The 144,179-nt window shown below is 46.7% G+C and overlaps 1 long non-coding RNA gene across 1 annotated transcript; it reads right to left on the bottom strand.

Moving 5' to 3' along the window:
* Window positions 1–69,317: 69,317 nt before the first annotated feature.
* Window positions 69,318–130,938, bottom strand: LOC143768325 (uncharacterized). The gene is made up of 3 exons (XR_013213806.1): window positions 130,653–130,938; window positions 130,213–130,398; window positions 69,318–69,405 (listed from the first exon to the last, which is right to left on the bottom strand). It is a non-coding gene; the product is annotated as an uncharacterized LOC143768325 (long non-coding RNA).
* Window positions 130,939–144,179: the final 13,241 nt, after the last annotated feature.

Below are 144,179 nucleotides of genomic sequence, written 5' to 3'. Positions count from 1 at the left end.
GACGGGCCACGTTCCTACGGTTGCTCCTCTGCCCTGGTGTTGGCAGAGACCAGACAGTCTCTGCCCCTCTATCTCGGAAGGCGGAAAGACCGTGTCTCTCTATCCAGAAAGACAGATCAACCTCCCTCCCCTCTACATTGATGGAACTCTCCCCTCTCCTCAGGGCGTCCAGGAAGCGCTGTTGCAAGTCACCATCCTCAGGGTCACCAGACAAGGGCGCACTACTACCCCCAGCAGTGACAGCTGCTGAATAGCTTGGGGCTGAAGCCCCCGCCACCGCTGGGGGGGCAGCGGGACCACTACCTGCTTCCCCTCCACCAACATCAGTAATGCTCTCCTCATTCACTCCTCCACTACTCCCATCATTTGCAACATCACTACTCCCATCATTTACTCCACCACTGCTCCCATCATTCATTCCACCACTATTCCCACCATTCACTCCACCACTACTCCCATCATTCACTCCACTACTACTCCCATCATTTCCTGCACAGCTCCTTTCATTCCCCTTACCACTGCCACCACTTCCCGTCATTTTATTACCTGTATTGTCACCACCATTTGTCCCAGTGTTCTCTGCACCTGCCACAGTCACATCCATTCCTTCCTCACTTGTGTCTGCTAGCTTCTCTGCACTCACACCTGCCGGACCGGGGGAGGGGTGCAGCACCACACTCGATTTCCCTTGATTGGTGCTGACTCTCTGTTGTGTCCTTGGAGCGCCTTGCCCCCCCACTGCAGCAGTTTGCACTTTATTATTTTGGGCCCGCTGCTCGTTGGGGGGCGCCGCCTGCCCCGCACCCACAGACTTCGCGGTCCTGGTGTCATGCTGGGGTGCTGGAGCACTCTGTCCCCCTGTCACAGCAGGGCGCCTCTTGTTCCCTGCAGATGATTTATCCTTTTTCTGTCCTTTTTGGACACGCTGCTCTCCTGTCACAGCTGCGTGCCTGTTCTCCTTTAAGGCGCACTGCGCCCCTGTCACAACAGTGCGCCCTCCTTTCGCCGCACCATGTTCCTCGGACCTGCCCCCCACAGCCCCGGCGTCGGCCGGCTCAGCCGTAGTGAGCAGGGATGGAGTCTGCCCACACCGTCCCCCTTTCGCAACGGCGTGGACACCCACCTCACCCCCCTCAGCCCCGGTGATAACCGGCTTAGCCGCAGAGGGCAGGGAGGGAAACTCCTCGGGGTCCCCTATGTCCGGCGCCGTGAGTACCTCCACAGCCTCGCCCCCTGCACTGTTCCCCGCACAGACGGCAGCACCGCCGGACGTCCTCCTCCTCTCCCCACCTTGCCTATGCCCCAGACCCACTGCAGAGCCCGTGCGTTTAGGTTTGGTGGGGTTTACACAGGAGGTGGTAGGTGTAACATCATCCATCGGTACATATTTGTAACTCACCACCTCCCGTGCGGTCTCCGTCGTCTTCTTCTTCCTCTTCTTGGTTTCCTCTGCTGGCTCGTCCTCACCAAAGGAGAAGCGGTCCAGGTTCACTGGAGACTCCAGCTGTCTGATCTCCTGTAGCAGACCGCCCTCCTCCTCTTCCTCCGCTGACACTCCAGCCTGTGCTGTCGGAGTCCTCTGCCGTGCCGGGAGGCCGCTTCCCTGTTGTCGGCTCTGCGACTCACTCTCCCGGCTGGTTCCAGCTTGTAGGACTCCAGTCACAACCACATCGTCCTCCTCCTCCTCGTCGCTTAGGACGCCGGCTGGCGGTTCTCCTGAGGTATTTAACCCCTTCATTTCTGAGAACCGCCGCTGGTTCCTAAACCTCTCCAGGAAGGGACCTGCGCTTTTCTCAATCCCCTCCCGGAGGAGCACTAACCGGGCCACCTCATCTCTGAGGGCTCTGAACCTCTGGGAGGTCACGGGTTTCTCCTTGTTAGAGGCTCGGGTATTCAGGATCCGAGCCTCCCGCAGCTCCTCCTTCAGCCCGGTCAGTACTTTGCCGGCGTCCTCATACTCACGTAGCATGGCGACCACTCGGGAGGAGAAGGTACTCGTGGACTCGCCGGAGCTCCTCTCCCCCCAGGATGTTCCTGGGCTCTCCTTCCTGGGGCCTGGGGTGCCCCTGTCTCCCTCTCTGGGCGGACGATGAGCCGTCTCAGGGTTGGAGTAGGTGGGTAAGGTTTTCTTCACCCGTCCTGACCTCCTCAGTCCCTCTTGGGCCAGTTGCTGTTGCTGCTGCTCTCTGTCCCCCGCCGGCACAGACCGGGGAACAGAAGCCTGGGAAGCCATGTCGGCCTCCCAGGAAGCCTGCCTCTCCCTGGGGAGAAGAGAGGCAGACTCTGGGCCTCCTGCTGGAAGTCCTGGAGCTCACAATACAGGTGCTGCTCCCAGCAGGGTGTGACTGATTGTGCGCACCTGTCCTCCACACTCAGTCCTGTGTAACACCACAGATAACACAGTGATAACTCTCTGAGTACAGATAATGTAGTAGATGTCACCTGCAGTCCTATGTAACACCACAGATAACACAGTGATAACTCTGAGTACAGATAATGTAGTAGATGTCACCTGCAGTCCTATGTAACACCACAGATAACACAGTGATATGTCTCTGAGTACAGATAATGTAGTAGATGTCACCTGCAGTCCTATGTAACACCACAGATAACACAGTGATAACTCTCTGAGTACAGATAATGTAGTAGATGTCACCTGCAGTCCTATGTAACACCACAGATAACACAGTGATAACTGTCTGAGTACAGATAATGTAGTAGAAGTCACCTGCAGTCCTATGTAACACCACAGATAATACAGTGATATGTCTCTTAGTACAGATAATGTAGTAGATGTCACCTGCAGTCCTATGTAACACCACAGATCTCTGCTGTGTCTTTATTTGCTGATTTATTGATGCTTTGTGTCTAGGGGATATAAAATATGGATGCTCGTCAGCTGCCGCCTCCTCGCTGTTGGGGAATTATTATTTATTGATTCCCCATTTGTGTAATTTTGTGTAATTTTGTTCTCTGAGCGATTAGTGGATCAGACGCTGACTGACTGGAGGATCTCGGGTGGATCGGGAGCGATGGCGTCACATCAGTATATGACGTATTGTGCAGACGCCACATATCGCGTCATTAGATGAGTGCAGCCGCTATGTGCTCGCTGGGTCCTGGGATTTACATTCTACTTTTTGTGCTGTTTTGTGTCTTTTCGACTCATTCGCAACTTTGTGAAATGTCCCAGTATTTGTTATTTCTCCTTCCTGCCTGATGAGCGATGATTATTACTATCGGAAAGATATGTATCTCGGTGCCGTGTCAGCCAGTGGATAGAAAAATATTTAGAATTGAGAGTCCTCCGCGGTTGATACCTTTTATCCACTGGCTAATTAATATGTTTCCTATATCAAAACAGTTAGCCATTAAAAGGTATCAACCACTGAGGACAATTCTAAATATTATTCTATATTACTATCAGCATCTTTTACATTTACTATTAGAAAGTTTGATGATGTAAAGATCTCTGCAGAGTTTTTACAGTCAGATGTTTTCCAGTACATTCATGAACATTTTTTCTTCTTTTTATCGTTTTCCCTGTATTTGGAAAGTTATTTATTGTTACATTTGATGTCTGCAGTTTTTTTCTGTGATGTTCTGTACAGAGTAAGAAAACCAACACAAAAGAGCCAAACCGAGGCGCGGTATAAAACCGTATATTCGAAATACCAGGACGAAAAAATATATGATTAAATAAATGCCTTTATTAAACAGTACAAGGACAAACGGCGGCACTGAAGGCGCTCACAAGAAATGGATAAAATAACAAACAAAAATGTTTATTAACAGAGCGATGAATCTGAGTAATTCGTAGAAAAAAAATCATAGAAAAAGAATAATAACAAAATATTGTTGCTGTAACCGTGGACATATAAAGTGCAGCAGCCGAAGGAAAGTCCTGTAAGTGTATATAAGTCACAAAGTGCTGGTAACGAATGGAAAAACGTGTATATAAATAAATGTATAAAACTCCTGACATCCATACACAAGACTCGAAGATCCTTGTAACGTCTATGAATGTCTCAGATTCATCGCTGGGTTCATAAACATTTTCCTTTGTTTATTTTATCCATTTCTTGTCACCGCCTTCAGTGCCACCGCTTCCCCTTGTACTGTGTAATAAAGGCATTTTTAATTATATTTTTTTCTTGTCCTGGTATTTGGAATATACGGTCTTAAGCCGCGTCTCGGTTTGGCTCTCTTGGTGATTTTCTTGTGATAATCTGAGCGGTTTATTCATATTGACACCAGTAATAATTTCTAACTTATGTACGTTGAATCTTTAGAATATTTTGCCGTCTCTTTTGATCCTTGTACATATATGTCTAATGGATGCACAGAGTGTATAGCGGGAAGCTGAAGTGACCTGCAAACAGGAATTCTGTTTTTTAATAAGTTGTTATTTTGTTACTTTGTGAAAGTTCGGTGTTTTGTGTAGAAAGATGCGATCTTTACAAGTTTCCATCATTACAGAAATACATTTATGTTTACAAATATCCCACTTCTGACATCTCTATCCCTTTTTTGTCTATTTTCTGAGTGTTTGGAGCAGAAACTGAGCGGAAACTCCAAGTTTTTGAGGCAGATTTGGAGACTTTGTTCTAAGTTTCTGCTCTTATAAAAACTCATTGTGCACGAAGCCTTTGTCTTCAGACGTTCCTCTGTCACTCCACTTACGTGTTTTCTACAAGCTCCGAATCGAGTGTATAATGTGAAACAACAAAAAGAAAACACCAACCAAAACTTGGGACTTCAAGAACCTCCCTGATCATAACTTAGCTTTAGGCTATGGTCAAACTGAGTGTTTTAAGACTTTTTTAAGCCAATCGTCTTCAAAATCCTCCTCAAAAACGCTTTGAAAAATTTTCCTACTCATTTTATGGTAAGGCTATGTGCACACGTTCAGGATTTTTCGCTTTTTTTGGCAAAACGCTTAAAAAACGCATACAAAAGCATCCCATCATTTTTAATGCATTCTGCAATTTTTGTGCATCGCGGTAAAAAACGCAGCATGTTCATTCATTTTGTGGATTTTTTGCGTTTTTCCCACTATTTAATGCATTGGTAAGCTCCGGAAAAAAAGCGCAAAAAATGCGTCAAAAACGCGAAAAAAAACACATGCGGATTTCCTGCAGAAAAAGTCCGGTTTTGTTCAGGAAAATTCTGCAGAAAATCCTGACGTGTGCACATAGCCTTAAACTCAGGTTGCTGCTCATTTCAGGAATTTTTTTAGTTTTTTTTTTTATAATCCTCCTGGAGAAAAGAAAGCACACGTCACTGCTTTGAAGAAGATGACAATGGAAATCTCTCCCAAACCAGGCGGTATCCAACCAGGAGGCTGAAATGAACACATCAAGAAAAAAATAGGCTTTTTTTAGTAATTCAAAAACTTTTTCAAGAAAAATCGTTCCATTTTGGGGACGTTTTAGACAAGATTTTCTTCTTGAAAGATTTTTCGTAGCCTTTTGATTTGAAAGTTCTTAGTTTGGAGAAATTTCCCTTAGGATCTGCTTCAAAGTAGTGATGTGAATTTTTTATTTTTCCTCCCAGTTTAAAAAAAAATCCTCAATACGAGTTATAGAACAATTGTACGGTCAAGTGTCTTGTGCCGCTCTGAAGACATATGGGGAAATGTCGACAAGTTCTTCTCTTCTTATTCTACATAAAACTGTGAATATTCCTGCTAGACAATTGTTTTACTTCTCCAAGAAGGCAGAATTCATTTGTGTGCAGACTTCAGTGCAGCGCTCACCAGAAGTTATCTCTTTATACTTTATCACCATCTGCTGGTGATTGGCGGGACTTCATCAGACATCAGCGAATGTACTGAGCCCTGATATCCTCGTATTTCATACAGGCGCGTCTCACAAAATTAGAATATCATCAAAAAGTGAATTTATTTCGGTTCTTCAATACAAATGGTGAATCTCATATATTCTATAGAGCCATTACACACAGAGTGATCTATTTCATGTGTTTATTTCTGTTAATGTTGATGATTATGGTTTACAGCCAATGAAAACCCAAAAGTCATTATCTCAGTAAATTAGAATAATTAATAAAAAAAACACCTGTAAAGGCTCCTAAGTGTTTATAAAGGTCTCTTAGTCTGTTCCAGTAGCTCCACAATCATGGGGAAGACTGCTGACCTGACAGATGTCCAGAAGGCGTCATTGACACACTCCACAAGGAGGGGAAGCCACAAAAGGTTATTGCTAAAGAAGCCGGCTGTTCACACAGTGCTGGATCCAAGAATATTAATGGAAAGTGGAGTGGAAGGAAACAGTGTGGTAGAAAAAGGTGCACAAGCAACCGGGATAACTGCAGCCTGGAAAGGATTGTTAAGAAAAGGCCATTCAGTAATGTGGGGGAGATTCACAAGGAGCGGACTGCTGCTGGAGTCATTGCTTCACCACACACAGACGTCTCCAGGACATGGGCTACAAGTGTCACATTCCTTGTGTCAGCCACTCATGACCAATAGACAACGCCAGAAGCGTCTTACCTGGGCCAAGGAGAACAAGAACCGGACTGTTGTCAGTGGTCCAAGGTCCCGGAGTCTGGAGGAAGAGTGGAGAGGCCACAACCCAAGCTGCTGGAGGTCTAGTGTGAAGATTAACTTTTTGATGATATTGTAATTTTGTGAGAAGCGCCTGTAGATGTTGGGACCTCCGTCATCCTGAGCGTTTAGTCTGAATTTACCCCTGCACTGACAACACTGGGGACAGGCTTTACCAATAGAGGAGCAGACATTAATGAGGGAAAGGTCCGCTATGGAGCCCATCCTACGTACTGCTATCAGGTTTCATTAGTTCACTTTCAATTTACAATTGGACGTAAAATAATTGTAAACCCTGAACCTTATAGAAATACATAAACGCTGATAAATATAGATCATGTAAACAATAATACAGTGTAATATTTGGAATATGTAATATGAGATACAGTGTAAAATATGTGATATGTATAAAGCAAAGAAAAAGCTTTTGGTTCCATGATAGCACGTTGAAAAAGATTAATTGTTCTGACTAAGATTAACAAATGATAATCTTGTAGTTATGATAGGGAATATGTAAGTAATGAAACAGTGAAATATACAGGATAATAAGAGATACAGTGTAACATATGGGGTATATAGGAATGATACAATGTAATATAAAGGATATACAGTTGTGCTCAAAAGTTTACATACCCTGACAGAATTTTTGCTTTCTTGGCCTTTTTCAGAGAATATGAATGATAACGTCAAAACTTTTCCTCCACTCATGGTCAGTGGTTGGGTGAAGCCATTTATTGTCAGACTACTGTGTTTTCTCTTTGTAAATCATAATGACAACCCAAAACATCCAAATGACCCTGATTAAAAGTTCACATCCCCCATTTCTTAATATTTCTTAGTATTGCCCCCTCTAACACCAATGACAGCTTGAAGTCTTTTGTGGTAGTTGTGGATGAGGTTCTTTATTTTCTCAGGTGGTAAAGCTGCCCACTCTTCTTGGCAAAAAGCCTCCAGTTCCTCTAAATTCCTGGGCTGTCTAGCATGAACTGCGCACTTGAGATCTCCCCAGAGTGGCTCAATGATATTGAGGTCAGGCGACCCAGATGGCCACTCCAGAACCTTCACTTTGTGCTGCTCTAGCCAATGACAGGTCGACTTGGCCTTGTGTTTTGGATCGTTGTCCTGTTGGAACATCCAAGTACATCCCATGCGCATCTTCCGGGCTGATAAATGCAAATTTGCCTCCAGTATTTGCTGATACCGCGCTGCATTCATCTTTCCTTCAACTTTGACCAAGTTTCCTGTGCATTTGTAGCTGACACATCCCCAAAACATCAGCGATCCACCTCCATGCTTTATAGTAGGAATGGTGTTCCTTTCAACAGAGGTCTTTTTGACCTCTCACCAAATGTAACGTTTACGGTTGTGGCCAAAATGTTCAGTTTTGGTCTCATCAGTCCAAATTACCTTGTTCCAGAAGTGTTGAGGCTTGTCTCTGTGCTGTTTTGTGTATTGTAGGTGAGATACTTTGTGGCATTTGCGCAGTAATGGCTTTCTTCTGGCGACTCGACCATGCAGCCCATTTTTCTTCACGTGCTTCCTTATTGTGCACATTGAAACAGCCAAACCGCTAATTTTCAGAGAGTCCTGTATTTCAGCTGATGTTATTTGTGGGTTTTTCTTTGCATCCTGAACAATTTTCCTGGCAGTTGTGGATGACATTTTTGTTGGTCTACCTGACCGTGGTTTTGGTTTTACAGAGCCCCTGATTTTCCATTTGTTAATCACAGTGTGAACGCTGCTGGCTGGCATTATCAATTCCTTGGATATATTTTTGTATCCCTTTCCTGTTTTATACACTTCAACTACCTTTTCCCGTAGATCAGTTGACAATTCTTTTGCTTTCCCCATGACTCACAATCCAGAAACGTCAGTGGCTGGATGAAAGATGCAAGAGTCTGTCTGGATCCCAGAAACTCACTCAGTTTTTATGCACATACTGATCACAAGCAAACAGATCACAGGTGAGGATGTTACCTTTAGTAGCCATTCACACCCATTTGTGTCAACTTCTTGGCCAAAATCACCAGGGTATGTGAACTTTTGCCATCTTGCTGATATTGTATCATGTGTTGCTAAACTTGTATATAGTTTTTGATCAGGGTCATTTGGATGTTTTGGGTTGTCATTAGGATTTATAAAGAGAAAACACAGTAGTCTGACAATCAGGGGTGGATTAAGGGTAGCCAGGGCCCTGGGCTGTTCAGACACTGTGGGCCCCCCCCCCCCCGGTCATGTGACGGGGGTCATGTGACGGGGGTCATGATATACCTGAACCAGATTATTCCAGAAAAATGGCTGGGCCCTACTCTACTGTAACCTATTAAATATTTGTTAAAATATGCAATACAATTTAGGTATATTTTGACCAATATCACATACAAGGAGCAAATACCACCGCACCATGACCAGACCACAAATTACAACCACAGTGATCGAATAATATCACATACAAGGAACAAATACCACAACACCATTTCCAGACCACATATTACCACCACATAGTGAATGAATACTACAATACTGATCAGTAATAAAAAAAAACAACAAAAAAAACACAACTACTGTAGCAGCTGCTACAAAGGCAAATAAAATAATGGGATGCATTAAAAGAGGCATAGATGCTCATGAGGAGAACATAATTTTACCTCTATACAAGTCACTAGTGCGACCACACTTAGAATACTGTGCACAGTTCTGGTCTCCGGTGTATAAGAAAGACATAGCTGAACTAGAGCGGGTGCAGAGAAGAGCGACCAAGGTTATTAGAGGACTGAGGGGTCTGCAATACCAAGATAGGTTATTACACTTGGGGCTGTTTAGTTTGGAAAAACGAAGACTAAGGGGTGATCTTATGTTAATGTATAAATATATGAGGGGACAGTACAAAGACCTTTCTGATGATCTTTTTATTCATAGACCTGAGACAGGGACAAGGGGGCATCCTCTACGTCTGGAGGAAAGAAGGTTTAAGCATAATAACAGACGCGGATTCTTTACTGTAAGAGCAGTGAGACTATGGAACTCTCTGCCGTATGATGTTGTAATGAGTGACTCATTGCTTCAATTTAAGAGGGGACTGGATGCCTTTCTGGTAAAGTATAATGTTACAGGGTATATACACTAGATTCCTTGATAAGGCGTTGATCCAGGGAACTAGTCTGATTGCCGTATGTGGGGTCGGGAAGGAATTTTTTTCCCCATGGTGGAGTTACTCTTTGCCGCATGGGTTTTTTTTGCCTTCCTCTGGATCAACATGTTAGGGCATGTTAGGTTAGGCTATGGGCTGAACTAGATGGACTTACAGTCTTCCTTCAACCTTAATAACTATGTAACTATGTAACAATACTATGACCATAAGTGCCAGTATTCACAGGAGATCTGTACTTAGTATGCAGTGTCTGTGTAGAGATTATACAGTGATCACCGGTGACATTGTACACAGGACCTCTGTATATAGTATACAGTGTATAGTGTCAGGGTATAGGTAACACTGACTCACCAGTGACGTCTCTAGGTGAAGTCCTTCATCTTTCATCCAGCACAGACCGCCATCATTTCTTCCAGCCAGGACTTGTCTCTGCAGGAAATGACACAGTTATCTCGAGCTCCGCTTGCAGAACACATTACTTAATTTTCCCAACTTCTACATTACACCACATGAAGAAGGCGACATAGTGTCACTCTGCACAGTAACAGGACCGCCCCCCCATTTAAAACAGTATACTCAAAAAATAAAATAAATACATCACTGCAGTAATAATATCCCTTAATTAGCCCCTATGGTAATAATATTCCCCATCCTGGCCCCGTGTATCTCATTCCTGGCTCCAGCCATATGTTCTCCCATCCTGCCCTCATGAGTATCCATTCTACCCCATATGATCTCCCCATCCTGCCCCATCTGTCTCCATCGTATCCATCCTGCCCCATGATCCAATCCTGCCCCATGTCTTTCATTCTGCCCCGTGTCTCCAATCATGCCCCGTATCTACATTCTGCCCATGCCTCCAGTCCTGCCCCCAGTGTGTCCAGCAATCTGCCCCAGTGTCTCCAGCAATCTGCTCCAGTGTGTCCAGCATATTTCCCCCAGTGTGTCCAGCATATTACCCCCAGTATGTCCAGCATATTGCCCCAGTGTGTCCAGCATTGCCCCCAGTGTGTCCAGCATATTACCCCCAGTGTGTCCAGCATAATACCCCCAGTGTGTCCAACAATCTGCCCCAGTATGTCCAGCATATTGCCCCAGTGTGTCCAGCATATTGCCCCCAGACAGTGTGTCCAGCAATCGGCCCCAGTGTGTTCAGCATATTACCCCCAGTGTGTCCAGCAATCTGCCCCAGTAAGTCCAGAATATTGCCCCAGAGTGTCCAGCATTGCACCCAGACAGTGTGTCCAGCAATCTGCCCCAGTGTCTCCAGCATTGCCCCAGTGTCTCCAGCATTGCCCCAGTGTCTCCAGCAATCATCTGCCCCAGTGTGTCCTCCAGCATTGCCCCCAGTGTCTCCAGCATTGCCCCAGTGTGTCCAGCAATCATCTGCCCCAGTGTGTCCAGCATTGCCCCAGTGTGCCCAGCAATCTGCCCCAGTGTCTCCAGCATTGCCCCAGTGTGTCCAGCAATCATCTGCCCCAATGTGTCCTCCAGCATTGCCCCAGTGTGTCCTCCAGCATTGCCCCAGTGTGTCCAGCAATCTGCCCCAGTGTCTCCAGCATTGCCCCAGTGTGTCCAGCAATCATCTGCCCCAGTGTGTCCAGCATTGCCCCAGTGTGTCCAGCAATCTGCCCCAGTGTCTCCAGCATGGCCCCAGTGTGTCCAGCAATCACCTACCCCAGTGTGTCCAGCATTGCCCCAGTGTGTCCAGCAATCTGCCCCAGTGTGTCCTCCAGCATTGCCCCCAGTGTGTCCAGCAATCTGCCCCAGTGTCTCCAGCATTGCCCCAGTGTCTCCAGCATTGCCCCAGTGTGTCCAGCATTGCCCCAGTGTGTCCAGCATATTGCCCCCAGTGTGTCCAGCATTGCCCCAGCGTGTCCAGCAATCTGCCCAGTGTCTCCAGCATTGCCCCAGTGTGTCCAGCTATCATCTGCCCCAGTGTGTCCTCCGGCTCCAGCATATTGCCCCCAGTCAGACAGTGTCACTGACTGTCCAGCATTCTGGCCCGCCCGGATTGCCGTTAGGTTAGCATAAAACAAAAACAAAAAAACGAGTTCTCCTCACCTGACCAGCGCTCCAGGCGGCGAGCTCCCTCCAGCAGCGCGCACTCGCCAGCTACTGACAATGACGTCAGACGCCGGCGACGTGTGCGCTGCTGCGCCTGCGGCCGACTTCAGCTGCCAGCCTCCAATTGGCTGGCGGCTGTTCTTAACTATTGACGTGCGGGCGCGCGCCCGCACGTCAATAGGAAACTGCCGCAGCGCCGGTATGGGCCCGGTGAGCAGATGAGTCGGGGCCCGATGCGGGCCCCCTCTCTCTGCCCACGGGCCCATAAATGATATGCCAGTCAGGGCACGGGCAGTAATGCCCTGATGGCGGCGGGCAATCTGTGCGGTAGCCCAGGGCCCCCCCACTCCACTGGGCCCTGGGCTACCGCCCATATTGACCCTCTTATAATCTGCCCCTACTGACAATAAATGCCTTCACCCAACCACTAACCATGAGTGGAGGAAAGGTTTTGCTGTCATCATTCATATTCTCTGAAAAAAGGTCAGGAAAGCAAAAATTCTGCTGTGGTATGTAAACTTTTGTGCACAACTGTATAGGAAAGCTGCAATATGCGATATATAGGAATGATACAATGTAATATATGGGATATATAGGAATGATACAATGTAATATATGTGATATATAGGAATGATACAATGTAATATATGGGATATATAGGAATGATACAATGTAATATATGGGATATATAGAAATGATACAATGTAATATATGGGATATATAGGAATGATACAATGTAATATATGGGATATATAGGAATGATACAATGTAATATATGGGATATATAGGAATGATACAATGTAATATATGGGATATATAGGAATGATACAATGTAATATATGGGATATATAGGAATGATACAATGTAATATATGGGATATATAGGAATGATACAATGTAATATATGGGATATATAGGAATGATACAATGTAATATATGGGATATATAGGAATGATACAATGTAATATATGGGATATATAGGAATGATACAATGTAATATATGGTACGTGTAAGTAGTGACAGTGTAATATGAGATTTGTAAGAAATAATGCTATGTAATATATGGGATATGTGATTTGGATACAGTGTAACATGGAACATGTAAGTAGTGATACATTTTAATATATAGGTCAGTGTAATATACAGGATATTTGGGAATGATACAGCGTAATATATGACATACCGTACGGTGTCCTGAAAAAGTATTCATAGCCTTGGAACTTTTCCACATTTTTTACATTACAACCACAAACCTATATATATTTTATTGGGTTTTTATGTGATACCAACCCAAAGTAGCAAATATTTGTGATAAGTAAAGGAAATGATACCTGGTTTTCAAGATATGTTAAAACTATAAATCTGAAAATTGTGAGGTGCAATAGTATTCCGCCCCCTGTAGTCTGATGCCCCTAAATACAAACCTGAGTGACCAGTCGCCCCCAGAAGTCTCATGATTAGTACATTGTGTCCCCCTGGGTGTGATTTCTTCTCAGTGTAACTACAGCTGTTCTTTGAAGACCTCGGAGGTTTGAGAACATCAAGGGTCTCGCAGGTGCGATAATGACACGGCGAGCGCAGACTCAGTGCTGACAGTACAAGCTATTCATTAACTATGTACAAGTTTAGCAACACATGATACAATATCAGCAAGATGGCAAATCACAAATTAATGACGACAACGAGAAACAATAGAACACAGTCCTTGTCGCCTCTCATGACCTAGTGGTTACCGTCTGTCCCTGACTCTGTCCCTGTTAGCTCAACCACTGCCCTATAAAATAATAAACCCAGAGCTGCAGCACTAAGAAGTGCGACACCGATAGGATGGTCTCCGGCTAGATGTCCCTAATCTTCCCTAACAGATAGCCACAGTCTGTCACAACTCACAGACAGTCCCTCCTGTCACCGACCTGTTCCCCGTGTCTTCAATTCCAAAGAGAAAGCTCACGTCCCTCTCTGTTCACTTTATCGGGGTTCTGTCCCTTTAAACCCCGCCATCTGCTCACATGATTGAGGTCCCGTGCTTTAAAGGGAACCTGTCACCACGTTTTTGGAAGATGGGATAAAAATAGCGTTAAATAGGGGCAGAGGTGGGCATTACATTAGTGTGTTTGTTATGCGTTTATTACCCACCTAAGTTGCCGAAATACCTTTGCAAAGTCTCCGTTTTCGCCTGTCAATCAGGCTGGTCTGGTCAAAAGGGCGTTGTCTTCCCCCAGATTTTGCGTAGTTTTCCGTTGGTGGCGTAGTGGTGTGCGCATGCCCAAAGTCCTGAATCCTCTGCCAGGGGATTTAAAAGAGCGCGCTGTTCGTTTTCATTGGTGATCGGTGGGCGCGGCCATCTTCCTTTGGCCGCGCGTGCGCAGAAGCGACGCTCTGCTGGCCGCGGCTTCAGGAAAATGGCCGCGGGATGCCGCGCGTGCGCATAACAAACACACTAATGTAATGCCCACCTCTGCCCCTATTTAACGCTATTTTTATCCCATCTTCCAAAAACGTGGTGACAGGTTCCCTTTAACCAAGCCTTTGGCCGTGATCGATTGCGCCTTTTAACCAAGACTTCTGAAGTCTCAATCAAGGTCCCATCCATTTAACCAGGCCTTCTGCTCACACGATTTATGCTCAATCCCTTTAACTAAGCCTTCTGCTTACTCGATCGAGATGCTGTTCTTTAACAGATCTTCTGCTCACACGATCGAGGTCTTTCCTGTCATTTTAATCTTTACAACCAGAAATCCTTACTCTCCAGGATGGCCCTGCACCTCCTGGCCACCACCGATGATGGCTATGCGTTTCCTTCCACACTGCCTAGTTTGGCTGTAAACCAGTACAGGCCTTGCTCCACATGTGACTTGTTATAAGGCCGGGCAATGTTCCTGACCTGGCCCCTGTGGCTTTTGTATTTTCTTTCCACATCAGAACAGATCACATGTCCCTCTGTGCACCTCCCGTTCAGCCAGTCCACCTCCTTTCAGTTCCTATGTCTTCTTTGGTTCCTTCCTCTATTGTCTCTGATCACTAGATTGCAGCATCCATTCACAAATGCTTCACCGAACATTCCTATCGTATAAGTCACTTACTTACAAAAAAAAACATTAAAACCAAGGAGCCCACCAGACAAGTCAGGGATAAAGTTGTGGAGAAATGTAAAGCAGGGTTAGGTTATAATAAATAGCCCGAGCTCTGAACATTTCTCACAGCCACTGTTCAATCCATCATCCAAAATTGGAAGGAATAGGTGCAGGCGGCTGTGCGTGGCTGTGCTGAGTGCGGGTGGCTGTGCTGAGTGCGGGCGGCTGTGCGTGGCTGTGCTGAGTGCGGGTGGCTGTGCTGAGTGCGGGTGGCTGTGCTGAGTGCGGGCGGCTGTGCTGAGTGTGGGTGGCTGTGCTGAGTGCGGGCGGCTGTGCGTGGCTGTGCTGAGTGCGGGCGGCTGTGCGTGGCTGTGCTGGTACGGGCGGCTGTGCGTGGCTGTGCTGAGTGCGGGTGGCTGTGCTGAGTGCGGGCAGCTGTGCGTGGCTGTGCTGAGTGTGGTCGGCTGTGCGTGGCTGTGCTGAGTGTGGGTGGCTGTGCTGAGTGCGGGCGGCTGTGCGTGGCTGTGCTGAGTGCGGGCGGCTGTGCGTGGCTGTGCTGAGTGCGGGTGGCTGTGCTGAGTGCGGGCGGCTGTGCGTGGCTGTGCTGAGTGCGGGCGGCTGTGCTGAGTGCGGGCGGCTGTGCGTGGCTGTGCTGAGTGCGGGCGGCTGTGCGTGGCTGTGCTGAGTGCGGTCGGCTGTGCGTGGCTGTGCTGAGTGCGGGCGGCTGTGTGTGGCTGTGCTGAGTGCGGGCGGCTGTGCGTGGCGGTGCTGAGTGCGGGTGGCTGTGCTGAGTGCGGGCGGCTGTGCGTGGCTGTGCTGAGTGCGGGCGGCTGTGCGTGGCTGTGCTGAGTGCAGGCGGCTGTGCGTGGCTGTGCTGAGTGCGGGCGGCTGTGTGTGGCTGTGCTGAGTGCGGGCGGCTGTGCGTGGCTGTGCTGAGTGCAGGCGGCTGTGCGTGGCTGTGCTGAGTGCGGGCGGCTGTGTGTGGCTGTGCTGAGTGCGGGCGGCTGTGTGTGGCTGTGCTGAGTGCAGGCGGCTGTGCGTGGCTGTGCTGAGTGCAGGCGGCTGTGCGTGGCTGTGCTGAGTGCGGGCGGCTGTGTGTGGCTGTGCTGAGTGCGGGCGGCTGTGTGTGGCTGTGCTGAGTGTGGGCGGCTGTGTGTGGCTGTGCTGAGTGCGGGCGGCTGTGTGTGGCTGTGCTGAGTGCGGGCGGCTGTGCGTGGCTGTGCTGAGTGCGGGCGGCTGTGCGTGGCTGTGCTGAGTGCGGGCGGCTGTGTGTGGCTGTGCTGAGTGCGGGCGGCTGTGTGTGGCTGTGCTGAGTGCGGGCGGCTGTGTGTGGCTGTGCTGAGTGCGGGCGGCTGTGTGTGGCTGTGCTGAGTGCGGGCGGCTGTGTGTGGCTGTGCTGAGTGTGGGCGGCTGTGTGTGGCTGTGCTGAGTGCGGGCGGCTGTGTGTGGCTGTGCTGAGTGCGGGCGGCTGTGTGTGGCTGTGCTGAGTGTGGTTGGCTGTGTGTGGCTGTGCTGAGTGTGGTCGGCTGTGCGTGGCTGTGCTGAGTGCGGGCGGCTGTGCGTGGCTGTGCTGAGTGCCGGCGGCTGTGTGTGGCTGTGCTGAGTGTGGGCGGCTGTGTGTGGCTGTGCTGAGTGTGGGCGGCTGTGTGTGGCTGTGCTGAGTGCGGGTGGCTGTGCGTGGCTGTGCTGAGTGCGGGTGGCTGTGTGTGGCTGTGCTGAGTGTGGGCGGCTGTGTGTGGCTGTGCTGAGTGCGGGCGGCTGTGTGTGGCTGTGCTGAGTGTGGGCGGCTGTGTGTGGCTGTGCTGAGTGTGGGCGGCTGTGTGTGGCTGTGCTGAGTGCGGGTGGCTGTGCGTGGCTGTGCTGAGTGCGGGCGGCTGTGTGTGGCTGTGCTGAGTGTGGGCGGCTGTGTGTGGCTGTGCTGAGTGCGGGCGGCTGTGTGTGGCTGTGCTGAGTGCGGGCGGCTGTGCGTGGCTGTGCTGAGTGCGGGCGGCTGTGCGTGGCTGTGCTGAGTGTGGTCGGCTGTGCGTGGCTGTGCTGAGTGCGGGCGGCTGTGCGTGGCTGTGCTGAGTGTGGGCGGCTGTGTGTGGCTGTGCTGAGTGCGGGTGGCTGTGTGTGGCGGTGCTGAGTGTGGTCGGCTGTGCGTGGCTGTGCTGAGTGCGGGCGGCTGTGCGTGGCTGTGCTGAGTGCGGGCGGCTGTGCGTGGCTGTGCTGAGTGTGGTCGGCTGTGCGTGGCTGTGCTGAGTGAGGTCGGCTGTGCGTGGCTGTGCTGAGTGTGGTCGGCTGTGCGTGGCTGTGCTGAGTGTGGTCGGCTGTGCTTACTGCCTGAGTGTGGCGCTGGCTATAATGGATACAGCACCCCTGCAGCCAGCACAGCGAGGGCTGACTCCGCCCACTCGCGTCACTGGTCACATGCTGGTGGTGATATCATCGAAGGTCCTGGAGCTCCGCTGGGCTCTACAGCTACCCTGACTGGAGCTGCAGAGCACAGAGCCCCCTTGGCCGGTATATTAGGGGGGATACGCGGGTGTGTGGAGCCCCCATGGCCGGTATATTGGGGGGGGATAAGTAAGTTCGGCTGCGTCACTCTGGTCCAGACTGCGCAGGCGCGGTGCGTCGCGCTTGCGCAGTCTATGAAGGCTTCGGACAGAGTGACGCTCCCACCGTTATATTATAGATGTAAGTAACGATACAATGTAATTCATTATGTATGTAATCACCTACAAATAATGTCCTAAGCCACAAAGCTACATGGGAGAAACGATCGTGCCCTTACATAGAGTATAATGGGGGATCTCAACTTTAAAAAAAGGAAACTAGAAAAGTGTAATAAAAATAACAGTTTTTATTAAGGATACAAACATAGTAACATTGCGCACCCATGTAAGAATATGTCTGGGGGCTGCGCACCTTTCATACAGGGACATATTCTTTCATGTTACTATCTTGCAGTTAATCTTTATTAGGACCAATTATTAGGATTCGTGTTACTATGATTTGTGAGGCATAATTGCCCTTTTACAGATACATTCTACGTCCTGCGTGGCTGTGCTGAGTGCCGGCGGCTGTGTGTGGCTGTGCTGAGTGTGGGCGGCTGTGTGTGGCTGTGCTGAGTGCGGGTGGCTGTGCGTGGCTGTGCTGAGTGCGGGTGGCTGTGTGTGGCTGTGCTGAGTGTGGGCGGCTGTGTGTGGCTGTGCTGAGTGCGGGCGGCTGTGTGTGGCTGTGCTGAGTGTGGGCGGCTGTGTGTGGCTGTGCTGAGTGTGGGCGGCTGTGTGTGGCTGTGCTGAGTGCGGGTGGCTGTGCGTGGCTGTGCTGAGTGCGGGCGGCTGTGTGTGGCTGTGCTGAGTGTGGGCGGCTGTGTGTGGCTGTGCTGAGTGCGGGCGGCTGTGTGTGGCTGTGCTGAGTGCGGGCGGCTGTGCGTGGCTGTGCTGAGTGCGGGCGGCTGTGCGTGGCTGTGCTGAGTGTGGTCGGCTGTGCGTGGCTGTGCTGAGTGCGGGCGGCTGTGCGTGGCTGTGCTGAGTGTGGGCGGCTGTGTGTGGCTGTGCTGAGTGCGGGTGGCTGTGTGTGGCGGTGCTGAGTGTGGTCGGCTGTGCGTGGCTGTGCTGAGTGCGGGCGGCTGTGCGTGGCTGTGCTGAGTGTGGTCGGCTGTGCGTGGCTGTGCTGAGTGCGGGCGGCTGTGCGTGGCTGTGCTGAGTGTGGGCGGCTGTGTGTGGCTGTGCTGAGTGCGGGTGGCTGTGTGTGGCGGTGCTGAGTGTGGTCGGCTGTGCGTGGCTGTGCTGAGTGCGGGCGGCTGTGCGTGGCTGTGCTGAGTGCGGGCGGCTGTGCGTGGCTGTGCTGAGTGTGGTCGGCTGTGCGTGGCTGTGCTGAGTGAGGTCGGCTGTGCGTGGCTGTGCTGAGTGCGGGCGGCTGTGCGTGGCTGTGCTGAGTGCGGGCGGCTGTGCGTGGCTGTGCTGAGTGTGGTCGGCTGTGCTTACTGCCTGAGTGTGGCGCTGGCTATAATGGATACAGCACCCCTGCAGCCAGCACAGCGAGGGCTGACTCCGCCCACTCGCGTCACTGGTCACATGCTGGTGGTGATATCATCGAAGGTCCTGGAGCTCCGCTGGGCTCTACAGCTACCCTGACTGGAGCTGCAGAGCACAGAGCCCCCTTGGCCGGTATATTAGGGGGGATACGCGGGTGTGTGGAGCCCCCATGGCCGGTATATTGGGGGGGGATAAGTAAGTTCGGCTGCGTCACTCTGGTCCAGACTGCGCAGGCGCGGTGCGTCGCGCTTGCGCAGTCTATGAAGGCTTCGGACAGAGTGACGCTCCCACCGTTATATTATAGATGTAAGTAACGATACAATGTAATTCATTATGTATGTAATCACCTACAAATAATGTCCTAAGCCACAAAGCTACATGGGAGAAACGATCGTGCCCTTACATAGAGTATAATGGGGGATCTCAACTTTAAAAAAAGGAAACTAGAAAAGTGTAATAAAAATAACAGTTTTTATTAAGGATACAAACATAGTAACATTGCGCACCCATGTAAGAATATGTCTGGGGGCTGCGCACCTTTCATACAGGGACATATTCTTTCATGTTACTATCTTGCAGTTAATCTTTATTAGGACCAATTATTAGGATTCGTGTTACTATGATTTGTGAGGCATAATTGCCCTTTTACAGATACATTCTACGTCCTGCACCTATTTGGCAGTGTTTAATATTACTGCCCCTCTATACTATAAGTCCTGCCCGAGTTGTATGCTATTATACTCTGCTTTTTGAACTATCACCATTCACCGCCATTTACTGTCTTCACATATTTTTACATATTTTGTATCTTTAAATAAAAATTGTTATTTATTACACTTCTCTTGTTTACTCTTTTTTGGAGTTGAGATCCTCCATCGTATGTACAGGTATCATGTATTCATTGGGCGCATGTTTGGGGGAAATGTATCTCTCTACGAGGCATTATGTTTTTGTTTGGATCAATTCTCTATTAAATGTGACAAACTATGTTCTGTTTATGTTGTAGCCAAAAACGGAACAAAGTAACGACCAGAAACAATATGTAATACAAATAATCAATCTTCATTGTAGTAATAGAAATATGGAGGATCGTTACGTTCCCAGAAATTAGAGAGGACGTGCAGATAATTATCGTCCGTACAAGGTAATGAAGCTGATATATCCGGGGTGCACTGGTGATAGATGTGCCGGGGATATTAATGCTGTGCAGCCTCCTCCATGGCTCATGAGTTATATAAAGAAATTATGAATTATTAGAAATAATATAATCTATGAGGAAACGTACAGAGTCCCATACACAAGATGCAGGAGTGCGAGGAGACGTGTCCCTCAATGGTGGCTTAGTAATAAATCAATAGAGCGCAAAACGTGTCGTTGTCCTGCGTGGGGGCGTACGGTCCATCTGTAGCTCAGGTCATCATTATAGACGCCATCCACCTTGTCTGTGAATCTTCTGAGCCTGGTTTCATGTCGCACATGAGTCATATGTAGTAATTTATTACCAGTGGGAATACCGATAGCGGTCGCAGGGAGTGCGAATGTGACCTCGTCCGTGCAACCACGACCAGCCCTGTGCAGGAGGGGGACCGATGACGCCAGCCCCAATGGCAGCTGAACGTCCGTCCTCATGGGCACATTCAGCCGAAATGTATTGTAGCGCAGAGATCCACCAGATCCCAACACCACAATAGCTACGGTGGCACGTGAAAGTTGGTGCACCCCTTGTCAAAATTACTGTTAAGCAAGCTGAAGATGAAATGATCTAAAAGCACTAAAGTTATAGATGACTCATTTCCTTAGTATTTTAAGCAAAAAAAAAAAGCTTCATCTTTCACATTTCAAAACTTACAAAATGGTGCAAAAGTTTGTGCACCCTGCATGGTTACTACCTAGTAGCACCCTTTTGAAAGTATCACAACTTGTAAAAAAGTTTTGTAGCATGTCAAGAGTCTTTCATTTCTTGTTTGAAGGATCTTCCTCCATTCTTCCTTGTAAAATTCCTCCCGTTCTGTGAGATTCCAGAGTCGTCTTCCAGCCTCTGCTATTTTGAGGTTTAGCCACAGATTATCAATGATGATCAGATCAGGGGACTGTGAGGGCCATTGTAAAACCTTCAGCTTGCGCCTTTTGAGGTCGTCTATTGTGGATTGTGATGTGTGTAGGATCATTATCCATGTGTAGCAGCCATCCTCTTCCTCTTCTCACCTGTAGCTTTTTTACAGACAGTGTTGTGTTTGCATCCAGAATGTGTTGAAATTTCATTGAATCCATTCTGCCCTTTATCTGCGAAATGATCCCAGTGCGATTGGCTGCAACACAACCCCAAAGCAAGATTGATCCACCCCCATGCTTAATGGTTGGCGTGATGTTCTTTTCCTGAAATTCTGTGCCCTTTTTTCTCCACCTTTGATCATCATGATGAAAGAGTTCTATTTTAACTTTATTGGTCAACAGGACTTGTTTCCAAAATGCATCAGGCTTGTTTAGATGTTCTTTTTCTTACTTCTGACACTGAATTTTATGGTGAGGTCGCAGGAAAGTTTTTCTTCTTATGACTCTTCCATGAAGGCAATATTTGAGCAGGTGTCTCTGAACAAAAGAGTGTCTCTGCTAAAACTTTCTGAAGGTCTTTTGCAATCAAGTGGGGTTCTGATTTGCCTCTCTTGCAATCCTACAAGCAGCTCTGACACTTTGCTTGTGTAATAATTATAGGGGATAACTCAGGAGACTCTTTGCGTGGAACAAGACAACTACAGGACACAGTTTTATAAGTGGTAAAGTCTATATTATCACACGGTGATTCAAGCAGGTGCAGAGAGAAACTCAAGTCCACAACACTTGGTGTAAATATTAAACGCAGCTTAGCAGTCAATAGGAAACTTCAGAGGAAAATGCAATCAAGCAGAAAGTCTATGAAGCACAGTTATTCTTGAGGATACTTGACACGAATAAATCCTTGTCTTAGTCCAGGCACAGATAGATATGCTTATTAGGCAGTTCAAATCATATCTTAGCTTAACCAGGGAGGCCTGGTTAGTAGTCTCAGGTTAATGCAAAGCAGCAGCAGCTTACATGTCCAGCAAATGCAGATGGAAGTAAACATGAGCAGCAGATGAAGGAGGATTACTGGAAACCAATGTATGCAGCAGGAACTCAGAGCAGAGTAGCAGGATCACCACACAGGTTCACAGGAGCAGGTGTATAGCCAGGGAGTAATCAGAGATCAGGAGCTGGATGCAAGGCAGAATACTCTAGCACAGACTGAAGGCTGGGGTGGAGTTTTATAGCAGGAAGACACAGTGCACATGAGACCAAAGACGCCATCTTGGAAAAGGGCAGTAATGCACAAAAGGTAAAAAATGTTCAGAGTCCTGACAGCTTGGTCTTCCAGACCTTATCTTGACCTCCACTGTTCCTGGTAACGGCCATTTCTTAATTTCATTTCTTAATGAGGAAAGGAAACTTTGCTATCTTCTTATAGCCTTCTCCTGCTATATGGATGGAGGACATTATTACAGGACAAAGGACATTATTGCAGGAAGGAGCCTAGGATGGAGGACATTATTACAGGATGGGGCCTGGGATGGAGGACACTATTACAGGAAGGGGACCGGGATGGAGAACATTATTACAGGACAGAGCCCAGGATGGAGGATATTATTACAGGAAGGAGCCCAGGATGGAGCATATTATTATAGGATGGGGCACACGATGGAGGACATTTTCACAAGACAGAGCATGGGATGGAGGACATTATTATAGGATGGGGACTGGGATAAAGGAAATTATTACAGGAAGGAGCCCAGGACAGAGGACATTACAGAACAGGGGACATTATTATAGGAAGGAGCTTATGATGGAGGACATTATTACAGGAAGGAGCCCAGAACAGAGGACATTATTACAGGAAGGAGCCCGGGACGGAGGACATTATTTCTGGAAGCTTTTTATTCTGCAGCATTTCTTCCACACCTGTCTGAAATTTTTGATCACCATTTTATGGCATTTGAAGTTAGCGTGACACTGTAATCTATGGGATATATAAGTTGTGATACAGTGTAATAAATGGGATTTCTAAGTAATGATACAGTGTAATAGATGTGGTACATAACTAGTGATACACTGCCATGTATATGACATGTAAGCTGTAATACAATGTTACATTTGGAGAAGACTAGAATGTTTCAGTTCTTTGTGCAGGATAGGAGATTCAATGAGACAATTGCATTGATGGGCTGGAATTCGTAGTGAGTAAAACATGTCTTGTCCTCATGACTTCAATAGAAAAAAATGCAGTTTTCCCATCCATTGATGTGAATGAGAAAAAAAACTGCTGATGGTCTAACTTTATCACATTTGTTTTCTAGTTTTACGTCTTTACAGATAGTCAAATACAAACCTTCATGAATGGATCATTTTAGATTATTTCAGAGAAAATAATAATAATAATAATAATAATAATAATAATAATAATGTTATTTCTATAGCGCCAACATATTCCGCAGCGCTTTACAATTATAGAGGGGACTTGTACAGACAATAGACATTACAGCATAACAGAAATCACAGATCAAAACAGATACAAGAGGAGTGAGGGCCCCGATCACCGGATACAAGAGGAGTGAGGGCCCCGATCACCAGATACAAGAGGAGTGAGGGCCCCGATCACCAGATACAGGAGGAGTGAGGGCCCCGATCACCAGATACAGGAGGAGTGAGGGCCCCGATCACCAGATACAGGAGGAGTGAGGGCCCCGATCACCAGATACAGGAGGAGTGAGGGCCCCGATCACCAGATACAGGAGGAGTGAGGGCCCCGATCACCAGATACAGGAGGAGTGAGGGCCCCGATCACCAGATACAGGAGCAGTGAGGACCCCGATCACCAGATACAAGAGGAGTGAGGGCCCCGATCACCAGATACAAGAGGAGTGAGGGTCCCGATCACCAGATACAGGAGGAGTGAGGGCCCCGATCACCAGATACAGGAGGAGTGAGGGCCCCGATCACCAGATACAGGAGGAGTGAGGGCCCCGATCACCAGATACAGGAGGAGTGAGGGCCCCGATCACCAGATACAGGAGGAGTGAGGGCCCCGATCACCAGATACAGGAGGAGTGAGGGCCCCGATCACCAGATACAAGAGGAGTGAGGGCCCCGATCACCAGATACAAGAGGAGTGAGGACCCCGATCACCAGATACCAAGAGGAGTGAGGGCCCCGATCACCAGATACAGGAGGAGTGAGGGCCCCGATCACCAGATACAGGAGGAGTGAGGGCCCCGATCACCAGATACAAGAGGAGTGAGGGCCCCGATCACCAGATACAGGAGGAGTGAGGACCCCGATCACCAGATACAGGAGGAGTGAGGGCCCCGATCACCAGATACAGGAGGAGTGAGGACCCCGATCACCAGATACAAGAGGAGTGAGGGCCCCGATCACCAGATACAGGAGGAGTGAGCCCCGATCACCAGATACAGGAGGAGCGAGGGCCCCGATCACCAGATACAGGAGGAGTGAGGACCCCGATCACCAGATACAGGAGGAGTGAGGGCCCTGATCACCAGATACAGGAGGAGTGAGGGCCCCGATCACCAGATACAGGAGGAGCGAGGGCCCCGATCACCAGATACAGGAGGAGCGAGGGCCCCGATCACCAGATACAGGAGGAGTGAGGGCCCCGATCACCAGATACAGGAGGAGTGAGGGCCCCGATCACCAGATACAAGAGGAGTGAGGACCCCGATCACCAGATACAGGAGGAGTGAGAACCCCGATCACCAGATACAAGAGCAGTGAGGGCCCCGATCACCAGATACAGGAGGAGTGAGGACCCCGATCACCAGATACAGGAGGAGTGAGGGCCCTGATCACCAGATACAGGAGGAGTGAGGGCCCCGATCACCAGATACAGGAGGAGCGAGGGCCCCGATCACCAGATACAAGAGGAGTGAGGGCCCCGATCACCAGATACAGGAGGAGTGAGGGCCCCGATCACCAGATACAGGAGGAGTGAGGGCCCCGATCACCAGATACAGGAGGAGTGAGGGCCCCGATCACCAGATACAAGAGGAGTGAGGGCCCCGATCACCAGATACATGAGGAGTGAGGGCCCCGATCACCAGATACAGGAGGAGTGAGGGCCCCGATCACCAGATACAGGAGGAGTGAGGACCCCGATCACCAGATACAGGAGGAGTGAGGGCCCTGATCACCAGATACAGGAGGAGTGAGGGCCCCGATCACCAGATACAGGAGGAGCGAGGGCCCCGATCACCAGATACAGGAGGAGTGAGGGCCCCGATCACCAGATACAGGAGGAGCGAGGGCCCCGATCACCAGATACAGGAGGAGCGAGGGCCCCGATCACCAGATACAGGAGGAGTGAGGGCCCCGATCACCAGATACAGGAGGAGTGAGGGCCCCGATCACCAGATACAAGAGGAGTGAGGGCCCCGATCACCAGATACAGGAGGAGTGAGGGCCCCGATCACCAGATACCAAGAGGAGTGAGGGCCCCGATCACCAGATACAGGAGGAGTGAGGGCCCCGATCACCAGATACAAGAGGAGCGAGGGCCCCGATCACCAGATACAAGAGGAGTGAGGGCCCCGATCACCAGATACAGGAGGAGTGAGGGCCCCGATCACCAGATACAGGAGGAGTGAGGACCCCGATCACCAGATACAGGAGGAGTGAGGGCCCCGATCACCAGATACAAGAGTAGTGAGGGCCCCGATCACCAGATACAAGAGGAGTGAGGGCCCCGATCACCAGATACAGGAGGAGTGAGGGCCCTGATCACCAGATACAAGAGGAGTGAGGGCCCCGATCACCAGATACAGGAGGAGTGAGGGCCCCGATCACCAGATACAAGAGGAGTGAGGGCCCCGATCACCAGATACAGGAGGAGTGAGGGCCCCGATCACCAGATACAGGAGGAGTGAGGGCCCCGATCACCAGATACAGGAGTGAGGGCCCCGATCACCAGATACAAGAGGAGTGAGGGCCCCGATCACCAGATACAAGAGGAGTGAGGGCCCCGATCACCAGATACAAGAGGAGTGAGGGCCCCGATCACCAGATACAAGAGGAGTGAGGGCCCCGATCACCAGATACAGGAGGAGTGAGGGCCCCGATCACCAGATACAAGAGGAGTGAGGGCCCCGATCACCAGATACAGGAGGAGTGAGGGCCCCGATCACCAGATACAAGAGGAGTGAGGGCCCCGATCACCAGATACAAGAGGAGTGAGGGCCCCGATCACCAGATACAGGAGGAGTGAGGGCCCCGATCACCAGATACAGGAGGAGTGAGGGCCCCGATCACCAGATACAGGAGGAGTGAGGGCCCCGATCACCAGATACAGGAGCAGTGAGGGCCCCGATCACCAGATACAGGAGGAGTGAGGGCCCCGATCACCAGATACAGGAGGAGTGAGGGCCCCGATCACCAGATACAAGAGGAGTGAGGGCCCCGATCACCAGATACCAAGAGGAGTGAGGGCCCCGATCACCAGATACAAGAGGAGTGAGGGCCCCGATCACCAGATACAGGAGGAGTGAGGACCCCGATCACCAGATACAAGAGGAGTGAGGATCCCGATCACCAGATACAGGAGGAGTGAGGGCCCCGATCACCAGATACAGGAGGAGTGAGGGCCCCGATCACCAGATACAGGAGGAGTGAGGGCCCCGATCACCAGATACAGGAGCAGTGAGGGCCCCGATCACCAGATACAGGAGGAGTGAGGGCCCCGATCACCAGATACAGGAGGAGTGAGGGCCCCGATCACCAGATACAGGAGGAGTGAGGGCCCCGATCACCAGATACAGGAGGAGTGAGGGCCCCGATCACCAGATACAGGAGCAGTGAGGGCCCCGATCACCAGATACAGGAGGAGTGAGGGCCCCGATCACCAGATACAGGAGGAGTGAGGGCCCCGATCACCAGATACAAGAGGAGTGAGGGCCCCGATCACCAGATACCAAGAGGAGTGAGGGCCCCGATCACCAGATACAAGAGGAGTGAGGGCCCCGATCACCAGATACAGGAGGAGTGAGGACCCCGATCACCAGATACAAGAGGAGTGAGGATCCCGATCACCAGATACAGGAGGAGTGAGGGCCCCGATCACCAGATACAGGAGGAGTGAGGGCCCCGATCACCAGATACAAGAGGAGTGAGGGCCCCGATCACCAGATACAGGAGGAGTGAGGGCCCCGATCACCAGATACAAGAGGAGTGAGGGCCCCGATCACCAGATACAGGAGCAGTGAGGGCCCCGATCACCAGATACAGGAGGAGTGAGGGCCCCGATCACCAGATACAGGAGGAGTGAGGGCCCCAATCACTAGATACAGGAGAAGTGAGGGCCCCGATCACCAGATACAGGAGGAGTGAGGGCCCCGATCACCAGATACAAGAGGAGTGAGGGCCCCGATCACCAGATACCAAGAGGAGTGAGGGCCCCGATCACCAGATACAAGAGGAGTGAGGGCCCCGATCACAAGATACAGGAGGAGTGAGGGCCCCGATCACCAGATACAAGAGGAGTGAGTGCCCCGATCACCAGATACAAGAGGAGTGAGGGCCCCGATCACCAGATACAGGAGGAGTGAGGACCCCGATCACCAGATACCAAGAGGAGTGAGGGCCCCGATCACCAGATACAAGAGGAGTGAGGACCCCGATCACCAGATACCAAGAGGAGTGAGGGCCCCGATCACCAGATACAGGAGGAGTGAGGGCCCCGATCACCAGATACAGGAGGAGTGAGGGCCCCGATCACCAGATACAGGAGGAGTGAGGGCCCCGATCACCAGATACAAGAGGAGTGAGGGCCCCGATCACCAGATACAAGAGGAGTGAGGGCCCCGATCACCAGATACAGGAGGAGTGAGGGCCCCGATCACCAGATACCAAGAGGAGTGAGGGCCCCGATCACCAGATACAAGAGGAGTGAGGGCCCCGATCACCAGATACAAGAGGAGTGAGGGCCCCGATCACCAGATACAAGAGGAGTGAGGGCCCCGATCACCAGATACAGGAGGAGTGAGGGCCCCGATCACCAGATACAAGATAATGAGGGCCCCGATCACCAGATACAGGAGGAGTGAGGGCCCCGATCACCAGATATAGGAGGAGTGAGGGCCCCGATCACCAGATATAGGAGGAGTGAGGGCCCCGACCACCAGATACAAGATAATGAGGGCCCTGCTGCTCACAAGCTACAATCTATGAGGAAAAGGGGAGACACGAGAGGTGGATGGTAACAATTGCTTTCGTTGTTCGGACCAGCCATAGTGTAAGGCTCGGGTGTTCATGTAAAGCTGCAGGAACCAGTTAACTGCCTAAGCATGTAGCAGTACAGACACAGATAATATTAACTGCATGAAGTGTATGAGAACATGATGTGAGGAACCTGATTAAGGTTTAAGTTTTGTGAATGGGCCACACAGGGATAGTTAGGTTAATGCGTTGAGGCGGTAGGCCAATCTGAACAAATGAGTTTTTAGGGCACGCTTAAAACTGTGGGGATTAATCGTATTAGATAAGAAGAGCGAGCCAGTGATCGGATGTGGGGGGTGAATGAAAGCTTGCAATCAAGGATGACCCCAAGGCAGCGGGCATGTTGCTTTGGAGTAATGGTGGAACCGCACACGGAGATGGCAATGTCAGGCAAAGGTAGGTTAGTAGAGGGAGAGAACACGAGGAGGTCAGTTTTTGACAGGTTCAGTTTCAGATAGAGGGAGGACATGATGTTAGAGACAGCGGTAAGACAATCACTGGTGTTTTCTAAAAAGGCAGGTGTGATATCAGCAGAGGTGTATAATTGGGTGTCGTCAGCATAGAGATGGTACTGGAACCCAAATCTACTGATTGTTTGTCCAATAGGGATAGTATACAAAGAGAAGAGGAGGGGGCCTAGGACTGATCCTTGAGGAACCCCAACAGTAAGGGGAAGGTGAGAGGAGGAGGAACCAGCAAAACATACAGTGAAGGATCGGTCAGAGAGATAGGAGGAGAACCAAGAGAGAACGGTGTCCATGAGGCCGATGGAGCGGAGCATAGTGAGGAGGAGCTGATGATCCACAGTATCGAATGCTGCGGAAAGATCCAATAGAATTAGCATGGAGTAGTGACCATTAGGTTTAGCTGTTAGTAGGTCATTAGAGACTTTAGTGAGGGCAGTTTCAGTAGAGTGTAAAGAGCGGAAATCAGATTGAAGAGGGTCGAGAAGAGAGTTATCTGAGAGATAGCGGGTAAGACGGGAGTGGACCAGGCGTTCCAGGAGTTTGGAGATGAAGGGATGATTAGAGAGAGGTCTGCGAAGAAACCAGAGCGTTGGATCATCCTCCAAGAGGACACAATTCAGAGAAGGTTTCCAAGAAGCCACAATATTGTATGGTTCTTTCGACACCGCCCAGTGTTGCGTAGTCTTCCCAGAGACTAGTCTGTTGAGCAGTCCCTCATGATGCCAAGATGTTGAGAGGTCCTTTTGGCAGAAGATGTTGATATAGATTTGGAAATGCGGCCCTCCTGGGGTCTTCTGATAGGGTTCTACCACATATAATCATTGGTCTTTTAGATTAGATTAGATATTCACAGGTCTCGGATAAAATAAAACAAACTAAGAAGAGATGTGTGGCAAGGTGCCATAAGGTGTAAAGGACCAAAACATCACGATTTTCACTGTGGAGGTGATGACAAATATATATATCATCATCAGCAATTAAAGAGTGTAGGATTCTTTTAGACCAAATGTTGAGTCCTTCAAGTGGTCACAATGTTGAGTAACCATCCAAGGTTCAGCAAGTTTTCATGATTTATTACAGAGACTACAATGTTGAATACAAAAAGTAATAATGTTATGCAGCCATCCAATGGGCCAAAATACTGAATAGCCCTCTGAGGGGCCACAGTGTAGATCATCCTCCCACAGATCACAATTTTTAGTGGTTCTCCAAGAGAACCCACTGTTGAGTAGTCCTCAAAGAGCAATAATGTTGGGTAGTAGTCCTTTTGAGAGAAATCCTTGTTGAGTAGTCATTCAAGAGTCCACAATGTTTAGGAGTTCTCCGAAAACCCCTTTTAGGAGATTCTTTAGTCACCTAGCACTTGTTACTTTATGTTGGTCCAGACAGCACTTACCGGATTCTTTGATAACAATGATACTAATAAGGGGTTTGTTTAGTAAAACCCAGAAATAAGGACAACAATATATTTATTTTATTATTTATCAGTCTTCTGCTCAGTTTCCAGCCATGGCGACATGATGGATGAACGCTCTGTAGGAAGATCGATCTTCTGCACCCTAGATAGGTCCACCAGGGTCTTCTCTGTCGTTTTCTTGATTGTATGGAGCCATCGGGTTGCTGGTTTTCTTCGCCTTGTTCCTTCTATTCTTCCAACCATGATGTTCTTCTCCAGTGATTGCTCTCTTCGTATCATGTGTCCACAGTAGACAAGTCATAGCTTGGTGATCCTTGCTTCCAGTGACATGTCTGGCTTCATTTGTTCCAATAATTGATGTTTATTCTTCTTGCCATCCATGATATTGATAACATCGTTCTCCAGCATCGATTCTTCTTCTGTCTTGTTTCTTTATCGTCCAGGTTCCACATCCATATCTTACCACAGAGAAGACCAGACTATGTACAAGCCGCATCTTCATCGCCAGTGAAATGTTCCTCGATTTGAAGACCTTGTCCAGTGACTCCATTGTTGATTTGCTGAGAGCGATTCTCCTATTGACTTCCGGTGTCGTCGCTGCATCTTGTGTGATCATTGTGTGATCATTGATCCGAGTAGGTTGAAGTCCTTTACAACTTCCAGTTTGTCGCCGTCCATCTCAGGCTACTTTCACACTAGCGTTGTCTCCGCCGCACAACGGGGGCAGTGGATGCATTTTTCCAGCGCATCCGCTGCCCCATTGTGAGGTGCGGGGAAGTGCGGGGAGGTGGGGGCGGAGTTCCGGCCGCTCATGCGCGGTCAGAAAAAGCGGACCATCGGGAGCAAAAAACGTTACATGTAACGTTTTTTGCTCCCGACGGACCGCCACAACACGGCGCAACCGTCTCACGACGGTTGCGACGTGTGGCAATCCGTCGCAATGCGTCGCTAATGTTAGTCAATGGAGAAAAAACGCATCCTGCAAGCACTTTTGCAGGATGCGTTTTTTCTGTAAAACGACGCATTGTGACGGATTGCAGTTAACGCTAGTGTGAAAGTAGCCTCAGATATGTCTGGTCGTACCTGGCAGTAGTCAATATCTTTGTCTTCTTCATACTGAGTAGTAGTCCCATGCTGGAGCTTTCCATCTTAACACTCCCTAATAAGTCCTTCATTCCATCTATGCTTGCTGCTGTCAATGTTGTATCATCTGTGTATCTTCCTACCTTATGTTAGTCCCTATATAGAAGATATATACTGATCACAAAGAAGTAGGGTTTAAGGCCAAGCAGAAAACACCTCCCAGACACCACAATGTTAATGGGTCCTCTAAGAGGTCACAATGTTGAGTAGCTGGGTCCCCATTCCTATGGTTATAAGAAAGTGGCACCAAGTGCCTACTTCCCATTTCAGATGGTTTCAGCACTTGGGTAGACTCACCAGATAGGTCCAGTAGCATCTTTCAGCTGTTTCCTACACCCTCTAGTGGCCATCACACCACACTACATGCAAGAGCTCCCTCTAGAGCAGGGGTGGGGAACCTCAGGCCCCAGGGCCATTTACAGCCCTTGATTACTTTTTATCAGGCCCCCGGGCAGATTCTCAGGGACCGCATACTTGGGCAGGGAGGTGTATTTTAATTGCCACCAGCTCATGAATATCTTCTTGCTCTGTTAGCACATATGCAGTATTCACTACTGAACACTGAAGGGCATGCAATGTAAGACTACGTCCTGACACCAGAGCCAGAGTCAGGATGTACTTTACGGTCAGAGTTTGTACGGCCCCCGAAGGATGGTATAAATATCCAAATGGCCCTTGGTTGAAAAAAGATTCCCCACCCCTGATCTAGTGCCTGACACAAAATATTCCATGCTAGAGCTCCCTCTAGTGGCCATCACATCATATTCCATGCTAGAGCTCCCTCTAGTGGCCATCACATCATATTCCACGCTAGAGCTCCCTCTAGTGGCCATCACATCATATTCCATGCTAGTGCTCCCTCTAGCGGCCATCATACCTTACTACATGCTAGAGCTTCCTCTATGGTACACCATATTGCATGCTAGAGCTGCCTCTAGTGGCCATCACACCATATTCCATACTAGAGCGCCATCTAGTAGCTGGTACACTATACTACATGTTAGATCTGCCTCTAGTGGCTGGTGCACCATATTGCATGCTAGAGCTCCCTCTAGTATCCATCATACTATATTCCATGCTAGAGCTCCCTCTAGTGGCCATCACACCATATTCCATGCTAGAGCTCCCTCTAGTGGCCATCACACCATATTCCATGCTAGAGCTCCCTCTAGTGGTCATCACACTATATTCCATGCTAGAGCTCCCTCTAGTGGTCATCACACTATATTCCGTGCTAGAGCTCCCTCTAGTGGCCATCACACCATATTTCATGCTAGAGCTCCCTCTAGTGGCCATCACACCATATTCCATGCTAGAGCTCCCTCTAGTGGTCATCACACTATATTCCGTGCTAGAGCTCCCTCTAGTGGCCATCACACCATATTCCATACTAGAGCTTCCTCTAGTGGCCATCACACTATATTCCATGCTAGAGCTTCCTCTAGTGGCCATCACACCATCTTCCATGCTAGAGCTCCCTCTAGTGGCCATCACACCATATTCCATGCTAGAGCTCCCTCTAGTGGCCATCACTCTATATTATGTGCTAAAGCTCCCTCTAGTGGCCATCACACCATATTGCATGCCAGAGCTCCCTCTAGTGGCCATCACACCATATTCCATGCTAGAGCTCCCTCTAGTGGCTGGCACACCATATTGAATGCTAGAGCTCCTTCTAGTGGCCATCACTCCTTACTACATGCTAGAGCTCCCTCTAGTGGTCATTATGCTATATTATGTGCTAGAGCTCCCTCTAGTGGCCATCGCCACACTACAAAAAAACCCTATTGGCTAGCTGACTTTAGCCCTCTAAGCAGCTGTATCTGAGAAGTTCTGTGTCCATCTAGCCACAATGAGGAAGGTCCCAGGTAGCCTTGTGAGGGTCCCTGGAGGATTTGGACCATGTCTTTCAGGTTTCGTCACTTGAGCCTAATTCTTGTCCACTTTGCGGCTTCAGTGGTGCAGAGGCGTGATGGACGGCCTTCCCACTCCGTATGGGACTCCTCCACATCTTGATTAAAAGCCGGGGCCGTGCCGCGCCGATTGAGTTAACGCGCCCGCGTCAGTCGCTATCGGCAGAGCACAGGGCGTATTTAACACCAATTTAATGAGGGTAATTAGGATCCGGCCGGCGAGGCTCCGTCTCCAGCTGTGAACTGTAATTTGTTTAGCGGCTTCGGCGACACGGATGTTATTTCTGCGGATAAACAGCGGCTCTTCCTTCACGTGTCGAACCTTCCAATTATATCCAGATACAAGTCATGAAGAGGTTTAATATCAGCCGCCGATTTGATCAGCGCAAATTATCACAATTATTCTTACTCTTCACATAATGAGATTTGCCAGATAATGTCCGACTTAAAGGGATCATTTAATGAAGTGCGATTTCTCCGTCGCTGGTGTAAATTTACATGTAATTGAACTTTGGTAATTATTTTATTAGAATCCTGTCTCTTATCTGCATCTTCTGTGCAGGTCTTCATTCTTCAGTGCGATTTTATTGGGGTTTATTCCATCGCTGATGACAAGACCCCCATCACGGTACCACCGATGACGTCTGCAATGACGACCTGACCCCGGACTAACAATATATTCATCTGACATTAGCGTCATTTCAAGATATTCTGCAAAGGGGAAAACTCCAAAATCTGCAAACCACCAGCTGATAGAAAATATCAGATTTATATTCCCGCTGGTTTTAACTCTCTCCATCTAAAGCAGTGATATGGAGGTGATACATTGTGTAACTTTGTGTCATTTTATGGAACATTTTGAAGCAAAACACACTGCCACAAAATGCCTAAATATCATGCAAATATTACACCGCCATCTAGTGTCCACAAAAACCTGCCATACTACCGTATATTTCCTGAAAATGTAATGCCCCAATAATACTACAAATAATTATCCAAAAAATAATCCTTCCATTCAGTGTCCTCACTATTCATCCCACATAACACTGCAAATGGTGTCCTGATAATTTTCAGCCCGGGATGACCATCATATAATGCCCAGATAATAATAATCCAGATAATACTGCCTTCACTATAACATAGGATGCCGCCATATAGTTCCCACATAATGCTGCAATCCAATTGCCAAAAACACACATTAAAAGCAATAGTAAGTGGATATTCTTTGTATTGTCAGTGAGTTTAGTGTAAATCGGGGGCTACATAAGGGATTAGGATTTTTTTGCAGTTGCCCAGATTGCAGAGCTCTAAAGCCGTCCTTGTCTCCAGTGCAATGTATTGTGGGAAATGTCTCGGAATCTCTGCACTCACTGAAACACCAGTTTGAAGCCTCTTATTGAGGGGTCACATCACAAAGAGCAGAGACAGAGGTAGAGAGGTGGAGGAAACACAGGAAGTTACTTTAATCACATGGCCCAGCGGCCAACTCAGCATCAGTCCATTTAGTCCTGACCCGGCTCGCTCCTCGGGTCCTCCTGCACAGGTTCTCCTCCATCCCTCCTTTTAGTGGAGTACGGACCCTTAAACACAAGTGGGCTGCTTTTATCAGGGGACAGTTCAGGGTAAAAACTGGTAATGTTCAGGGTTAAAACAGTTCAATAGTTAAAGCAGCTACACACAGTCCATCTTTCCAAGGGTGATTAACCCCTTCAGGGTTCAGTCCTCTAATCCAGCAGGGGGTGGGCAACATGCGCAAATAAAACTTGGATGGGGGGTGTCAGGAATATGATGTATTTTATTGTCTATTATCACGCACACTGAGCTCTGCTACATCCAAGAGCTGAGTACAGACACACGCTGTGGGCTTTCCGACCCCCCTTCCTCCCAGCTCTTTCTCCCTGCTGGCAATACACCTGTAACATGAAACTCCAGTGTGTGACTCTGTTCCCCCTCCCTCAAGAATGCGGGGGTAGCAGAAAACTAGTTCTTTTGTTTGGCATGCATTGCGCTTTCTGAGTTGTGAGAGAGTTATTCATGATGAATAATTCGAGCCCAGGTGGTGACAGAAATATGAAAGTTACATATGATAAAAATATCCCCCCTGTGATTCATGATGACATATTTATATTATTGTGATGAATCACAGGGGAGATATTTTTATCATCCCCACCGCTGACACCAATATGTCATGAACTGGGATTGTTTGGTTGGCCCCGATTCTTTTCTGAAGGGGATTTACTTATATCCCATTTCCCAGTTCTGGTGTGGAACTCGCAGCTCTCTGGCGCCCCCCTTACCCTGAGGTCAGTCAGGGAACTGCACCTAGGATAATTAGTCGCCAGAAAGGCGGCCTGCTATGTACTGGCTGTGGGGCACACACAGCAGTGAGGGTGATGATAAAATTATTCCCAGCCACAGCCGAGCAATACACTATAAAAAAAAAACATTCCGTCACTGCCAGTGGTACCCACCAGCGCATGACACTTCCGCTGCCACCAGCTCCTGTTTCTCAATTAATAATGGGTTAGGAGCCAACCCAATTAGTAGCATTATTTACTTCAGAGGACATGTAAGTACGTTATAGAGCAATGAGAAACAAAGCTAGTAATTTTATATATTTTACTCCAAAGGGTAGGCAGTGTTACAAACGTATCAAAAGACATATTATAAAAGTATCATATGTACAGACAATTAGGAAATAAAAAGGAAGAAAATAGACTTAGTTCTTTCATATCATGGCTGACCATTCGGCTGGAGGGAGGGGAGCATATGTCCCAATGCATCACAGATGTGTCTCTCAGCTAGCTTCCTGGACCAAGACTAGTGAAAAATTAGCTCCCACTCACTTATACCCCCTGGTCCTGATATCACTGATTGGGCGGAGCTATGGACTCCACTCCCCTTTCCAAAGAGACTCAGCGCTTTATTAAAACTCATATTTGTCCTAGCATATGCTGGGAACTTCATAGAATGACGACAAACGTATTGCATGTCTTCTCACAAGGTTAGCTTCCATTTAAGTCTACACATGGGGTAGCTGGGTGCCCCGGTTAAGTAGTAATCCATTTCTGCTAGGTGCTGCGCTTAGACAACACACTGGTGTGTAGCCCTGTTTGCACATCCCAAATATGTAACTTTCATATCTCTGTCACCACCTTGGAACGAATTATTCATCATGAATAACTCTCTCATAACTCAGAAAGCGCATGGGTGCCATGTTACAGCTGTATTGTCAGCAGGGAGAAAGATCTGGGAGGAAGGTGGGTCGGCAAGCCCACAGCGTGTGTCTGTACTTAGGTCTTGGATGTAGCAGAGCTCAGTGTGCGTGATAATAGACAATCAAATACATCATATTACTGATAGGGGGACACAAACAACAGTCTCTCAACGGTGACCGTACGGGTCACCACCCACACTCAATCTTGTTGCCGTCCAGGGCTCCCTGCCCTTCAGGAGACGCGGAACAGTCTCATTTAATACAACCGGCACAACGCTTCTCACTTAAAGGGGTCCTCACTAGTCAATGCAGGACCGCTGCCCAAGGTAGTGGGCCGCACTTTGGCCCTGAATAACAATAAATGTGTGGCCCGAAGACCCACTGGAGGACGACTCACCACTGTTCCTCCAACTTCTCTCCTCCAGCAGTGGCCAAATTCTGGTACCTGGAGCCTCCTGCTCCCGTGACCCGACTGTGGCCACCACTTCCTTTTAGGGTGCCTCTGCCCTCTGGCTTTCTGTAGGGGCAATGCGTCCTCCAGCCAGACATGGTTCCTCCACTGGGGTGCTGCAGCTCCTTTAAAATTCGGCACTCCTGCAGTTTCTTCTGTTCAATCACTCCCTCAACCCACCGGGCCTTTTCTGCGATGGGAGCCCAGGGTTCATCCAGGCAGACACCACGGGGAGATGCAGAGGCCGGGGAAGGTGACGGGACAGGAGTCAGTGCAAGAGCTGAGGTGAGGGTAGATGACGCACTCGCCGTAACTGCAGCCAGCTGCATCGGTCCTCCACTGCGGCCATGTGAACTCGGGATCACGACTGCGATGGTTCCTCTCTCCACGACTTCCGGTTTCTTTATTACCTCTTCTGGCTCCAGCTTCTCCGCGTCTGCGGTGTCCTCGCTCTCGGCGATCTTCATCTGCACTTGGCAATAACATCTCTTTTCTGGGCACGCCGTCTTGCTCTTCTGGGCTCCACCCGTTCGTGGGTGGAGTTACTTCCGGGTGCCCCACTCGTTCCTCAAGACTCTGCTGTATGGGTCAGGGCTTCTTCCATCTTCTTTCTTCTTAGGACACCCACGTTGGGCGGCACCGCTCTCAGTTTTCGCACCACTGACAGCCATCTTGTCAGTGTTCAGCGCCATCTTTAAGTCACCAACGGCCGCCGTCTTTGCCGTCTTCAAGGCTCCTCCACTCTCAGTGTGCAAGGCATCACAATCCTACCAACTATGCCAATTCTGTAAAATGGCCAGGGTGGTAGTTGTGGCAACGGGCTGTATGGTTCCCACACTCTGGTGCACTAGCGTAGGAAGGGGGGTGCGGGGGGGCGGGCCGCCCCGGGCGGCACAATGCGGGGGTGGGTCACCGGGCCACGGCCGGCGCTGCAGGCTCCAGCTGTTTAACGCTATTGACGTGCGGGCCCGCGTTAACAGCGGCCAGCCAATCTGAGGCTGACAGCTGACGTCAGTCCCAGCGTGCATGTCGTCGGCGTCTGACGTCATTGTCAGTCGCCGGCGAGTGCACGCCCCTCATGTGCAGCTCCGCCGCCTGCTCCGCTCTCTGCCGGGAGAGGGACAGCAGCTCCTTCTCGTTCAGCCACACTTCCGGGGGAGAGCGAGGGAGCCACGAAAGTGGGGAGGTAAGAGAGTGATAGGGTGATCCAGGCGGTATTACACTCTGTGTGTGTAGTGCCCAGTCCTGTGTGTACCCTGCACTACAGATGTGCCAGCTTTTTTTGGTAACCTTTGTGTGTATTGAGCCGGGGGGGGGGGGGGCAGGCGCCAAATTCAGGAACAGCCCCGGGCGGCAAAAGCTCTAGCTACGCCCCTGCTCTGGCGCCCTACAGATAAAATACAATGTCCCTTTGGCTGCATATGCAGCAACACACTCACGGTCATTGTCAGAGGCCTCTCGGCTACTCTCATGTCGGCTCCGTATTCTTGAGCTCCGCAAATGACTTCAGAGATGGGATCTTTTTCCAACAGTTGAACTTTACTAAACAGCAGAATATTCATCTCACAGGCAGCATAGTTCACACAGAGCAATGTTTTCTGCACTTTCCCTGCATTCCGGGAAGACTCTATTCTTCCTGTAATCTCTATCTCTATCCTCCCATCATTCGCTGCCATACCTCTGGTCAAACTCTGTTCTGTCTGTACCTTCCTTTTTCCTGCTGTCAGGGCAGCCTATTTGGACAGTCCATGTCCCATCTGTGTCCCATTTGTGCCTTCCATGTCACCAGCTCCCTGTCAGCCCCTCGTCCGGTTCCGGTCTTAGACCCTGGATCCTTCTTGGGGATGGTCCTGTTGAGCTGGTGTCTGACTGCACTATTCTCCAGCCCGGGGCACCTTACTATCATAGTAGCTTTATACCCACAGCCTGTAAACTGTCTGCTTCACGGCTCCTCACATCTCGCCCTGGGCAAAGCTGCCCAGGCTTCTGCCTCTAATCAGGAAGTGCCTGTCCTATACCTCCCTGCTCTGTAACTCCTATCCGCTTAACTCCTATGCTGCCTGTATCTAACTAATACTTCGATCTATTCTATGCTATCCTATCTAAATTATGCCCCCCTCTATTCTAATCCCCCTATGGTCCTATACTGTCCCAAAGCTTACACACAATGCATAACAAGTGCATCACATTACAGTATAGTAACCTTAGTAAACAACACATTACATTATTAAAGCAACAGGGTGCCGCACATGACACATGTGAACAGCATCCAGAAGAGAGAAGGTACATGAGGGTCCCCACCACCTTCTTACACTTGCACCTGGGCAAAAGCATTTCTCTTGCAAACCCCCATTGCCTGATCCGATGCAGTCCATTGGGTTGTCCACGGGTGACCGGCAGCAGTGATGGTTCTACGCCACTTTCCTCCACTTCCCACCCCGTGACTTTGCTGCTGATGTTGACACTTTTGTTGCGTTGTCTGAGCACATTTCTTCCTTATAGCGGAGGCGCTGCCTCTCTCGCCAATGTGACTGGGTCTTGAGCGGAGTCGCTGCCTCTCTCGCTGACGTGACCGGGACTTGAGCGGAGTCGCTGCCTCTCTCGCCGATGTGACTGGGTCTTGAGCAGAGTCGCTGCCTCTCTCGCTGATGTGACTGGGTCTTGAGCGGAGTCGCTACCTCTCTCGCTGATGTGACCGGGTCTTGAGCGGAGTCGCTACCTCTTTCGCTGATGTGACGGGTCTTGAGCGGAGTCGCTCCCTCTCTTGCCGATGTGACTGGGTCTTGAGCGGAGTCGGTACCTCTCTCGCTGATGTGACCGGGTCTTGAGCGGAGTCGCTGCCTCTCTCGCTGATGTGACTGGGTCTTGAGCGGAGTCGCTCCCTCTCTTGCCGATGTGACTGGGTCATGAGCAGAGTCACTGCCTCTCTCGCTGATGTGACTGGGTATTGAGCGGAGTCGCTCCCTCTCTCGCTGATGTGACTGGGCCTTGAGCGGAGTCACTCCCTCTCTCGCTGATGTGACTGGGTCTTGAGCGGAGTCGCTCCCTCTCTCGCTGATGTGACTGGGTCTTGAGCGGAGGCGCTGCCTCTCTCGCTGATGTGACCAGGTCTTGAGCGGAGTCGCTGCCTCTCTCGCTGATGTGACCGGGTCTTGAGCGGAGGAGCTGCCTCTCTCGCTGATGTGACTGGGTCTTGAGCGGAGTCGCTGCCTCTCTCGCTGATGTGACCGGGTCTTGAGCGGAGTCGCTCCCTCTCTTGCCGATGTGACTGGGTCTTGAGCGGAGTCGCTACCTCTCTCGCTGATGTGACCAGGTCTTGAGCGGAGTCGCTGCCTCTCTTGCCGATGTGACCGGGTCTTGAGCGGAGGCGCTCGGCCTTTGCTACAATGTATGTATTTTGTTGCATGTATTGTTCACTCCCAATTCTGCAGATTTTAAATGGAGATGAAAAGGCACCGGGCGGAGGATTCTGGTGCATAACCTATTTTCAACACAAAAACTCTTCTAGGTGTGTGATGGCACGAGGCGGCGGACCTTTGGTGTTCCCCGTCTTGTTAGAACACGGCTCCTATTCAGTGCGTGACATTTATCAATCACAGGAAAGCGAGCCGACGGCCACCGGGATCTTTACACGTCTTCTTTTTTGTTTCATTTGTGCTAAAGAGCAATTTTGTCCGTTTGAACGGAACCAGATTCTTCTCTCTCTTTTTTTTTTTAACTCTCAGATCATATGAAAAAAAGAAAGTACTCAACTCTTTATAAGAAAAAAGCCAGTGTAACAATGGCGGCTTTGATAGAGAACAGAGGCGCTCAGACTCTGTTCCGATATGGGGCAGGCAGACTGCCTTCACAGAGCGTAAGAAGCGCTGAGCCCCGTGGCAGCAACTACACGACTTGAAGCTCTTGTCAACCTCGTGTGATACAAAAGTGCTCAAGAAATGTGATCAGCAAAGTTTCCAAGCGAGTGCGGAGACGAAATAATGCCGCCTAATGGGGAACATGAATAAGTTACACATTGCTATTCCCTGGAGGGTCAAGTAGCCTCTTAAAGGGGTTGTTTCATTTGTAGCGATCCTTTTACATATTCCATCTTAGCTAATAAAAGTATTCAAAACTTGTTCCCTGACTCTTAAGACCTCGTTAAAACTTGCCGGCTCACCTCTCCGGTCGTCCAGTGCTTTCCTCTCCGGCCACCGGTCTCCTCCATTGCGCCACTTTGCTCAATGGTTGTGTCCATGTGCCGACTCTGGATGATGGAGCCTTTTTATCGAGGGGTTCCACATATACTCCCCGAGTCTTAGGCTTTGTTCACATGCAGCGTTATTGCTGTGGAAACCTACTTTCATGGCAGTGAAAAAGTTCAAAACGTTATTGATTTTTTTTACATTTTTTTAGGTTCGGATTACATGTGAGGTTTGCCTACTGTACATGTTCAATAAAGTTACTTTTACTCACCAAAAATGCTTGAAATACACTGCTGTGTTTTTTTAAGGGTTTTTTTTCACTATCTTTTTGCTTTTTCTGGGTGAAATAAAAGCAGCAAAAACACTAAAAGAATTGATGTTGCAGATTTAAAAAAAGCTGCAGTTTTCCAATTCAGTCAGAAAAAAAAACAAATGTATACGGATTTCTGAAATCTCCTAACTTTTACTGGTTCTGTTAAAAGCAGCTTTCAATTTGCATAAAATATTCAGAAAAAAAACGCAAAACGCTCCAGAGATATGGAGCTTTTAATTGGAACTTTATATGGAGCTTTTTATTGGAGCTTTATAAGGGGCTTTTTATTGGAGCTTTTTATTGGAGCTTTATATGGAGCTTTTTATTGGAGCTTTATATGGAGCTTTTTACTGCTAATCCTTAGGGGTTCATCAATGGTGTGTAACTGACAAGGTGATTATATAGAAAAGTCCAGAGATGCCCCCATGGGACCCTGTGGGCACAGTCCCCTTAGAAAAGACCATAAATATTAGCAATCAATAAATAGTCCTGTATGTCAGAATCGGGGGAACGGCGGGAACAAAGTAAGAGCAAAACCTGCCCCCCTTACCAGACCGGGTGACTGATCCTCTGTAAAACCATTCATGGCACATCCCACCTCGCTGTCTCCCCTCCGTGGCCGCCCTGCACCCTCCTGCCTTGCACCCTCATGACTCGTGGCTTGGGCGCATGCGTCAGCTCCTGGTAATCCCATTTCTTCTGTCCTTTTAGCTGATTCCAAACATGCTTCTGGGTTTCGAGACCCTCTCTTGGTACAATTCGTACTGATGCCTGGCGTCCACTTCACGCCTCCCGCATTGCAGCACCCTGACATGCACTATATATACCAGCATGCCCGGTGGCACTCGTGCGTCGTCCATGCATGGATTTTCCTTGGCTTGTCGTGGACGTTCTGTTGCTGGATGTAACATACGAGAACTAGAAGAGAGTTCAGCATCAGATGCTCCTCGTCTCCACTGGAGGGTCTTGATCCTGGCCAGGAGTCGGACGCTGGTGGCAAAGAATGGCGCCAAACAAAGCGCTGCTCGCATCCCAGTGCCACATGAAGAGGTTACAGCCAGGACCTGGAGAGACGTCGCCTTCTATAAACCCTACAAGTCAGACATCGAAATCTAAAGCTGCTCATTACCAACCTGCAAAGTGCTAATTACCACCGAGGCGAGAAATAATTACCTGCAGTGTAAAGACCTCGCGCCCTGAGAACATCCCATGCCTCGTGTGGCCCCGGGCTCCGCACATCGCAGGTGGGATGGATCCCAAGACCCTGATCTATCGCGTCTTCCATCACCGAGACAGAAACTGCTATTCAATCCTGAAGTTTCCCTCCAGGAAGCGAATGCGCAGCCATGACACTGTACCTCCATACTGTGCCCCCCATACTGTACCTCCATACTGTACCCCCATACTGTACCCCCATACTGTGGCTCAATACTGTACCTCCATACTGTACCACCATATTGTACACCAATACCTCCATATTGTACCCCCATACTGTACCTCCATACTGTACCGCCATATTGTACCCCAATACCTCCATATTGTACCCCCATACTGTACCTCCATACTGTACCGCCATATTGTACCCCAATACCTCCATATTGTACCCCCATATTGTACCCCCATACTGTGCCTCCATACTGTACCCCCCATACTGTGTCTCCATACTGTACCCCGATGCTGTGCCTCCATTCTGTACCCACATAATGTGCCCCCATACTGTACCTCCATACTGTACCCCGATACTGTACCTCCATACTGTACCCCCACACTGTACCTCCATACTGTGCCCCCATACTGTACCTCCATACTGTACCCCCATACTGTACCTCCATACTGTACCCCCACACTGTACCTCCATACTGTGCCCCCATACTGTACCTCCATACTGTACCCCCATACTGTACCTCCATACTGTACCTCCAACACTGTACCCCCATACTGTACCTCCATATTGATACTGTACCTCCATACTGTACCCCCATACTGTACCCCCATACTGTACCTCCACACTGTACCCCCCATACTGTACCCCATACTGTACCTCAATACTGTACCCCAATTCTGTACCCCCATACTGTGCCTCCATGCTGTGCCTCCATACTGTCTCTCCCTACTGTGGCTCCCTATCAGATAAAGAAATCACTTAGCAAAAAAAGGGTCACATGTGGTCAGACAACTTTTATATGGAAGTTACTGAACAAAATGACACTTTAATATACTTTCAGTCTAACATCTCCAGCCAAAAATGTCCCCTGTTCCCAGGGCTTGTGCAATCTCTTCCTCCTGTGCAGTCACTGTGTGCAGTCTCCTCCTCCTGTGCTGTCACTGTGTGCAGTCTCCTCCTCCTGTGCAGTCACTGTGTGCAGTCTCTTCCTCCTGTGCAGTCACTGTGTGCAGTCTCCTCCTCCTGTGCAGTCACTGTGTGCAGTCTCCTCCTCCTGTGCAGTCACTGTGTGCAGTCTCTTCCTCCTGTGCAGTCACTGTGTGCAGTCTCCTCCTCCTGTGCAGTCACTGTGTGCAGTCTCCTCCTCCTGTGCAGTCACTGTGTGCAGTCTCCTCCTGTGCAGTCACTGTGTGCAGTGTCCTCCTCCTGTGCAGTCACTGTGTGCAGTCTCCTCCTGTGCAGTCACTGGGTGCAGTCTCTTCCTCCTGTGTAGTCACTGTGTGCAGTCTCTTCCTCCTGTGCAGTCACTGTGTGCAGTCTCCTCCTCCTGTGCAGTCACTGTGTGCAGTCTCCTCCTCCTGTGCAGTCACTGTGTGCAGTCTCTTCCTCCTGTGCAGTCACTGTGTGCAGTCTCCTCCTCCTGTGCAGTCACTGTGTGCAGTCTCCTCCTCCTGTGCAGTCACTGTGTGCAGTCTCCTCCTGTGCAGTCACTGTGTGCAGTGTCCTCCTCCTGTGCAGTCACTGTGTGCAGTCTCTTCCTCCTGTGCAGTCACTGTGTGCAGTCTCCTCCTGTGCAGTCACTGGGTGCAGTCTCTTCCTCCTGTGTAGTCACTGTGTGCAGTCTCCTCCTCCTGTGCAGTCACTGTGTGCAGTCTCCTCCTGTGCAGTCACTGTGTGCAGTCTCTTCCTCCTGTGCAGTCACTGTGTGCAGTCTCCTCCTCCTGTGCAGTCACTGTGTGCAGTCTCCTCCTCCTGTGCAGTCACTGTGTGCAGTCTCCTCCTGTGCAGTCACTGTGTGCAGTGTCCTCCTCCTGTGCAGTCACTGTGTGCAGTCTCTTCCTCCTGTGCAGTCACTGTGTGCAGTCTCCTCCTGTGCAGTCACTGGGTGCAGTCTCTTCCTCCTGTGTAGTCACTGTGTGCAGTCTCCTCCTCCTGTGCAGTCACTGTGTGCAGTCTCCTCCTGTGCAGTCACTGTGTGCAGTCTCTTCCTCCTGTGCAGTCACTGTGTGCAGTCTCTTCCTCCTGTGCAGTCACTGTGTGCAGTCTCTTCCTCCTGTGCAGTCACTGTGTGCAGTCTCCTCCTCCTGTGCAGTCACTGTGTGCAGTCTCCTCCTGTGCAGTCACTGTGTGCAGTGTCCTCCTCCTGTGCAGTCACTGTGTGCAGTCTCTTCCTCCTGTGCAGTCACTGTGTGCAGTCTCCTCCTGTGCAGTCACTGGGTGCAGTCTTCTCCTCCTGTGCAGTCACTGTGTGCAGTCTCCTCCTCCTGTGCAGTCACTGTGTGCAGTCTCCTCCTGTGCAGTCACTGTGTGCAGTCTCTTCCTCCTGTGCAGTCACTGTGTGCAGTTTCCTCCTGTGCAGTTGAAGCGATGGCCCGGGGACCACCACGGTGCAGGAAGACTACTGTACACAAGACGAGGTGCAAACAACAAAGGATAGATTTATTGGGAGACAGGGAATGGAAGGGACAAGGAAGATGCAAACGGGTTTACAATAGTAAAAGATAATGCACATGAGTCAACTTGTCTGTAAAATAGCACGATACTTAAGCAATTGCAAACTCACAACCTATCTCATAATCAACTTTGCACAATGGAACATATATATATATATCGATGCTACTCTGCATATAGCCTCCCTGGCCTTTACTACACAGGCCACACGGCTACCGTGCTCTAACTGCTGAAGTCTGCACTAGGCCCTAACTGGTGCACCAGACAGGAACAGACTCACGGTGACGTTGGGGACACAGGTCCAGTCCCAGGGGGCCCCCGAAGTCCTTAACTGTGGTACACATGGGTTCCTGTCGGCTCTGTAAAGCGTGGTCTTCTCTTTGCTCCTGGAAACCGTAGGTCCCCTTCTCGCTATCTTCGTGGCTTCACAAACCAGCGCAGAACAGCCACCCTTTGCTGTAGCCGGGAACGTCTATTTAGCAAACGCAGTTCGTCTTAAGCTGTGTACTCTTTCCTGCAGCAAAAGTCTCTTCCTTGCAGATAGCAAAGCACCCAAAGTTCTCTCAGTTCCCTCTGGAAACTTCTCTCTCTACGCTGCTTCAGCTCCACCCCTTCACTCAGCCCTGAGCAGTCCATAGCAAAACAAGAGCAGGGGAGAACAGCAGAACATACCATCACATAGACAAGGGGGTGCAGCCTCTTAAAGTGACAGCGTGTTTCTTATTATGCATAACAGCACCACCCTCTTACATGCCTCCCTTCTTAATGATGGTCGTCCTCGGCCATCACAGCTTCAGGGTAAAAGTATAATGGAGGAGACAACAAAGGTATACAAACAGACAGAGCACACTGTTCTACATATCGGACTGGTGGAACCCCTGCATTAGACCTCTGGGATCTCCGAAGCTCTTGGCTGTCAGGCAAGGCTTGACTATCTTCCAGAGGAACACTTGTTGCAGGGGACACTGTGAGCTCTTGTCTGGTCTCATCCTCACATGGCGGTACTGGTACATCCATGGGATTACCGTTTCTGGGCGGCTGAGGACCCCCTACTGTGTCAGTGACGGTCCACCACTCCTCATCGATTTGGCCATCAGGCATGACAGATTCAGGAGGTGGAGTGGCGCCTTCAGGCGACAATGGCGTAGAACAGACCTCAGACCGGCAAGGCCGCAGCATATTTCTGTGAAGTACTCTAGGGGCGGATGCCCCATTCTCAATCTGTACCTTGTAGACAGGGCCGTTAGCATACACTCTCTCGATAACCTTGTACAGCTGTACTTCCCATCTCTCACTTAGTTTTCCCTTGGGGTGTTTCTCTCTGACCAACACTCGGTCTCCAGGTTGGAGCGGTAACTCTTGAGTCGGTTTGCGGGCCGTATGTTCTTTTTCTTGCAGTTGCTGACCCGCCAACCGCCGTATTGTTTGCAAACGTTGTCGATGCTCTTTCACCCATGAGGTGACATTTCGCTCCATCAGCTCCTCTGGCTGTTCCAGATTCAGCTCAATGATCTCTCGTCCAGCTCTTCCAAACAACAGTAGATAGGGGGTGTAACCCGTGGTGGAGTGGACCCGATTGTTGTAGGTCCAGACCAATTCCGGCAGATAGTCTGGCCAACACACCTTCTTATACTCTTCCAATGTTCTCAGCATCTGAAGCAAGGTTCTGTTAAAGCGTTCGCAAGCTCCATTGCCTTGAGGATGATAAGGGGTGGTCCGGGACCGCTCGATGCCATACATGCGATACAATTCTTCCATCACCTTGCCTTGGAAACACGCGCCTTGGTCGGAGTGGATGTGCTTTGGGCACCCATACACCCGGATGAAGTCTTGGCAGATGGCTCGCGCCGCCGATTCCGCAGTCTGGTCTCTAGTCGGGGTTACTACTGCGAACTTAGAAAAATGATCGGTCATCACCAAACAATATTGCAGCCCCCGGGCCGAGTGTCCCACGAGGAGATAGTCGATCATCAAGACTTCCAATGGCTCCTTAGTTTGTATGGTCTGGATGGGTGCCCTCTGTTCAGTACTCTTAATGAGGTCACATACTCGACACTGCCGGCAAACCTCTTCCACCACAAGCTCCAACCGAGGACAATAGACATGCCGCTGCAACCATTGGTAGGTCTTTGTGGAGCCAAAGTGCGCTCCGAATTCATGGGCTTCTTTAGCTATTTCTTGAGCCATTCTTCCTGGGATGACCACTTGCCACCTTACTTCCATATCTTTTGGCTGTTGCTTCTTACGATATAGTACTGACTCTCTCACTTCCAGTCTATCCCACTGGTGCAACACACTCCTCATTTCAGAGTCCAGATCATCTCTTTCTTGTTTGCCAGGCTTACGCTTTTGCGTTACCCACCATTTCATCTGTCTCAGCCCTTCGTCTTCATCCTGAACGTGTCCCCATTCTTCATTGGTTCTTCCCAGGGACCGAGGTAAGGCGCAGGCCTCCCTTCTTGACTGGGCCACAACCATCGGGGGCTTGAACTTATTAAAGTCTGGGGTTTCCTCCTCTTCAAGTTGTTCATCAAGATCCCCCACTGGAGTCTCCACAGGCACTCTGGACAGCCCATCCGCATTTGCGTTTTCGGTAGCAGAGCGATAGCGGATAGTAAAGTCGAACTTGGCCAGGCGAGCCATCCACCGTTGTTCTAAGGCCCCCAGTTTAGCATTCTCAAGGTGGGCCAGGGGATTATTGTCTGTTCGAACTTGAATTTTTGTACCTGTCAGGAAGCCTGCAAACTTTTCTGTCATGGCCCATACCAGAGCCAGGAGCTCTAACCGGAAGGAGCTGTAATTGTGAGGGTTTCTTTCGCTGTCTCGCAGGGACCTGCTAGCATACCCGATGACTCTCTCATGTCCATCCTGTATCTGAGAAAGTACTGCACCGAGTCCATGTAGGCTACCATCGGTGTACAACAGGAACGGTTGATTGAAGTCTGCGTAGGCCAAAATCGGGGCCGAAGTAAGGGCATCCTTTATAGCCTGGAAGGCCTCGTGTTGTCCCTGTGCCCAGGGGATGCGCTGGGTCTTCGGCACTCCAGCGGTCCCCCTCAGCAACTCGTTGAGAGGACCGGCCAACTTCGCGAAGTCTTTAACAAACCGGCGGTAGTACCCCGCTAGTCCCAGGAAGGCCTGGAGTTCTCTCACTGTTTGAGGGACTGGCCATTTCTGGATAGCAGCCACTTTTTCTGGAGAGGGTAGGACTCCATCTTGTGACACTATGTGACCCAGGTACTCGATCTCCCTCTTGAAGAGGTGGCATTTCTTTGGCTTCAACTTCAGGTTATGAGCACGCAATCTTCCGAGTACCTGTCCAAGCCGGGCAAGGTGATCTTCGAAAGAGGATGAAAACACAATGATGTCATCCAGATAGATCAGGGTAGCCTCAAAATTTAGATCTCCCAAACACTTCTCCATCAGCCGTTGAAAGGTGCCTGGGGCATTGGAGAGCCCGAAGGGCATCCGGTTAAACTCGTACAGTCCCATAGGGAGGATGAAGGCGGTTTTCTCTCTGTCTTTCTCTGCCACGGCTACTTGCCAATACCCGCTTGCTAGGTCCAGGGTGGAGAAGTACTTGGCTTTCCCCAACGCTGTCAAGGATTCCTCGATGCGGGGCAACGGATACGAGTCTCGAACAGTGCAGGCATTGAGTTTCCTGTAGTCTACACAGAACCGGATGGTCCCATCCTTTTTCTTGACGAGCACCACCGGGGCTGCCCAAGGGCTCTGACTACTCTGCACCACTCCTGAATCCAGCATCTGCCGCAGTAATGTTTTCACCTCTTGGTACATCTTGGGTGGGATCTGCCGGTATCGTTCTTGAATTGGACGAGCTTCCCCTGTCGGGATCTCATGCGTGATGGCTTCAGTACAGCCGAAATCTTCGGCGTGACGGGCGAATGCGGCCTGATTTTCCCACAGCATAGTTTCTATTGCTTGCACGTGCTCAGGGCCCATAGCCTTCACATCCACTTCCATTTGTTCAAGGATGACCCGTCCACTCCACTCCGGGGATGGTGTCTCTTCGCCTCCTGCGGCAACTGCTAGGGTCCACCCCATGCCTTCTTTCGGTGATAAAGGCATCTCCTTCTGACTCACCACTTCACCCTTATGTAGGTACACCAGGGCTAGATCTGTCCCTCGTGGCAAGGCGATCTCCCTGGGGCTCACATTCAAAGCTCTTATGGGGACATGTCCTCGCTGGACCACAGCTATCGTGCGAGCTATCATGACTTCTTGATCCCCTCCGCCGCCTACCACCGGCTGAACAACCACTTCCAACCCATCAAGGTTGCGGTGAGTCCCCACTGGAAGGTACACTAAAGTTTCTCGCTCGGGAGGTAGGATTACAGGTTCTTTCCCAGGAGCCCGGATGACCCCCACCGTCTGATAAGATGGCACACTCTTCTGCGTCCCACAGACGCGGATCAGTCGTTGAAGGGCCTCCTGAGTAGGCTTATGTGGAGTAGCCTTCTTCCAATATCCAGGTCCCCGTTTGGTAAACATAATCTGATCGAGTTCCCGTAGGATATTCATTCCAGTACTACAGGCACATCTTTCTTGACAGGCTCAGGGACTAGCAGGATCCCTTTTCTTCCAACTACTTGTCCACAGATTCGAATATTCATCCACACGACCCCTGTGACCGGAATCGGTTGTTGGTTGGCAGCAAACAAGCGAATCAATGTCTCTTTCTCTGGCTTGGCCAGGTTCTGGAAATGCTGCTTGAAGTACGCTTCGGACATCGTTGTCACTTGTGACCCGGTATCTACCAGGCAATCCACCAGAACTCCTTCAAATTCAGCACGTAGGATGGGGCTCCCAGCGATCAAGTGTTCGTTATGATATGGAGCGGCCTCTCTTCTCGCCTCCCCCGCAGAGTGCCGCACTACTGCGGGGGTTGGTAGTTTAACGACGGCTTCCACTGGCCTTGCGTATAGTTCTGACAGTCTCTGGCAAGGTGCCCCCGTCCTCTACACTCCCAGCATTGAACACCTCCTCCTCGCCGAGGGGTACTTCGAGCCTGTCCTCGTGCCGCCGATGCCTGACGGGAGGGGGCTTGTTCCCACTGCTCCCTTGTCGATCGGGCCGAAGAATGGTTGTAGGAGTATGGTGGGTCAGTTTCTTGTAGTTCCCCCACTCTCCGCTCCATCTGGGTCAGTTTCTCTTGCACGTTAACAAGGGACCGCTGCAAATCTTGCACTACCTGGACCAGCACTTCTTGATGGTTTGGGTCCCCCCTGGAATTGGCGTCCTGGACACGCATCACTCCAGACGCGTAGCTTTTTTCTTTACTTCGGACCACTGTTTCCCCTCTGGAATTGGCGTCCTGGACACGCATCACTCCAGACGCGTAGCTTTCTTCTTTACTTCGGGCCACTGTTTCTGCCAGGACTTGACGAAACGTAAGGGCTGGATCTGCCCGGACCCGTTCTGACAGTGCCTGCCTCAAGGATGTGCTGTGTAGTCCCAGAATGAATTGCTCCCGGAGTATCCGGTCTTTAGAGCCCATGCCGCCAAGTCCATCTGCCTCCTTTCTCTGCACCTCTTCAAACACTTCCTGCAGTACTGTTGCATACTGAGAAATTCCTTCCTCTTCCCGCTGCAGCCTAGAGAAAAATTTGGCGCGAAGATGTCCCGCGCTAGCGGTCTCACCGTAGATCTCTTCCAGGAACTTCACTAGCTCCTTCAGGGTACTGCGGGTGAGTTCTGGTTGTAGGCAGACGTTTCTGCGGGCTTCCCCCTCTAGGGCAGTTAAAGCAATGTCCACTTCAAGGACTGGGCTTATGTTATAAATCTTCAGGGTGCATTGCAGCCGGGACACCCAGTCGGACAGTGGCATATTCTTGCCGTCAAATTTTGGGAGCACACTAAATATGGTGCCCATAGGGAGTGTCCTTGCAGGGGTTCCACCAATGCCCACAGCATCTCCATTAATATTAGCATTCCCGCCATTGCTGTCTGCTGCCTCCATCTTGTTGACAGTACCCTGCTCGCAGCGCCACTTGAAGCGATGGCCCGAGGGACCACCACGGTGCAGGAAGACTACTGTACACAAGACGAGGTGCAAACAACAAAGGATAGATTTATTGGGAGACAGGGAATGGAAGGGACAAGGAAGATGCAAACGGGTTTACAATAGTAAAAGATAATGCACATGAGTCAACTTGTCTGTAAAATAGCACGATACTTAAGCAATTGCAAACTCACAACCTATCTCATAATCAACTTTGCACAATGGAACATATATATATATCGATGCTACTCTGCATATAGCCTCCCTGGCCTTTACTACACAGGCCACACGGCTACCGTGCTCTAACTGCTGAAGTCTGCACTAGGCCCTAACTGGTGCACCAGACAGGAACAGACTCACGGTGACGTTGGGGACACAGGTCCAGTCCCAGGGGGCCCCCGAAGTCCTTAACTGTGGTACACACGGGTTCCTGTCGGCTCTGTAAAGCGTGGTCTTCTCTTTGCTCCTGGAAACCGTAGGTCCCCTTCTCGCTATCTTCGTGGCTTCACAAACCAGCGCAGAACAGCCACCCTTTGCTGTAGCCGGGAACTTCTATTTAGCAAACGCAGTTCGTCTTAAGCTGTGTAATCTTTCCTGCAGCAAAAGTCTCTTCCTTGCAGATAGCAAAGCACCCAAAGTTCTCTCAGTTCCCTCTGGAAACTTCTCTCTCTACGCTGCTTCAGCTCCACCCCTTCACTCAGCCCTGAGCAGTCCATAGCAAAACAAGAGCAGGGGAGAACAGCAGAACATACCATGACATAGACAAGGGGGTGCAGCCTCTTAAAGTGACAGCGTGTTTCTTATTATGCATAACAGCACCACCCTCTTACACAGTCACTGTGTGCAGTCTCCTCCTCCTGTGCAGTCACTGTGTGCAGTCTCCTCCTGTGCAGTCACTGTGTGCAGTCTCTTCCTCCTGTGCAGTCACTGTGTGCAGTCTCCTCCTCCTTTGCAGTCACTGTGTGCAGTCTCCTCCTCCTGTGCAGTCACTGTGTGCAGTCTCCTCCTGTGCAGTCACTGTGTGCAGTCTCCTGCTGTGCAGTCACTGTGTGCAGTCTATTCCTCCTGTGCAGTCACTGTGTGCAGTCTCTTCCTCCTGTGCAGTCACTGTGTGCAGTGTCCTCCTCCTGTGCAGTCACTGTGTACAGTCTCTTCCTCCTGTGATCTTGCCCCCCACCTGTCTCAGTATGGCAGCCCCCCACCCAGGCATCTGACCTCTCGCTGCAACTCTGGTGTCACCTCGGCCTCGGTGATATTCGTTGTAACGTCGCGACCTCGGGGTATCAGAATGTGCAAAATGCAAGGTGAAGATGCCGCCTGAAGAGACAGCAACGTCACAATGTCACCTTGTGTTGCTGTGGTCCAGCCGCTGCTTGAAGACTGAAGGTCTGGAAGAGGATGATGGCGCCTGGATAAAAGCAGAAACCAGAGCAGGAGGAACAGAGCGGATGACGAGGCTGAAGCCAAGGCGGTGGTTCACGCAGTCGATATTGGTCGCCAAAATGTAGCTCTCTGGTTGTTGCAAAACTACATCTACCAGCAAAGTGGGAGTTGTAGTTCTGCCCAGGCGGGCGACACAGACTGGAGACCCCAGTACCATACACTGTACTGAGGACGGTGACCGCACTGAACAGATCTCAGGTTGGATAATGATCGGATCCAGTGACATCGCCGATGGTGGTCGCTTACGCTCCGCAATCACCTCTGTGGTACGATGTTGGTGCAGTCGCTATCGTCGGAGCGGAGCCTTTCTCGTCTTCCTTTGTTACATTTTGCGCCTTTTGTGTTGATATCTGGAAACTTTCATGATTTAATTTGTCTTATGAGCAGTTTACTTTGGAGATCCGTGCCTCTCGTTTCATCCCGGCCTGATCCGGCCAGCGCTCCGCACGTACAATTCAAAGCTCCTGCCTATTGTTCCCCGTGTGATGTCTGTGGGAGATTTTATTTTCTTTCAATGACACAAAAGCTCGCGGATTGCTCTTCATCTTCTTTTGACAAGTCTGTCAGCTGCAGGTATGCAGCGCTCGTCTGAATGCAAACCGCGCTCCGCGCTCTCTGTGAGTCGTGTGTCTACCGGCAACTGCAGTGTCACAAGATATATCCAGATAAAAGGCGAGATCTGGTTAACATGGCGCTGCCGCCCTTGATCTTCCCCTGGAATCAGAATCACAAGGAGGGTTTCAAAGTTTCTTGTGAACACAGAAGGATGGCGCCCCAAGAGCAGGCAGTGGACGGGAGGATGCCACCTCACATTACTTGGCATCTCAGGATGGAGACATGGGATCTCCACATCCCTCCTCGCCTTGTGTCCCGCTGGACGTGACATTTTGCTGCTTGCCATCAAAGATATGTAGAGCGCCGCTTATCCATCCAGATATCATAGTTTACCCCTTGAAGAAAAGGATATTTTCTGTCCGGACAGGATTATCGTTATCTGGCATATGTATTGGAAAAGCTCCCGTTCGTATGCTGAATGCACTCATGCGTATGCTGATACTTTTGCCATATACCGGGCTGAGTGCATTGGTAAATTATAAATCTGACTGTATAGAATGACTTTTCTAATTGAGCCATTTATAAAGTGTGAAGAATATTGCACATATAATTCCATGTCACTCATTTGTATCCTATTTGGCATGGGAATATATAAACCCCTCCAGTGTGCAGTTGTAACACTGCACATTGCTGCCCTCGCTGCAGCGTGCCCAATAGCCAGGACATAGCAGGCAGCTTTTCTGGCGACTAATCACCCTAGGTGCGGTACCTAATCTGACCTGAGGGTAAAGGGGGCACCAGAGAGCTGCAAGTTCCAAACCGGATCTTGTAAGTGGGATATAGATAAATCCCCTTCGGAAGGAACTAGGGGCAACCAGCAACCCTGGTTCATGACAAATTGGTGTGAGTAGTGGGGACGATACAGGTATCCTCCCCGGGATCCCTGACATATTCTTGGGATCCATGACATATTGTTGGCAGCATGGTGTGAACCGTGACAGGTCTCGATTAGTGATGAGCGAATATACTCGTTACTCGAGAATTCTCAAGCATGCTCGGGGGTCCTCCGACTATTTTTTAGTGCTCGGAGTTTTAGTTTTTCCTGCCGCAGCTGAATGATTTACATCTGTTAGCCAGCATAAGTACATGTGAGGATTCCCTAGCAACCAGGCAACCCCCACATGTACTTATGCTGGCTAACAGATGTAAATCATCCAGCTGCGGCAAGAAAAACTAAAACTCCGAGCACTAAAAAATACTCAGAGGACCCCCGAGCATGCTCGAGAAATCTCGAGTAACGAGTATATTTGCTCATCACTAATCGAGACCTGTAACGGTTCACACCATGCTAGTCTTGATCCATTCAAGAACCTCAGGGTGTGGATATACATAGAACAGCTAACAGAAACCAGGTCATAAAGCTGTGTTTGGTCTTAACATGTAACAGAAAGAAGCCCAGCCAGATTTGATAGCGCCAGAACCGCAGCCGTAGGACCATCCAGAACAGAGTTATGATCTTTCCTAGGTTTTGGAGATTTAGCTTCAAACCTCCAGGGGAGGTGGATAAGGACCATCCTGTGGGTGGAAAAGGATGTGACCAACCAAGGGATTAAATGCTCCTGCAGAGCTTGGCCTAGGGCTTTTTCACTGGGGAGTTTGGGATGACATATCGTGTGGGTAGAAGTCTAGGAACAGAGGGGACCACAAACTTCTAATCTACTGGTAACTGACCAATATATTCTGCTTATATCTTTTGTCCTACCACTATTACATTTGCATATCTGACCATTATATACTGTATGTATAACCATTGTATATATAGTGTATTGTCTAGTGTTCCCTTACGATGATTAAATATATCATTTAACTTTGGGCTGCTCTTTTATCTTGAGTCATGAATCCACTCATCTGCTTCTCGGTTTAATTTTCCATGCTACCGAGGCTGGTTTCTGGTCCAATATAATTCCCATTAACGGACAGGGCTTATATTGAACGAGGAACTGGTGGCAATCCTACCTGGCTGATGATGTTCTGTTTTACTGGGGCTAGTGAAAGGGGTGTTTCAGCCTGTCAGGGTTGTGGGCAAGTGTGGTGCCACGTCATTGACTGTGTGGGCCACCTCCTCTCACTCCCTATGCCCTCCTGGGTTCGTGTGGACAGGTGGTGTCTGTGTAAAACTGCGCCAAGTTGACCATAAGTATTTGCAGGGGATGCGAAACGTCAGGTTGGCACAAATGGGGAAAGCGTACCATGTGGTCCCGCTGACGTACTATTGACATCAGGCGGTGTGGCGAGGTGCCGATCATTCATATACAGACACATCCAGTAAAAAAAACATATACCGCACTTTTATTTTTCAAAGAGACCCTACATACGATCAATGGCACCGAACGCCATGAATCTGATGGCAAATCTCATAGCAATGTGAATAAATTTCCTGACATTTGATTTAGGCTTGGAAATTAGATTTGCATCGAATCAACCTGGTACAAATCAAATCTGCCCTGAAGAAACCCTCTCTCCAAATCTGCTGACATTCATCTCAACTCGTGACTCAATTACTAGTCAGCAGTGGTGACAGCGGATCAAAAACGAGAAGAAGGCGGAAGAGGAGGGATCGGAGGACCAGGACTGCCGATGATCATACAGTAGTTTTTTGTGCTTTTTCTCCCCTTCTCAGCCCTCAGAATTTCATAGATTGATTGATTCTTTCTAAATGGATTCACTCATCTGCAGACAGAACCGTTCATGGAGGTCAGATATCGAGAAATCCTCCAGCCGTAGATCTGAAACTGAAAACTCTGACGTAAAGTGTGTGACAAAAATCCTGGAATGTAAAAATTTCATGCAACAATATTACATGACTCACAAATTAAATACATTCCCACTTTTTAGATTGTTCTGTTCTGGGGGTTACGCCTTTTTCATTTTGGACGGTCATTGATGACCATGTGTTTCCCTCCGGTCAGCACAAGACTTTTGTATTTGTTCTCATGTGCATTTTCGTACCGACCCTGGAAATGGTTCAACTCTATGTAAAACCACAAAGCTTTGTTCCTGAGTTTAATGTGAAACTACCAAGTTCTGTGCCTCAATTCTGATGTGAAACCACAAAGCTTTGTGTCTCAAGTTCTGTGCATTAGCTCTGATATGAAACCACCAAGTTCTTTGTATCAGCTCTGATATAAAACCACCAAGTTCTGTGTATCAGCTCTGATGTAAGACCATCAAGTTCTTTGTATTAGCTCTGATGTGAAACCACCAAGTTCCGTGTATCAGCTCTGATGTGAAACCACCAAGTTCCGTGTATCAGCTCTGATGTGAAACCACCAAGTTCTGTGTATCAGTTCTAATGTGAAACCACCAAGTTCTGTGTATCAGTTCTAATGTGAAACCACCAAGTTCTGTGTATCAGTTCTAATGTGAAACCACCAAGTTCTGTGTATCAGCTCTGAAATGAAACCACCATGTTCTGTGTATCAGCTCTGATGTGAAACCACCAAGTTCTGTGTATCAGCTCTGATGTGAAACCACCAAGTTCTATGTATCAGCTCTGATATGAAACCACCAAGTTCTATGTATGAGCTCTGATGTGAAACCATCAAGTTCTGTGTATCAGCTCTGATGTGAAACCACCAAGTTCTATGTATCAGCTCTGATATGAAACCACCAAGTTCTGTGCATCAGCTCTGATATGAAACCATCAAGTTCTATGTATGAGCTCTGATGTGAAACCATCAAGTTCTGTGTATCAGCTCTGATGTGAAACCACCAAGTTCTATGTATCAGCTCTGATATGAAACCACCAAGTTCTGTGCATCAGCTCTGATATGAAACCATCAAGTTCTATGTATCAGCTCTGATGTGAAACCACCAAGTTCTATGTATCAGCTCTGATGTGAAACCACCAAGTTCTGTGTATCAGTTCTAATGTGAAACCACCAAGTTCTGTGTATGAGCTCTGATGTGAAACCATCAAGTTCTGTGTATCAGCTCTGATGTGAAACCACCAAGTTCTGTGTATCAGCTCTGATGTGAAACCACCAAGTTTTGTGTATCAGCTCTGATGTGAAACCACCAAGTTCTGTGTATCAGCTCTGTTGTGAAACCACCAAGTTCTGTGTATCAGCTCTGTTGTGAAACCACCAAGTTCTGTGTATCAGCTCTAATGTGAAACCACCAAGTTCTGTGTATCAGCTCTGATATGAAACCATCAAGTTCTGTGTATCAGCTCTGGTGTGAACCACAAAGCTTTGAGCCTTAATTTTGATGCCTAACAGCCAAGCTCTGACGCTTAGCTCTGAGTTGTAACCACCAAGTTTTGTGTCTCATTTCTGACTTATAACTTCAACACTTTGATCTTTGATTGTGATGCAAGCTTTGGTGTCCAGCACTATTCTCACCCCACAAAACATATTCTTAAGTTAGACTCTTCTGAGATCGCGTTCTCTGGCCTTGCCATGTTACATAGTTACATATAGTTACACGAGTCCTCTCCCCTCTGTACCAATCTGTCATTATAAATTTGTTTACTGTAAACGATATCTATAACCCTGTACGTAGCCCCTTTTCTCATATACAGCACCATGGAATTAATGGTGCTATATAAATAAATAATAATAATAATAATGAGTTAAAAAAAGACCTAGGTCCATCAAGTTCAACCTTTCTCCACCAAGTGTGCATTTGTCTTCACCTCGATCTTCGACCTTGGAAAACATTAACAATTTCTAAAGAGTAATGGTATCTATTAGTAGAGAGTAAATCACTCAGGCTCCAGGCTCAGATATTGGGAACAGATTGAATTTCACCCATCATTGCAAATTGTCCCCATGCTACAACTGCTGAGATAGCGGGGACTTGAGTAGGACGTTTTTCTGCAGATCCAGTGGATCCTGATCACTGGTCGCATGTGAATATTCCTGATCCAACGTGACCATCGCAGACAAGTGCTGGTGATTGCTATCCATAAAGATCTTGCACCTCCAGTGTTCGACCGCGCCGGGCAATGTATAATGGTTGTCAGAGCCGACTTCCTTCCATAAGTTAAACTCTCAAACAAGGAACAGCTGGTACAAGAAGTCGCGTGAAATGTCTCCCGGCCCGGACAAATCACGGGGGCTTCCAGCCTCTTATTAATGTATTATATGCAGCAACATCTGTTCCTGGCCGCGCTCCAAACCATTTAATTTTATCAGATGTGTTTCCACCGCTAAGTGCTAATCTGCTCCAGGTCCGAGGAATGAGCACTTCATGCTTGGCACGGATCTGCACATCGCCTGCCTGTGACATGAGCTCAGCATGTGCGCACACCGCGCGGTTGTGGATCCGGCTCAGAATCTGAGCATTCTTCTCCTGGACACGGCTGCAGCATTGTGGGAAAGTATTCATTGAATTTAGTGCCGGAACATCTGCAAGTATCGTGGGAACCGGACGGAGGTAGCACCAGAGGAGCACCGGGCTGCACAAACATCTGCCGGAGGAAATCGGAACAAGCAGGTGGATGAAACTTTCCAGAAAGTGCGAAAAAAACTGGAAAAAAGAAGAATTGCTTTCTTCCAAACACAGTAACGCGCCTCTCCTCAGGTTGTGCCTGGTGTGGCAGCTGCGAATCACCGAACAAGATATGGCTAAGAATAAATGTAGATCTTTCTGAGTGGAAGGGAAGCAAAACCAGTCTGTGTGGCACGGAGAGGCAGTCTACTGTACAGAGAACTTCCCGTGGCCGTTTCCTTGCACATTTGTCTTTATGTACTGCATAAGTGATCAACAACACATGATGGCGCGACCTGCAGGACCACAGCGGTCACCCCCTCGCCATACTCCCAAGACTTGATATGACCATTTACAAGCTCCGGTCAGTGATGGGTCCATGTGTCTCCAGGGGTCCTAGCGCATGAGGAGGAAAGATACCTGGAGGGCTTAAATCCTGACTCGTGAAGAGGATTGACCATGTCGTACCTCCATCTAGGAAAGGTAAAGCCAAGTTCACATGTTGGTACAAGGACCGTGCTCAGATCAGAAGACTCGGCCCGACCGCAGGACGTCCTGCTTCATATATGGCGGTCAGTCAGTTCGCCTGCTTAGGACACGTGGCGGCCGGAGCTTATGATCTGAGCACGGTTCATATTTTTCGGATGCGTGAAACCGACCAAAAGCTCATAAAACTGCAGAACCAGCACCAAATGATCGCAACATTATAGCAGAATGTGTGGGAAGAACCTCGGCTCCAGCGCTGCGACACAGCCACATCTGAGACCCACGTGCCACGGTGCTGAGCCTTCTGGACAATTAGCCATGTGGTTCGTACATCATAAAATACCCTCTAAAAATATTTTTATTAGAAAATGATTAAAATACCACCAACCTGTGGCAATCCCAAAAACACACCGTGAACAAACTGGTATGGAGTACTAGTATCTGATGCCTGCCTATCTGCGGGGGTTGGCGCCCTAGGGGAAACATTATGGCGCCCCCACTCCACGGCGGCTAGCCCTAAGGTCCCTGATGAACCTTAAAAAATAATAAACCAGGGTCCCTCTACCCGATAGTAACACTGAAGGAGCCCCTGTACACTAAACATAGATCAAACCTCAAACTAAGGCGTACTAGTCCCCACACCGTGCCATAAAAACAATAGAGAACATGTGGAGGAGTTTAAGGACGGTAATCAGATAAATGCAGCATTAAAACCTCAGTGTATGCTCAATTATGTAGTTAATACTACCATAAAGGATGCTGCACACATGCTATAATAAGGATCAACTGTTGAGTATGCGTTCAGATATTTGATAACAATTTAATAGTCATCCAGCTCCAGCATGCCGTCCACCTCTTCAAAAAATACCGCCTCAACGCGTTTCACCTCTCCGGCTCATCAGGAGGCCTGATCAAAAAAACATGCGTCCGATGATGTTTGATGTATAGGAGCTACTGATCAAATTACCTCTGATTTTGAAAGATCCGCCGGGCTCCATATCCGCCCCATTTCCGGTTCAACCATGAGTCCTCCTCCGTGAACTCACAGAGAGGAGTGTGAGTGGACATTTCGTATGGACGCAATGGCGCCTAAAGGGCTGAATGAACAGCTGTCCTTTGCTTGTTTTCTATAAATTCTGGGGCATCTGTCGTATATAATGTGTTTTCTCTAGCCATTTTATTATCATTATTTCTTTTTGCTTTTTGAGGTTTAGGGATGGGTTAGATATCTCCATGAATGGGAAGCTGGTGATGTTTACATTCTAAAAAGCTCCCTTGGTTAGGGTGCTACATAGATTAGTATGTGCAAGATTATTTGGTATTGAAATCCTCTGAGATATGTTTCACCCATGGTTAGGGTGTGTTGTGAATTCCGTTCTCGAACTCCCTCCTGTGGTCATGAATGGTACTTCGGTGAGTTCTGTCCTTGGACTCCCTCTGGTGGCTGTGAGTGGAGCTGCTGGTTCTGAGATTCCTACTCCACCTGCCCTCGTTTAAGGCTAGGCTGGATTCTCTATTTAACTCCACTCAGATCGTTACTCCATGCCAGCTGTCAATGTTCTAGTACTGGTTCAGATCTCTCCTGGATCTTTCTGAGGACCTGTCTACTCCAGCAAAAGCTAATTTCCGGCTTGTTCATTTGTTACTTATGGTTTTTCTTGCTAAGTTCTAGTCCAGCTTGCTATCATGAAACTGCCTGGCTAGCTGGAAGCTCTGGGGGTGCAGAGTGGCACCACCGCACCGTGAGTCGGTGCGGGGGTATTTTTTGCACACTCTGCGTGGTTTTTGTAGTTTGTTGTGTTGACCGCAAAGATCCCTTTTCTATCCTCAATCTGTTTAGTTAGACTGGCCTCTCTTTGCTAAAGCCTATTTCATCCTGTGTTTGTGATTTCCTCTTAACTCACAGTCAATACTTGTGGGGGGGCTGCTTTTACCTTTGGGGAAATTTCTCTGAGGCAAGTGAGGCTTTGTTTCCTTTCTTTAGGGGTAGTTAGCTCTTAGGCTGTGAAGAGGCATCTAGACAGAGTCAGGCACGCTCCACGGCTATTTCTAGTTGTGTTGATAGGAGTAGGGTTTGCGGTCAGCAGAGTTCCCATTTCCCCAGAGCTCGTCCCGATTCCGTGTTTAACTATCAGGTCATTCCTGGTGCACCTAACCACCAGGTCCATAACAGGGTGAGGGTCAATTTTGCTTCCATATTTGCCGGAATTAATTTTTGATTCATACAACTATCATGTTTTGGATACTATTTTAAATTTGTTATCTTAGTAGATAAATTCTTACTTTATATCGGATTTATTATGCTGCTGGCAAGACATCTAAATATAATTATGGATACTGAGTGGCTGTGAGCCTGCGCAGAGTCACCTATTGGATATTTATGATGTGGAGCGCAATGCTTGCGTTCCATTTTCACGCAAGCGCCATAAGCATAGGCATATCCACACACGCGAAAGAGGGAGTTTACAGTGAGCATGCGCGATATAGGTTGATGATAATGCGATATCCTTGTGCGTCTCACGTTGATTCTGCACAGTGCACCCCTCTCTGTGAACGAAGAGGGAGGTTACTTGGTACAGTGAGCATGCGCAGTACAGGCTGATGTTAACGTGATACCCCTGTGCGTCCCATGGTGATTCTGCGCAGTATAGGTTGATGTTAATGTGATACCCCTGTGCGTTCCACGGTGATTCTGCGCAGTATAGGTTGATGTTAATGTGATACCCCTGTGCGTTCCACGGTGATTCTGCGCAGTATAGGTTGATGTTAATGTGATACCCCTGTGCGTTCCATGGTGATTCTGCGCAGTATAGGTTGATGTTAACGCGATACCCCTGTGCGTTCCACGGTGATTCTGCGCAGTGCACTCCTCTCTGTGAGTTCACGGAGGAGGACTCATGGTTGAACCGGAAATGGGGCGGATATGGAGCCCGGCGGATCTTTCAAAATCAGAGGTAATTTGATCAGTAGCTCCTATACATCAAACATCATCGGGGATCAGGCCTCCTGATGAGCCGGAGAGGCGAAACGCGTTGAGGCGGTATTTTTTGAAGAGGTGGACGGCGTGCTGGAGCTGGATGAGTATTAAATTGTTATCAAATATCTGAACGCATACTCACCAGTTGATCCTTATTATAGCATGTGTGCAGCATCCTTTATGGTAGTATTAACTACATAATTGAGCATACACTGAGGTTTTAATGCTGCATTTATCTGATTACCGTCCTTAAACTCCTCCACATGTTCTCTATTGTTTTTATGGCACAGTGTGGGGACTAGTACTCCTTAGTTTGAGGTTTGATCTATGTTTAGTGTACAGGGGCTCCTTCAGTGTTACTATCGGGTAGAGGGACCCTGGTTTATTATTTTTTAAGGTTCATCAGGGACCTTAGGGCTAGCCACCGTGGAGTGGGGGCACCATAACGTTTCCCCTAGGGCGCCAACCCCCGCAGATAGGCAGGCATCAGATACTAGTACTCCATACCAGTTTGTTCACGGTGTGTTTTTGTGTTTTTGGGATTGCCACAGGATGGTGGTATTTTAATCATTTTCTAATAAAAATATTTTTAGAGGGTATTTTATGATGTATGAATTGAATGGTTACCCTTGATTATTATTATTTGGTTAATTAGTTCTCTACAATTAGCCATGTGGTTTTAAAAGTCGCACTTTTTATTTATTAATTTAACCCCTGGAATGGAATCATTACTGCCCCTAGTGTTATATGTAACAGCCACAGATACCAGCTACATAAATATAGTAAATAGATAATATCCGGATGCAGCTCAATCTCTGACTGCGACATATAAATGGAAGCACGCCATTGGTTGCTCTGAACGCCTTTCATTGGGGCCTGGGACGTTGGGCTATCTAGGTGCCCGCTGAAGCTCAGCTGCATGTGGGGCTTCAAAGGAGACAGAGATGTATGCCGTGGTATTGGAACAAATAATATAAGTGATCCCACGATCATGGGTTAAAGTCTATGGAGGGTTTAAAAAATAAAATAAAAAATAACAAAACAGCTTTAAAAATATATATTTTTACTAAAAATATACAAGTTCAAATCATCACCTTTTTCCCAATTGAAAATAAAAAAATAAATCAGAATACATATATTTGGTATCGCTGCGTTAATAAAACTCTGATCCATCAAAATATAAAATGAATTAACCAATCCATAAACGCTGTAACTAGAAAAGAAAAATCAAATCGCCAGAAGTTTTTTGTTGTTGTTATGCGTCACCTGTAACACGCAGCCAATTATGACCTTAACATATTTTGGTATTTATATACAGTATATACACTCACCGGCCACTTTATTAGGTACACCTGTCCAACTTCTTGTTAACACTTAATTTCTAATCAGCCAATCACATGGCGGCAACTCAGTGCATTTAGGCATGTAGACATGGTCAAGACAATCTCCTGCAGTTCAGACCGAGCATCAGTATGGGGAAGAAAGGTGATCTGAGTGCCTTTGAACGTGGCATGGTTGTTGGTGCCAGAAGGGCTGGTCTGAGTATTTCAGAAACTGCTGATCTACTGGGATTTTCACGCACAACCATCTCTAGGGTTTACAGAGAATGGTCCGAAAAAGAAAAAAAATCCAGTGAGCGGCAGTTCTGTGGGCGGAAATGCCTTGTTGATGCCAGAGGTCAGAGGAGAATGGGCAGACTGGTTCGAGCTGATAGAAAGGCAACAGTGACTCAAATCGCCACCCGTTACAACCAAGGTAGGCCTAAGAGCATCTCTGAACGCACAGTGCGTCGAACTTTGAGGCAGATGGGCTACAGCAGCAGAAGACCACACCGGGTACCACTCCTTTCAGCTAAGAACAGGAAACTGAGGCTACAATTTGTACAAGCTCATCGAAATTGGACAGTAGAAGATTGGAAAAACGTTGCTTGGTCTGATGAGTCTCGATTTCTGCTGCGACATTCGGATGGTAGGGTCAGAATTTGGCGTAAACAACATGAAAGCATGGATCCATCCTGCCTTGTATGGAGCATCTTTGGGATGTGCAGCCGACAAATCTGCGGCAACTGTGTGATGCCATCATGTCAATATGGACCAAAATCTCTGAGGAATGCTTCCAGCACCTTGTTGAATCTATGCCACGAAGAATTGAGGCAGTTCTGAAGGCAAAAGGGGTCCAACCCGTTACTAGCATGGTGTACCTAATAAAGTGGCCGGTGAGTGTATACTATGTATACTTTATGTATATTTCATAAGTATACTGTGGTATTGTGGTATATAACAGAGAATCAACCGACCGCAGGTTCAAGTCAGCAAAATAAAACAACAATTTTCAAAACATTTTGGAAAAAAAGTAACAGTTTAAATAAATCCATTTTGCACATCCAAAAATAAAGAAATTTACAAATTAAAAGCAATCATATTTGGTATTGTCCAAAAACTCCGATCTATGAATGTGTAAACCATATAGTAAAGAATTGAGAACAAACAAAGATGTAAATGCCAGAATTTCCATTTTTTGGTCACAAAACTTAATTACAAAAAAAATACAATAAAAAGAGATTAAAATGTCATATATACCCCAAAATTGTGTCAGTAAAACATCAGTGAAGAAAAACCAGCGCTCACTCAGGTCCGGGATCTATAATAATAATAGTAATAATAATCTTTATTTATATAGCGCAAACATATTCCGTAGTGCTTTACAGTTAAACAGTTTCAAACACAACAGTCATAAATAACGGCGTTAACAATAATATAATAATTAAAGCAAAATAAAACAACCCTGCTTGTCACGGTTCATGGCGAGGATACCTTTATCATCCCCACCCTCACACCAATTTGTCATGATCCGGGGTTGTTTGGTTGCCCCTGGTTCTTTCTGAAGGGGATTTATCTATATCCCACTTCCCAGTCCAGGTTTGGAACTTACAGCTCTCTGGCACCCCCCTTACCCTCAGGTCAGTCAGGGTATTGCGTCTAGGATAATTAGGCTGCTTTACTTTGTACTGGCTAATGGGCACACTGCAGCGAGGGTGATATAACTTCTCCCACTCTGACGGGAACAATAATTATCAATGTCGCCAGTTGCTACAAAGCCTCCCAAACGCACAGGACAAATCCCGCTGCCACCAGCTCCGATTTCGTAATTATTAACGGGTCCGGAGCCAACCCAGATTAGTAGCGTAATTCACCTCAGAGGATGTGACAGTTTGTTATAGAGCAAGGAGAGACAAAGCTAGTAATTTTATATATTTTACTCCAAAAAAGGTAGGCAGTGTTTACAGAAGTATAAAAAGATATTATAAAGAAGACAAGTATCGTATGTACAGTACAATTACAAATAAAATGGGTTTAAAGTTGAAAAAACACTCATATTCCGTTCAGATCATTTCATCTTTTGGCTAACCATGTGCTCAGGGAACACATCAAGATGCATCACACATCTGCATATGCAGCTAGACCCCGGACAAAAGACTGGCTCACAACTCAGCAGGGTTAAGGTATGCTCTCTGGTCGTGACATCATTGAGTCGGCTGAGTTATGAAATGCACTCCTCTTTTCTCAGAGTTATGACAAACCATTTTTATACATAGGTTGCTGTATGAACCTCGTGTAGGAATGACACAATGATCAGGAAATGCACCACGTCAGGGGGATTCTTTTAAGTGTAAACATGGCATAGTTACACGACCCACTTATGGAGAAACCCGCTCCTTGCACTTGTTGGGTTTAGCTTCTAGTGATTTCAGGGAGTTATAGATCTCTCGATGGACATCTGGAATATGTAATCCTTCTATCTCTATCTCTGATCGGTGCCACTATACATAACCCTAAAAGAACAATAGAATCCCATGCTTGCTGTACCAGTTTTAGCCAGTATCAGTTGGGAAGGGGAATGAGGGGTCGAAGGAGACCTGCTTTTGCAGCTCAAAGCCATAAAAATTCTTGAAGGAGGGGGAAATGAGGGGTTTAGGATTCCAGCCTTCTGCTGGCAGGTACAGGAAACTGCAGCTGAGAGCGCTATATGTGTAATTGAAGTAATCAGAACTTTTCCTATTTCCTGACACTGCTCGTGAGAGCTTACAATCTGTAGTGAGGTGGGGGAGATACAAAGTACAGGTGTGTATTTACAATGATGTATTTACAATGGTGGTCCAGCCATCTTCAGGGGGAGGGGGATAGATGGAGATAGTGAATGGGCTATACAAGCAGACTTACACATAAAATGACTTTGATTAGGGAATGTGATAGGCTGCTCTGAACAAATGTGTTTTGAGGGAGTGCCTAAAACTGTGCAAGTTGTGGATGGTCCTAATTTCTTGGGGTAGAGCATTCCAGAGGATTGGCGCAACGCGGGAGAAGTCTTGGAGTCGGGAGTGGGAGGTACGGATTAGTGCAGAGGTTAGTTGAAAGTCGTTTGCAGAATGCAGTGGTTGCTTAGACCGAAAGACAGAAATGAGGGGGAGATATAAGGGGGTGCTGCACTGTGGAGAGCTTTGTGGGTGAGAACAAGTACTTTGAATTGGATCCTATAATGAATGGGCAGTGAGTGTAACGACTGGCGAAGAGCGGACACGTCCAAGTATCGATTAGCTAGATGGACGACCCTGGCTGCTGCATTAAGGATAGACTGGAGAGGAGAAAGTCCAGTAAGGGGGAGGCCAATTAATAGAGCGTTACAGTAGTCCAGGCGGAGTGGATCAGGGTGACAATGAGGGTTTTTGTTGTTTCCATGGTGAGAAAAGGGCGGATTCTAGAGATGTTCTTTAGGTGTAAGCGGCACGAGTGAGCAAGAGTGTATATGGGAGATGAAAGAGAGATTGGTGTCAAACATAACACCCAGACAGCTGCCGGGGTGTTATTATGGTGCCACCCATGGAGAGGGAAATGTCAGATTTAGGGAGGTTAGTAGATGGCGGCACGGTGGCTCAGTGGATAGCACTGTAGCCTTGCAGTGCTGGAGTCCTGGGTTCTAATCCCACCTTGGACAACATCTGCAAGGAGTTTGTATGTTCTCCCTGTGTTTGTGTGGGTTTCCTCCAGGTACTCCAGTTTCCTCCCACATTCCAAAGACATACTGATAGGGAATTTAGATTGTGAGCCCCATCGGGGACAGTGATGATAATGTGTGCAAATTGTAAAGCGCTGTGGAATATGTTAGCGCTATATAAAGATTATTATTATTATTATGGCGGGTGTAGAAGAAGTTCTGTTTTAGAGAAGTTGAGCTTCAGATAGAGAGCAGACATGATGTTGGAGACTGTGGACAGACAGTCACTGGGGTTCTGTAGTACAGCGGGGGTAAGGCCAGGGGATGACGTGTATAGTTGTGTCGGGGTCGTCACGACAATACCCTTCATTCACCAGTCATCCCAAATTAGACTATGAGCATTTGGTACCGGGTAAGAATGAGTCAGACAAAAAGCTGGTTCAATCTCAGAGCATGCTCGTGCTTCTACAAGTATCAGCAACGATCACAGCAACTGAAACTTTATTTCCTGATTCATAGCATCATGTAGTGTTAGGGGAAGGCGTGCAATAGGCGGGGTTTAAGCAATATATGTCTAGTATTCTGTCTTTCTGATTAGTCCTGACGTCATCTGGTGGATCCTCCTCTCTTCACATTTCTTAACTTTCGACTTCAACAGAAACGAAACTTAGCTTCTCAGAAACGAAAGTAGGGCATAGGTGAATACTGGCAGCCATTTTAAATATAGTTACATCTACATCAGCTAGCAGAAAGGGAAAACTTATTGTTTCACAACATAAGAATATAAAAGTACAAAAAGTGTATAAAGATATATCTTTTCACCCTGACAATTGTGTGTCATCAGCTAAAGATGGTACTGAAAGCCAAATCTGCTGATGGTCTGTCCAATTGGGGCTGTGTAGAGGGAGAAGAGAAGGGGGCCAAGGACTGAGCCCTGAGGTACTTGACAGTGAGAGGAAGAGGAGATGAAGTGGAGCCAATGAACGATACACTGAAGGAGCCTAGTGACTGGAGCACAGAGAGTAGGAGAGGGTGGTCAACAGTGTTGAAAGCTACAGAAAGGTTGAAAAGAATGAGCAGAGAGTGGTCACTGTTACATTTTGCTGTCAGAAGGTCGTTGTTCACTTTGATGAGTGCAGTTTCTGTCGAATGTAGGGGGCAGAAATCGGACTGTGAAGGGTCTAGGAGGGAGTGAGTGGAGAGGTAAGGGGTAAGGCTGGTGTAAACCAGGCACTCAAAGAGTTTAGAGATGAAAGGTAAGATGTAGACTGGTCTGTAGTTGTTTGTGCAGGATGGATCGACAGTGTTTGAAGGAGAAGGGGAAAATGCCAGAGGAGAGGGAGAGATTAAAGATTGTAGTTAGGTGAGTTGTGATGACTGGAGAGAGAGACTGGAGGAGATGTGAGGGAAAGGGATCAGTAGTGCATGTAGTCGGACGAGAAGAGGAGAGGAGCTTGGAGACTTCTTCTTCTGTGATGGGATCGATTGTAGAGAGTGAGCCAGGGGAGATGCAGGGAGGAATGGGAGTCATTGCACTTGGTGTCTGGGAGCGGATTTCCTGACGGATATTGTCTATTTTCTCTATAAAGTGGGAGGCCAGGTCATCAGCACAAATGTCTGTGATAGGGTCTTGTGCTTTTGGCCTGAGGAGGGAGTGAAAGGTGTCAAAAAGTTTCTTGGGGTTGTTGGATAGTGAGGAGATCAGGGTGGTGTAGTAGGTCAGTTTGGTGAGGTGAAGGGCAGAGTTATAGGTCCTTAAGATGTTTCTGGAGAAGTACTGTAATTGAGTTACGGGACTCAGAAAGTGGCATCACAAACAACATTTCTCTTTACAACTTGTCCTGCAAAAAAGTTATAAAAATTAAAAAAATTTCTCTTGAAACAATGGGGGAAATGAAAGAATGTATGGGCCGTAATGGGGTGATACACCTGGTACATTTTGCTGTGTCGCTTTCACTAGCCTTTTTTTTTAGATATTTTATAAAAGTGAGGGACAAACACCAGAACGGGGGCAATGTGTGACGATTGGGTGCACCCAGGGAGACAGTGACTGGACAGGCAGAGGAGCAGCCCCTCAGCTCTATGGCCCCCAATTATTCTAGATTAATGTGCAGCAGAATCGGAGCAGGGATCGGCGGAGAAGAGGAGCGTGGCTTTGTGATGTGTCCGGCGAATCTCTCATCTGCTGTTCAGCACCGCAGGGAACATTCCTCCTGGGCAGGAGGAGGCAGGACATTTCTGCTTAGTTTATTCCTCTTTTTTGTTGCACTTGTCAATAGTTTTCCTCCTGACAAAGAGCTGACCTCCAATCATAAACAGGCGGCGCTGAAAAACAGCAAAACGTTAAAAAACTGTCAGTAACTGCTGGATGAGCGAGAATTATGTGATTACTTCTCTAAAGTCACAGAAATGTCCAGATACAAAGATTTAGAATTTCCTGTAATTTACAGTGGGTACGGAAAGTATTCAGACCCCTTTACATTTTTCACTCTTTGTTTCATTGCAGCCATTTGGTAAATTCAAAAAAAGTTCAGTTTTTCTCATTAATGTGCACTCTGCACCCCATCTTGAGTGAAAAAAGCAGAAATGTAGAAATTTTTGAAAATTTATTAAAAAAGAAAACCTGAAATCTCCCATGGCCATAAGTCTTCAGACCCTTTGCTCAGTATTAGTAGAAGCCCCTTTTGAGCTAGTACAGCCATGAGTCTTCTTGGGAATGATACAACAAGTTTCTCACCCCTGGATTTGGGGATCCTCGGCCATTCTTCCTTGCAGATCCTCTCCAGCTCCTCAGGTTGGATGGTGAACGTTGGTGGACGCCATTTTCAGGTCTCTCCAGAGATGCTCAGTTGGGTTTAGGTCAGGGCTCTGGCTGGGCCGGTCAAGAATGGTCACAGAGTTGTTCTGAAGCCGCTCCTTTGTTATTTTAGCTGTGTGCTTAGGGTCGTTGTCTTGTTGGAAGGTGAACCTTCCGCCAAGTCTGAGGTCCAGAGCACTCTGGAAGAGGTTTTCATCCAGGATATCTCTGTACTTGGCCGCATTCATGTTTCCTTCAATGGCAACCAGCCGTCCTGTCCCTGCAGCTGAAAAACACCCCCCCATAGAATGATGCTGCGTCCACCATGTTTCACTGTTGGGATTGTATTGGGCAGGTGATGAGCAGTGCCTGGTTTTCCCCACACATAGCGCTTAGAATTATCACCAAAAAGGTCTATCTTCATCTCATCAGACCAGAGATCTTATTTCTCGCAGTCTGGGAGTCCTTCATTTTTTTTTTTTAGCAAACTCTATGCAGCTTTCATATGTCTTGCACTGTGGAAAGGCTTCCGTCAGGCCACGCTGCCATAAAGACCTGACTGGTGGAGGCTGCAGTGATAGTTGACTTTATGGAACTTTCTCCCATCCCCCTACTGCATCTCTGGAGCTCAGCCACAGTGATCTTGGGGTTCTTCTTTACCTCCCTCACCAAGGCTCTTCTCCCACAATTGCTCAGTTTGGCCGGACGGCCAGGTCTAGGAAGACTTCTGGTGGTCCCAAACTTCTTCAATTTAAGGATTATGGAGGCCACTGTGCTCTTAGGAACCTGGAGTACTGCAGAAATTCTGTTGTAACCTTGGCCAGATCTGTGCCTTGCCACAATTCTGTCTCTGAGCTCCTTGGCCAGTTCCTTTGACCTCATGATTCTCATTTGGTCTGACATGCACTGTGAGCTGTGAGGTCTTATATAGACAGGTGTGCGCCTTTCCAAATCAAGTCCTATCAGATTAATTACACACAGCTGACCTCCAATGAAGGAGAAGAACCATCTCAAGGAGGATCACAGGGAAATGCTCAGAATGTGACTGAAATATGAGAGTCTGAACAAAGGGGCTGAAGACTTATGACTATGTGATATTTCAGCTTTTCTTTTTTATTAAATTTGCAAAAATTTCTACATTTCTGTTTTTTTCAGTCAAGATGGGGTGCAGAGTGAACATTAATGAGAAAAAACTGAACTTTTCTGAATTTACCAGATGGCTGCAATGAAACAAAGAGTGAAAAATTTAAAGGGGTCTGAATACTTTCCGTACCCACTGTACATAAAGTGAATAGAACGAGACAGAAACGAGAGGTCGAGGTGACAATCAGTAATGTATGTGTGGCACCCCTGAGGGTCCAGTCGCCACAGAGGTACTGCACCTCAGCCAGAGGTGTGGTACTCCGCTCTTGGGTAAAGAGGGGGCACTACCTGGTACTCACACTTTAGCATCCAACAGCACACCACTCCATGCCAGGGGACCTGGGCGGACCCTATTGAGGGAAGGCCCCATCTCAGGCTGGAGGGGGAACTAGGTAGAGGGTGTGGGTGGAGAGAGTGACAGCTGGTAGTGGAGTTGTCATGGAGACAGCAGAGAGGCGGAGTTAGATGGTTGGTAAGAGGAAGAGAGTCTGTGAGAGGAGAGAGAGGAGGACAGAGGTGTCAGAGAGGAGCTCGAGAAAGAAATGGTCCTAGGGGTCAGGGAAGTGAAGAATTCACCCTTGGCGCCCGAATCCACGCCAACCGTAGTCGGGTGGAGGGACCAGGTTGCAGTGGGGGACCGACCCCAGACTAGTGGAGGAACTGCAAAACTCAGCGAGCAAAGCGGAGGCTGTAGTAACTGTATGCGCGACAGCCAAATCCACACACAATCGCTAAAAAGGCAGCCACATAAGGTCAAGGGGACCAGGAGGTCGTTGCCCGACAGGATCTGAGGCTGCTGGCTTGAGACACTGTGTGTGAGGCACAGGGCAGGAGGGTGCGAGCCAGCGCAGGGAGATGACCAGGGAAGGTGCACAAGAAGGGGGTACTGGAAAAGTGCACCCCAAACTACCTGGGAGCTGGCTGGACCACCGACCCGGAGGACACAGCACCCGGCTGGTGACTGTAACCAACGGACTGTGAGTAAAGTGTGAAAACTGCACCCTGCTGTGCCCTCAGAATTATTACTGCGTCACCTGCCCTGCACTACAACAGATCACCATTGACTTTAACATCTTAACTGCCCTGGGCCTAGATCTACCCGTGGAGAGGTGTAACATCTCTGCTGCGTCACCATCTGCCCCAGAGGACCTGAATCGCAGCATCAGCCACCTATTGCCAAACACCACGGGTGGCGTCACAGATCAATCCCATATAACTTTTCCCCTTGCATTTTTATTGCACGCCCAGGGCCACGGAGTCGGGTCATGGACCTGTGACTTCCCCAAAGAATTGTCCAACCGGTTTCCCAACGGCCCTGGTGGGCGTCGCATATGTGCAAACTGACTGCACCAGCAGAATAGTGAGTGCAGCTCTGGGGTATAATACAGGAGGTAACTCAGGATCAGTAATGTAATGTATGTACACAGTGACTGCACCAGCAGAATAGTGAGTGCAGCTCTGGGGTATAATACAGGATGTAACTCAGGATCAGTAATGTAATGTATGTACACAGTGACTGCACCAGCAGAATAGTGAGTGCAGCTCTGGGGTATAATACAGGATGTAACTCAGGATCAGTAATGTAATGTATGTACACAATGACTGCACCAGCAGAATAGTGAGTGCAGCTCTGGGGTATAATACAGGATGTAACTCAGGATCAGTAATGTAATGTATGTACACAATGACTGCACCAGCAGAATAGTGAGGGCAGCTCTGGGGTATAATACAGGAGGTAACTCAGGATCAGTAATGTAATGTATGTACACAGTGACTGCACCAGCAGAATAGTGAGTGCAGCTCTAGGGTATAATACAGGAGGTAACTCAGGATCAGTAATGTAATGTATGTACACAGTGACTGCACCAGCAGAATAGTGAGTGCAGCTCTGGAGTATAATACAGGATGTAACTCAGGATCAGTAATGTAATGTATGTACACAGTGACTGCACCAGCAGAATAGTGAGTGCAGCTCTGGGGTATAATACAGGATATAACTCAGGATCAGTAATGTAATGTATGCACACAGTGACTGCACCAGCAGAATAGTGAGTGCAGCTCTGGGGTATAATACAGGATGTCACTCAGGATCAGTAATGTAATGTATGTACACAGTGACTGCACCAGCAGAATAGTGAGTGCAGCTCTGGGGTATAATACAGGAGGTAACTCAGGATCAGTAATGTAATGAATGTACACAGTGACTGCACCAGCAGAATAGTGAGTGCAGCTCTGGGGTATAATACAGGATGTAACTCATGATCAGTAATGTAATGTATGTACACAGTGACTGCACCAGCCGAATAGTGAGTGCAGCTCAGGGGTATAATACAGGAGGTAACTCAGGATCTGTAATGTAATGTATGTACACAGTGACTGCACCAGCAGAATAGTGAGTGCAGCTCTGGGGTATAATACAGGAGGTAACTCAGGATCAGTAATGTAATGTATGTACACAGTGACTGCACCAGCAGAATAGTGAGTGCAGCTCAGGGGTATAATACGGGAGGTAACTCAGGATCAGTAATGTAATGTATGTACACAGTGACTGCACCAGCAGAATAGTGAGTGCAGCTCTGGGGTATAATACAGGAGGTAACTCAGGATCAGTAATGTAATGTATGTACACGGCGACTGCACCAGCAGAATAGTGAGTGCAGCTCTGGGGTATAATACAGGATGTAACTCAGGATCAGTAATGTAATGTATGTACACAGTGACTGCACCAGCAGAATAGTGAGTGCAGCTCTGGAATATAATACAGGAGGTAACTCAGGATCAGTAATGTGATGTATGTACACAGTGACTGCACCAGCATAATAGTGAGTGCAGCTCTGGGGTATAATACAGGATGTAACTCAGGATCAGTAATGTAATGTATGTACACAGTGACTGCACCAGCAGAATAGTGAGTGCAGCTCTGGAGTATAATACAGGATGTAACCCAGGATCAGTAATGTAATGTATGTACATAGTGACTTCACCAGCAGAATAGTGAGTGCAGCTCTGGGGTATAATACAGGAGGTAACTCAGGATCAGTAATGTAATGTATGTACACAGTGACTGCACCAGCAGAATAGTGAGTGCAGCTCTGGAGTATAATACAGGAGGTAACTCAGGATCAGTAATGTATGTACACAGTGACTGCACCAGCAGAATGGTGAGTGCAGCTCTGGAGTATAATACAGGAGGTAACTCAGGATCAGTAATGTGATGTATGTACCCAGTGACTCCAGTTCATGCGCATTTTATACATCACTTGCATTTAGAGTCGGACGCATTTTCAGTCATTTGAATCCATACCAACAGACATTGATATTTTCAGCCTTAGTTGGTGTCTGTGAAGTAATAGCAGGTGGTTCGTCTGCCCCAAAGGATTTAAAAAAAATAGTAAAAAAAAAAAAAACCTCCTGGTGTTGAAAACGTGAACTAAATACAATGTTTTTTTAATTCCCTTCAGAGTATAAAAACTGAAATCTTCGTGCAGGATCTTTGCATCCTGCCACTAATTGGACGCTCGCAGTCTTGGATTGCAGCTTTGCTTTTAATTAACTGTTTCCGGATTTAATCTCCCAAATGTTCTCTTTTTCGTCCTCATTTAAGCCGTCATCCTAATGGCGAGTTTATTATGCAGATCAATACTGTTTACCAACATGAAAGCCCTGTACGTGCGTTTGAACTCTGAGCCGGGAGGACACCAGTCGTCGATAGTGGAGAGCAGACTCTGCAGGTGTGGAGTCAATACGCTGCCTTCACCATCGCTCATCTGCCACCAGCAAAACTTTAGGGAAAACTTTGCAAAATGTTTTCTTTTTTTCTTTTAATGACAAACTTGAGCATTTTCAAGGACATAAAACCACGGAAATCTAAGAAAAGGTGAGATTTTACATTCAGATTTGACTTTTGCACAATTTGGATCATATTGTAACCAATCAGTCCTTATTTCCCCTTGATCAAGGCATGTTAATCAATCTCAGGGCTACAGGTTAATCAACATTTCCATCTCGTCTGCATGAGAATCGATTATTGACTTGCTGCCCTTTACGACACCGTCAGGAGCTCGTGTCTCAGCTTTGTCTTATTTTTGGTTATTCATTAGTAAATTATATGAATATCCGGTGACCTCCGAGACGAACAGCGACTAACAGCAGATGGTGTCTTAGAGAAACGCTCCAGGTAAAGTGCTGATAGGAGCAACACCCGGGCCATCACTTGTGTCTGGAGTGCACAGCCAGTACTTTACTCCAATATTTGGTATTGGAGGTAATGCCGATCCAAGGTCCCGATCCCCTGAGGTGCTGACTTTAGCATCCAAGTAGTTAGACAGAGGGAGAAGTCTCCATCTGTCATCTTATTGGCTCCTCGCTAACAAGTTAATGGGGTGAAAAAATGCCTTCTATTGCTTGCGGGAACCTATCAATGACCTCCTGACCTTAGAACATCCGATAAGTTGCAGCTCGTGATGCGCAGACAGTAATAACATAGAATCATACAAAAGTATCGCACTGTTATATCAGCAATCAGGAAATCGCAGATTCCAGTCCCCTAGTAACACATAACAAGAAATGTAAATCAGATAAATATTAAAAAAATATAACTTTGTCTAAAAAGAAAAAGAAAATCTAGATTACATAAGAAAAATAAAGAATGAAAATAACACATTTAGCTTTGTCGCAATTGTGAATATAGTAACAAAATAAAAAAACCTGCCAGAATTGTTGTTTTTGTTAAACATAAATCTCTCACAAAATGGAATAAAAAATTACAAAAAGTGGTGAATACCCCAAAATGGTAACAAAAAGTCAGGTCATCCCCCTAAAACCAAATCCTCAGACAACTCAAATCAAATTAGAAAGTTAAGGCTCTCAGAATTAGATGGGTCTGGGCTCAGTCATTCCAGAACTTCCATCTTCTACTGGTGAAGCCGATCTTTTCCTGATTTGGAGGTCGCTCAGGGTCGTTGTCGCTGAAAGGTGAAATTCCTCCTCTTCATCAGTTTTTTACCAGAGACCTGAAGGTGTTCATGTAAAATGAACTGATTTGGAAGTGTCCATAATCCCCTCCATGCTGACTAAGGCTCTAGTTCCAGCTGCCAAAAAACATCCCCAGAAGACAATGCTGCCCTCACCATGCCTCCCTGTGGGGATGGTGATCTTCTGGTGGTGTGTAGCATCGGATTTGTGCCTTTTAGAATTATTGCCAAAAAGTTCCCCCTCGGTCTCATCAGACAAAACACGTTTCTGCTTCTGGTCAACGTGAAGGAGGTTTTGCAGAACATTGCCGGCCTGGACTTTCTCTTATGTAAGGAAAGTCTTCCATCTTTCCACCACAGGCCGGAGATAAGATTGTGGTCACATGCAGGACACAACCAGGACAGGCGAGAAATTCCTGCAGCTCCTCTAATGTTGCTGTAGACCTCTTGGCGGCCTCCTGGGGCAATTTTCTTTGTGATTTTCATCAATGCTTGAGAGACATCCAGTTCTAGTCACTGTTGTGCCAAATTTTTGTACCTTCTCTTGACTGACAACTTTCCACAATGAGAACCTTTGCTGCGTTGTCAGCTGTCTACAGAACAGAAAATGTCAGTAAAATCCTCATAAGGCAGTGACACTTTCTCTGGGGTTAATGAGAATGACGACAGCCAAGCGCTGACTACTGTGCAACATGGGGGAAATGTGATCAGCTGATACTGAAGACAACAGCCCCAATTATAGGAGGGTGCTCACACTTATGCAACCACGTTATTTTACATTTATTTTATTCCCCCCAATAATTATTTCAGTTTGTTTTTCAAAGGATATGTGCAGATTATGAGCGACATTAAAGGTGGAAAAAATTTAGAAATTATTCATCTTGGTAGAATTTTTACATGATAAAACCCTTGGGTTTGAATCCTTCTAAGTAGAGATGAGGAAAACAAATCCTGCAGCGCCTTTAATGTTGCTATCGGCATCTTGACAGCCTTCAGGGACAATTTTCTTTTTGATTTATATCAATTTTTGAGGTACATCCAGTTCTTGGTAATGTCACTGCGCTGCCTTATCTTCATGACGTCTTCACAGTGTCCATGGTAGATCTAATGGCGGCAAAACACATTTGTAGCTTCTCCTGACTGACAACTTTCCACAATGAGATCCTTTGCTATGTTGTCAGCTCATTTAAATCCTCATAAGGAGAGATGAGCAAAACAAATTCACTTTGAATTTTACGAAAATCAAAACTATCCAGAATCTGAATTGTTTTTTGGACTAGAGCAATGATGCGGGACAGGTGCGATGTGGGACAGGTGCGAGCCGGGAACAGGTGAAAATCATTTCTCAAAAATTGTTTCAATTACATTTATCCTTCTTTTGACTTTTTCTTTTATCCACCCGGTATATTCACTAATATTGCTAATAGTGGCATTATTCTGTGTCAGGTTTTTTATGTAAATTTGTGTTTCTTTACTAAAAGATAACATAAAATTATTTTATTTTGATTTTAACTTGGCAACAAACGCCACATTTGAACACAACCAAAAGAGAGAGGAATCCAAATGCCGCAAAGTTTTGAATTTAAGGCTCACATGCAGCTTGTTTGCAGTGTTTTTTTATGCAAATAAGAAGCTGTGTTTTACAGTATGAGCAAAAGCTATGAGAGTTCAGAAATCTCCTGCACATGATTATTTGATTTTTTTCCGGACTGAATTTGAGAACTGCAGAGCTTTTTTTTAAAATTCTGCAGCATCAATTCTTTCAACATTTTTGCCACATTTTGTCACCCATTGAAAACAAGGAGAAAGTGCAAAATCGATGTGATGCAAAAGAAAATGCAGGAAGTAGGTTTCGCTGCATATTTTTAGCATTTTTTAAAGTTATATAACATGAATTGTAGTCAAAACACTTGTAATCTGCACTAAAAGAAATGCTACAAAAGTGCGGATCTGCAGCGTTTTTATTGCCTAGAAAGTTGGCTGCACAAAAAAGGCTACAAAAACATTGCATGTAAAAATATAGACTAAAACTCAGTTTTACTGCTGTAAAGTGTATAAATTGTACATATCCAGAGGGCAAGAAGAACGTTTTGGTTTTGGCCTTTTTTTGTTACAACAGCCATCATGATTTTTTATTTTTACAGAGGTATAGCACAGTGAGAGGTGTATATATTAATATGTATATACTGTAGGCATTAGGCAGCATTCACACAGGAGATGTGGTTTGGTCCAGACAGGTGCAGTTTTATTGCTTTCATAGAACTCCAAGGAATTCAAAACAAAACACCCTCTTCTGGGCACAAAGGTATAACAGCAAATAAACCGTTCTTGACCAGCACATATGTCAGTGCAGCTCACCCCATAAGATTACAGTCCTTTCTCCTTTACATACATAAGGCTACTTTCACACTAGCGTTGGTACGGGGCCGTCGCCATGCGTCGTACCGACGCATGTTGTGAAATAAATGCACAACGGAGGCAGTGGATGCAGTTTTTCAACGCATCCGCTGCCCCATTGTAATATCCGGGGAGGAGGGGGCGGAGTTTCAGCCGCGTTTGCGTGTTTGAAAATGGCAGACGCGACGCGCAAAAAAACGTTACATGGAACTTTTTTTGTGCCGACCGTCTGCCCAAACACGATGCATCCATCGCACGACGGATGCGACGTGTGGCAATCCGTCGCAATGCGTCGCTAATGCAAGTCTATGGAGAAAACATGCATCCTGCGGGCAACTTTGCAGGATGCGTTTTTTCTCTAAAACGACGCATTGCAACGTACGTCACACCTCGCTAGTGTGAAAGTAGCCTAAGAGGCTGATCCCACCTGTATCGGTGTCACCTTCAGCCAGAGCTCCAGCAGTTTCCAACGTCACACAGAAGTAATCAACTCCATGCTCAGTTCACACTGAACAGGCTGCAGCTTCCACACATTACTCTGCAGCTCCAACACACAGACTGCTCAGCTTTCCTCGCTGACCCGTGCAGCCTCCATTCAGAGATAAACTCTGGCTTGTCTTTCTCCCAGCTACAGCTCACATTATGGCTGGTCACTCACCAGCAGCACACTCAACTCTGCTCAGCATGGTGAACTCATGTCCTGGTTCTCACTCAAAACTATCCATGTGCATCTAATCAAGATCGGCAGTGCTAGGATTTTTTCCCAGTCCTAATAACTACTTTATAACTAAGCAATCACTTTACATGAATTCCAGTATTTGGTCCATTCACCAATCACCGTTCTTGGGATTAGTGATGGCCTGATGTTGGGTGGAGCAGGGGCCCAATCTTGGGATCAGTAGAGTCCCGATCTTGGATTCAGTAGGGGCACAATCTTGAGACCAGTAGAGGCCCGATTTGGGGATCAGTAGGGTCCTGATCTTGGGATCAGTGATGACCAGATCTTGAGTTCAGTAGGATCCCGATCTTAGGATCAGTAGGGTTACAATCTTGGGATCAGTAGAGGCTTGATTTTGGGATCAGTGATGACCCGATCTTGGGTTCAGTAGGAGTTCGATCTTGAGACCAGTAGAGGCCCGATCAGTAGAGGCCTGATCTTGGGATCAGTGATGGCCTGATCTTGTGTCAGTAGGTGCCCGATCTTAGGATCAGTAGGGTCCCAATCTTAGATTCAGTAGGCGCCTGATTTTAGGATCTGCAGGGACCATATCATTGGATCAGTAGGGCCACGATCTTCGGATCAGTAGGGTCACAATTTTGGGATCAGTAGAGGCCTGATCTAGGGATCAGTGATGACCTGATCTTTAGTTCAGTAGGGGCCTGATCTAAGGATCTGCAGGGACCATATCTTGGGTTCAGTAGGGACCTGATCTTAGTATCGGCAGGGGCCCGATCTTGCGATCAGTCGAGGCCCAGCTGTCAGACCCTGTCCCATTAGAAGTAGAACATGTCTGACGTCTCACAGATCCCCCTATAATCATTGTCATGCGCCCGGCTCTAGATTTGAGGCCATTTATAAACTTTTTAAGCCCCTTACAAAGCCGCCGAGTTACGACGTAAATGTTTTTTATCCACTTTCTGTTTTTATATATTTATTTTCCTCTAATTGGCAGAAAATTAATGACGGCGCCAAAGCCGTGAGCAGATGCTTCCTGCAGGAAAAAATAAAAAACTGAGCAGGTTTGTGAGTTCTTCTCTATTTCCTGCACACGATACATTGTATAAAATACATCAAGAAGGCGATAACATGTGGCGGGTCAGAGATATGAAGGAGAATCCTCGCCGCAGATTGCAGAGGAGCACAAAGCCTAGCTTTCCTCCATCGCATCCCATTTCAGCTGCGGGAGCTGGTAATTAGCGCTCAGGCCTCTGGGACCTAATTAACCGAATCAATTAACAAAAAAAAACACAAACTAATAATAATGCGAGCGAGTCACCCTGACATTTGCCAGCCATTAGGAGAGATGTCAGCCTGGCGACATGATAATGATGATCACCTCATTTGCAGTTCGCCATTACCCCCGGTGAGCGCAGCGCGGATCTACGAAGCCCAGATTTGCCGCTGACCCTCCGAGGAAGCTTTGACCTTTTTATTGAACACATAATCAATACGGTTTTCTCCTGCGCAGAACAGAAAGGTTTTATCTGTGCGGCCGCGTTCTTAACCTTCAGAGGAACGCCAGGCACCGCAGCTCGGGGAATTTCTGCAGCTCCCGGGGCAAAGAGCAAGGTTTTATACTCCAGGGCTGGGACAAGCCATCTTATCTATAGACGTGTTGCGTGCTGGCCGCAGCGGGGGTCCCACACTCACTGCTACTTGAAGACAGGTCTTTGTAGTTCTGATCCATTAGTTGCTATATAGGATTGGGGGGTGCATAGAGCAAAGGGGGAGCCATAGTGAAAGATAACATGGTGCCCCCTGCTGGTTCTGGTCATGTTATTACATCTGGCTATTCTGGAGCCGGTGTCCATCCCTTGTAGGAGAGAAGTTACAACCCTCGCTGCAAAATGGGTCTCTGGTCAGGTCCGGGTCTGAGATGAACACCAGCACTGAAATGTTGTATTAAATGTTACATCTCGTAAACGCTGCAGAAAGAGAGACGATAATTGCAAATGGAGTAATATTTGTCAGTGAGAGTCGGACGGACTCTAACCTGTAATAAGACCCCAGATCAGACCCCCAAACATACTGTAACCTGGACCCTTAAAGTCATTCCAAGCCTAGATGAATCTAATTCAGACTCCAGACCAGTCCCCTAAAGCTACTGAGACCGAAGACCAGACCACTAATATTGTAGACCCTAGGCCAAACCTTAAAACTACGAAGATCCCAAACACAAAATTTCAAAACATTCAGATCCCAGATTGGATGCCTGAACTAATTCCAGACTCACACAAGACCTGTAAACCCATTGAAAATCCAGATCTGAAAATTCAGTAGAATCCAATGACCCCAAACCCATTCTGATGTCGCCAGGCAGCAATGGCTGCAGGGGTTGTAATCGCCCCACAGTCTCCAGAATTGGGGAAACCTCGGGGCGGAGCTGTCAGTGTATACGTGGGTGAATATAGGTGGAATGCACAGATATGTCCTGTAAGATACATAATAGACCATTATTATGAATAGTTTCTTATAAAATTAGAATTTTTATAATTTTTTATAGAATTTAGACAGTTTTGATGAATTTCCCCAGAAAATTCAATATGTGGCAAATCAAAAATGCTCCAAAGCCTCAAACTGCCCCAAAAAGAACAATGTGATGCAGGGACCCTCTGATCACTCAGTGTCAATAATAAATGTAATATACATTTATCTCTACTGTGCTGTCACACACTATCTGTACAGTTTATCACTGCTGTGCTGTCACACACTACAGTGGGGAAAAAAGTATGTAGTCAGCCACCAATTGTGCAAGTTCTCCTATTTAAAAAGATGAGAGAGGCTGTAATTGACATCATAGGTAGACCACAACTATGAGAGTCACAATGAGAAAACAAATCCAGAAAATCACCTTGTCTGATTTGGAAGATTTATTTTGCAGGTTAAGGTGGAAAATAAGTATTTGGTCACCTAAAAACATGGAAGATTCCTGGCTCTCACAAACCTGTAACTTCTTCTTTAAGAGGCTCCTCTGTCCTCCACTCATTACCTGTAGTAATGGCTCCTGTTTGAACTTGTTATCAGTATAAAAGACACCTGTCCACAACCTCAGTCACACTCCAAACTCCACTATGGTGAAGACCAAAGAGCTGTCGGAGGACACCAGGAACAAAATTGTAGCCCTGCACCAGGCTGGGAAGACTGAATCAGCAATAGGCAAGCAGCTTGGTGTGTTGATATCAACTTTAGGTGCAATAATAAGAAAATGGAAGACATACAAGACCCCTGATAATCTCCCTCGACCTGGGGCTCCATGCAAGATCTCACCCCATGGGGTCAAAATAATCACAAGAACGGTTTGCAAAAATCCCAGAACCTCACGGGGGGAAAATAGTGAATGACCTGCATAGAGCTGGGACCAATGTAACAAAGGCTACCATCAGTAACACACTACGCCGCCAGGGACTCAGATCCTGCAGTGCTAGACGTGTCCCCTGCTTAAGCCAGTACATGTCCGTGCCTGTCTGAAGTTTGCTAGAGAGCATTTGGATTATCCAGAAGAGTATTGGGAGAATGTCATATAGTCTGATGAAACCAAAGTAGAACTGTTCGGTAGAAACAAAACTCATCGGGTTTGGAGGAGACAGAATGCTGAGCTGCATCCAAAGAACACCATACCTACTGTAAAGCATGGGGGTGGCAACATCATGCTTTGGGGCTGTTTCCCTGCAAAGGGATCTGGATGACTGATCCGTGTACATGAAAGAATGAATGGGGCCATGTATCGTGAGATTTTGAGTGCAAACCTCCTTCCATCAGCAAGGCATTGAAGATGAAACGTGGATGGGTCTTTCAGCATGGTAATGATCCCAAGCACACCGCCAGGGCAACGAAGGAGTGGCTTTGTAAAAAGCATATGAAGGTCCTGGAGTAGCCTAGCCAGTCTCTAGATCTCAGCCCCATAGAAAAACTTTGGAGGGAGTTGAATGTCCGTGTTACCCAGCGACAGGCCCAAAACATTACTGCTCTCGAGGAGATCTGCATGGAGGAATGGGCCAACATATCAACAACAGTGTGTGCCAACCTTGTGAAGACTTACAAAAAACGTTTGACCTCTGTCATTGCCAACAAAGGATAGATAACAAAATATTGAGATGAACTTTTGTTAATGACCAAATACTTATTTTCCACCTTAATTTGCAAAATAAATCTTTCGAAATCAGACAAGGTGATTTTCTGGATTTGTTTTCTCATTTTGACTCTCATAGTTGTGATCTACCTATGATGTCAATTACAGGTCTCTCTCATCATCAAAAGTGGGAGAACTTGCACAATTGGTGGCTGACTAAATTCTTTTTTCCCCACTGTATCTTTAAAGTTTATCACTGCTATGCTGTCACAGACTGTCTACAATTTATTCACTGCTGTGCTGTCACACACTATCTGTACAGTTTATTCGCTGCTGTGGCGTCATACACTCAGTACAGTTTACCACTGCTGTGCTGTCACACACTCTGTACACTTTGTTCACTGCTGTGCTGTCACACACTATCTGTACAGTTTATCACTACTGTGCTGTCACACACTCTGTGCAGCTTATCACTGCTGTTCTGTCACACTCTACAGTTGTTTCACTGCTGTGCTGTCACACACTCTCTACAGTTGTTTCACTGCTGTGCTGCCACACACTCTCTAGTTGTTTCGCTGCTGTGCTGTCACACTCTCTACAGTTGTTTCACTGCTGTGCTGTCACTCACTGCTTTGCTGTCATACACACTCAACAGTTGTTTCACTGCTGTTCTGTCACAGCCTCTCTACAGTTGTTTCACTGCTGTTCTGTCACACCCACTCTACAGTTGTTTCACTGCTATTCTGTTCACACACTCTATAGTTGTTTCACTGCTGTGCTGTCACACACTCTCTATAGTTGTTTCACTGTTGTTCTGTCACACACTTTCTACAGTTGTTTCACTGCTGTTCTGTCACACGCTCTCTGCAGTTGTTTCACTGCTGTTCAGTCACACTCTCTACAGTTGTTTCACTGCTGTTCTGTCACACACTCTCTACAGTTGTTTCACTGCTGTTCTGTTCACACACTCTACAGTTGTTTCACTGCTGTTCTGTTCACACACTCTACAGTTGTTTCACTGCTGTTCTGTCACACACTCTATACAGTTGTTTCACTGCTGTTCTGTCACACCCTCTATACAGTTGTTTCACTGCTGTGCTGTCACACACTCTCTACAGTTGTTTCGCTGCTGTGCTGTCACACTCTCTACAGTTGTTTCACTGCTGTGCTGTCACATTCTGTACAGTTGTTTCACTGCTGTTCTGTCACACACTCTATACAGTTGTTTCACTGCTGTTCTGTCACATACTCTGCACAGTTGTTTCACTGCTTTGCTGTCATATACACTCAACAGTTGTTTCACTGCTTTGCTGTCATACACACTCAACAGTTGTTTCACTGCTGTTCTGTCACACACTCTCTACAGTTGTTTCACTGCTGTTCTGTCACACACTGTCTACAGTTGTTTGCTGTTCTGTCACACACTCTCTACAGTTGTTTCACTGCTGTTCTGTTCACACACTCTACAGTTGTTTCACTGCTGTTCTGTCACACACTCTCTACAGTTGTTTCACTGCTGTTCTGTCACACACTCTCTACAGTTGTTTCACTGCTGTTCTGTTCACACACTACAGTTGTTTCACTCATGTTCTGTCACACACTCTCAACAGTTGTTTCACTGCTGTTCTGTCACACACTCTTTACAGTTGTTTCACTGCTGTTCTGTCACATACTCTGTACAGTTGTTTCACTGCTTTGCTGTCATACACACTCAACAGTTGTTTCACTGCTGTTCTGTTCACACACTCTACAGTTGTTTCACTGCTGTTCTGTCACTCACTCTCTACAGTTGTTTCACTGCTGTTCTGTCACACACTCTCTACAGTTGTTTGCTGTTCTGTCACACACTCTCTACAGTTGTTTCACTGCTGTTCTGTTCACACACTCTACATTTGTTTCACTGCTGTTCTGTCACACACTCTCTACAGTTGTTTCACTGCTGTTCTGTCACACCCTCTCTACAGTTGTTTCACTGCTGTTCTGTTCACACATTCTACAGTTGTTTCACTGCTGTTCTGTCACACACTCTCTACAGTTGTTTCATTGCTGTTCTGTCACACACTCTACAGTTGTTTCACTGCTGTTCTGTCACACACTCTCTACAGTTGTTTCACTGCTGTTCTGTTCACACACTCTACAGTTGTTTCACTGCTGTTCTGCCACACACTCTCTACAGTTGTTTCACTGCTGTTCTGTCACACAATCTCTACAGTTGTTTCACTGCTGTTCTGTCCCACACTCTCTACAGTTGTGTCACTGCTGTTCTGTCGCACACTCTCTACAGTTGTTTCACTGCTGTTCTGTCACACACTCTCTACAGTTGTTTCATTGCTGTTCTGTCACACACTCTACAGTTGTTTCACTGCTGTTCTGTCACACACTCTCTACAGTTGTTTCACTGCTGTTCTGTTCACACACTCTACAGTTATTTCACTGCTGTTCTGTCACACACTCTATACAGTTGTTTCACTGCTGTTCTGTCACACACTCTACAGTTGTTTCACTGCTGTGCTGTCACACTCTCCACAGTTGTTTCACTGCTGTGCTGTCACATTCTGTACAGTTGTTTCACTGCTGTTCTGTCACACACTCTGTACAGTTGTTTCAATGCTGTGCTGTCACACACTACAGTTGTTTCACTGCTGTTCTGTCACACTCTCTACAGTTGTTTCACTGCTGTTCTGTCACACACTCTCTACAGTTGTTTCACTGCTGTGCTGTGACACACACTCTACAGTTGTTTCACTGCTGTTCTGTCACACACTCTATACAGTTGTTTCACTGCTGTTCTGTCACATACTCTCTACAGTTTCACTGCTGTTCTGTCACACCCTCTCTACAGTTGTTTCACTGCTTTGCTGTCATACACACTCAACAGTTGTTTCACTGCTGTTCTGTTCACACACTCTACAGTTGTTTCACTGCTGTTCTGTCTCATACTCTCTACAGTTGTTTCACTGCTGTTCTGTTCACACACTCTACAGTTGTTTCACTGCTGTTCTCCCACACACTCTCTACAGTTGTTTCACTGCTGTTCTGTCACACACTCTCTACAGTTGTTTCACTGCTGTTCTGTCCCACACTCTCTACAGTTGTTTCACTGCTGTTCTGTCGCACTCTCTACAGTTGTTTCACTGCTGTTCTGTCACACACTCTCTACAGTTGTTTCACTGCTGTTCTGTTCACACACTCTACAGTTATTTCACTGCTGTTCTGTCACACACTCTATACAGTTGTTTCACTGCTGTTCTGTCACACACTCTCTACAGTTGTTTCGCTGCTGTGCTGTCACACTCTCTACAGTTGTTTCACTGCTGTGCTGTCACATTCTGTACAGTTGTTTCACTGCTGTTCTGTCACACACTCTGTACAGTTGTTTCAATGCTGTGCTGTCACACACTCTACAGTTGTTTCACTGCTGTTCTGTCACACACTCTCTACAGTTGTTTCACTGCTGTTCTGTTCACACACTACAGTTGTTTCACTCATGTTCTGTCACACACTCTCAACAGTTGTTTCACTGCTGTTCTGTCACACACTCTTTACAGTTGTTTCACTGCTGTTCTGTCACATACTCTGTACAGTTGTTTCACTGCTTTGCTGTCATACACACTCAACAGTTGTTTCACTGCTGTTCTGTTCACACACTCTACAGTTGTTTCACTGCTGTTCTGTCACTCACTCTCTACAGTTGTTTCACTGCTGTTCTGTCACACACTCTCTACAGTTGTTTGCTGTTCTGTCACACACTCTCTACAGTTGTTTCACTGCTGTTCTGTTCACACACTCTACATTTGTTTCACTGCTGTTCTGTCACACACTCTCTACAGTTGTTTCACTGCTGTTCTGTCACACCCTCTCTACAGTTGTTTCACTGCTGTTCTGTTCACACATTCTACAGTTGTTTCACTGCTGTTCTGTCACACACTCTCTACAGTTGTTTCATTGCTGTTCTGTCACACACTCTACAGTTGTTTCACTGCTGTTCTGTCACACACTCTCTACAGTTGTTTCACTGCTGTTCTGTTCACACACTCTACAGTTGTTTCACTGCTGTTCTGCCACACACTCTCTACAGTTGTTTCACTGCTGTTCTGTCACACAATCTCTACAGTTGTTTCACTGCTGTTCTGTCCCACACTCTCTACAGTTGTGTCACTGCTGTTCTGTCGCACACTCTCTACAGTTGTTTCACTGCTGTTCTGTCACACACTCTCTACAGTTGTTTCACTGCTGTTCTGTTCACACACTCTACAGTTATTTCACTGCTGTTCTGTCACACACTCTATACAGTTGTTTCACTGCTGTTCTGTCACACACTCTACAGTTGTTTCACTGCTGTGCTGTCACACTCTCCACAGTTGTTTCACTGCTGTGCTGTCACATTCTGTACAGTTGTTTCACTGCTGTTCTGTCACACACTCTGTACAGTTGTTTCAATGCTGTGCTGTCACACACTACAGTTGTTTCACTGCTGTTCTGTCACACTCTCTACAGTTGTTTCACTGCTGTTCTGTCACACACTCTCTACAGTTGTTTCACTGCTGTGCTGTGACACACACTCTACAGTTGTTTCACTGCTGTTCTGTCACACACTCTATACAGTTGTTTCACTGCTGTTCTGTCACATACTCTCTACAGTTTCACTGCTGTTCTGTCACACCCTCTCTACAGTTGTTTCACTGCTTTGCTGTCATACACACTCAACAGTTGTTTCACTGCTGTTCTGTTCACACACTCTACAGTTGTTTCACTGCTGTTCTGTCTCATACTCTCTACAGTTGTTTCACTGCTGTTCTGTTCACACACTCTACAGTTGTTTCACTGCTGTTCTCCCACACACTCTCTACAGTTGTTTCACTGCTGTTCTGTCACACACTCTCTACAGTTGTTTCACTGCTGTTCTGTCCCACACTCTCTACAGTTGTTTCACTGCTGTTCTGTCGCACTCTCTACAGTTGTTTCACTGCTGTTCTGTCACACACTCTCTACAGTTGTTTCACTGCTGTTCTGTTCACACACTCTACAGTTATTTCACTGCTGTTCTGTCACACACTCTATACAGTTGTTTCACTGCTGTTCTGTCACACACTCTCTACAGTTGTTTCGCTGCTGTGCTGTCACACTCTCTACAGTTGTTTCACTGCTGTGCTGTCACATTCTGTACAGTTGTTTCACTGCTGTTCTGTCACACACTCTGTACAGTTGTTTCAATGCTGTGCTGTCACACACTCTACAGTTGTTTCACTGCTGTTCTGTCACACTCTCTACAGTTGTTTCACTGCTGTTCTGTCACACACTCTCTACAGTTGTTTCACTGCTGTGCTGTGACACACTCTACAGTTGTTTCACTGCTGTTCTGTCCCACACTCTATACAGTTGTTTCACTGCTGTTCTGTCACACACTCTATACAGTTGTTTCACTGCTGTTCTGTCGCACACTTTCTACAGTTGTTTCACTGCTGTTCTGTCATACACTCTCTACAGTTGTTTCACTGCTGTTCTGTTCACACACTCTACAGTTATTTCACTGCTGCTCTGTCACACACTCTATACATTTGTTTCACTGCTGTTCTGTCACACTCTCTATAGTTGTTTCACTGCTGTGCTGTCACACACTCTCTACAGTTGTTTCACTGCTGTGCTGTCACATTCTGTACAATTGTTTCACTGCTGTTCTGTCACACACTCTGTACAGTTGTTTCAATGCTGTGCTGTCACACACTCTACAGTTGTTTCACTGCTGTTCTGTCACACACTCTTTACAGTTGTTTCACTGCTGTTCTGTCACACACTCTACAGTTGTTTCACTGCTGAGCTGTCACACACTCTGTACAGGTTCTTCACTGCTGTGCTGTCACACACTCTCTACAGTTGTTTCACTGCTGTGCTGTCACATTCTGTACAATTGTTTCACTGCTGTTCTGTCACACACTCTGTACAGTTGTTTCACTGCTGTTCTGTCACACACTCTTTACAGTTGTTTCACTGCTGTTCTGTCACACACTCTACAGTTGTTTCACTGCTGAGCTGTCACACACTCTGTACAGGTTCTTCACTGCTGTGCTGTCACACACTCTGTAAAATTTATTTTCTGATGTGCTGTCACACACTCTGTACAGCTCAATCACTTCTGTGCTGTCACACACTTTCTGCTCACTATATTCACTGCTGTGCTGTCACATACTATCTGTACAGTTTATCATTGCTGTGCTCACACACTTTGTACAGTTCGTTCACTGCTGTGCTGTCTGGCAGGCATGGTACTGCATAAGGAAAGTGCCTCTGACTGTGGAGCCCATATGACTAAAGCTAATAAAATACTGTCAGTGCCCAATTCCCGTCCTCGCATCACTCCCCTTGGTGATGCACTAATTAAGATACTCAGCCATCCAATGGTTCTTAAAGGGGAAGGTTCCTTTGGCCACACCTTCAGGGGGTTAAATTCAGGTGTCCGGGTCATCAACTTCCTTTTTCCTCTGGCGGACACCTGGACCTGTAAACTTTTGTCCCACCCTCCCTCCCTTATATAGGTCAAGGGAGTGTAAGTTACCATATTAACTGGCGGATTGATATATATGTGTATAAAGATAAAAAAAGATAAATATGTATATAACTAACCCTTGTTGACGATACTAAGTCACAGCGGAAGAAGCGGAGCAGGGCAAAGGTTCGTAACTGCTCGTTGGCCAACTCGCCTGTCAATCGCGGACAGGATCTCGGTGTCAGGATATTGGAAGAAATTTTGATTACTTCAATTACACATACAGAGCTCTCAGCTGCAGTTTCCTCGCATGACAGCACAGGGCTGGAATTCTAAGTCACTCTTCCTCCCCCCCCGCTATATAGCTGTAATGTGAGACCAGCGTGCCAACTTCACTGAGGAATTTTTATGGCTTTGTCCTTGGAAAGCCAGTCCTCTGTCTAAACCCCTCATCCCCCCTCCCGCCTGATACCAGCTATAACTGGTACAGCAACTTTCAAACCACATGGGACTTTTTTGTTCTTGAAAAGTTATGTATAATGGCACTGATCAGGGATAGAGAGATAAGGGTTACATATTCCGAATGTCTACCGAGAAATCTATAACTCACTGAAATTGCTAGGATCTAAACCCAACGAAATGCAAGGGACGGATTTCTCCATAAGCGGGACATATATCTACGCCTTGTTTATACTTAAAAGAACCTCCATGACATGGTAAGCATCATGATCATTGTGTCGTTCGTCTCCAAGGTTCATACAGCGAGTTATGTATAGAAATGGCTATTCATAACTCTAAGAAAAGGGAGTGTTCAGCCTCTGAGTGAGGTCACCACAGGGAGAGTGCCTTGGTTTTGGGCACGGAGATAGGTGAGTGAGACATCAGTCTTCACTAGTCTTTTGTCCTGGGTCTAGCTGCGACACAGATCTCTAATGCATCTGGATGTTTGCCCATCCCCCACATCACATGGTCTGCCATGAGATGAAATGACATAACGAACTGTAAGTGTTTTCAAATTTAATCCCATTTTATTTGTAATTGTACTGTACATACGATACTTGTCTACTGTAATAATATCTTTTTACACTTCTGTAAACACTGCCTACCTTTTTGGAGTAAAATATATAAAATTACTAGCTTCGTTTCTCCTTGCTCTATAGCTACTAATTTGGGTTGGCTCTGGACCCATTATTAATTAAGGAATCGGAGCTGGTGGCAGCGGATTTGTCCTGTGCGTTTGGGAGACTTTGAAGCGACGGTCGGTGTTGATAATTATTGTGCCCACCTGAGTGCGAGTAGTTATATCGTTCTCGCTGCAGCGTGCCCTTTAGCCACTACAAAGTAAGGCAGCCTTTCTGGTAACTAATTATTAGGTTCAGTACCCTGTCTGACCTGAGGATAAGGGGGCGCCAGAGAGCTGCAAGTTCCAAACCGGAACTGGGAAGTGGGATATAGATAAATCCCCTTCAAAAAAGCACTGGGCAACCAAACAACCCTGGTTTATGGCCCATTGGTGTGAGCGGCGGGGATGATAAAGGTCTCCTCCCTGGGATCCGTGACACTCAGCTATGAGCCCGTTACGAAATGTAATTGCCTTTTCTCTGCTTATGTAATTAATAAACTGTGACTGACCTGTTTAACCCACCTAGGACTGTCTGTGTTTCATTACGGGATTGGTGGGAGGGGGAAGGCACTGTTTATGACACACAGGTCTCCACATTCACACACTCTGTACAGTTCATTCACTGCTGTGCTGTCACAAACTTTCTGCTCAGTATATTCACTGCTGTGCTGTCACACGCTCTGAGGCTCAGTGGTTAGCACTGTACTATATATAGGGCAGCACGGCAGCTCAGTGATCAGCACTGTACTATACAGTATATAGGGCAGCACTGCAGCTCAGTGGTCAGCACTGTACTATATATAGGGCAGCATGGTGGCTCAGTGGTTAGCACTGTACTATATATAGGGCAGCATGGTGGCTCAGTGGTTAGCACTGTACTATATATCTATATATATAGGGCAGCACTGTACTCCCTTTCTTAAGAAGAATAAATAAACTTCCACCACTGCCTCTATCTTAGACCCTTCAGATCTCGCCACGTGGGCACTCAGGGGTTAAGCTAATCCGCGGCCCCCCTTGGGATGCTGTACGGTGGCATTTTTTGCCTTCTGTTTTCCTTGTCTTCTCCCGGCAGATCTCTTGACTCCTCTCCCTCCACATATCACATTTCACTACATGCAGAGATGGCAGAAGCCGCTCCGCGCCGTCATTCAGAGCCACACAGAAGCCATTTGCGACAAGCAGCGATGTCTTCTTCCCGGTAACAATGCGGCGGTCCGGGCCGCGGATCACATTGTTAGCGCACAAAGAATCATTGCCGCGATAAATCTATTTAAGCCAGGAGAAAAAAATGTCTCAGGCGCGGAGCATTTGATGGTAATCACAGCCGCACACCGGGGAACGACACAAAGGGATGAAAAGTCCGCGCTTTATATTAGCCAAACTTTGGAGACAACATCCGCTCCTCCGCTTGATCTATGCTATCTGCGACTTTCACTAAGAAAAAGGCTTGTAAGAATCGAAGTGAAAAGGAAACATTGAAGGCTGCGGCTGAGTCTGCATGGCTTCTGAACGCCGCGGCCCCGGGACTGCACAGGTTCATAAAAACTTCCCCAAAACTAATCACAAGTGGCAGAAGTCGGTACCGGTACACGTGAGCGCGGATGGCGGCGAGGATGCGCAATGCAGGGGTAGGTGAGGAATGAGGGGTGCACAGAGGGCGCAATCTATCAAAATACGCCGGACCAGCTAGGATTATTCTCATTGTCATATTAGTTGTGCAGAACTATTGTGCTATAATGTGGGATCTATATGGCTGCATTATTTGGTGGTTTTATGCTACCATTACTTGGTATCCTCATTTAAACCTTCAGTTGTTCTGTCTGGCAGCATTACCAGACGTCTGAATAATATTTACCATCCTGCAACATTCCCTTTAATGGTATATAACAATGCCTGCTGAATCCATTTCTTGCATTGTACTCACTGCTGTGTATCCATGCTGGGGTCACTAGATGTTACCTGGAGCAAGGTGTTAGAGCACATAGATGTAGCCAGGCCAAGCGCCTTTGGTCATCCAACTTCCCCTGATGTGTTGGCCAGCTGCTAATTTATCCAAAACCAGCTCCCACAATCCCTTTCACCTGATCCTTTACTCAGTCCTATAAATTTAGTAGCATCTTAAGGGGTGCACGCGTGTGGGTTCAGGCAAGCGCCCCCTGCAGCTAAAGTATCACACAGCTAAGCATCGAGACACTGCAGTTATTTCAACGGCAGTTTGTCACGGCAGGAGTCAGGGCCCCACTCTAGGTATCTGTCTCTATCTGTCTGCTGAGTAAGCATTTCTTATTACTTGGTCCTAGATTTGCTGTTAACCCATCTGACTCCTTCACCATGATTACACATGCCCGTACAGTGTTTGCTCCACTAATCATCACTCTCCTTTGCTATCCCCAAGCCCCAGCACCCTCTTAGGCTACGTTCACATTTGCGGTCAGCGCCGCAGCGTCGGGCGCCGCAGCGGCGCCGCATGCGTCATGCGCCCCTATATTTAACATGGGGGCGCATGGACATGCGTTGTGCTGCGTTTTGCGCCGCATGGCCGCAAGCGTTGGACGCAAGAAACGCTTCAAGTTGCATTTTTTTTGCGTCCAACTTTCGGCCAAAAAGGACGCATGCGGCGCAAAACGCAGCGTTTTAGCGTGCGTTTTGCCGCGTTTTTGTTTGCGTTGTGCGCTGCGGCGCCGACGCTGCGGCGCACAACGCAAATGTGAACGTAGCCTAACCAAATAATCATCTCCCCTTCCCTCTTTCCTCCCCACCTGACCTCCTCTGCTGACCTGCTCCTCAACTTCAAATCTGTCCTAATAAAACATAAAACAAGCCGCCCACTCTCCTTCTCTCTCACCTGCACTCCCTCTCTCTGCTTCTCCTCACTGCTGGCGACATATCTCCCAACCCTGGACCCCCACAGATTATACCTCCCATTACTACCTCCTTCTACCGCTCCCTATCTAATATGAACTACCGCAATCTTTTCAATATAAAACCCATGCCCCTGACGCCCACCCCCCTGCTCCCTCTCTCTGGAGAACTCTGGAATGCCCGCTCAATCTGCAATAAGCTTTATGTGATTCATGACCTTTTTCTCTCTCACAATCTTGCCTTCCTCGGCCTCACAGAAACATGGCTGACACCATCTGACACCACCTCCCCTGCTGCACTGTGTTATGGTGGCCTCCACTTCACCCACACCCCTCGCCCTGGCAACAGACATGGTGGAGGAGTGGGTCTTCTCCTTTCTTCTAACTGCACCTTTAACCCAATCCCTCCTCTACCCTACCTTATCCTCCCCTCTTTTGAAGTCCACTCTGTCCGCATCTACTCTCCCTCCAACCTCCAATTGGCCGTCATATACCGACCTCCGGGCCCGACCACTGCCTTTATTGACCAATTCTTCACGTGGCTTCTTCACTTTCTTTCCACTGACATTCCCACTATCATCATAGGTGACTTCAACATCCCCACTGATATCCTTCAGTCAACAGCCTCCAAACTTCTGTTCCTTACTTCAACTTTTGGACTTACTCAGTGGTCCTCCGCAGCCACCCACACAGACGGACATACATTCTTCACCCATCTCTGCTCTCTATCTAACTTCAACACCTCCCAGCTCCCTCTTTCCGACCACCATCTACTCACTTTCTCATCCCTGTCTTCACTAGTCACCCATGTCCAGCAACATGCACACCCCCCACAGAAACCTCGCACACCTAGACACCCACACACTCTCTGACTCCATCCTACTACTGGCATCCATATCCTCACTCCATGACACAGACAGTGCCACTGCTTTCTACAATGCCACTCTTGCATCAGCTATTGACACAGTTGCCCCTCTCGTTCATGGCAGAGTGCGACTTATCAATAGACAAACCTAGCACAATAACACCACTAAAAAGCAAGTGTCCAGGGTTGCAGAGCAGGATTTGAAGAAAACAAATTCGTAAGATGACTTCACTGCATTCAAATAGGCACCACTCACTTTTAAATCTGCCCTCACCTCTGCTAAACAGGCCTACTTCACAACCCTTGTATTTTCCTTATCCTACAACCCCAAACAGTTATTCAAAACCTTTAACTCCCTCTTCCACCCCCCACTGCTCCTCCACCCTCTTTCATCTCTGCTGACACAGAGACACTTTGCCACACACTTCAAAAATAAGATCGACCAAACAAGGCAAGTCTTCATTGTTCAACCACCACAACCCCTTTGTATACCAGACCAATGCCCAAACGCCATAACCTCCCTATCCAACATCACTGAAGGGGAGCTTAACTGTCTCCTCTCCAAATCGCACCTCACCACTTGTGCGCTAGACCCCATCCCATCCCACCTCCTCCCCAACCTCAACACCACTCTTATCCCATCCCTAACCCACCTCGTCAACCTATCACTAACTTCTGGTACCTTCCTTTCTGCTTTCAAACATGCCACAATCACGCCTATCTTAAAAAGCCAACCCTCAATCCAACTGCTATGTCCAGCTATCGCCCAATATCGCTGCTCACTTTCGCTGCAAAACTCCTGGAGCAGCACGTCCACGCTGAACTTTCCTCCCACCTCTCATCTAACTTGCTCTTTGACAATCTACAATCTGGTTTCCGCCCCCAACACTCAACTGAGACAGCCCTGACTAAAATCACTAACGACCTACTTACCGCCAAAGCTAACAGACAATACTCTGTACTGCTCCTGGAGCGGCCCCCAGACGCAGGACAGCGGGGTACTCGGATCCGGGTCTCTCTGGGTTCTGAGGATGTCACGGTGGCCCGACCCGGTCCGTGGTCCTGCTAAGGGGCGCCCAATAAAAGGTGTAGGTGGTGGTGTAGGTCGCAGTAAATGACGAGGACACAGGGTTGCAGTCTCTTTACCTCTTTACTGAAGGCTTCGGCATCCGCAATCCAGAGCACTGTTAACAGGGCTGGCTGAGACCAGCCGGTCCGAAGGCACATCCAGAGTTCCCTTTGCAGGTGGAAATCAGTGCCTACCTACTAGCGCCTGGGTGTTGTAGTACCTCCCTGCTGAGCACCACGGGATAGTCCTCACAACTGTCATGTATGTTTCTGTTCTTTCTCTCTCCGTCCCCCAGATGATATGGATAGGACGCACCCGTATGACGGGGTAGGCCTGGAGTTATTTTATAGGGACCCTAGAGACGCCCCTCTCCCACAGTTGCCTCCGTTGTCTTCATTAGGTGATTTAGGTGAGACAGCCAACCTATAATTAACTGTCCTGCCGTTGGTTTGAAGTAATGCGTAGAGCCCAATACTTCCTCGGCGTTCCGGCCACCGGCTACGCGCCTCAGTAGGATGCTGCCGATCTCGGGGCATGACTCCTACTGGTTCTATCGCCTTTGTGCTGTGATCTCGTTTCTCACTTCTCCACAATATACTTCACTTCGTGTCCTTTCTTAAGATGCCGCCGCAATGAAGTGCAGGCGCGGCTCCATAACGATCTGTCCTTTTCGCTAGGCCTCTGCCAGGATCCCACCCCTGACAGGGACCTCCCTGGATCTTCCCAAGCAACGCTCTTCTCTCACTAGATGTTACCTGGGCAAAACCCAGTCAGCTTCTCCCTAACTTCCTATCCAACCCCCAGTTTTACCAGAGTGTGAGGAGTGGCCTAATACATAGAACCCTTTGCTCCGGAGTGTGAAGTGTAATGTGTGACTGTGATACCTGGTCAGGTGAACTCCTTTAGTGCCATCAGACGTACCATCGCTCCCCTTAGTGGCGGAGCATCAGTACTGCAACGACCAGGACTCTGGGGCGCGGCACTCCTTCTAGACCTGTCCTCTGCTTTCGACACAGTTGACCACTGCCTCCTACTACAGATCCTCTCCTCCTTTGGCATCAAAGACCTCGCCCTATCCTGGATCTCCTCATACCTTACCAACCGCACGTTCAGTGTCTCTCACTCCCACACTACCTCCTCATCCCACCCTCTCTCTGTTGGAGTTACCCAAAGCTCTGTTCTAGGACCCCTACTCTTCTCAATCTATACACTTGGCCTTGGACAACTCATAAAGTCGCATGGATTCCAGTACCACCTTTATGCTGATGACACTCAGATCTACCTTTCTGGCCCAGACATCACCTCCCTGCTGTCCAGAATCCCAGAGTGTCTATCAACCAAATCCTCCTTCTTCCCCTCTCGCTTCCTCAAACTCAATGTGGACAAATCTGAACTCATCATCTTTCCTCCATCTCACAGATCTTCCTTACCTGATCTTTCTATCACCATTAACAACTTCACGCTCCCCCCGGACCGGAAGTCCGCTGCCTCGGAGTAACCCATGACTCTGCCCTGTCCTTCAACCCGCACATCCAAGCTTTTTCCACCTCCTGTCGCCTCCAGGTCAAAAATATTTCCAGAATCCGTCCTTTCCTAAACCCTCAATCTACTAAAATGTTTGTGTCAGGACTCTGAACATTTTTATTACCTTTTGTGCATTACTGCCCTTTTCCAAGATGGCGTCTTTGGTCTCATGTGCACTGTGTCTTCCTGCTATAAAACTCCACCCCAGCCTTCAGTCTGTGCTAGAGTATTCTGCCTTGCATCCAGCTCCTGACTCTGGTGACTCCCTGGCTATATACCTGCTCCTGTGAACCTGTATGGTGATCTGTTACTCTGCTCTGAGTTCCTGCTGCATACACCAGTTTCCAGTAATCCTCCTTCATCTGCTGCTCGTGTTTACTCCCATCTGCATTTGCTGGACATGTAAGCTGTTGCTGCTCTGCTTAAACCTGAGATTATCACTCAGGCCTTCCTGGTTGAGACAAGACATTGCTTGAACTGCCTTATAAGCATATCTATCTGTGTTTGGACTAAAACAAGGACTTATTCATGTCAAGTATCTTAGAGAATAACTGTGCTTCATAGACTTTCTGCGTGATTGCATTTTCCTCTGAAGTTCCCTATAGACTGCTAAGCTGCGTTTAATATTTACATCAAGTGTTGTGGACTTGAGTTTCTCTCTGCACCTGTTTGAATCATCATGTGATAATATAGACTTTACCACTTATAAAACTGTGTCCTGTAGTTGTCTTGTTCCACGCATAGAGTCTCCTGAGTTATCCCCTATAATTATTACAGGATACTCTAGCCAGAAAAGAGGAGACTGCTGGAACAATGACTGAAGAACGCAGATTAGAGCAGGTGTTTTCCATAATTAGATCACTGCAGAAAGATGTGGAAGGTCTGCAAAAGAAGTTTGGAAGCTTTGAACACAATCAACAAGTGTTTGGACAAACTTTGCAGGACTTAAGCACCCACGTGGCAGCCCAGGAAAACAAACTTGCTGGCATAGAGTCCCAGTATGGACGGGCTTTTCAGGACATAAGCACGCAAATAGCTGCACAAGTGACTTTACCCTCTGGGCAACCGCCACCAGCTAGCCTACCTAAGCTGCCCCCATTCAGATTTAATGGTGATCGTGACAAATTTCGTGGCTTTGTGAATCAATGTATGCTATATTTTGATGTGCATGCTGACCGTTTTCCGACTGATAGATCCAAAGTATTGTGTGTAATAATGCTGATGACCTCACGAGCGCACGCCTGGGCGAATCCGATGATTGAGTCTCGTGAACCACGGTTAAATAACTTGGATGATTTCTTGGCCGCTATGGCATTAATGTTTGATGATTCTAATCGCCGTGCAACCGCTGAATCTGCTTTATTGTCTATACACCAGGCTAAATGTTCTGTTATTGAGTATGCCACTGAATTCAGGAGATTAGTGGTAGATACCAATTGGGACAGTTATGCACAATTGCCTATTTTTAAAAGGGGTCTGTCTAGTATTGTAAAAGATGAACTAGCTCTCTCTGAGTCACCACAAGAGCTAGAGACATTTATACAGCATTGTGTGCGCATAGACATTCGCCTTACTGAGCGTAGGCAGGAGAAGTTTGCTGCATATAACCGTATTTCTAACTTTTCCCTTCCTTCCAAAGAGCCTGCAGGTAAAACCTCTCGGGAGGTGGAGGAGGTGCCCATGCAAATTGATTCCGTTCAGAGGCACGTGATTAATGAGCGCCGGGAGCATCGCCTTCGTGAAAGTCTATGTTTCTACTGCGGTCAGTCTGACCACTTTTTACTCAACTGTCCCAAGTGTCCCAAGCGGCCTAACAAGGAGCTAGCAGCGGTAGGAGAATATGACAACTGTGATGATGAATCTGACATCTCTGAATGTAGCCTGCCTTTAAACGCTGTATTCCATTCACTTTCTATGACTTCTCCCCCAAGGAGCTGAAGGAAAAGAACTCTCACTGTTCTCTCCCTATTAAGATCCTGTGTTCAGAACAGTGGATTTCCAGTGCAGCTATGATTGACTCTAGTGCAGGTGGCCAGGGGCGTAACTACCGCGGTCGCAGCGGTCGCCATTGCGACCGGGCCCCGCAGGTCAGAGGCCCCAGGTTGGCAGGTCAGTGCAGGGCCAGACTGGCCATCGGGCACTTCTGGCAAATGCCAGAAGAGCCGGTGCCAGTAGTGGGCCGCTGCACTGTATCCCCCCCGCCCCCCACCCAATGCCACCGCCGCCGCCACCGCATTTAACTATATTGGCGTCTATGACACCGGTATAGTTCAATGCAATGATGGAGGAGAGAGCGTCTGCTGACGCCCCCTCTCCCATCATTCCCCGCTCTGCCTCTGACAGTACACTGCGGGTGCGCGATGACGTCATATCATCGCGCACCTGCAGTGTCCTGGGCAGACTGCAGCCGCCGGGAGCAGCGCGGGCAAAAGGAAAGGTGAGGAGAGTTGTTTTTTTTTTTTCTTTTTAACTGGACTGTGGGGCCATTATCGGGGGGGGGGGGGAGATGAGATGTGCGGGCTGTGCTGTATATACCCCTGTGCTGGCTGTGCTGTATATACCCCTGTGCTGGCTCTGCTGTATATACCCCTGTGCGGGCTGTGCTGTATATATCCCTGTGCGGGCTCTGCTGTATATATCCCTGTGCGGGCTCTGCTGTATATATCCCTGTGCGGGCTCTGCTGTATATACCACTGTGCGGGCTCTGCTGTATATATCCCTGTGCGGGCTGTGCTGTATATACCCCTGTGCGGGCTGTGCTGTATATACCCCTGTGCGGGCTGTGCTGTATATATCCCTGTGCGGCCTCTGCTGTATATATCCCTGTGCGGGCTGTGCTGTATATATCCCTGTGCGGGCTCTGCTGTATATATCCCTGTGCGGGCTCTGCTGTATATACCCCTGTGCGGGCTGTGCTCTATATACCCCTGTGCAGGCTGTGCTGTATATACCCCTGTGCGGGCTGTGCTCTATATACCCCTGTGCGGGCTCTGCTGTATATACCCCTGTGCGGGCTCTGCTGTATATATCCCTGTGCAGGCTGTGCTCTATATACTCCTGTGCGGGCTGTGCTGTATATACCCCTGTGCGGGCTCTGCTGTATATATCCCTGTGCGGGCTGTGCTCTATATACCCCTGTGCGGGCTGTGCTGTATATACCCCTGTGCGGGCTCTGCTGTATATATCCCTGTGCAGGCTGTGCTCTATATACTCCTGTGCGGGCTGTGCTGTATATACCCCTGTGCGGGCTCTGCTGTATATATCCCTGTGCGGGCTCTGCTGTATATATCCCTGTGCGGGCTGTGCTCTATATATCCCTGTGCGGGCTCTGCTGTATATATCCCTGTGCGGGCTGTGCTGTATATATCCCTGTGCGAGCTGTGCTGTATATACCCCTGTGCGGGCTGTGCTGTATATACCCCTGTGCGGGCTCTGCTGTATATATCCCTGTGCGGGCTGTGCTGTATATATCTCTGTGCGGGCTGTGCTCTATATACCCCTGTGCGGGCTCTGCTGTATATATCCCTGTGCGGGCTCTGCTGTATATATCCCTGTGCGGGCTGTGCTGTATATATCCCTGTGCGGGCTGTGCTGTATATACCCCTGTGCGGGCTGTGCTGTATATACCCCTGTGCGGGCTGTGCTGTATATACCCCTGTGCGGGCTCTGCTGTATATACCCCTGTGCGGGCTGTGCTCTATATACCCCTGTGCGGGCTCTGCTGTATATATCCCTATGCGGGCTCTGCTGTATATATCCCTGTGCGGGCTGTGCTGTATATACCCCTGTGCGGGCTGTGCTGTATATACCCCTGTGCGGGCTCTGCTGTATATATCCCTGTGCGGGCTGTGCTGTATACATCCCTGTGCGGGCTGTGCTGTATATATCCCTGTGAGGGCTGTGCTGTATATACCCCTGTGCGGGCTGTGCTGTATATATCCCTGTGCGGGCTGTGCTGTATATATCCCTGTGCGGGCTGTGCTCTATATACCCCTGTGCGGGCTGTGCTGTATATATCCCTGTGCGGGCTGTGCTGTATATATCCCTGTGCGGGCTGTGCTGTATATATCCCTGTGCGGGCTGTGCTGTATATATCCCTGTGCGGGCTCTGCTGTATATACCCCTGTGCGGGCTGTGCTGTATATACCCCTGTGCGGGCTGTGCTGTATATACCCCTGTGCGGGCTCTGCTGTATATATCCCTGTGCGGGCTGTGCTGTATATATCCCTGTGCGGGCTCTGCTGTATATATCCCTGTGCGGGCTGTGCTGTATATACCCCTGTGCGGGCTGTGCTCTATATACCCCTGTGCGGGCTGTGCTCTATATACCCCTGTGCAGGCTCTGCTGTATATATCCCTGTGCGGGCTCTGCTGTATATATCCCTGTGCGGGCTCTGCTGTATATATCCCTGTGCGGGCTCTGCTGTATATATCCCTGTGCTGGATATACCACTGTGCGGGCTGTGCTGTATATACCACTGTGCTGGATATACCACTGTGCGGGCTGTGCTGGCACCCAACACCATGTTGCAGTGCAGGAGATTCCTGCGACAGTCCAAGGCGTATCTAGGGGAAGGTGGGGGGGGGCGGGGGTGGATGGGGTTGAGGCGGGGGGACCCGGGGTGGGGGGGAGGCCCATTTGGAAGTTCGCACCGGGGCCCATAACTTTGTAGTTACGCCACTGCAGGTGGCAATTTCATGGATATCGCATTTGCCAAGGAACATGGTATTGAAATTCAGCAAAGAGCCTCTCCAATTACCATGGAAACAGTGGATAGGTCACCTTTAATCTCTGGGCCTGTGGATCAGGAGACCGTACCCCTTGAAATTTTGTTGGAGCCTAATCATCAAGAGCAACTTTCTTTCTTGCTAATTTCTTCTCCTCATTTTCCTGTGATTTTAGGCATTCCTTGGTTGCGTTCTCAGAACCCAATTATCAACTGGGAGACCAAGGAGATTATCTTTCCAACAAGGAGCTACTCAGCGTTAACAGAAGCTGTCCCTGAGTCCACAGCTACGGAACCACATGTACAGGTATTTACTTTACCTTCAGCATATAAAGAGTTCTCTGACATATGTGACAAGAAGAATGCAGATCATCTTCCACCACACAGGCATTATGACTGTCCCATTGAGCTGCTTTCTGGGGCAGATATTCCTTTTGGTAACGTATACCCTTTGGCGGCACCTGAGCTTCAAGCCTTAAAGGAGTATATTGATGAAAATCTGGCCAAAGGCTTCATGCGTCCTTCTTCCTCACCAGCAGGGGCAGCTATATTTTTTGTAAAAAAGAAGGATGGGACCCTGAGACCATGTGTTGACTATTGGAAACTTAATAAGGTAACTATACAAAACCGTTACCCTTTGCCTCTGATTCCCGAATTACTGGAAAGAGTCCACCATGCTAACGTGTTCTCTAAACTGGATCTTCGTGGGGCTTATAATTTGGTGCATATTCGTCCAGGGGATGAGTGGAAGACAGCATTCAGATGCCGGTATGGACACTTTGAATATCTTGTGATGCCCTTCGGGCTTTGTAACGCCCCTGCAACGTTTCAACACCTTGCTAATGACATTTTCAGAGATTTGTTGGACCAGTTTGTGGTGATCTATTTGGACGATATACTAATCTTTTCTGACTCTCTACAGGAACATGAAGAACATGTCAAAACTGTTTTAAGACGTCTGAAAGAGAACCATCTGTATATTAAGCCGGAGAAATGCGAGTTCCATCGTTTTGAGATACAGTTCTTAGGTTATATCATCTCTCCCCAGGGGCTGAACATGGAATCTGGTAAGATTCAGGCTATTCTTGACTGGCCGGTACCCAAGAACGTTAAGGAGGTCCAACGTTTTATTGGTTTTGCAAATTTCTACAGACGCTTTATTCGAAATTTTTCTGATATTGTCCGTCTCATTACTTCCTTGACAAAGAAGGAAAAGCCCTTTAAGTGGTCATCACAGGCTCAAGAAGCTTTTGATCGGCTTAACTGTTTCACCTCAGCACCGCTGTTGATACACCCAGATCCAACACATCCTTTCATTGTGGAGGTGGACACTTCTGATAATGCTTTGGGGGCTATTCTCTCCCAAAGAACTGGAGAGAAGGGTCTGCTACATCCTTGTGCTTTCTTTTCCCATAGACTAACCTCAGCAGAGAAGAATTACGACGTGGGAGACAAGGAATTGCTGGCTATTATTGCGGCTTTCAAAGAATGGAGGCATCATCTGCAAGGAGCTGCACAACAGATCATAGTGCTAACTGACCATCGCAATTTAGAGTTCCTTACATCCACTAGATGTCTTTCTCCTCGTCAGGCTCGTTGGAACTTATTTTTAAATCAATTTAACTTTGTTATCTCGTACCGTCCAGGTTCTCGTAATGGGAAGGCTGATGCTTTATCCCGAATCCATGCTGCGGATTCCGTACCTGGAGCCCCGTCCAAGACCATTCTATCTGATGCCAATTTCATCGGCGTTATCCACGATCAGGACTTGTGGAAGGAGTGCAGGGAGGCTTATGACAGTGATGTATTTCTGGCCAACCCACCTGTGGATATTAATCTTGTCTCCCTAGAACGCGCAACCATAGAAATCTACACTTTCATGTACCTGGGGCCTTTTAGGCCTGTGTGCAAATAACATGGAATAACTCAAATAAAAATACTTTTCAAAGTTTATTTGAAATTGCAAAGTAAGGATGCATTCCCACTAGCGGTGCTGGGGTCCGCCAGGAGGGGATCCGTAATGGATCTGACCTCCTGGTGACCCCAGCTAAGGAGCGTACAGATACACTCAGATTTCCTTTCCTGGACAAATATAACAACGCTTTATTTTTTTTTCTCTTGGCTCTGGATGTTCCTGAAAATCTATACCACATCGGATCATAGCTTCCGTAGTTTGCCTTGGCAAGCATTTTGTGTTGCTTCGCTCCATCATGGTAGGCATTAAAAGTACATAGCAAAGTTCCATCAAGAATAGACATCTCTTGTCCTTCCTGTTGGCATGGAATTCTGTATGAGTTTCACTATAAGGGCAATATAAGTATACAGTTCCTCGTTTGTTATATTTTTCCATGTTTTTTTATTTTACTGAAGCGATACGTTTTCCTTCTAAGCTAGTACACAAAACTACCTCATCTACAATATAATTTAAAAAAATATTTACAGAAACCATTTCTTGTAATCACATGTAAACCTAGTACAGGCCTAAAAGGCCCCAGGTATGTGAATATGGGGTATTCCCAAAAAAGAGTTGTTATACCGAAATGCCTGTAACATAAAAATATATGAACAACTGGAAATTACTAACAACTATATACCTGAGGAATACCGAGAGTTTCAGAATTCTAACTAAAGTAATCTTGCAGAAAATAGGAATCAATTAACCTAGCAGGCCTGCGAGGTCCCAGGTACGCGTTCTAGGGTTAAGGGTGGCATGTGATTCAGAGATCGACGTATCTACGTCCCTGAGGTCATCCGTCTGCAGATCCTCAAGTTGGTACATGACTCCAAGTTGGCTGGTCACAGGGGGGTACAGAAGACACAAGAGTTCCTGAGCCGATTCTTCTGGTGGCCAACTTGCCTGAAGGATACCAAGGACTATGTTCTCTCTTGCGAGGTATGTGCTCATTACAAGACTCCTCATGTGGCACCTACAGGTCTTCTACAACCATTACCTGTTCCGTCCCGCCCTTGGGGGTCTATATCAATGGACTTTATTGTGGAGCTGCCTACATCGGGGGGCATGAATACAATCATGGTGGTAGTTGATTGCCTGACTAAAGCTGCTCATTTTGTTCCGTGCACCGGCCTCCCCTCAGCTAAAGATACAGTGAACTTGGTTATACAGAATGTCTTTCGGTTGCACGGGGTTCCGGATGAGATCATCTCTGACCGTGGAGTAGAGTTCACTTCAAGATTCTGGAAGGGGTTTTGCTCTGCACTCAATATTAATGTCTGTCTCTCTTCTGCTTACCATCCCCAGACAAATGGTCAGACTGAGCGGACCAACCAGACGCTGGAACAATATCTAGGATGCTATGTCAGCCATCTCCAGGATGATTGGTTGGAGTTGCTGCCGTTAGCCGAATTTTCATATAACAATTCTCAGAGCGCCTCCACTAAATTTACACCTTTCTTTGCCAATCTGGGTTATCATCCGTGTATCTTACCTAGGTCTCCAATTAATTCTCCGGTTCCGGCAGTGGAGGAAAGGCTGACTGCGATGAGGCAAAATCTGGAGGTTCTGAAGGAATCCCTGACCACAGCTCAAGAACGTTATAAGAGATCTGCTGATAGATTCCGTAAACCTGCACCCATGTTCAAGGTAGGAGATTTTGTGCGGTTAGCAACTAAGAATCTGAAGTTAAACGTTTCTTCACAAAAACTTGGACAGAAATTCATTGGCCCTTTCAAGATCAAAGGTATTGTGAGCTCTGTGGCCTGCCGGCTGAAGCTGCCTAGGACTATGAAGGTACACCCAGTTTTTCATGTATCTTTACTAAAGTCTGTATCTCCTAATACTTTCCAGGGATGTGTTGTGCCACCTCCGCAGCCTGTGGTGATTGATGGGCAAGAACAATTTGTGGTGGAGGAAATTATTGATTCCAGGATTCGCAGGAATCGGCTCCAATATCTGATAAGATGGCAGGGATATCCCCCTGAGGAAGACTCTTGGGAACCTGTGGAAAAGATCAATGCCCAACAGAAGATTTCTCGTTTTCATCAGAGATTCCCTGAGAAACCAGGTCCAGGATTGTCCTGAGGCCACTTCTAAGGAGGGAGTAATGTCACGACTCTGAACATTTTTTACCTTTTGTGCATCACTGCCCTTTTCCAAGATGGCGTCTTTGGTCTCATGTGCACTGTGTCTTCCTGCTATAAAACTCCACCCCAGCCTTCAGTCTGTGCTAGAGTATTCTGCCTTGCATCCAGCTCCTGACTCTGGTGACTCCCTGGCTATATACCTGCTCCTGTGAACCTGTATGGTGATCCTGCTACTCTGCTCTGAGTTCCTGCTGCATACACCAGTTTTCAGTAATCCTCCTTCATCTGCTGCTCGTGTTTACTCCCATCTGCATTTGCTGGACATGTAAGCTGTTGCTGCTCTGCTTAAACCTGAGATTATCACCCAGGCCTTCCTGGTTGAGATAAGACATTGCTTGAACTGCCTTATAAGCATATCTATCTGTGTTTGGACTAAAACAAGGACTTATTCGTGTCAAGTATCCTCAAGAATAACTGTGCTTCTTAGCCTTTCTGCATGATTGCATTTTCCTCTGAAGTTCCCTATAGACTGTTAAGCTGCGTTTAATATTTACACCAAGTGTTGTGGACTTGAGTTTCTCTCTGCACCTGTTTTAATCACCGTGTTATAATATAGACTTTACCACTTATAAAACTGTGTCCTGTAGTTGTCTTGTTCCACTCAAAGAATCTCCTGAGTTATCCCCTATAATTATTACAGTTTGTCCATGCCCTCATCATCTCCCGCCTCGACTATTGCAACATCCTTTTCTGTGGCCTCCCTGCTAACACCCTTGCACCTCTCCAGTCCATCCTTAACTCTGCTGCCTGACTAATTCATCTCTCTCCTCGCTACTCCTCCGCTTCTCCCCTCTGCAAATATTTTCACTGGCTCCCATTCCCTCAGAGTATCCAGTTCAAATTACTAATACTGACCTACAAAGCCATCCATAACCTGTCTCCTCTATATATCTCTGAACTAATCTCCCGATATCTTCCCTCACGTAATCTCCGGTCCTCCCAAGACCTCCTTCTCTCCTCCACACTTATTCACTCCCCACCCAACCGCCTCCAAGACTTCTCCAGAATATCCCCCATCCTCTGGAATTCTTTGCTCCAACACGTCCGACTATCAACCACATTTGGATCCTTCAGACGGAACCTGAAAACTCACCTCTTCAGGAAAGCCTACAGCCTGCACTGACCCCGCTGCCTCCTCACCACTACCGGAGCTACCGCCTCACCAACACCGGAGCTACCACTTCACCAACACCGGAGCTCCTGCAACCCTCAACTTATTGTCTCCTTCCCCATAATCCTGCAGAATGTAATTCCACAAGGGCAGGGTCCTCGCCCCTCTGTATCAGTCTGTCATTGTTAGTTTACTGTAAGTGATATCTGTAATTTGTATGTCACCCCTTCTCATGTACAGCACCATGGAATCAATGGTGCTTTATAAATGAATAATAATAATAATATCGTCCTGAGTGCTCTGCTGCGGCATTATTTTGGTTTTGTATGGCGGTTTTTTATATGAGCACTGTATGGCAGCATTATTTGGGTTTTGTATTGTGGCTTTATATTTGAGCAGTCTATGGCACCATTATTTGGGTTTTGTATGGCGGTTTTATATTTGAGCACTGTATGGCAGCATTATTTGGATTTTGTATGGTGGTTTTAAATTTGAGCACTGTATGGCAGCCTTATTTGGGTTTTGTATGGTGGCTTTATATTTGAGCACTGTATGGCAGCATTATTTGGGTTTTGTATGGCAGTTTTATATTTGAGCACTGTATGGCAGTTTTATTTGGCCACTAACTGTCATCCTGATTTCAGCTTTCTATAATGCTACATGGCAGATCTTTGCACGGTAACTCTGTACTGACCTCTCTATAGCAGCATTACATGGGTTTTGGGTGGTGGTGTTATATGTATAGCGTTATCATTTCGCCACTATATGTGACACCCTTATTTATGCCTTGTGTGGCGCCATCTTTGTCCGGTGGTATAAGTAAAGCACTTTATGGCTGCTGTGTAAAAAACTCCCTATACCAGTGCTAGAGTTTTCTTCGGTACTGTTATACAATGTTATATTTGAGAATTGCATGGCGGCGCTATCTGACCACTAAATGGCGCCATTATTGAGGCATTCTATGGTGTAATCTGTGTATGGCGGCATTAGCAGGACAGGTTATGGTAGTTGTATTGATCTCTTTAAGGCAATATTATTACTTGGGTTCTGGGTGCTGGTATTATATCTGAGCACTGTATCGCAGTATTATTTTGCTACTGTTTGAGATGGGCATATCTATCCGCAAAGTTTCAAATTTTAATTCATTTCCTGAAATGCGCAGTTCCATTAGAATTCGAACAATCTTCAATTCGATTTGTGAGGATCAGCAAAAACAAATGTCCAACGCCATTTCACAAATGATGCACAATCAGGGCGCGGGATAATGGCATCTGACACAGCAGCGTGCACGTCCCCATAATGCCCGGCACCAATACGATCATGTGGTGTAGACCTACCAATCAGGGGGCTATCACAGATGGTATAAAACATAGGGGTTGCCCATAGTGCGCCATTTTATGCCTGGACTGTGTAGGGACAGGAGCAACTTCGCACACGAACATTTTAGGTTTCATTAATACTTTTCTTTTTGATTGAATGTCATTATTAACCCCTTCTCGACATGCACGTACTAGTATGGCGCATCCTGTGTCTCCCCCTTTCACCCCATTCAAAATAAAACAATAAAAAAATCAAACGTACACATATTTGGTATCGCCGCGTTCAGAATCGCCCGATCTATCAATAAAAAAAGGATTAACCTGATCGCTAAACGGCGTAGCGAGAAAAAAAATCAAAATTCCAGAATTACGTTTTTTTGGTCGCTGCGACATTGCATTAAAATCCAATAACGGGAGATCAAAAGAACGTATCTGCACCAAAATGGTATCATTTAATACATCAGCTCGGTGTGCAAAAAATAAGCCCTCACCCCATCCGAGATCCCGAAAAATGGAGACGCTATGGGTATTGGAAAATTGCACAATTTTTATTTTTTTTTAGCAAAATTTGGAATTTTTTTCACTACTTAGATAAAAAAATAACCTAGACATATTTGGTGTCTATGAACTCGTAATGACCTGGAGAATCATAATGGCGGGTCAGTTTTAGCATTTAGTGAACCTAGCAAAAAAAACAAACAAAAACAAGTGTGGGATTGCACTTTTTTTGCAATTTCACCACACTTGGAATTTTTTTCCCGTTTTCTAGTACAAGACATGGTAAAACCAATGGAGATGTTCAAAAGTACAACTCGTCCCACAAAAACCAAGCTCTCACATGGCCATATTGACGGAAAAATAAAAAAGTTATGGCTCTGGGAAGCAGGGGAGCGAAAAACAAAAACGCAAAAATGAAAAAGGGCTCCGTCATGAAGGGGTTAAAAAGACAAAGGTTCAGGGTTTGCACCTGTTTGACCAGTCACATTGAACAATCGTAGGTGCCACAATACAACTGGTTGTAGCCACAAATTACTTTCCGTGCCTGGACTTACGCAGCAATCTTTTTTATTAGTGAAGCTTTTTTTTCCCCGATGTCAAAATGTAAATCAAACATTGGTTAAATTTAGCAAAGTTTAGAAACAAATTAATGTTAAACACTTTTGTCCAAAATGTTTGCTAAACCCAAGCATGGCGTGGTCAATGGACATGGCAGGGGGATAGAAAAAGAACCTAATATCATGGATATGAATTGTGGTTGCCACTAGTAGCACCGGCAGTGCTGAAGTAGAACCAAACACAAGTCACATTTGGACTTCTTTGTAAAGTCTGACAAGTGCATTAGCACGGAGGAAGAAGAGGACGTAAGGGATTACATATCCCATCACTCATCTCAGTCATAGCAGGATGATGTAGCCTCTGACAGCGACACCATCATCTAGATTCAGCATTCTGCTCAGTCCACCTACACCGCCACCAAAATAGATAATGTTGTACACAGATTGGAAATTCTGCTGTTTCTATTTTGCCCAAAATACCCTGACCCTCAGCACCACCAGGTCAAAGGAACATACTACACCAGAAAAACTTCTTTCAGTTGGTACATTGGAAGACATGAATAGTCAGCCTTTGTTCTTGGAGGACATGGTACCAGAGGAGATGGACAGCACTGTGTCCCAGCTCTGCGAGCCGACCTGTAGTAACACTCTGAGCCAGGAGAAACCTCAGGGTGGGAATCAGTCGGGGGAAAGGAGCATTGGCCATTTCACACACAGAGGCACCTGTCAGCCGAATCAGGGAAGAGGATGATGATGATGATTCTGTGTTGGACAAAACCTGGGATCCAGGCAGGGCTGACAAGGAGATGATGTTGATTACACAGCGCCCTCGTTCTTTTCGCTAATGCAAGGCAAAGTGTTACCAAGCAGTATTGAAAGCCTGATGGAGAAAAGCCACTTGGTGGAAGATTTGCTGCTGTGCATCAAGAGGCGACTCACTGGCTCCCCATAAACTGAAACTGGTGAGCGACAATTTCAGGAACATTCTGACTGCCTACTGGTCTGGCAAAATAAGCCACGCTCTATGCATGGCCACGTCCTGAATTTAATAGTGCAAGATTTCTTTTTGCACATATACACACTTTAGAAAGGTGGCGACTGTGGCCAAAAATGTTCAGCACATTTCAATATTTCTTATGTGGCAAAGCACGCCCTACTGGCTTTGTGAAAAAAAAGGGCTGCCAGAGACTAACTGAGCTGCAACATTGCAGCCTGCTGGAATTTAGCACTGTATATGTTGCTGCATTTTGATAAACACCGTAAAGAAGTGACGGACGACATCATGCTGCAGTCAAATGGGTCAAGTTGTGATCCAACTTGGACAGCCAATGAGGGGTGTGTGACTGTGTCACCTACTGAAGCCCTTAGTGTTTAATGGGGACCCTCATGGTCCATGTCACATGCTGCAGTATTTAAAGGAGGAAGAGCAGCATCAGGTTGAAGTGGATGAGGTCATGGACTTGACGCAGGAAGGAGATAAGGCAGAATGAGCGCTAATGATGATGACTATGATACTGGCCATGACAAGAAACCAATGCAGTAGAGTTACAGAAATGGAACAAAGAGGCTATAAGTCGGCAGGCATAGCAAGCTGTATGCTGCGATGCTTGTAGGACTGGTGTATCGTTAACATGAAGCAAATGATGAATATTGGATAGCCACGCTATTACACCCTTGTTATAAAAGTAAAATGGGGAAAGGAATTTTCTCCAGCTCCAAAAGGGAGTCCAAATTGTCTTACTACCATACAAGCTCTACTACCTGCTCTGCAAAGATTTCATTGAGCAAACATCTGCAGTCCGCATGGCTGACCGTCAATCCCTTCTGCGGTCCATGCAGACACAACATTCCCCCGCATATGCCAGAGTTTGGGGTACAACCAGCCACACCAGCCACACCAGTCACACCAGCCATGCCTGCCACACCAATCACACCAGCCACACCAGTCACACCAGCTACACCAGCCACGCCAGTCACACCAGCCACACCAGTCACACCAGCTACGCCTGCCACACCAGAGTCACACCAGCCACACCAGTCACACCAGCTACACGAGCCACACCAGCCACACCAATCACACCAGCCACACCAGTCACACCAGCTACACCAGTCACACCAGCTACACCAGTCACTCCAGCCACACCAGTCACACCTGCCACACCAGCCACACCAGCTACACCAGTCAAACCAGCCATGCCAGTCACACCAGCTACGCCTGCCACACCAGTCACACCTGCCACACCAGCCACACCAGTCACACCAGCTACACTAGCCACACCAGTCACCCCAGTCACACCAGCCACGCCAGTCACACCAGCCACGCCTGCCACACCAGTCACACCAGCCACACCTGCCACACCAGTCACACCGGCCATGCTAGTCACACCACCCAGACCAGTCACACCAGCCACACCTGCTACACCAGTCACACCAGCCACACCAGTCACACCAGTCACACCTGCCACACCAGTCACACAAGTCACACCAGCCACACCAGCCACACCAGTCACACCTGCCACACCAGTGACACTAGTCACACCTGCCACACCAGTCACACAAGTCACACCAGCCACACCAGCCACACCAGTCACACCTGTCACACCAGCCACACCTGCCACACCAGTCACACAAGTCACACCTGCCACACCAGCCACACCAGTCACACCTGTCACACAAGTCACACCAGTCACACCTGTCACACCAGCCACACCTGCCACACCAGTCACACCAGCCAAACCAGTCACACAAGTCACACCTGTCACACCAGGAGGATGGAGGAGACGGGGATCACCAGATACTGATGATGGAGGAGACAGGGATCACCAGATACTGATGATGGAGGAGACAGGGATCACCAGACACTGATGGAGGGACCTGTTGAAGTGCCTTGTGCACGAAACGGCTGTCGTCCATCTGCATCTACATCCCTCCCTGCTGCACTACGTTATGTCCGAATAAAGTTTGACACCTGAATACCGGTGAGTGCGCTCCAGTTTTTTATCTTTGGACTGATTTATGATGACTGTTTTTGTGGATGCAGCACCCGGTTAATCATTGAAGGGCGACATTGCGGCTACACAGTTTAGCAAGGCAGAGGTATTAGAGTCTAACTGACAGCAGCAGTGCGGAGGTGTTTTTCTTTTTGTTTGGAGCAAAATTAGAAAAATGTTGTCTCTGTCCAAATATATATGGACGTAACTGCAATGATTGGATTTACATTTCTCTTTTCTTAGTTCATTTTAATTGATTAAAATTATTAACCCTTCTATGACTGGAAGCTTGTCACTTGGAACATTTTGTTCTTCACCTGCCTAAAACCCTTGCAGACTACTGTACATTGCTTTATACTCTTTTCTTTGAACCCCTGGGGAGTATTTGTTTTTTTTTACTACAATGAGGTTTTGTGTATATATTAGTAGGGCGCAGGTATTTGTGCCTCTGCCGCAGCCATGGTGGGGGTTGCCCCTGCGGTCACGTCCTGTGATGGTCACAGTCAGTGCTGATCGCAGAGTTCCTGTCTTTGCTGATAATTGTATCAGTATTTATGCGGAATCCGCACATTTATGTTGCTCGCAGTGGCAGTTTCTCGGGGACTGACACATTATACTTTTCTTTCTCCAGGATTCTCGCTCTCGATACGTTCTTGCCCCGGGGCGGTAAGTCCACACCTTTTATAAAATGTTTTCTTTTTCACCTTTCCGCGTGTTCTTCGAGGACGCGTCGTATCTTTCGTAGGCGCTGATTAATTATGGCCGATTGGTTTCTGGTTCTTTTTCTTCTCCTTTCCTAAATGTGCGGATAAGGAGCAGCTCCACCTCGGGCTACAGATGTTTCCGTGATATTTACTCGAGGACCGAAAACGCAAATCTGCCATTAGAAAAACCCATTTGCATAAAGGACTTGTTCTCGCTCCGGGCGAATTCAGAAATGACATAGATGTTTTTAAAAAATAATCTCCTTGGTGGTGACGAGAGATAGCGGAGAGGGAGCGGCGCGGAGAGCAACCGGCGGCAGAACGAGAATCGCGTCTCACCGGAAGAGACTGGAATTAATATTTCACATCAACATCTGTGCAGATGAAAAAGCAAATCTTGTTACAGGAGTGCGGTGCTGTCTCCGAGATAAGGGCTCTGCGGCCGGAGGCGCCCCTCATTAGCATAAGTATTCACCCCCCATCCTACAGTGGAGAGGTGTGCAGCCTACCAGCCACCCGCTACACCAATATGTACAAGTACAGCATATCAATATGTAGGGTGTTACATAGGACTGCCCGTGGCATCTACTACATTATCTGTACTCAGAGAGTTATCACTGTGTTATCTGTGGTGTTACATAGGACTGCAGGTGACATCTACTACATTATCTGTACTCAGAGAGTTATCACTGTGTTATCTGTGGTGTTACATAGGACTGCAGGTGACATCTACTACATTATCTCTACTCAGAGAGCTATCACTGTGTTATCTGTGGTGTTACATAGGACTGCAGGTGACATCTACTACATTATCTGTACTCAGAGAGTTATCACTGTGTTATCTGTGGTGTTACATAGGACTGCAGGAGACATCTACTACATTATCTCTACTCAGAGAGCTATCACTGTGTTATCTGTGGTGTTACATAGGACTGCAGGTGACATCTACTACATTATCTGTACTCAGAGAGTTATCACTGTTATCAGTGGTGTTACATAGGACTGCAGGTGACATCTACTACATTATCTGTACTCAGAGAGTTATCTCCGTTATCTGTGGTGTTACATAGGACTGCAGGTGACATCTACTATGTTATCTGTACTCAGAGAGTTATCACTGTGTTATCTGTGGTGTTACATAGGACTGCAGGTGACATCTACTACATTATCTGTACTCAGAGAGTTATCACTGTGTTATCTGTGGTGTTACATAGGACTGCAGGTGGCATCTACTACATTATCTGTACTCAAGGAGATATCACTGTGTTATTGGTGGTGTTACATGGGACTGCAGATAATAGCTACTACATGACCTTACACTCAGAGCAAGAATTTTCTAATTCTTAGACAGAAACCAAAGAGTATAAAAATTGTGTGTAACTGAAATAAAAAGGGTCCAGTTCATTATTGCATTTGCTCCTGATTTTTTTTGTCCTGTTTATGGAATTTTTCTTTTGTTTAGATCACATTCATCTGTCTATTTCCACCTTTCCTGAAGTCTGTTTTATATGTTATTCTGTCTTTCTTTTTAGTTTGCCCTTTTTGGAGTAGTTTAAGGTGTCCAAATGTATCTATCTATCATCTATCTATCTATCTACTATCTATCTATCTATCTATCTATCTATCTATCTATCTATCATCTATCTATCTATCTATCATCTATTATCTATCTATCTATCTATCTATCTATCTATCTATCTATCTATCTATCTATCTATCTATCTATCATCTATTATCTATCATGTATTATCTATCTATCTATCTATCTATCTATCTATCTATCTATCTATCTATATCTATCTATCTATCATCTATTATCTATCTATCTATCTATCTATCTATCTATCTATCTATCTATCTATCTATCTATCTATCATCTATATCTATCTATCTATCTATCTATCTATCTATCTATCTATCTATCTATCTATCTATCTATCTATCATCTATCTATCATCTATCTATCATCTATTATCTATCTGTCTATTATCTATCTATCATCTATCTATGTATTATCTATTATCTATCTATCTATCTATCTATCTACTGTATCTATCTATCTTTCTATCTATCTATCATCTATTATCTATCTATCTCTTATATGTATTTGATTTTGTCAGATTAGCTTTAGTGAGGTATTTAATAGTTAATTACTTACAGTTGAATTCTGGCTTCAAAAAATGGCTTTTATGCATTCTAAGCCTTCAAATTGTAATACAAAATAATTATATGTGATATTTAATTACATACGATCCTGTTAAAGGGTCCAAAGCTATTGTATCTGTTATCGCGCACAAGTCGCATTATGTTCATGGATGAATTATGTCAAAAACTAGAACCAATTCAACAAAAGGAATGGGATTTTAAAATTCAGCAAAATACCCGAAATCCGTTTAAAAAATCTTGGCACCTGAAAAAAAATAGTTTTCAGACCTGTGTCATCTATCTACAGTGGGGAAAATAAGTGTTTGATCCTCGGCCGACTTTGCGAGTTTTCCCACCTACAAAGAATGCAGAGATCTGTAATTTTTATCGTTATCGTAGGTACTCCACCTGTGAGACAAACAATCTAAAAGTAAAATCCAGAGAATCACATTGTAGGATTGTTACATCATTCATTTGCATTTTATTGCATGAAATAAGTAGTTGATCACCGACCGACCAGCGAGAATTCTGCTCTCACAGACCTGTTAGTGTTTCTGTAAGAAGCCTCCTACTCTGCACTCATTACCTGGATTAATTGCACCTGTTTGACCTCGTTACCTGTATAAAAAGACACCTGTCCACACAATCAATCACACTTCAACCTCTCCACCATGGCCAAGACCAAATAGCTGTCTACGGACACCAGGGACAGAATTGTAGACCTGCACAAGGCTGGGATAGGCTACAGGACAATAGGCAAGCAGCTTGGTGACAAGACAACAACTGTTGGACCAATTATTAGAGAATGGAAGAAACACAAGATGACTGTCAACCTTCCTCGGTCTGGGGCTCCATGCAAGATCTCACCTCAAGGGGCAAAGATGATTCTGAGAATTGTCAGGAATCAGCCCACAACTACACGAAAGGAACTGGTCAATGTCCTGAAGAGAGCTGAGACCACAGTCTCAAACATTACCGTTAATAACAAACTGCGCCATCATGGATTAAACTCCTGCACGCCAGCACATGTCCAGGCCCGTCTGAAGATCGCCAATGACCATCTGGATGATCCAGAAGAGGCATGGGAGAAGGTCATGTGGTCAGAGGAGACCAAAATAGAACTTTTTGGTATCAGTTCCACTCGCCATGTTTGGAGGAAGAAGAAGGATGAGTTCAACCCCAAGATCACCGACCCAACCGTGAAGCATGATGGGGGAAACATCATAATTTGGGGGTACTTTTCTGCAAAGGGAACAGGACGACTTCACCATATAGAAGGGAGGATGGATGGGGTCATGTATCGTGAGATTTTGGCCAACAACCTACTTCCCTCAGTAAGAGCATTGAAGATGGGTCGTGGCCCGGTCTTCCAGCATGACAAAGACCCGAAACACATAGCCAGGACAACTAAGGAGTCACTCCGTAAGATGCTTTTCAAGGTCCTGGAGTGGACTGAAAGCTGAAACTCAATGTTGCCAAGTCATACCTGCAAACCCTGAAAGATCTGGAGAAGATCTGCACTGAGGAGGGGGCCAATATCCCTGCTGCAGTGTGTGCAAACCTGGTCAGGAACCACAGGAAATGTCTGATCTCTATAACTGCAAACAAAGGTTTCTGGACCAAACATTAAGTTCTGTTTTTCTATTGTATCAAATACTTATTTCATGCAATAAAATGCAAATTAATTACGTAAAAATCCTACAATGTGATTTTCTGGATTTTTTTAGATTCTGTCTCTCACAGTTGAAGTGTACAGTTGTGTGAAAAAGTGTTTACTCCTTCCCGATTTCCTATTCTGTTACATGTTTGTCACACTTAAATGTTTCAGATCACCAAACAAATGTAAATATTAGACAAATATAATAGATGTAATCACAGAATGCAGTTTCTAAATTAAGGTCTTTATTGTTAAGGGAAAAAGGAAGAATCTAAACCTACAGGGTCCTGTGTGATAAAGTGTTTGCCCCCCTTAAAACATAAATAAACTGTGGGTTATCACATTTTTGGGAAGCTGAGTTCACATTCCCTGTCCACACTCAGGCCGGATTACTGCCACACCTGTTCTCAATAAAGAAATCACTTAAATAGGACATGCCTGACAAAGTGATGTACACCAAAAGATCCTCAAAAGCTAGACAGCAATCCAAAGAAATTCTGGAACACATGAGAAGCAAAGTAATTGAGATCTATCAGTTTGGAAATGATTATACAGCCATTTATAAAACTTTGGGACTCAAGTGAACCACAGTGAGAGCCATTATCCACAAATTGCGAACACATGGAACAGTGGTTAACCTTCCCAAAACTGGCCAATCAAACAAAATTACAGCAAAAACATAGCAACGACTCATCCAAGAGGTCACAAAAGACCCCAAACAATATCTAACCAACTGCAGTTATCACTTGCCTCTGCTAAAGTCAGTGTTCATGACTCCACCATAAGAAAGAGACTGGGCAAAAATGGCCTGCACGGCAGAGTTCTAAGACGAAAACCAATGCTGAGCAATATGAACATGAAGACTCATCTCAGTTTTGCGAGAAAACATCTTGATGATCTCCAAGACTTTTGGGAGAATACTCTGTGTACCAACGAAACAAAAGTTTAACTTTTTGGAAGGTGTATGTCCCATTACACCTGACGGAGAAGTAACACAGCATTTCAAAAAAGGAACATCATACCAACAGTAAACTATGGTGGAGGTAGTGTGATGATCTTGGGCTGTTTTGCTGGAAGACTTGCTGTGGTAAATGAAAGCATGAATTCTGCTGTCTACCAAAAAATAGTCTAGCTGAAGCGCACTTGGGTTATGCAGCAGGACAATTATCCAAAACACACCAGCAAGTCCACCTCCGAATGACTTAAGAGAAATAAAATGAAACCTTTGGAGTGGCCTAGTCAAAGTCCTGACATTAATCCATTTGAGATGCTGAGGCATGACCTTAAAAAGGCGGTTTATGCTTGGAAAGCTTCAATGTAGATGAATTACAGCAATTCTGTAAAGATGAGTGGCCGAAATTCCTCCAGAGCGTTGTAAAAGACTCACTGACAGTTATTGCAAACACTGTATTGCAGTTGTTGCTGCTACGGGCCCAACTAGTTATTAATGGTAAATACACCATTGTAAATACACACCTGTGCTTTGTATCTCCCCACCTCATTGTAGATTGTAAGCTCTCACCAGCAGGGTCGTCTTATTTTGTCTTATTGTGCTTTATTACTGTATTGTTAACGTTGTTACTTATGACTGTTGTGTTTGAAACTGTTAAACTGTAAAGCGCTGCGGAATATGTTGGCGCTATATAAATAAAGATTATTATTATTATTATTTATTATTAGGTTTAGGGGCAATCACTTTTCCACACAGGACCCTGTAGGTTTGGATTTCTTTTTCCCTTAATAATAAAGACCTTCATTTATAAACTGCATTCTGCAATTACTCGTGTTATCTTTGTCCAATATTTACATTTGTTTGGTGATAGGCAACATTTAAGTGCCAAACATGCAAAAGAATAGGAAACCAGGAAGGGGTAAACACTTTTTCACACAACTGTATCTACGATAAAAATTACAGACCTCTCCATTCTTTGTAGGTGGGAAAACTGTATCTATCCATTTATCTATCAATTATCTTTCTATATATTATCTATCTATCATCTATCTATTATCTATCTATCTATCATCTATCTATTATCTATCTATTATCTATTTATTATCTATCTATCTACTATCTATCTATTTATCTATCTATCTATCTATCTATTATCTATCTATCATCTATTTATTTATTATCTATCTATCTATCTATCTATCTATCTATCCATCTATTATCCATCTATTATCTATCTATCTATCTATCTATCATCTATCTATTATCTATCTATCTATCATCTATCTATTATCTATCTATTATCTATTTATTATCTATCTATCTACTATCTATCTATTATCTATTTATTATCTATCTATCTATCTATCTATCCATCTATTATCCATCTATTATCCATCTATCATCTATCTATTATCTATTTATCCATATATCATCTATCTTTCTATCATCTATCTATTATCTATTTATTATCTATCTATCTATTATCTATCGATCTATCTATCTATTATCTATCTATTATTTATCATCTATTTATTTATTATCTATCTATCCATCTATTATCCATCTATTGTCCATCTATCATCTATCTATTATCTATTTATCTATCTATCATCTATCTTTCTATCATCTATCTATTATCTATCTATTATCTATCTATCTATCTATCTATCTATCTATCTATTACACAGGTCAACAAAAAAAAATTTTTTTTCTGGTGTCCAAAATATTTTAATGAATTTAGGGTATTTTTGGGGTGCTGATTCTGAATATGTCATCAGTTTTGCCAGATTGGCTCAAGTTTTTGAGATTTTTGGTATCTTATTTATAGCACTTGTTGGTAAATGCGACGCATCATCTCATTAATTTCTTTGGATTAGTACTTGAACTGAGCAGTTCTCAATATAGTTTTGTGTTAATTAGTGTTCTAAAAGTTTGTTCATAGCTTGATTTTTGCACTAACTTTATGTTGTTGTCTGTTTTCCAGTGAAAAGCATGAACTCATCAAGAAGAAGTTGTCTTAACGATCCAGACTCATTCTGTTACATTTGTGGTGAATACACACTGCCAAAACATAGAAGAAACATAACAGACTTCGTAAAAAAAGTGTATTTTGCCTATTTTGGGGTTATGCTTGGGGACCAAGACAAGTTTTGGGCACCACACATAGTGTGCAAAGCATGTATCGAATTATTACGAAAATGGAGCAAAGGACAAAGAAAAAGCTTCAAATTTGGTGTTCCAATGGTGTGGAGAGAGCCAAAAAATCATCATGATGACTGTTATTTCTGTGCAGTGCAAGTGCAAGGATTCAATAAGCATAAGAAACGAAAATGGGAGTAACATGGAATCTGCAAGAAGGCCTGTCCCTCATTGTGAAGATGTGCCTGTACCTGTGTTTACCAGAAATAACAGTCATCATGATGATTTTTTGGCTCTCTCCACACCATTGGAACACCAAATTTGAAGCTTTTTCTTTGTCCTTTGCTCCATTTTCGTAATAATTCGATACATGCTTTGCACACTATGTGTGGTGCCCAAAACTTGTCTTGGTCCCCAAGCATAACCCCAAAATAGGCAAAATACACTTTTTTTACGAAGTCTGTTATGTTTCTTCTATAGCCCAAAAAGAATAATATTATATCATATTTATTAGAAGTTCTATTTTGCATACAAGCACATACATAATACATGTGGAAAAGCTTCATATAAAAAGCAACAATTGTGACTAAATCCCCTGAGGAAGCGGTTATACATATACGCGAAACGCGCGTTGGGGTACACATCCAGGACCCAGACGGGCTCACCAGAACTTTCATGGGTAATTAATCTCTATTTTTTACATCCTATATGTTGCAAAGCATGTATGCATGCATGGTCTGGCTGTGGACATCATTGTTAGATGCCAATACCTTTGTTTGATTGCCATGCACCTTAGTACCTATATGGAGTTTACTACTATTTGCTGCAACATATAAACTATATTATTATTACCATTGTGCCCTGTTCTGTGTACCTGATGTACTGGTTGCATTTAGGATTTAGTCACAATTGTTGCTTTTTATATGAAGCTTTTCCACATGTATTATGTATGTGCTTGTATGCAAAATAGAACTTCTAATAAATATGATATAATATTATTCTTTTTGGGCTATTTTTGACTCTATGTTCTCCAAGTAATAATAATATGATTTCGAGTCGCCATATGTGTATATATTTACTGACGATTGTATTAATATATGTTTCTTCTATGTTTTGGCAGTGTGTATTCACCACAAATGTAACAGAATGAGTCTGGATCGTTAAGACAACTTCTTCTTGATGAGTTCATGCTTTTCACTGGAAAACAGACAACAACATAAAGTTAGTGCAAAAATCAAGCTATGAACAAACTTTTAGAACACTAATTAACACAAAACTATATTGAGAACTGCTCAGTTCAAGTACTAATCCAAAGAAATTAATGAGATGATGCGTCACATTTACCAACAAGTGCTATAAATAAGATACCAAAAATGTCAAAAACTTGAGCCAATCTGGCAAAACTGATGACATATTCAGAATCAGCACCCCAAAAATACCCTAAATTCGATGAAATATCTTTGGCACCAAAAATGTTGTTGACCAGTGTTATCTATCTACCATATATCTATCATCTATCTGTTTATCTCTCTATCTTTTCTTAGAATATCTGTTGCATTTCCCCGGTTACAAAGAGCCGCGCTGTTGATCCCATACTGCGGTGCAGGTTACTGGCGCGGTTTTCCCGCTCGGCGCTCCCCATTCTGTAAGCAGACGGCACTGGCGCTCATGTCCATTAATTATCTCTGCATCTAACGGCGGATCAGTCACATCCTCCATCTGTCAGATCTACACAATGTGACTCTTGCTTTTTATGTGCCAGTGTCTTAGAAAGTTTCACATTTATATTTTGAGATGACGAAATCTGATGATCTCCCGCCAGCTCTGGTGTTTTGTAAGTGACAAGAGATAATTCTGGGGGCGATTGTGGGGGACATATGTCAGTCTCCGCGGTCCGATCACAGGATGCAAAAAAGGCGCAAAATAACTGCCCATGAATTGAGGAAAATCAGGCGTGAAGCTGCCAAGATGCCATTTGCCACCAGTTTTGTCATATTTCAGAGCTGCGACATTACTGGAGTAACAAAAAGCACAAGGTGTGCGATACTCAGGGACATGGCCAAGGTAAGGAAGGCTGAAAAACGACCACCTCTGAACAAGAAACATAAGATAAAACGTCAAGACTGGGCCAAGAAATATCTGAAGGCTGACTCTTCAAAGGTTTTATGGACTGATGAAATGAGAGTGACTCTTGATGGATCAGATGGATGGGCCAGAGGCTGGATCAGTAAAGGGCAGAGAGCTCCACTCCGACTCAGACACCACAAGGTGGAGGTGGGGTACTGGTATGGGCTGGGATCATCAAAGATGAACTTGTGGGACCTTTTCAGGTTGAGGATGGAGTGAAGCTCAACTCCCAGACCTACTGCCAGTTTCTGAAAGATAACTTCTTCACGCAGTGGTACAGGAAGAAGTCGGTATCGTTCAAGAAAAACATGATTTTCATGCAGGACAATGCTCCATCACATGCAACTACTCCACAGCGTGGCTGGCCAGTAATGGTCTCAAAGAAGAAAAAATAATGACATGGCCCCCTTGTTCACCTGATCTGAACCCCATAGAGAACCTGTGGTCCCTCATAAAATGTGAGATTTACAGGGAGGGAAAACAGTCCACCTCTCGGAGCAGTGTCTGGAGGCTGTTGTGGCTGCTGCACGCAATGTTGGCCATAAACAGATCAAGCAGCTGACAGAATCTATGGATGGAGGTTGCCGAGTGTCATCATGAAGAAAGGGGGCTATGTTGTGAAATTTGATTTTGGGCTCCCCCGGTGGCCACTGGTGGAATTGAACTGGTGTGCATCATCCCCTCTGTTCACCTGTTTCCATCAGGATGTGGGAGTCGCTATTTAACCTTGCTCCTCTGTCACTTCCATGCCGGTCAACATTGTAATCAGAAGCCTTTCTGTGCATGTTCCTGCTGCTAGACAACTCCCAGCTAAGTTGGACTTTAGTCCTCGTTTGTTTTTGCATTTTGTTCCAGTTCACAGCTGTAGTTTCGTTTCTGTGTCTGGAAAGCTCTTGTGATCTGAAATTGCCACTCTGATGTTATGAGTTAATACTAGAGTCTTAAAGTAATTTCAGGATGGTATTTTGATAGGGTTTTCAGCTGACCATGAAAGTGCCCTTTCTGTCTTCCTGCTATCTAGTAAGCGGACCTCAATTTTGCTAAACCTATTTTCATACTACGTTTGTCATTTCATCTAAAATCACCGCCAATATATGTGGGGGCCTCTGTCTGCCTATCAGGGAAATTTCTCTAGAGGTGAGCCAGGACTATATTTTCCTCTGCCAGGATTAGTTAGTCCTCCGGCCGGCGCTGGGCGTCTAGGGATAAAAAACGTAGGCAACGCTACCCGGCTACTGTTAGTTGTGCGGCAGGTTTAGTTCATGGTCAGTTTAGTTTCCATCCTTCCAAGAGCTAGTACTTATGTTTGCTGGGCTATGTTCTCTTGCCATTGAGAACCATAACAGTTTGACCGGCCCAAAAAGGGTTAAATTAATTGACAGAGAAAGGAGAGAAAAGAGAAGTCTGCTGAAGATTTTTTTTTTTTTTTTTTTCCCTTCCCTTCAGTTCTGAGTGTGCTTGTAATTGAATCTCTTGCAAGTCTGCCTATATTGCAGCCTTTCTCTCTCTCTCTCTCCTTCTAATCCTGGAATGGCTCTGTGTTCACCTGTTTAAAATGGATATTCAGAGTTTAGCTGCAGGTTTGAATAATCTCACCACGAAAGTTCAAAATTTACAAGATTTTGTTGTTCATGTTCCTATATCTGAACCTAGAATTCCTTTGCCTGAATTTTTCTCGGGGAATAGATCTTGCTTTCAAAATTTCAAAAATAATTGCAAGTTGTTTTTGTCCCTGAAATCTCGCTCTGCTGGAGATCCTGCTCAGCAGGTCAGGATTGTGATTTCCTTGCTCCGGGGCGACCCTCAGGATTGGGCTTTTGCATTGGCTCCAGGGGATCCTGCGTTGCTCAATGTGGATGCGTTTTTTCTGGCCTTGGGGTTGCTTTATGAGGAACCTCAGTTAGAGCTTCAGGCGGAAAAGGCCTGGATGTCCCTATCTCAGGGGCAAGACGAAGCTGAAATATACTGCCAGAAATTCCGTAAATGGGCTGTGCTTACTCAGTGGAATGAGTGCGCCCTGGCGGCGAATTTCAGAGAGGGTCTCTCTGATGCCATTAAGGATGTTATGGTGGGGTTCCCTGTGCCTGCGGGTCTGAATGAGTCCATGACAATGGCTATCCAGATCGATAGGCGTCTGCGGGAGCGCAAACCTGTGCACCATTTGGCGGTGTCTACTGAGAAGACGCCAGAGAATATGCAATGTGATAGAATTCTGTCCAGAAGTGAACGGCAGAATTTAAGACGAAAAAATGGGTTGTGCTTCTATTGCGGTGATTCAACTCATGTTATATCAGCATGCTCTAAGCGTACTAAGAAGCTTGATAGGTCTGTTTCAATTGGCACTTTACAGTCTAAGTTTATTCTATCTGTGACCCTGATTTGTTCTTTATCATCTATTACCGCGGATGCCTATGTCGACTCTGGCGCCGCTTTGAGTCTTATGGATTGGTCCTTTGCCAAACGCTGTGGGTATGATTTGGAGCCTCTTGAAACTCCTATACCTCTGAAGGGGATTGACTCCACCCCATTGGCTAGTAATAAACCACAATACTGGACACAAGTAACTATGCGGATAAATCCGGATCATCAGGAGATTATTCGCTTTCTTGTGCTGTATAACCTACATGATGTGTTGGTGCTTGGATTGCCATGGCTGCAATCTCATAACCCAGTCCTTGACTGGAAAGCTATGTCTGTGTTAAGCTGGGGATGTAAGGGGACGCATGGGGACGTACCTGTGGTTTCCATTTCATCATCTATTCCCTCTGAGATTCCTGAATTCTTGACTGAATATCGTGACGTTTTTGAAGAACCTAAGCTTGGTTCATTACCTCCGCACCGGGAGTGCGATTGTGCCATAGATTTGATCCCGGGTAGTAAATACCCTAAGGGTCGTTTATTTAATCTGTCTGTGCCTGAACATGCTGCTATGCGAGAATATATAAAGGAGTCCTTGGAAAAGGGACATATTCGTCCTTCGTCATCTCCCTTAGGAGCCGGTTTTTTCTTTGTGGCTAAGAAAGATGGCTCTTTGAGACCGTGTATTGATTATCGGCTTTTGAATAAAATCACGGTTAAATATCAATATCCGTTGCCACTGCTGACTGATTTGTTTGCTCGCATAGAGGGGGCCAAGTGGTTCTCTAAGATAGATCTCCGTGGGGCGTATAATTTGGTGCGAATTAAGCAGGGGGATGAGTGGAAGACCGCATTTAATACGCCCGAGGGCCACTTTGAGTATTTGGTGATGCCTTTTGGTCTTTCAAATGCCCCTTCAGTCTTTCAGTCCTTTATGCATGACATTTTCCGTGATTATTTGGATAAATTTTTGATTGTGTATCTGGATGATATTTTGATTTTTTCGGATGACTGGGACTCTCATGTCCAGCAGGTCAGGAGGGTTTTTCAGGTTTTGCGGTCTAATTCCTTGTGTGTGAAGGGTTCTAAGTGCGTTTTTGGGGTTCAAAAGATTTCCTTTTTGGGATATATTTTTTCCCCCTCTTCCATCGAGATGGACCCTGTCAAGGTTCAGGCTATTTGTGATTGGACGCAACCCTCTTCTCTTAAGAGTCTTCAGAAATTTTTGGGCTTTGCTAACTTTTATCGTCGATTTATTGCTGGTTTTTCTGATGTTGTTAAACCATTGACTGATCTGACTAAGAAGGGTGCTGATGTTGCTGATTGGTCCCCTGCTGCTGTGGAGGCCTTTCGGGAGCTTAAGCGCCGCTTTTCTTCCGCCCCTGTGTTGCGTCAGCCTGATGTTGCTCTTCCTTTTCAGGTTGAGGTCGACGCTTCTGAAATCGGAGCTGGGGCAGTTTTGTCGCAGAGAAGTTCCGATTGTTCCGTGATGAGACCTTGTGCCTTTTTCTCGCGTAAATTTTCGCCCGCCGAGCGGAATTATGATGTTGGGAATCGGGAGCTTTTGGCCATGAAGTGGGCTTTTGAGGAGTGGCGTCATTGGCTTGAGGGGGCTAGACATCAGGTGGTGGTATTGACTGACCACAAAAATCTAATTTATCTTGAGTCCGCCAGACGCCTGAATCCTAGACAGGCGCGCTGGTCGTTGTTTTTCTCTCGGTTTAATTTTGTGGTGTCCTACCTGCCGGGTTCTAAGAATGTTAAGGCGGATGCCCTTTCTAGGAGTTTTGAGCCTGACTCCCCTGGTAACTCTGAACCTACAGGTATCCTTAAGGATGGAGTGATATTGTCTGCCGTTTCTCCAGACCTGCGGCGGGCCTTGCAGGAGTTTCAGGCGGATAGACCTGATCGTTGCCCACCTGGTAGACTGTTTGTTCCTGATGATTGGACCAGTAAAGTCATTTCTGAGGTTCATTCTTCTGCATTGACAGGTCATCCTGGAATCTTTGGTACCAGGGATTTGGTGGCAAGGTCCTTCTGGTGGCCTTCCCTGTCTCGAGATGTGCGAGGCTTTGTGCAGTCTTGTGACGTTTGTGCTCGGGCCAAGCCTTGTTGTTCTCGGGCTAGTGGATTGTTGTTGCCCTTGCCTATCCCGAAGAGGCCCTGGACGCACATCTCGATGGATTTTATTTCGGATCTTCCTGTTTCTCAGAAGATGTCTGTCATCTGGGTGGTGTGTGACCGTTTCTCTAAGATGGTCCATTTGGTTCCCCTGCCTAAGTTGCCTTCTTCTTCCGAGTTGGTTCCTCTGTTTTTTCAAAATGTGGTCCGTTTGCATGGTATTCCGGAGAATATCGTTTCTGACAGAGGAACCCAATTCGTGTCTAGATTTTGGCGAGCATTCTGTGCTAGGATGGGCATAGATTTGTCTTTCTCATCTGCTTTCCATCCTCAGACTAATGGCCAGACCGAGCGGATGAATCAGACCTTGGAGACATATTTGAGGTGTTTTGTGTCTGCAGATCAGGATGATTGGGTTGCTTTTTTGCCTTTAGCGGAGTTTGCCCTCAATAATCGGGCCAGCTCTGCCACCTTGGTGTCTCCTTTTTTCTGTAATTCGGGGTTTCATCCTCGATTTTCTTCTGGTCAGGTGGAATCTTCGGATTGTCCTGGAGTGGATGCTGTGGTGGAGAGGTTGCATCAGATTTGGGGGCAGGTAGTGGACAATTTGAAGTTGTCCCAGGAGAAGACTCAGCTTTTTGCCAACCGCCGGCGTCGGGTTGGTCCTCGGCTTTGTGTTGGGGACTTGGTGTGGTTGTCTTCTCGTTTTGTCCCTATGAGGGTTTCTTCTCCTAAGTTTAAGCCTCGGTTCATCGGCCCGTACAAGATATTGGAGATTCTTAACCCTGTGTCCTTCCGTTTGGACCTCCCTGCATCTTTTTCTATTCATAATGTTTTTCATCGGTCATTGTTGCGCAGGTATGAGGTACCGGTTGTGCCTTCCGTTGAGCCTCCTGCTCCGGTGTTGGTTGAGGGCGAGTTGGAGTACGTTGTGGAAAAAATCTTGGACTCCCGTGTTTCCAGACGGAAACTCCAGTATCTGGTCAAATGGAAGGGATACGGTCAGGAGGATAATTCTTGGGTGACTGCCTCTGATGTTCATGCCTCCGATCTGGTCCGTGCCTTTCATAGGGCTCATCCTGATCGCCCTGGTGGTTCTGGTGAGGGTTCGGTGCCCCCTCCTTGAGGGGGGGGTACTGTTGTGAAATTGGATTTTGGGCTCCCCCGGTGGCCACTGGTGGAATTGAACTGGTGTGCATCATCCCCTCTGTTCACCTGTTTCCATCAGGATGTGGGAGTCGCTATTTAACCTTGCTCCTCTGTCACTTCCATGCCGGTCAACATTGTAATCAGAAGCCTTTCTGTGCATGTTCCTGCTGCTAGACAACTCCCAGCTAAGTTGGACTTTAGTCCTCGTTTGTTTTTGCATTTTGTTCCAGTTCACAGCTGTAGTTTCGTTTCTGTGTCTGGAAAGCTCTTGTGATCTGAAATTGCCACTCTGATGTTATGAGTTAATACTAGAGTCTTAAAGTAATTTCAGGATGGTATTTTGATAGGGTTTTCAGCTGACCATGAAAGTGCCCTTTCTGTCTTCCTGCTATCTAGTAAGCGGACCTCAATTTTGCTAAACCTATTTTCATACTACGTTTGTCATTTCATCTAAAATCACCGCCAATATATGTGGGGGCCTCTGTCTGCCTATCAGGGAAATTTCTCTAGAGGTGAGCCAGGACTATATTTTCCTCTGCCAGGATTAGTTAGTCCTCCGGCCGGCGCTGGGCGTCTAGGGATAAAAAACGTAGGCAACGCTACCCGGCTACTGTTAGTTGTGCGGCAGGTTTAGTTCATGGTCAGTTTAGTTTCCATCCTTCCAAGAGCTAGTACTTATGTTTGCTGGGCTATGTTCTCTTGCCATTGAGAACCATAACAGGGCTATATTGGGCACTCATTTTTTGGGGTTTTGTTTTTGCATGTGGGAAATGTTTATTTCTATATTTTGTGCAGTTATATTGGTTTACCTGGTGAAAATAAACAAGTGAGATGGGAATATATTTGGTTTTTATTAAGTTGCCTAATAATTCTGCACAGTAATAGTTACCTGCACAAACAGATATCCTCCTAAGATAGCCAAATCTAAAAAAAAAAAAACACTCCAACTTCCAAAAATATTAAGCTTTGATATTTATGAGTCTTTTGGGTTGATTGAGAACATAGTTGTTGATCAATAATAAACATAATCCTCTAAAATACAACTTGCCTAATAATTCTGCACACAGTGTATATATATGCCCCACTGTTTCCTGTGATGTGTATGCCCCCAGCCCTTACTATGATGTCTATTCCCCCATCCCCTCCTGTAATTTGTATGCCCCCAGCCCCCCTGTGATGTCTATTCCCCATGCCCTTTCTGTGATGTATGTCAATGTCCCCAGCCCCTGTTGTGATGTCCCCTGTTGTCTATTCCCCCATCTCCTGTTGTGATGTCAATGCCCCCAGCCCCTCCTGTGATATATATGCCCCCAGTGCCTTATTTTCAAAATTCAATTTGCGCTCCAGACCGATGCAAATGTTGAAAATAAGTTGTGATTAGCTACATCATCACTACCACCTAACGTCATCCGTACCACCTAACATCCGTACCACCTAACGTCATCCGTACCACCTAACATTATCCGTACCACCTAACATTATCCGTACCACCTAACATTATCCGTACCACCTAACATCCGTACCACCTAACATTATCCGTACCACCTAACATCCGTACCACCTAACATTATCTGTACCACCTAACGTCATCCGTACCACCTAACATCCGTACCACCTAACATTATCTGTACCACCTAACGTCCGTACCACCTAACATTATCTGTACCACCTAACGTCATCCGTACCACCTAACATTATCCGTACCACCTAACATTATCCGTCCCACCTAACATTATCCGTACCACCTAACATTATCAGTACCACCTAACATCCGTACCACCTAACATTATCTGTACCACCTAACGTCCGTACCACCTAACATTATCTGTACCACCTAACGTCATCCGTACCACCTAACATTATCCGTACCACCTAACATTATCCGTACCACCTAACATTATCCGTACCACCTAACATTATCCGTACCACCTAACATTATCCGTACCACCTAACATTATCCGTACCACCTAACATTATCCGTACCACCTAACATTATCCGTACCACCTAACATTATCCGTACCACCTAACATTATCCGTACCACCTAACATTATCCGTACCACCTAACATTATCCGTACCACCTAACATTATCCGTATCACCTAACATTATCCGTACCACCTAACATTATCCGTACCACCTAACATTATCCGCACCACCTAACATTATCCGTACCACCTAACATTATCCGTACCACCGATCATCACAGCCAGCCCAAACAGAAGCGTCTCCATTAGGGATGAGTTAATTAAATGCTTATATAGTAGGTTCCAAATGGCTTCTGTCAGAAAAGGCCCCCACCCCTGCCTTATTCTAACAGCTGCCTGACGATAACATCTGGGAGAGGCGGCCTTTTCAAATGGTATGTAAACTTTTGCAACCAGGTATTTTTTCTCTCTAATACATCTATAATAATAAATAAAGTCACTCTACAAATCCTCCTGATTTACCATTTCTGACCATAAAGTGTCTGTAGCTGCTGTGCAGTTTCCATGGTAACAGACCACAAACAAACCCCCTGTAGTCAGATTCTTCAGTCCTGTTACTCTTTTCACTTCTAGAACAGTAGCGGGGGAGGCGGGAGCGGAGCTGGACAAGACTGAATGGTGGAATCACAGGATGGAGACATCATTCATCTGTAAATGATGACAAAATGGAAACAACATTAACAAAACCTCTGGATTTATTGATGGAGGCCACGTGAGCAGTGAGAGGAACCGGATAACCCCTATAAATGGTGGTCACCCAGAGAGGAGGACTGGCGGCCATGAGCTGTGCTAGGTGTATAGTATATACAGTGGTGCAGGGTAGTGACAGGCCGGTGCTGTGCGGAGGCTGGTGTATAGGGGAGTTATCACCGGGGGGACGCAAGGGGGTGCACTATAATTACCAGACACTGCAGATTGCCCGTGGCCGCACCTGTGTGGCGGTGTGCAGAGCCGGCGCTCCGGGGAGGGCTGACCCAGTGCGCCTCTTCCCGGGATCTTCCTTCACATCCAGTTCTCTGTTCCTAATTATTTCCCCTTCATATTCCTGTGACTGATTAATCTGGAATGAGCAGTGTGCCGTTCTCCCACATTAAAGAGGCGCGGGAGGAGGCTCATCTGCTGCTCCACCGCATTAACTGATGCTGGGAAATAAGCATATTACATGCATTATGATAATTGCCTGATAACTGAGAGAGCCAGCGGGTTCCACATGAAGAGCGCGCTACTGTAGACTCTGCGCTAATTGTTCTGTATGGATCTGCAGAACAGGATAATATCACTCTACACCCGTCTGAGCCAGGGGAGGGGATGCGGACTATATGGCACAATGTGACGGGACACATAGGTGCGGTCACAGGTCTGCACATAGGTCCAGTCACAGGTCTGCTCACAGGTCCAGTCAGAGGTCTGGTAACAGGTCTGCTCACAGGTTCAGTCACAGGTCCAGCTACAGGTTCAGTCACAGGTCCAGCTACAGGTTCAGTCACAGGTCCAGCTACAGGTTCAGTCACAGGTCCAGTTACAGTTTCGGTCACAGGTCCAGTCACAGGTTCAGTCACAGGTCCACTTACAAGTCCACTCAGAGGTACGGTCACAGGTTTGTTCAGAGGTCTAGTCATAGGTCCAGTCAGAGATCTGGTCACAGGTCCAGTCACAGGTCCGGTGACAGGTCCAGGCCCAGGTTCGATCACAGGTCTGGTCACAGGTCCAGTCAAAGGTCCAGTCAGAGATCCGGTCACAGGTCCAGTCACAGGTTCGGTCAGAGGTCCGGTCAGAGGTCCAGTCAGAGGTCTGGTCAGATGTCCGGTCATAGGTCCAGTCAGAGATCAGGTCACAGGTTCGGTCAGAGGTCCGGTCACAGGTCCAGTCAGAGGTCGGGTCACAGGTCCAGTCAGAGATCAGGTAACAGGTCCAGTCAGAGATCCAGTCATGGCACTGATGAAAAACCTGCAGCCTGCACCTTTGACCCCAGCGCAGCCGAAAAGTGAGACGCTGCTGAGGAAGAAGACAACACCGCGGCCTGTCCAGCGACCAGCGACTGCAGCTTCAGCAGCGGAACAGACCGGCACCGGAGGGACCACATCTGAAGCAGGTATGAAGAACGACCCTGCCTCAGTGACCGACCCCGGTCCAGCGACTGCTGCTGCCCCAGCTACTGGCCCCGCTCTAGTGGTCGATCTTACCGCAACCACCCCTGCGCTAGATGACACCCTGGTGGGCCCCCTACCGACCCCACCGACGCCAAGGCCTGGAGGAGCAGACCGTCAACTGTATTGGGACCAGTGGGACGACAGCTTGTGTCAGATGGCAGCCCTGCTAATTCCAACCTGTGGGCCCCTGGTTAACTATACCGAACCTTTGGTGTTTGAAGAGGGAACTGCAGAGGCAGATATGATCTCGCTCCAGGGGGAGATCCCCATGATAACTTGGAGGGAGGAGCAGGAAAGACAACAATTCCTGGCCCGGCAAGCATAAAAGCAAATAGTTAAAAAGGTTAAAGTTAATCTGCTGAAGTTTAAAAGTTTGATAAACCTGACCAGATTTCCATTTAAAGGGATCATTTGTTTGAAAAGACATTGAGGCCATGAACAGTGAATGGTGCACAAACTTTCTTGTAAATAGTTGGCACCTCCTTAGGTGCTTTCTACTGGTTTACGTGGAACCCTTAAAGGGATGGTTCCAAAGTTACCTTTAATTGTTGATTGTTTACATAAAGACTTGAAGCAAAACCCGTTGGCGTGGCAGAACACCGGGTCTGGATACACGCCTGGTAGCCCGCCAGATGCCTACGTTGGGGGTTGATAACGGGTCCCTCGCATCGTTGCTGCTGTTCAAGAATGTTATTGTTGGACTTGAATATTAATTTAGATGAAACAATTGCATTACCTCAGTATTGAGAAAAGTTAAGAATTAATTTTTGATATGTTAGAGAATTAGCTGGAGAGTTTTGCACTTTTGAAATAAAATAATATATATATGAGATAGTATACCTGAAGAGGTAGTTGATAGACATGTGGAGTGAAGCACTTTAGTTGAGATGAGTGTACCCTTAGAGGGTAATTGCATTGCATAGTCTATGATAGTATTTTTATATATTTTTGAAAGTTAATATATTGGTTCTAAAATGTTTGCAACGTTCAGATATTAATTCCTCCCATAAAGGGAAGTCAAAGTCTTCATTAATTTGTTTTACCTGTTCTTAAGCATTCCCCCAAAAAAAATTTTGCATGCCTTATTGTAACCTGTTGTTTATGTTTTCTTTTTCCTAGTCCGGGAGTACTGGAGCTAACGGGGGGGGTAGTGCAACACCCCAGGTAACCGGATGTTGCAGTAATGTTGCCTTCCTTTCGGGGAGGGTGATATCACGCTTGGAGGCAAGGGAGATTCTACCTATCAGGTAAGGCACACACCTTCAACACATCTGAATCTAGGCCAGGAGGGGGAGCTCAGGACCCGGATTCAGGGTAGCTTCCTTAGATTTTATGTTTCCTGGTCCGGAGGAGGAGCCAGTCAGTCTTAGAGAGTCTGAGGGAGACAGTGGAGGGAGACAGTTTGTCTCCAGGAGTGAGAAGAAGGACGTCCAGAGCAGACGTGGGGGCCGAGCAGCCACGAAGGAGCTGCAACCCCTGGAAAGAGGATAACTGAAAGAGTTGAATTGTGGAGGAGCTTAGAGGGAAGAAACACAGAGGAGGAAGAGGCTCAGCAGGGGAACAGCAGAAGGACACCCTGGGAGCCAGAGCGCAGAATCGGGTATCGGGAGCCCGAGGCTATAGTAAACTCTAGGACACTTAGCAGAACCGGAAGGCATAGGACTGTATGTCAATTACCTGCATCAAGTCTGAGGTGAAGCAGTAACCTGAGAGCCCGGGTCATGATAGAGACCCTATAAACAGGCTCGAACTGCCTATCGTACAGACATCTGTCTTAGGACAGGAGAACGGGGGACTTGCAATAAGCTTCAAGCGGCAGGGACCTAACCAACTAAATAGCGCAAGTAGGAAAGGCTTACGGACCTCACCTGGGAGAGGGATCTACTATTGTCTCCAAGCCGGCAGGATCACAGCTACCCTGCACTTGATACCCTGGACTGAGGACTACTACCATCAGTAAACGAGGTAAAGACTGCAAACCTGTGTCCTCGTTCTTTGCTATACCATCCACCACACTATCGGTGCCCTACACTTGGGAAGCCCTGGGGACCCCGCTTCACCTGTGGGAAGTGTCTCCATCTTGCTGCATACCATCACCCCAGAGGACCCCTTTAAGCAGCGTCGGTCCCCACTGACCGAACACCACAGGTGGCGTCACGAACAATAGACTTTATTCACAAATCCCCTTAAAGACCTTTCCCTTTAATGGGGCGCCCAAGGACACGGACCGGCTCGCAGCAAATGTGACATCCCCTTTAAGACCAGACCCAGTACTGAGTACCCTGCTGCCCTGGTAGGGTGATCCATACGCAGCCTCCTACCTTACGTACGTTTCACCTAGTGGCTTTTTCAAGGAGAACAGTAGTTGTTCAGTACGGATGTCGAACTTTACTGTTCGCCCATCTCTGGTGGTGATACCAGTAATTGTGAGTAATGATTATATTATCCCTACTGCTGGTGGTATTTGGCGGTGGTCTGGTGGGATTTCTTAGGACACATTCCCATGATGAGTATTTGCTGAGCTATTGATAGTCCACCATTTCTGCACCTATTAGGTAAATTAGGCTGCGTGAATTTTTCAAGTGGTTTTCTCCTCCTTGTGGGTCATGATGTAAATGAAGCTGCTTTGTTTTTGCTCCTTCCTGGTATTTGCCTTTTTATAACCTGCGGATTTTCCACACCTGATGCAAGTCTATGGGGGAAATCCGCACATAATCCGCAGCGTAGCCGCACAAGACATTGATGTGTCGTGGATCTGGAACTCGCACTGCAGGTAAAATTACATCGCGAGTGTGACGATAATGTATAATATGATTTTTAGTTTTCCTTGTTATCACACACGCTGGGGACTAGTCCGACCCCCCTCTCTTCGCTTTCGCTGCTGTGTGTGTGTGTGTGTGAATCCCAAACCTCTCATTCCCTCCCACAAAAAGAATGTTTATTGCCCCTGTAGCTGTGGTAGACAATTCTCCCATCTAGTACCAGCTGAAACTGGTATAGTCCCTCTCAAAAGACATGAGATTCTTTGTTCTATTATAGTAAGATATTGCGCCACCGATTTGGGCTAGAAAAACAATGAGTGCATATTGCGAATTGCCAACCACTGTAAGCGCTAGTAGCTAAACACCACGAGTACAAAGTGCGGATTTCTCCTGAACCGTGTGGCACAACTAGTACGAATTTGGTATCATTAGATAGCTAATTTCAATACAAGATGAATGATGTGTGTGCCGTTACTCAGCTAGATTCGCAAGCCAAGTTATGAGAATTATAAGTATTGCTGGTAAAATCTGTACCTTTGAGGAGAGGGGAGGGTGCAGGTAAACCAGCCCCTTTAGTGATGTCACAAGCCTGCAAGTATAAGTAACGGCACTCAACCCAACCTTCAGTTTTGCCTGAGGAGCTGTTACAGCAGGTCCCTCTGATGAACTGAGACATTTGGCTCTGCCCACCAGCCTGGTTAGCTGAAATGATCTGAGCACATGTGAGTGTTACTCCCTTCTTTAATCCCTGTTTATTTTATAATTGCTGTACATACTTTAAATTGTCTCATTGTAAAATCTTATATACCTTTTATAAACACTGCCTAATCTTTTATGGAGTAAAATATAATAATTACTAGCTTCGTTTTTCTTGCTCTAAAACGTACCCTAAGTCTTCTGAAGTTAATTATGCTACTAATTTGGGTTGGCTCTGAACCCCTCTGTGAAGAAATCTGAGCTGGTGGCAGCGAAGTGTGTTCCGGGCTAGGTGGGTGCCGCTGGCAGCGACAGAACGGGGTTTTATAAGCTATTGTCTGGCTGCGGCCTGAGCATTTATAATTCCCTCACTGCAGCGTGCCTGCTAGCAAGTCCACAGTGAAGCGGCCCATCCAGCGACCAATTATCCTAGGTGTAGTTCCCTGACTGACCTGAGGGCGCCGGAGAGCTGCAAGTTCTGAAGCGGAACTGGAAAGCGGGATATACATAAATCCCTGCAGTTCGTGTTATATTGTAGCAGTAGTGGGATAACTAAAATAAGCCCCTGCGGTAAATTGGTAGGTCAATAGCCTTGTTTGTGTTTTCATCACATTGTAGCAGTGGTGGGATAACTAAGATAAGCCCCCTGCACATGTGATAGTCATGTGCTGGCCAAAGGTCACCCCCGATTTGTGACATATTGGTGGCAGCACGGCGGGATTCGTGACAGCGAGAAAAAAGAGAAGAATGGCTCAAGGGGCAGGAGATGTCTACAAGTCACTTCCGCTGTTCCGCTGTGATCTTCTGGGCAGCAAAAATAGGCAGCGTGAAAAGCCCACCGAAAACTCAATATTATCATTACATTGAATATAGCGGTGTTATTGGAAGTAGAGGGAGTAGTAAACGTTGATTTCCATCAGGCATATTACTAATGGAAACCCCCATCTCGGGATGAGGGCAGGGACAGTGCGGTCCTGGGGGCTCTGAATTGAGTCCTGGCCGGGGGTGACAGCTGTCGGGTGTATGGGGGGCATTAGTCTGGAGACCCCTTCATCAGCTCGAAGTGTGATGTGAGGGTCCACAGCGTCCTTTGGTCAGGTCGGACCTCGGACTGCCCTCATTATAATCTGTGCATTCAGATGGTGTCTGGAGCTGTCACATTTCTGTTCATGGCTGATGGCAGCAAGCGCCAGAGACCAGGACATCGGTTCAGATCCCGCTGTCACCTGTCCGGAGAGCAATTAACAGAGAGCCCGACATTTGCAACGCATCCCGGCCACTAAGTGGTTAATGATTTAATGAACGGATGAAGAAGAAATCACATTTGTGCTGCCCCTCGGAATTAGGCGAACCTCAAAGAGCAGATTTTCTGTGTATCTGGGTCCAATATTGCTACCTGCTGGGCTCCCAACGCGGTCTCTAAATAAATTGCAAGTGGCCTTGGGCAAACGAAACACCGCGGCTTTGATCCAGGCAGAGAGAACATCGACAAGTGTTCAGTCAATCAATCACATCCAGAAACTTCCAGGCCGGAGTCTTCCTGACAAGACGCTATTATTTATTTTTAAAATCATATATTTCATTATTGCAAAACACAAGGTCCCCGGTGGGGCACGCTAAATTATTGATGGCGCTTCTGTAGGACGGGTTTGTTATTTCTGACATGCTTGTCACTAACTATTGTTCAGAAGAGTTTACGAAAGAATCAAGTTGGAAAAGTTTGTGCGTCGCTCTGTGGAGCTTCGATTCACTGCCGCGTTCAAGACACAGACGTCTCTTTCCTCCTCACTGATCTCCTAACTGGCGCTGACAATCAGATGTGGAGGCCGCGCTCTGCATCTCTGCATGGCTCCCGGGTAGCGGATAATAGCTGGAGACGCCGCACGGAGCCTACAAGGCGCAGGGAGTAAGCTGCGCAATGACAGACGTGGCTCCACGGTCACTGCTATGTGTGCGGAATACCAGCTGTACTTAAGTGGTTGCAGCAAAAACGGTGAGAAGAACAAGAAAATCTGCAGAGGGAGCCGTCTGCATAATGCCGAGAACTGGGGGGAAGGAGAGAGATACTAATGTATACACGAACAGTGACAGCAGCGCGCAGTGTGCACAGCGTCCAAGAGACTGATGTCAGCACATACCTTATATGCAGAAAAGTATGTGCCCCCCACATCCATAGACATTATCTGCAGAAAAGTATGTGCCCCCCACATCCATAGACATTATCTGCAGAAAAGTATGTGCCCCCCACATCCATAGACATTATATGCAGAAAAGTATGTGCCCCCCACATCCATAGACATTATCTGCAGAAAAGTATGTGCCCCCCACATCCATAGACATTATCTGCAGAAAAGTATGTGCCCCCCACATCCATAGACATTATATGCAGAAAAGTATGTGCCCCCCACATCCATAGACATTATCTGCAGAAAAGTATGTGCCCCCCACATCCATAGACATTATATGCAGAAAAGTATGTGCCCCCCACATCCATAGACATTATATGCAGAAAAGTATGTGCCCCCCACATGCAAAGACATTATATGCAGAAAAGTATGTGCCCCCCACATCCATAGACATTATATGCAGAAAAGTATGTGACCCCCCACATCCATAGACATTATCTGCAGAAAAGTATGTGCTCCCCATCCATCTCCGGGGGCTTCTCTGTCCTCATCTATATCCATGGACATTAATACGGAGAAAAGTATGTGCCCCCCACATCCACCTCCAGGGGCTTCTCTGACCTTATCTACATCCATTCACATTAATATGTAGTCGCTCCTCTGCAGATGTAATAAATCCCATGTAACGGGGTGCAGGGCAGTTACCGTGGGTGAGGAATTTGTCTCTTACACCCCGACACGCTACATTAAGATGGAGGTCCTGACTGGGTGTGTGGACTTCATCTGTGGGGGGCTATGCCCTTGCAGGCCACAAGACACCTGCGGAAGAAGAGAAATGGAAGCATGTGACCCAAAGAAGCCGAAGGATGAGGAGGCACTGCACCGCTGAAAAACCGCTACCAGACTCACACAGGACAACTATGAAGATGTTCATCAAAAAAGTGCTTTACCCACAAAGAACACCCCAGTAAGAAATCAGAAGCCTCTTGAAGGGAGATAAAGGAGCGCTGTGGTGAAGAAGAAAAGGAGAGTGGTGGTCATGGGGTATTCCCTACTGAGAGGAACAGAAGCTGCTATCTGATGATCGGACATCACCTGAAAAGAAGTGTGTGGTCCTCCAGGTGCCCAAATCAAAGATGTGTCTGATCAGGTATCAAGATTCCTCAGTGCTACAGACGACCACCCATGCCTACTAATACATGCAGGAACAAATTACACAGCAAGAAAGGACCTGGGGACTAAAGGCAGAGACTTTGAAGACCTAGGCCGGAAAGTGAAGGATCTGGGAGCGCAGGTTGTCTTCTTATCCATCCTCCTTGTAGATGGACATGGACCAAGGAGATTGAACAGGATTCTACAGGTGAACAATGAGCTTTGTCGATGGTGCCATTAGCAATGTTTTGGGTTCCTCGACCATGGAGTGAATTACCTGTATGATGGACTCCTTGCTAGAGATGGGTTGCATTTTACAAAAACAGAAAAACACATATTTGGTAGACGCCTTGCTGCAATCATCAGGAGAGCTTTAAACTAGAGCAATATGGGATTGGAAACATACAGCCAGAAAAAAAATGCAGCTAATAAATTCTTGTGAGAACCGCGCTAAGAGAAGTAGAAAGGAAGAACAAAAACAACAAACGCTGAATGAAAATGGAGGAGAAAGAGAAACCGACTACAAACTAAAATGTGTCTATACAAATGTACAGAGCATGGGAAACAAACAAGGAGAATTGGAGCTGCTAACACAGGAAGAGAGATATGATGTCATAGGCATCATTGAAACTTGGTGGGATGATACATATGACTGAAATACAAACCTTGAAGGTTACAACTTATTTATTAGAAACAGGATTAACAAGAAGGGAGGAGGTGTTGCATTGTATGTTAGGAAAACATATATTTCCACAGAGATCCAACCTTCAGAGACTGGTAGCTCTGTAAAAACTGTTTGGGTAAGAATACAAGGAGACAAGAACAGAAAGAACACTATTGTATGTGTCTACTGTATGCCATCTGGACAGACTGAAGATATGGATGACCTCTTTTTACATAAGATATATCTGGTCTCAAAAACGTATGACAAAGTGATCATGGGAGATTTTAACTATCCAGATATTTGTTAGGAATCTCTCTCAGGCAAAAGTAATGGGTCCAGAAAATTCTTGTCAGCAAGAGAAGATACCGTATATACTCGAGTATAAGCCGAGATTTTCAGCCCAAATTTTTGGGCTGAAAGTGCCCCTCTCGGCTTATACTCGAGTCATGATCGGTGGTGGGGTCGGCGGGTGAGCACTGTCATATACTCACCTAGTTCCGGCGTTCCTGTCGCTCCCCCTGCCCGTCCCACGGTCTCCGGGTGCCGCAGCCTCTTCCCCTGAGCGGTCACGTGGGACTGCTCATTAGAGAAATGAATAGGCTGCTCCACCCCCCATAGGGGCGGAGCCGCCTATTCATTTCTCTAATGAAGCGGTGCCGGTGACCGCTGATAGAGGAAGATGCTGCAGCAACGAAGACCAGCTGTCCGGGGGAAGGAGCGGGACGCCGGGAGCAGGTAAGTATTACATATTCACCTGTCCTCGTTCCACACGCCGGGCGTCGCGCCATCTTCCCGGCGTCTCTCTGCACTGACTGTGCAGGTCAGAGGGCGCGATGACGCATATAGTGTGCGCGCCGCCCTCTGCCTGATCAGTCAGTGCAGAGAGACGCCGGGAAGGGACGCTGAGGAGCTGCAAGCAAGAGAGGTGAGTATGTGTTGTTTTTTTTTATTGCAGCAGCAGCAATGGCACAGCTTTATGTGGAGTATCTATGGGGCAACGGTGCAGAGCACTATATGGCACAGCTATGGGGCAACGGTGCAGAGCACTATATGGCACAGCTATGGGGCAACGGTGCAGAGCACTATATGGCACATGTCGTGGTTCTCAATGGCAAGAGAACATAGTAAAGCATACAAAAGGACTAGCTCTTGGAAGATGGGAACTCGAGCTGACTGTGAGCTAAACCTACCGCACAACTAACAGTGGCCGGGTAGCGTGCCTACGTTTTATCCCTAGACGCCCAGCGCCAGCCGGAGAACTGACTGACCCTAGCAGAGGAAAATACAGACCTGGCTTACCTCTAGAGAAATTTTCCCCAAAAGGCAGACAGTAGCCCCCACATATATTGTCGGTGATTTCAGAGGAAATTGACATACGAAGTATGAAGATAGGTTTAGCAAATTGAGGTCCGCTTACTAGATAGTAGGAAGACAGAAAAGGGAACTTCACAGTCAGCTGAAAACCCTTTCAAAACACCATCCTGAAATTACTTTAAGACTCTAATATCAACTCATGACACCAGAGTGGCAATTTCAGCTCACGAGAGCTTCCAGCCTCAGAAATAATCAATCACAGAGAACTGGAACAAAAATGCAAAACAAACTTAGGACTACAAGTCCAACTTAGCTGATAGTAGTCTAGGAGCAGGAACATGCAACAGAAAGGCTTCTGGTAACATTGTTGGCCGGCATAGAAATGACTGAGGAGCAAGGTTAAATAGAAAACTCCCACATCCTGATGGAAACAGGTGAACAGAGGAGATGAAGCACACAAGTGCAGTACCACCAGAAACCACCGGGGGAGCCAAGAAACCAAACTCACAACAGGCACAGCTATGGGGCAACGGTGCAGAGCACTATATGGCACAGCTATGGGGCAACGGTGCAGAGCACTATATGGCACAGCTATGGGGCAACGGTGCAGAGCACTATATATATGGCACAGCTATGGGGCAACGGTGCAGAGCATTATATATATGGCACAGCTATGGGGCAACGGTGCAGAGCATTATATATATGGCACAGCTATGGGGCAACGGTGCAGAGCACTATATGGCACAGCTATGGGGCAACAGTGCAGAGCATTATATATGGGGCACAGCTTTATGTGGAGTATCTATGGGGCAATGGTGCAGAGCATTGTATATAAGGCACAGCTTTATGTGGAGCATCTATGGGGCCATAATGAACGGTGCAGAGCATTATATGTGGCACAGCTTTATGTGGAGCATCTATGGGGCCATAATGAACGGTATGGAGCATCTATTTTTAATTTTGAAATTCACCGGTACCTGCTGCATTTTCCACCCTAGGCTTATATTCGAGTCAATAAGTTTTCCCAGTTTTTTGTGGCAAAATTAGGGGGGTCGGCTTATACTCGGGTCGGCTTATACTCGAGTATATACGGTAACTTAATCTTTCAAAAGGTAGAATAGTGAATAAGAAGATCTGCAATCTTGGACCTAATTTTAACCAACATGGAGGAAATGGTTGAAGAAGTAATGGTGGCTGGGAATTTAGGAGGCAGCAATCATGCTTTCCTTGAATTTTGGATTAGAAGAGGATGAAGACCAGCGAGGACTCAGACTTTAAGGTTGATCTTCAGAAAGGCAGATTTTAATGGACTCAGAACGAGGGTAGGAAAGGTCCAATGGCTGGATGTTCTAAAGGACAGAAATGTCTAAGAAGGACAGGAGATTTTGCTAAATGAAATTCTCACCGCATCAGTAACAATCCCGAAAAGAAAGAAAAATTGAAAAAAGCAAAATAAAAGTCAAAGATGCTATACGATTTTTACAGGATGAAAAGGGTAAAGTGGTCAGAAAAGATGATGAGAAGCCGAATTTTTTAATTCTTGTTTTGCATCTGTGTTCTCTAAGAAACACACAAGAACAACATCCATTTATAGGTCCCTAAGATGTAAAGGGATTAGGTACATGTGGTACATAATGACTCTTGACTAGCATGTCTTTCAAGTTTTTGCGTCCTGCTATAATTAATGAATCTTGAGGGACATGGGTAGCCAATGTTGATTCAGTAGGCAAAAAGGACCAATTCTCGTAAGAATGGACCTCATAGTCTGCCATACATGATTGTAGCTAGAGATAAACCTAAATCGCCCATCAGGCTTATTAGATTTCTTTCCCTGGTGTAATGATTGGTTTTGAGGAGTAATACATGCTTTCCTGATACATCTATTACTGTAGCCCCTCTCCTCAAATGTGTCTCTCAGATCTTTCACTTGATCCTCAAAATTAGTGGTGAGCGAGCAGATCTGTCTCATCCTGACCAACTGGGACAGCATTAATGGTGGAAGCATTGTGTGCAGATTTAGCAAGAGAGAATTGTCGGAGGTAGGCCTGTAAGTATCTCTGATCATCACTCCTACACAGATATCTACAAACTCCACTTTCTTGGAATCATATTTAAAGGTCAATTTATGTTATTAAAAGGGTTTGCGTTAAGTTGGTCCATAAACCGCCCCAATTGTGCAGCAGAGCCCTGCCACAGTATCAGAAGGTCATCCATGTACCTCATCCACATGTGGACATGGTCCATGGCCTGCACGTCCCCATTGGATAACCAAATTCTGTAGAAATAAACTTTTGTCCCTTTTTTAATTCATGTTTTCATTGTTTGTTATCTGTTTATATTTTGTGCATCTAACTGATCACTTCCTTTTCTTCTTCAGGTTCCGTATTCTTATCGCTTGTACATTCATCCAATGATTGCGGCCATAATAAGGACTGGACAGCAGAATTGAATCTATGGATTATTCCTTATGCACCGTCCCTTCATAGTGTGACTTTATTGTCTATATACTGTCTGCACTGTCACTTTAAAGTATATCATTATTATTATAATATTCTCTATATATTTTTTCATTTCTCAACTGCAACATGTGGTGTTTCTTGCTATATCCACTACTTCATTTATATTTATTTAGTCATTTTTTTGTGTGTTTTTATTTGTGTTCTGGTCAATAAAAAAATCTACATCGATGCACTTGCACTTTTTTAATTAATGTTTTAATTGTTTGTTATCTGTTTATATTTTGTGCATCTAACTGATCACTTCCTTTTCTTCTTCAGGTTCCGTATTCTTTAACTGCATGAGCTTCTGACTCCAGCAGTAGTGTTATATTGCCAATAAAGCATTGTTTAAAAAAACAAACAAGAAGTTCCTGCTCACTGTGTGTGTAGTAGGAGCACACTTCACTTTCACTCTGCAAGCTGACAGACCGGATGCTAAGATCCTAAGCTATAAGAAACACCAGTTGTAAGCTGTTTTATCTCTGTCACTGAATAAATATATATTCACTGTTGAACGTCTGGACAGTACAGAGATCAATCCACTGCCAACAAGTTATGGGCCCAGAGACCCAAAGAACAGCCCAGAAGAGAGAGAACAACAGAGTTATAAGAAGAAGCAAAGATGGCCATAGAAATACACACAGGAGTCTGGACCTGACTCACTACCAGAAGACTGGGTAGAGAAGGATCACAAAACACAAAGCACATTTTCCATCAGAACAGATGACAGATTGCGCATGTATGTAAATGTGAAACGGCAAAAGAAAAGTGAGACCAGCTGCAGAAAGTGCATGAAAGGATAAATCTCAGCAATAAGCTCTATTTAATGAGAAAGCTATATCAGTCTAAACTACATAAGGAACAATATATGCAGGATTACATAAGAAATACTCTAGTCTAGATTATTATTATTATTATTATTATTATTATTATTATTAAGAGCTAAAGGATTTCCATGTTGCTGCACTACTACTAAGCAGTCTACCAGAAAACTATGACACACTTGTAACTGCACTAGGTGCAGGTCCAGATTATCAGCTTACATTGGAGTACAGTACAGACCAAAA

This window comes from Ranitomeya variabilis, chromosome 4, assembly GCF_051348905.1.
Source record: "Ranitomeya variabilis isolate aRanVar5 chromosome 4, aRanVar5.hap1, whole genome shotgun sequence".
Classification (NCBI taxonomy): Eukaryota; Metazoa; Chordata; class Amphibia; order Anura; family Dendrobatidae; genus Ranitomeya; species Ranitomeya variabilis.
The sequence above is the reverse complement of the archived record's forward strand: the minus strand, read 5'-3'. Positions and strand labels throughout refer to the sequence as shown.